Genomic DNA, 133,147 nt, shown 5'->3' with positions numbered 1-133,147 from the left:
CCCAACTGTGTCTGAGTTGGCTTGTCTTCCATGTGCTCAAAAAAGAATCCACCTCCACTTCCAAGAAATGCCATTCAAATCAGTGACCCAAAAAGGAAAGGCACGTTTGATGCCAAGGACCTTGGCCCCCAAACCCATGCAGGAGTCAGCGTAGATGAGGCTGGTGTACCCGTGATCACTCAAATCCTACTTCCTTACCTAAGGCTTTCATGTTTCCTGATAGGATCTGTCAGGAGCTATATATGCCTGCTGACCACCTCACATTTCCTTTATTGGGCATCATAAGTGTGTTTCCATCTCTTTGAGCACCAGATTAAAAAATTTTTTTTTTACCATTTTGGGTGGAAATCCTCCCCAAAGGTCATTTATCTTTCTGTTATCTTTTCAAATATGAGTTACTACTCTTAGTTCAATTTTTCCTTGGTGATACGGGATCGTTATCTGCTTCTGTGCTGTAGCTATGAATAGTTAATAAGGAAAGTACGTTGGCCTCATATGTTCTAAGTGCTTTTGAATAGTCTACCCTGTTAGCATAATAACTATGGAAAATTTGAATACTTTACTGTAAAATAATTTTAATTCTCCTAAATGGTCACTCAGACTCAGAACACAGCCAGAAGAAGGAGGCTGGGCCAGGTTAGGCTGTAAAGGGTAGGAAGTTTAGACTTTATCCTGTGGATGGGGGAGAACCACCAGTTTTGAAGCAGAGGACTTACATGATTACATTTGTGATTTAGAAATAGTTTGGGCAGGCATGAGAACTCAGGAAGGGGGATTATAGAGTCACAAAGAGCAGAGAAAATGAATAGCAGAGTGGGATTAATAGCAGAGGAGGCCCTCAGGGCTCCGAGATCAAGAGATCACAGCAGGTGATGCAAGAGAGGACCTGAGGGTGACATGCCATTTCCAGTTTGGCAGAGAGGAGGAGGAACTGGGTCGGGGGCAATTCTGGGGATGGAAATGGTGGATTCGCCCTGGTTCCTTTGGAATCTAAGGGACCTGCAAAACAGCCAGGACATGAGCCAGGCTCCCAGACTAAAGAATCAAGTCCAAACTCCCCTTTCTGGCACCACCCCCTTTCCTCACACCTGACCCCTAGGTTCCTGCCCCTCCCCATCTAATCCTCCTTATCCCTTAAGTCCTGCCTCTCAGGGAGTCGCCTCCACCCAGCCTGGCGGGGCTCCCTCCCTTATCTGAATTCCAGTATCACTAAAGCCAACACCACAGACCTGGCAGGTATTATTGGGGAACCAGCCTTCTCCCTCCACGGAGGATGCACTCAGCTAAATCCATAGTTGGCCAAGCATGCGCTCAGCACCAGGTGTTTTGTCGAAAGCCTGCTTTTGGTTTTAAGGTTCGTTGGATTCACTGGCAAAATAACCGCTCATTACACAAAAATAAACAGCTTTAATCAATTCTTTAATGAAAGGTGATTAAACTTAATTTGAATATACAATCATTAGAAGGAAAGGAATAAAAATATTAGAGACACACAACAGAGTATACATCACTGAATTGGGCCGACACCTACTTCCAGATCCAAACAGCAGCTGGGAAGTCCCGAGGGACAGCAATCTGGAGCCCCAGTTGGGAAGGGTCCTGGGCGGTGCGTCCACCCCACGGACGAGACTTTAGATTGGAGTTCTGGGGGCTTCCGTTTATAATCCCAGGCCGCAAATGGATATCATCAGTTTGCGTGCAAAAATGCAGCTCTGGATACACTTTAGCAATGCTGTTGGGTTCATCATGTGAGTCACAAGATTTTCCAGACCCCGCAGGACTGGCCAGGTCCCCAGGGCTCAAGAAATTCCAAGACCCACTCCTTTTCTGATCGTAAGGGTCACCTGACTTGCTAGCAGCAACTGTTAGGTGTGCAAGCAAGCACGGTCCAGGTAGGGTCACAGGTCGGGCAGAGGCCTGCTTCTGTCTCTGAAACCTGAACAAGACTACTTGATTAATTTTCCCAACACCAGGAAACATGTAAGCTCCTAGAAGACAAGGTCCTTATGTCTCATCTGCCCATAGATTTAACAAGGCGATGAACAAATATCAGATGTTAAACAAACGCTCTCTGAGTTGGACTACAGACTGGATTTTCATGGTGTTCATGGAGGATATTCATCCTCATCACGATGCAAGGACAAACTCCATTAGTGTCTCACACCCCTTCTAGAACTACCAGGCTTCAAGTGTCTCCCTGCACTAAAATATCTTGCCTCCCACCTGTACAAAGTTTTTCAGCAACTTTCCAAAGTAAAATGCATCTTGTTTCTCTCCTACCCACCTCCCCAGGCTCTGTGAGTCTTTTCGGTATAAAAAGAAAAATCGCTTTGGTGTCCCCTAAGCAATGCTATTATAACCCGAGAAGCCTTGGCCCAGAGGCAGATGGGCGGCTCCTGTTTCCATGAACCTCGGGGACAAAGGACCCCGCTTGGAGGAGGTGCATCTGGCTCAAATATTTCAGCATTCACCAGGATTACCTGGCTCCACCCAGGGGGAGGCTTCTCAGAATGAACCCTGGGTCAGTCCTCCCAAGGCCGGCAGAGGAGCCGGGATCCCGTGATGGGACAGGAGGACAGAACCTGACACTAAGCTGTGTGCTGGGAAGCAGTGGCCCGGAAGGTTCCCATACACCGCAGAGGCCGAATAGGAGCACTGAAGATAAGTTAGCGCCTGAGAGCCAGACATTTACGTGCTTCGTGCAAAGGAAGACACAAGAGACACTTTCTGCCCTCGGGAGTTTATTAGCAAGTTCGGAGAGAAGACCAGTAGCGGAGAGTGTTGATGTAGAAAGAAACCACTCCGACATGAGGTGCTGGGGGTGAAGGAGGACTTGCCAAAGGAAGGACTGGTGGACTGTGGGGTCTGCTCCGTGCGCCCCCGGGAACTGGCCATTCTGAGACTGAAACAGCTAGCGCAGCGTGACTTTTATACTAGCTTGTGAGCAAGGCAGGAAACAAAAACAACTACAAGACGCCACCTAGGCAAGCTCACCGGAGGCAGTGCTCTTCAACAAAACTGCACGTGGCTGAACAGCCCGGAGGGAAAAAAATGATAATAGTTCCACATTAGGAAGAGACTGCATGGGGCCAAAAAGAGAAACACGGAGATTCTATCAGAGTCAAAGCCAACCCTGGGACTCTGCAGTGAATCCCATGTGCCTTCAACTTCCTTGGCCGCCCTCCTTATCTGGGGCCAACGCTGCTCACCTCTAAGTTCCCACACTCTCCAGGTCTGTCTCCTCGGAGCTCGACAAGGATAAAATACAACACGCCCAGGCTGGCTGGCCACGCTCTGGTTCCTGACCACCAACCTGGAGAAGCCTCGGTGCCACCGGCAGTCCGGCTCCATCTCCCTGGTCCTCACCCTCCAGGCCGGGGCCCCACACCCTCCCTCCTCCGCAGACCTCCACGCCCCCCCATCCTCTGTCTCCAATCATGAGCGTGCTCCCTGCTTCCTGAAACAAAGGATCAGAAGAAGCACCCTGCAGACATCTCAGCCATCCGCCCACCTGATTAGAGCCTGGGGAGCTGTAAGGACCCCAAGGTCAGCCGCCAGGTACCCACAGCTCCTGGTTTTCCTCCTACCCTCTGGCATCTCCTCCTCAGAGTCCTTCACGAGAGACGAGTCCCCAGACCTCTGAGGGCTGGAGTGGCTCCCAGCTCAGCCCTTGGCTTTCTTCCCTGTCTGTACTCCTTGTGATCTCATTCAGTCCGGTAGAAATATCACCTTATAGGGACTTCCCTGGTGGTCCAGTGGTTAAGAATCCACCTTCCAAGCAGGGGACGTGGGTTCAATCCCTGGTCCGGGAACTAAGATTCCACATGTTGCAGGGCAACTAAGCCCATGTGCTCTAGAGCCCACGGGCCACAACTACTGAGGTCGCGCACCACAACAAAGATCCCACGTGCCGCAACGAAGACCCGACGCGGCCAAATAAATAATAAATAAATATTAAAGAAAGAAAGAAAGAAAGAAATACCACCTATAGCCAGTAACTCCCAAACTCCACACTTATGGACCCAAAAGCTTAATTAACACCTCCTGTTAGATATTTAATATGCATCTCAAATGTTAACTTGTCTAAGACTGAGCTCCCGATATGATGTCCCGAAAGAAAAAAATGTCGCCTGCCATTCAAGTTCTACAAGGATCAAGCCATAAGCAGCTGCAGTCACCCACCGAAAATGCATGCTGCTGGGAATTCAGGCTGGAGAAAAACAGGAAACATTCTGCGTTTGGGATATGCTGGCCCAGAGACAGTTAAAATGCATATCTAAGGAAAAATTTCAATGAGCCCAGATTCTTGCATCTTCCCATGCAAAGAAAAGCACTAAAATCATTAACTTGAGAAGTCTGTGCTTTGTGATTAGCTGTGATCTTTTTATATTTGACTACCTGTTTTTTCCAGCAAAAAATTCATATGTATATCCTGGCTCTTCCCTTGCCTCTTTGGAACAGTTCCTCAGAGTAAACCGAGAGGCTATCTCCTGGTCTAGAGAATTCAGTGTGGTCCCCGAATAACACTGAAATTCACTGCTCTCACACTGTGCATTTTTTTTTAGTCCACATGCCCTCTCACTGCTTCTTCCAGTCTTCCCCATCTTAGTAAATGGCAACTCCTTCCTTCCACTCGCTCAGGAAAGAAAACCTTGCATTCATCCTGGATGAGAATCATCTCCTCCTTTCAAATTCACATATAAGTGTTCAGCAGATCCTGTCGGTTCTATCTCCGAAATACATTCAGCATCCAACCACTTCTCAGCAGCCCCACTACAACGCGGTGCAGGCCACCACCAGCACGTCTCACCCGCATTACTAAAATAATCTCCACAGTGACCTCCTGGCTTCTGCTTTTACCTCCTAAAGTCAGTTCTCAAAACAAAACCCAGAGGAATCCTCTTAAAGTGGAAATGAGGAGGTCCCCCTAAAAACCCTCCAGGGGGTTTTCACGTACTTAGAGAAAAACCTGAAGTCCTTACGATGGCCTAGAAGAACAGGTGGAGTTGGCCCCTCTGCCTCTCCCTTTCAGCCCATCCTCACACGCCTCACTCCTCTGCTAAGACCATTCCGATGCTGCTGGTCCTGGGGCAAAGCGAGGCACGCTCCTGCCTCAGGGCCTTTGTCCCGACTGCACCCCCCCCACCCCCCCCACCCACCGCTTACAAATATCCCCGCCCCATACCCCTGTATCCAGATGACTCACCTCCTCTCCTTCTAATGTCCCTGCTCAAATGTCACCTTCTCAGGGGCTTCCTCAACTATCTTGGGTACAATTTCAAACATTCCCACTTCCTATGGTCCTTTCCTACTTATTTTTCTCCAGGGCTCAACTACTGCCTGATATAATAACATATATTTTACTGATTTGTTTACTGTCTCCCCAATTAGGATGTAAGTTTCACAAGTGTAGGAACTGTCTATTTTCTTCACTCACTGCTATATTCCCAGCACGAAAACAGTGCTCGTGTTTTAAAGTTTCTCAGTGACTATTTGTTGAATGAATGCATGACAGAGCGTACCAAAAACAGCTTACTTTATTTGCTTGCTATCAAACATGGACTGCTAAACTTTCAGACAGATATCCAACATTCAGAAGGCGCCCCAGGCAGAGCTGGCTCTCTCCTCCTTCACTTACCCATTCCTTTTTCCCTCCAAGCCAGCAGTCTAGGCTCAAATACTACAGTTAAAAAGAAATAGCAAGCCCCCTAATAAGAACCTGCTGTATAAAAAAATAAATTAAATAAAATTCAAAAATAAAAAAGAAATAACAAGCCTCAAATGCAGTCATTTGCCCCCCACTGCAGCAAATCAAGACTTAAATTGCAGTTTCAACCCCTCTCAGAAAGGTGACCTTTAAAACAGTCAATCTGAAATTTCCTAATCAACACTAGTGAGATAATCTGCACGATAAAGATCCCTGCCATTCCCTTCCCCCTGACAAAGATGTCCTGGCCCAAAATAATCCCCCCCCCCCATTTTGGCTGATACCTTCATGCCCCATCCTTCCACCTATAAGAGCCTTCCATTTTGCACCACTGCTCCTTGGAGCGGCCTTCTAGCGCTAGGCAGGATGCCAGCCACTTCAAATTTACTCAGTTGTTTAACACTACCAAGAGGAGGCACTGACCTACGTGAGCAGGACAGGCTGGGTAGGGCTTGTGGCCACACGGAGAGCTCAAGCTCCACCTAAAAGAGGCAGCTCCTCCCAGCTCCTCCCAGCTCCCGGCAAATGGCCTGGGGTCACCAGAGTTTCCAAGAGAAGGGAAGTAGGCAGAGTTTTACACATTAAAAATCTTCTAATTTTGAAATGCTGAAAACGGACGCAAAGTTCTGGCAAATGAAATGTAAGAAAAAGTTGTTTGTCAGGGCTCCTGAGGAGAATCAGGAGTTCAAAGAGAGGGCGGGTTTGTCCTCACCCCTTCCCCGTTTCTGCCGTGCACAGCACGAATTAGAGGGCTGGGGTCCTAGCAGCCATCGTAAGGCAACCACGAGAAAGCTGGTGTGGCTCTGCTAATGACAAAACAAAACTCGTATTTTATGGCAAGACAAGAAAAGTTTAAAACATAAAATTGTTCTCTGCCTGTGTGGGCCCCCTCCCTCCCCTTTGGTGTGTGTTGTGTGTCTGCGTTAACCCGACCTCCATTCCTTCTTAATCCTGTGAGGGGTCACGACTCCTTAGGAGATAACCTTCCTTCTTAATCTTCCGAGGGGTCATGATGACCCACTACTTGCTTTGTAAGTGCAGATCTGGATTGTGTAAACTGTCAATATTCTGTCATTTGACATAACCTTTGCCTCAAAAACTTATACAACTGTGCTTTGACCTCTAGTGGGCAGAGCAGGCCTCAGAGCTTTCTCAGAGACTGTCTTCCGGGTTAGAATCCTCAGGTTAGCTCAAATAAAATTCTCCATTTCTTTCTTAGGTCAACTATTGATTAATCTTTTTGTCGACACTAATATCAAACAAGATAGACTTTAAAACAAATACTGTTATCAGAAACAAAGGTACATTTTATAATGATAAAAGTCAATCCATCAGGAAGATATAAAAGTCATAAATATATGCATCTAAAAACAGAATACAAACATAGATGAACCAAAAACTGACAGAAATGGAAAGAAAGACAATTCAACAGTAATAGCTGGATACTTCAAATCCACCTTGAATAACTGACAAAAACTAGGCAGAAGATCAACCAGGAAATATGTGATAGTATTTATAATAAGAAATACATATTTGGTCTTTGTTCCCTTTCTGGCACAGAGTTTCCAAAACGCTTGGAATTTCCAAAGTGATGAAAAAGGTGTCTTTTGTTATGGCTAATGAGGTGACTTCTGGAAAGACCCTAGATCACCAAAGGATAGGAGCTGGTTGCCAGGGGAACCAAGGAGCTGATTACAGGGTTAGACTGTTCAGTCCCACCCAGACCTCTGGGGAGGGTAGAGTGGCTGGAGATTGAGTTCAGTCACCAACAGCCAATGATTTAATCATTCGTGCCTCCATAAAAACCCGGAAGGACTAGTCTTCTAGAGTTTCCAGGTTGGTGACCACGTGGAGATTTGGGGAGAGTGGCATGACCAGAGAGAGCATGGAAGCTCTGTGCCCCTTGCCACATTAATTTGCCGAATGCATCTCTTCCATCTCGCTATTCCTGAGTTGTAACCTTTTATAATACACTGGCAATCTAATAAGTAAATGTTTCTGAGTTCTGTGAGCTCCCTCAGCAAATTAAACCCAAAGAGGGGGTTACTGGAACCTCTGATCTATAGCCGGCTGGTCACAAGCACAGGTGACAACCTGGACTTGTGACTGGTGTCTGAAGTGGGTGGGCGAAGGGGCCAGTCTTGCAGGACTGAGCCCTTAACCTGTGGGATCTGATGCTATCTCCAGAGAGACAGTTTCAGAATTGAGTTAAATTATAGGACACCCAGCTGGTGCCTGAGAATTGCTTGGTGTAGGGGAAAAAAACTACACATTGGAACTGGTATCAGAATCACAAGACAGAAAACATGAACACTATAAACCAACTAGACCTAACTGACATCTACAGAACCCTCCACCCAACAACAGTATAATATACGTTCTTTCCAGGTAGGTGCACATGGAACACTCTCTAGGCTAAACCACATGTTAGATCATAAAACAAACCTCAATTCATTTAAAAGAATAGAAATAATGCAAACTATGTTCTCCGACAACAATGGAATCAGTAACAGAAAGAAATATGGGACACTCACAAATATGCGGAAATTCAACACACACTCCTAAATAACCAGTGGGTCAAAGAAGAAATCAAAAGGAGATTAGGAAATACTTTGAGATGAATGAAAATGAAGACACAACATACCCAAACTTATGGGATGCAGGTAAGACAGTGCTTAGAAAGAAACTTATAGCTGTCAATGTCTCCGTTAAGGAAGAAGGATCTCAAGTCAATAACCTAAACTTCTGCCTGAGACACTGGAGAAAGAAGACTAAACTAAACCTAAAGCAAGCAGAAAGAAGGTGTATCAGTGTCCTAGGACTGTAACAAAATACCATAAACTGAGTATTAGAAATTTATTCTCTCACAGTTTTAGAGGCTAGAAATCAAGATTTTCCTTTCTGGGACTCTGAAGAAGAATCTGTTCCATGTCTCTCTCCTACCTCCTGGTGGTTGCTGGCAATCCTTCGCATTTCTTTTTTTTTTTTTTTTTTTTTTAAATAAATTTATTTATTTATTTGTTTATTTATGGCTGCGTTGGGTCTTCGTTGCTGCGCGCGGGCTTTCTCTAGTTGCGGCGAGCGGGGGCTACTCTTCGTTGCGGTGTGCGGGCTTCTCATTGCGGTGGCTTCTCTTGTTGTGGGGCACGGGCTCTAGGCGTGCGAGCTTCGGTAGTTGTGGCACGCGGGCTCGGTAGTTGTGGCTCGCGGGCTCTAGAGCGCAGGCTCAGTAGTTGTGGCGCACGGGCCTAGTCGCTCCGCGGCATGGGGGATCTTCCCGGACCAGGGCTCGAACCCGTGTCCCCTGCATGGGCGGGCGGAGCCCTAACCACTGCGCCCCCAGGGAAGCCCCCCTCCGCATTTCTTGGTTTATGGAGGCATCACTCCAATCAGCCTCTGTAATCACATGGCTTTCTCTTCTCTGTGTCTTCACGTGGTGTCCTTATAACAGATGCAGTGATTGGGTTCAGGGCCCACTATAATGCTGTAGGACCTCACCTAATTAATTTCACTAATTAGATCTGCAGAAGACCCTATTTCCATATAATATCACATTCACAGGTACCAGGACTCAGGACTTCAACGTTTCTTTTAGAGAACACAATTCAACGCACCCAAAAGAAAATAATAAAGGTTAGAGTGGAATAGCGAGAAACAGAGAATAGAAATATAGAGGAAATGGTCAAAACCAAAAGCTGATTCTTTGAAAAGACCAACGAAATTGACAAACCTTTAGCTAGAATGATCAAGAAAAAAGAGAGAAGACTAAAATTATTAGAATTAGAACTGAAAGATGATTATTACTTATCTTACAGAAATAAGAAGGATTATAAGGGAATACCATGAACGATTGTATACCAACAGATACCTTAATTGAAATGGACAAATTCCTAGGAAGACTCAAACTACCAAAATTGACTCAAGAAGAAATAGATACTCTGAATCAACCTGTAACAAGTAAAGATATTCAATTAGCAATAATAAAAAAAAAACTTCCCCAAAAGAAAAGCTCAAGCTCAGACAGCTTCAACATTGAATTCTATCAAACATTTGTAAGAAGGAAGGACTTCTCAACTCATTCTGAGACAAGTATTACACTGATACCAAAACCAGAAAAGACATCACAAGAAAACTACAAACCAGTATCTCTTATGAATATGGACACAAAATTCCTCTACAAAATAGTAGGTAACCAAATCCAACAACATATAAAAAAAAAAAGACTACATGACCAACTAGGATTTGTCCCAGGCATCCAAGTTTGGCTTGACATCCAAAAATCAATTAAAGTAATTCACCATATCAACAGAATAAAAAACAAAAGACATATGGTCATGTCAATAGACACAGAGAAAGCATTTGACCAAATCCAAAATCCTTTCATATAAAAACACTCAACGAACTAGGAGTTGGAGGGAACTTCCTCAACCTGATAAAGAGCATGAAAAACCCACAGCTAACATCCTACTTAATGGTAAAGGCTGAAAGCTTTCCCCCTGAGATCAGGAAGAAGAGAAAGATTCATCTACATGAAATGTTCACAATAGGCAAATCTATAGAGACAGAAAGTAGCATAGTGGTTGCTTAGGCATGGGGGTTATGGGGAAATGGGGGGTGATAGCTAAAGGGTACAGGATTTCTTTCTCAGGTGACAAAAATGTCCTCAAATTGATTGTGATGATGATTGCACATACCTGTGAATTGTATGGTATGTGAATTTTATCTCAATCTAGTTTTTTTTTTTTTTTTTAATGTAGTAGAGAGGCCATTAAAATAAGAATTAGAGAGGATATGCCTTTGGCATTCATGGAAGCCTAAACAAAAAAGGTTTCAGAAGAGTGGTGAGGCAATAGAAGTGGACAGACTGCAAAAACCTACTAAGCACCACATATCCTTCCAGGAGAATGGATAAACTGTGCTGCATTCCCACAATGGCACACTGCACAGCAACGGATCTTAGAAATGTAATGTTCTAGTGAGAAAAGCTAGTCCCAGAAGACTAAACACACTATAATATCATTTTCACAAAACTCAGAAACAAGCAAAACTAAATAATGTATTGTTCAGACATTCATGTATGTGTGATAAAACTTCGTATACACACAAAAAAGCTAGGTTACAACAAACACAAAATTGAGGACAGTGGTTACCTCTACAATGGGTATTTCTACAGGTCACACAAGAAGACGAGGAGGGAATAGCTGGGTAGAAGCCATGGCATTGATAATACTCTTGTTCTTCGGTCATGTGGTAGGTTCACAGGTGTTCTCTATCTCATTAATGCTTTATAACTATGCCTGTGTGTTTATATATTGATTTCTTTTATATTCAATAACTAATAAAATAATGAAGGGAAAATATTAAAGTGAGTAGAGGCATGGAAACAAGCAAGTGCAGATGACATTTTCTGAAAGACTGAGGAAGAAAGGGAGGGAGAAGTAGTACAACAGCCAGTGGGAGACACGAGGCAATGAAAGACTTCAGAATGAAGGCAGGTGGACGACTTTATAAGCTGAAGGGGAGAAGTCTGCAGAGAGACGGAAAGACTAGAGGCAAAGAAAAAACAAAACAAGACCTGATCACACCAGTAAAGGCTCCAGAACAGGCAGAGAGGAAGGGGCAGGGGTCAAGGACACGGGGAGAGAAGAGAACCTTGAAAGGAAGGTGGGCCTCCTGAGACTAGAGATGAGCAACTGAAAACGGACTGTAGATCTAAACAAAATTTGGGGAGAAGATGCGTAGAGGTAGGCAGAAAGTTGAAGAAAGTTACACACAGTGGTGTCAATTTTCTCGAGGTAAGAAGTGAGGTCAGAGACTTCCCTGGTGGCGCAGTGGTTAAGAATCCGCCTGCCAATGCAGGGGACACGGGTTCGAACCCTGGTCTGGGAAGATCCTACATGCCACAGAGCAGCTAAGTCCATGCGCCACAACTACTGAGCCTGCGCTCTAGAGCCTGTGAGCCACAACTACTGAGCCCATGTGCCACAACTACTGAGCCTGCACTCTAGAGCTCACGAGCCACAACTACTGAAGCCCGCGCACCTAGAGCCCGTGCTCCGCAACAAGAGAAGCCACGGCAAGGAGAAGCCCGCGCACCATGATGAAGAGTAGCCCCCACTCACCACAAGTAGAGAAAGCCCGCGCGCAGCAACAAAGACCCAACACAGCCAAAAATAAATAAATTTATTTTAAAAAAAAGAAGTGAGGTCATTTGCGGAGGATAAGGGAAGGCAGAGACTGAGCAGAGGTCTAGCTGTAGGTGGTAAAGGCTTGAAAGAATGACTCGGAGGTTGACTAATAACAAGACAAAGGCATTTGCAGGCACAATCGAGATTAGAAACAAATGGCCAGCTGCACCAACCACGTGGTTCCACTGGCAATTTGTTTCTAATCTCGATAGTCAGTGGCACCAACCACATGGTTGCCTGAATTTCCATGGCAATTCTGTTGCTCTGGTGTAGGAGCAGAGAGCACAGTTTGTACACTGATGCTGGGGCAATGGGATGGAGGGACAAGAAAGTCCAGGGTTCCAGTGAAAGAATACTTCAGACTGTAAACCAAGAGTCTGTCAGGACAGAGAGAGGCCACAGACTCAATAATAATAATAATAATAATAATAACAGACCCATTGATGGACAGCTTTTAAAACTGTTTTTAAAAAGTAAATCTATAATGTTAGCACCACTGGGTTTAGAAAAAGAGGAAAAAAATGAAGATAGACTGGAATGAAATATGCCAAAGATTTTAATACTGGTTATCTTTGAGTTGCAAGAATACATGTTTTATTTCTAAAAACTAATAACTAGTGCAGCAAAAGCAAACAATAAAGGAAGTTTACAAACATGCTAACAACAGTCATCCTGTTAAAAAAGAAACAACAGGTCCCAAATGGAGTCACCTGTGCTCAGCCCCACATCAGTAAACCGAGACTTAATACATAACCTAACTGCAACTTCATCCTCTCCTAGGAATGTCATGACCTTCAACCAGTCAGTCTGCAATTACCTGGTAAGCACTAGTGGGGTAATCTGCCTGATAAACCCCTGCTTTCCCCAACAGGAAGTTGACCTTACCTGAAACAATCCACTCTTTGCTACAATAACTTTCTTGCCCCGCCTCACTCTGCCTATAAGTCTTCCATTTTGTACAGCTCCTTGGAGCCCCCTTCTTTCTGTTAAGATAGAAGGCTGCCTGATTCATGAATAATTAAATAAAGCCAATTAGATCTTTACTCGGTTGAATTTTGTTTTTTAACAATCTTAAGACTGGCAGGAATAGAAGTAAATTTCACCTTTTGGTCTTTACTTTCCAAATTTTTGTTATGGAGTTAAATTACTTTTATAATAATAATTTCCTAAAGAATTTTAAATGTTTCTAATGCCCAATGCAGAGTTACTTTTGGTTTAGGGAGAAATTGGGGCTTCAACAAAACTGCTACATTCTAACACCACAGATTTCACAATTACTGGTGTTTTAAAAGTCTTATTTGCAGTATTAGTTACATCACAATAAAAAGTCACTCTCTGCTTTGCCCTCTACTTTATCTCATCAACCTTTGATCTGCTCAGATTTTCTCCTTTAACCTGGTTAAAAAAAAAAAGTCACAGACATTCCAGAATTTCACCTGGCAATGATTCCAATCCTATAGATAAAAATAACATTGTGCACACCTGAATTTGGATACGTCCTTGCGATCTGTGCTATGGTATTAGTGAACTGTACTCGTGTCATTGGCCCATCCCCGTGCTTGCAATGCAGAAGAGACTGTATGATAAAATAAATAAATGTAAGATAAAAACACACTTAAAAAGCCAGTGCTCGCACCCCCATAGTTTATTACCCGGTTACTTTAGTACCAACTCTGCTCTGCGCTGTTGCTGCCAGGACCACCACTGGCCTCTGACAGGAGTGTAGACTCCACGGGGAATGGGGCAAAACAGCCAACTCCCAGTTCCTTTTTAGGCTTTTCAGCCACCTGTGGTCTGCATGGGGTTGGTCATTGTCCAAGGCCTCTAGCAAGTCTCCAGCAGCTCCACTCCCTTGAGGAGTGTCTCAAGACTGCTGTCCCATGCTCAAACTCTCCACTCTCGGGCATAAAGTCCAAACTCCTGACCTGAAAAACAGGGCCTTCCATAATCACTTTTCAAGCCACTCACAGCCCCCCAAATGCATCTTTCCATTCCCATCCTTGGACCTTTGCACATGCTGGTCTCTGCCGGCAACATCCTTCTTTCCATTCTACTGTGTGTCCAGCCAACGCCCACTCCTCCTCCAAGACCTCACTCCTGCACCACCTCCTCCGAAGTTCTTTCTGCACCCTTCCCTCCCTCTCTGCCTCCCTCGCTCCCAGGAGAAGCCGATCACTTGATCACTCTCGTCTGTGAGTGTTGCACTGTGAAGACACCTCTGTCCCAGCACCTATGTCTGTTGGCTCCAAGGGCACAGGGCTGACCTCTGTTCATCTTTGCATCCCTCTGCTTGGCCCAGCACGAGGCGAACAGAAGGTGCTCCATAATGTCCGTGTACTGAAGGCTAATGGCCAGGTCATGGGCCACCTCCCTTTCAGGGAGGGTCACTGATGCCCCACAGAGAGGCCTCTGAAGAGAAAACCAGGTGAAGGGATCACGTTCTAATTCATTTCTTCGAGAGCAATTGCGGTCACCTATTATCTGCTGTGGAGAGTATTTTTTAAATGATACTAACCTGGTACTCACTTTCAAGAAGCACAGAGTTGCAAAGAAAAGCTCTATTCAAAGCTATATTGCAGGGCTTCCCTGGTGGCGCAGTGGTTGAGAACCTGCCTACTAATGCAGGAGACACGGGTTCGAGCCCTGGTCTGGGAAGATCCCACATGCCGCGGAGCAACTAGGCCCGTGAGCCACAGTTACTGAGCCTGCGCGTCTGGAGCCCGTGCTCCGCAACAAGAGAGGCCGCAACAGTGAGAGGCCCGCGCACCGCGATGAAGAGTGGCCCCCGCTCGCCGCAACTAGAGAAAGCCCTCGCACAGAAACGAAGACCCAACACAGCCAAAAATAAATAAATAAATAAATAAATAAATAAATATTTTAAAAAAAAAGCTATATTGCAAAGAAAAGTTTAATCAAAGCAGGTGGTATGACCAATTGTCAAGTAAGTCTGGAAGAAAACACACATCTGAGAAAGTAAGAAAGGCCAAGCTGGGACTCAATCCCAGATCTCTTACCAGCTGTAGGACTTCAGGCAAGTTACCTAACGTCTCTCTGCCTCAGTTTCCCCAACGTAAAGATGACGAACACTGACCTCGTGTTGTACCTCTTCCCCCTCCTTCCCTCTGCTCCTGCCACTCTGGCTTATTACTTTTCCTCAAACATTCAGGGTCACTCCTGACTTAGAGCATGACACCCTCTGGTCCTCAACCTAGAACACTTCCCCCCAAATCTGAGTCATTCGGATCTCCACGCAAATGCCACCTCCTCCAAGAAGAATTCCCTGACCACCTGCTTCAAAGAGTATCTCCACTCCCACGTCATCCTAATGCCCCTACCCTGATTCATGCACTTCATAGCACGTCTCAGCACCAGAAATAACACTATTTGTTTACTCTTTTTTTTTTTTCTTCTGTATCTCCTTCTAGGATATAAATTCCTTGAAGGCAGGGTCTTAGTCTCAGCTGGATCCCCAGTGCCTAGAATGCCTGGCACATAGTAGATACAGGCACACCTTGGTTTATTGCTCTTCACAGATACTGGTTTTTTTAATAGATCAAGGTTTTGTGGCAACCCTGCATTAAGCAAGTCTATCAGCACCATTATTCCAACAGCATCCGCTGACTTTGTGTCTCTGTGCCTCATTTTGGTAATTCTTGCAATATTTCAAACTTCTCATTATTATATTTGTTATGGTGATCTTGTGATCTTCGATGTACTATTATAATTATTTTGGGGCACCACAAAACTGCCCCCACATAAGAGGATGAACTTGGTTGATGAAACGTGTGTGTTGACTGCTCCTCCAACCAGCAGTTCAGAGCAAGGGCCTAACTTCCTACAATTCTAGGAAGCCCAAGAGAGGTGAGGAAGCTGCGGAACGAAAGTTTGAAGCTGGCAGAGGTTGGTTCACGAAGTTTAAGGACAGAAGCCATCTCCACAACAAAGAAGTGCAAAGTAAAGCAGCAAGTGCTGATGTAGAACCTGCAGCAAGCTGTCCACAAGGTCTAGCCAAGATAATGAACAAAGGTGGCTACACTAAACCACACAGTTTCAGTGTAGACAAAACAGCCTTCTACTGGAAAATGCCATCTAGGACTTTTATAAATAGAAAGAAGTCAATGCCTGGCCTCAAAACCTCAAAGGACAGGCTGACTCTCTTGTTAGAGGCTAATGCAGCTGGTGATTTTAAGTTGAAGCCAGTGCTCTTCTGAAAATCCCGGGGCCTTTACGAATTATGCTAAATCTACTTGTGCTCTACAAATGAACAAGGCCTACATGACAGCACGTCTGTCTCATGTTTTTACCGAATATTTTAAGCCCACATTTGAGACATACTGCTCGGAAAAAAAGATTCCTTTCAAAATATTACTGCTCATTGACAATGCACCTGGTCACCCAAGAGCTCTGATGAACGTGTATTGGGTTGGCCAAAAAGTTCGTTCGTGTTTTCTGTAAGATGTTATGGAAAAACCCGAACGAACTTTTTGGCCAACCCAATACAAGGCGATTCATATTGTTTTCATGCCCGCTAACAAAAAAATCCATTCTGCAGCCCATGGATCAAGGAGTCATTTCGACTTTCAAATCTTATTATTTAAGAAATATGTTTCGTAAAGCTATAGCTTCCATAGATAGTGACTCCTCTGATGGATCTGGGCAAAGTCAATTGAAAACCTGGAAAGGAGTCACCATTCTAGATGCCATTAAGAACATTCATGATTCATGGGAGGAGATCAATGTATCAACATTAACAGGAGTTTGGAAGAAATTGATTCCAACCCTCATGACCTTGAGGGGTTCAAGACTTCAGTGGAGGAAATAACTGCAGATGTGGTGGAAAAGCAAGAGAACTAGAATTAGAAGTGTAGCCTGAAGAAGTAACTGAACTGCTGCAATCTCATGATAAACGTTCATCGATGAGGAGTTGCTTCTTACGGATGAGCAAAAAAGCGGTTTGCTCACAGATGGAATGTACTCTTGGTGAAGATGCTGTGAAGATTGTCGAAATGACAAAAAAAGATTCAGAATATTACATAAACTTTACCAAATTAGTTGATAAAACAGTGGCAGGGTTTGAGAGGATTGACTCCCATTATGAAAGAAGTTCTACTGCGGGTAAAATGCTATCAAACAGCATTGCGGGCTTCCCTGGTGGCGCAGTGGTTAAGAATCTGCTCGCCAATGCAGGGGACACGGGTTCGAGTCCTGGTCTGGGAAGATCCCACATGCCACCGAGCAACCAAGCCCATGTGCTGCAACTACTGAGCCTGCGTTCCACAACTACTGAAGCCCGTGTGCCTAGAGCCCGTGCTCCGAAACAAGAGAAGCCACCGAAACGAGAAGCCCACGCACTGCAACGAAGAGTAGTCCCCCGCTCACCACAACTAGAGAAAGCCCGCAAGCAGCAACGAAGACCTGACGCAGCCAAAAATAAATAAATAAAATAAATAAATTTATAAAGAAAAAAAAACCAGCACTGTATGCTACAGAGAAATCATTCACGAAAGGAAGAGTCAATCGATGTGGCAAACTTTTTTTTTTTTAAGATTTTTTTTGATGTGGACCATTTTAAAGTCTTTATTGAATTTGTTACAACATTATTTTTTTTTTTAATTTTTTTAAAATTTATTTATTTATTATTTATTTATTTTTGGCTGTGTTGGGTCTTCATTGCTGAGCACGGGCTTTCTCTAGTTGCAGCGAGCGGGGGCTACTCTTCATTGCAGTGCGCGGGCTTCTCATTGTGGTGGCTTCTCTTGTTGCGGAGCATGGGCTCTAGGCCCGTGGGTTTCAGTAGTTGTGGCACGTGGGCTCAGCAGTTGTGGCTTGTGGGCTCTAGAGCGTGGGCTCTAGAGCGCAGGCTCAGTAGTTGTGGCACACGGGCTTAGTTGCTCCGCAGCATGTGGGATCTTCCCGGACTAGGGCTCGAACCCGTGTCCCTTAGCATTGGCAGGCGGATTCTTAATCACTGCACCACCAGGGAAGTCCACAACATTACTTCTGTTTCATGTTTTTTGGTCACGAGGCACATAGGATCTTAGCTCCCCGACCAGGGATTGAACCCGCACCCCCTGCATTGGAAGGCAAAGTCGTAACCACTGGACCGCAGGGAAGTCCCAATGTGGCAAACTTCATTGCTGTCTTATTTTAAGAAATCGCAGTAGTCACCCCTACCTTCAGCAACCACCACGTGATCAGTCAGCAGCCATCCACACTGAGGTACTGACCGAAGGTGAGGGGGTGGGGTGAGGTGGGGGGATGGGGGGGAGTCAGTATATATACGATTTTAGTGAAGGGGAGTTGCATGCAATCAAGCATACCTTTTGGCAGAAGGTTGCTGCTAGTCACGAGGAGCAGAGGTCTCCATTAATGATTTTAGTGCTTTTCTAGATAGGAGAAGATACAAGAAATTGGGCTCATAAAATCTCCTGAAACTATCTAACTATCTGAAGGCCTGTTCTGCCAGTTTTTCCCAAAGCACAGAGTGTCTCATTCCTGATCTCCGCCCTGAACTCCTTTCAGGGTGTGCTGGAGGTCAGCAACTGCAGTGGCCAGTGACTTCATTCTTGTAGAACCACGTGGCGAGTGACAATTCTTAGTTGGCAGTGGCAAGACCCTCCACTGGCAAAAAGATTACAACTCACTGAAGGCTCAGATGATGGTTAGCATTTTTTAGCAATAAAGTTATGTTTAAATTAAGATATGTACTTTTTTTTTTTAGACATAATGCTATTGGACACTTTACAGACTGCAGTATAGTGTAAACATAACTTTTATATGCACTGGGAAACCAAAAAATGCCTGTTTGCTTTACTGTGGTGGTCTGGAATTGAACCCACAGTATCTCCAAGGTATGCCTGTACTAAAAACATTATTGAATAAATGGTGATGACAAGAAAATACCTACATCAAAAGGTTTTGTGAGGATTAACTGAGTGTACCTGGAGGAATATACAGTGCTTCAATACAGTGTCCAGCACATAGTAAGCTCAATAATGTTGGCTAATACCATTATCAAAGGAATCCAGAAGACGGTGAGGCATGGCATGAGCAGAGGCAGTTACAGAGTGTCAAGAAGAGGCAGGTCTTGAGCTTGATCTGGAAAGATAAGGATTTTTCTGCTGGGCAGAGAGATGGGGGCACGGCAGGGGGTTGGAAGAGTCTCCTCTTCCATACAAGCTGCCCCTCCCCTCACAGGTGCTCTCCCAGCTTCTCCATTAAATGCAGAGTCATCCCACTAAGAATCATCTATTGACCAGCCTCTCTCTGCCCATCCATTAATCCATTTATCGTTCATTTCTACTCCACCAGGGCCTAGATGAATTTCACCCCAAAAGGGAGCACAATAATGTTGTCAAATTGATTTCTGAAATCTGTAGAAAAGGCACAGGCTACTCTTCAGACCAGCAATCCTGGCCTGGGGACCTATCCTAGAGAAATACTCAAAGGTCAGCATGAAAAATCACATACAAGGATGTCCACTACAGCATGGCTTGTGAGGGGGGAAAAACAGAAGTAACCAGAATGTCCACCTGTGAGAAAAGAATAAATACACTATGGTGCATCCATACTGTGCAGAGGTGAAACTAAGTAACACAGATGCTTATGTACCAGCATGAAACACCTCCAAAATATATTGTTAAATTGGGGGGAAAAAAAGGTTGGAGGGGGACTTCCCTGGTGGTCCAGTGGGTAAGACTCCACGCTCCCAAGGCAGGAGGCCCAGGTTCCATCTCTGGTCAGGGAACTAGATCCCACATGCATGCCACAACTAAGAAGTCTGCATGCCACAACTAAATAAAAAAAAGATCCCGCATGGCGCAACTAAGGCCCGGCGCAGCCAAAATAAATTAAATAAATAAAAATAACAACAACAACAAAAAAGGCTGGAGGTTGGAGAATACACACTGCATGATCTCATTTATGTAAAACAAGCAAATATTCTAAATCCACACACACAAGAACCTAAAGATTTCTCTGGAGATATAGATAAGCATTAACACAATAGATACGTGTTAACACCACTGTGCGTTTCAAAACTGTGCCTGAAAAATATTAGTTTTCAAATGAGCATTTGCTGAATGAATGAAGACGTATGTACATGAGCAGAAAAAGAGTGGAAAATGGATCTGCTTTTCATGCTAAATATTTCTGTACTGTTTGCATTTTAAGAGGCCGCACTAATGTATTACTTGCATAATTTAAATGAACTCAAAATAGTTCTTCAAAAACATACAAACAAACAAAAAACCGTTGCAGGACCTGGATAGATCATAAAGGGGTCTATGCACCAACTCTTGAATAACTTTTCAAGGTAGCTAATTTAATCATACTGAGCAATCAGGGATCTTACACAGCAACTCAACTCTCACTTTACCCCTCCAGCATCAAACTTCTCAACAGCAGACGAACAGAAAAGTGGTGCGTTTTAAACTGTTCTGAAAAACAGTTAATAGCATGCCCTTCCTAAAGGGTGTTCTAACAAACCACGCGCCGGGCCTCCCCCGCGCACACCCAGGAACACAGTAAGGACCGCGGGTGGGCGCGAAAGGTCCTCCAGGCATGTGTGCGCACACAGAGCCCCGGGAAGGAAACTCACACTCCGACTTGCCTTTTCACGATCTGTAATCTGTCTCTCCTGCTCAGGCTTCATCTCCCGGAGGAACTAATTTCTTCTGTGATGCAACCCAGAGCCCAAGGTCACCTGGTCAGGGGAGGAGAAGCGCGGTGTTAAAACCCAGGGCGAAGAGGAGCGCGCAGTGGATGGCATCCTCGTGGTTCGGTTCTAACCCGAACCGACACCTACATTTCAGACAAGGAATCGTCAGCCCTCATCCCACCGGCTAATTCAAACTTGCGCGCCATTGAGCCCCTAGTCCTGGGGGGCGCAGGGATGAGCACCAGAGGGGAAGGTGGGCCGGGAACCCTCACCCACACCCGGAGACGGGCCTGCCGGTGCCCGAGCGTCCTCGGCCGAGCTGAAACCCAGGCGAGGCGGGCCCGTCCCCCCTCCCGGGTCTCCGCTACCTCTCGGGCCGGTGCGCAGAGCTCTTCTGCCTCGGGCGTGCGCCGTAGAGAAAAGGAGGGAGGGCGAGCCGCGTAGACCAGGGCGGGAGATGCAGATCCCAAGGCTCGACCACCGCCGGCTGCGAAGGTGCGGCGTGGCGAGGGCCGGCTTCGGGTCCGCTCTGCGCAGCTCCCTCTGGAGCGCCGCGCCTGACTCCAGGGCGCCGCGGGTCCGAAATGCCGCAGCCGCTGCGGGAGTGAACTCCGCACCTGGAAAATCGATCTGAGACGCGCAAGAGCCTCCCATTGGTCTCCAACGGGCGGCAGGCTCTAGACTGGGGGCGGGGGCGCCAAAGCGGGGTCTTCAGTGGGGGAGGGGGCCGAGGGCTGGAGCGCCGGCTGTCCATCACAGGCCACGCCCTCCCCATGCCGAACGCCCCCTATGGCTCCGCCCATGGGGGGGCCGGGCCCGAGTACGCCACGCCGAAATCTTGTCCACCCCCGCGGGAGAGTCTATTGGCTGGAAGGCCGTGGGAAGCTACTACCAGCAACCAATTGAAATGCACAATCGGCCCTGTGTGGGCGGGGTGACCGCACGCTTCCTCAGGAGCCAATAGAGAAGAGGAACAACGAAGCGCTTCCCGAGTTCGGGGGTCGGCAGAAGATGGCGGCCACCGAAAGGGGTTGGTGCTTGCGCGAGTTATTGAGGTGAGGAGCGGGTGGTGTGGGCTCGCAGGCGTTTTCCGTACCGCAGTGGTACTTGTCCTCCCAGTACGACTAATGTTGGAGAGGAAGGGCTTTCCTTGTCACGAATCTAAGCTATTTTCTCAAGGCCAGTGACCGTTTCCTCTCCCTTTGGGGTCTTCTAGATAGACAAAGAGGCTGCGTTTAAGACTCAGTTTACCGCGTTTTCTTTCCCTGCCCCACTGCTGGCTGAGGGCTCGAGTTTCCCTCCCGGCTTTAGCTTCTTCTGTCGCTTATTCGCACTCCTATTAGTCTGTCATAAATTATTCGCATTCATTCCTCATTTTCCTTTATGGTTGAGGCACGAATCGTTTTCCAATCTATCACGCTCTTTTTGGTGAAGAAGAAACCGGGTCTTCCTTTTTCTTATCTTAGTTTGTCTTCTTTCACTCACCAGAACTGTCATTGTTAGCATATGTCATTTAAATGTCAAGTTTATGTTGAATCTTCTTCTTGATTTTACATTGATTTCTTTTCTGATTGATGTAAGAATAGTTATATAAAATATTTATACCTTTGTCTTCATTGCATAGGTAATACGTTGTTTCTTGTAGAAAAGTTAGGAAATAAATGAGCAAAACAGAAGTCTCCAGGAATGCTACCATTCAGAGATAACTATTGTTAACATTTTGGTGAAAAAACTCCCAGACCTTTTTTCCACATTTGTTGTTGTAATACTAATGTATTTTACGTGTTGACTTGCGCTAGTAAAACAGGAGACCTAGTATATTCTACCTACACAGCTCTTTTAACACCTACATATTTTTGTTCAGGTTGAAATTTTATCATTAATACGATAGCATCCTGAATGGCAGTGTATATGTATTCTCTCCAAAATTCAGGTATTATTTCTTCTTCATTATTGCCCCCTCTACTTCAAATTCTGTAATGATTATTTAAATCATTGGAACAGGAAAGTCTATTTTCAGTGCGTTCATATTCTTCCCTGCCATTTGAAATATCCCGAACTCCCTGCTTTGCACATAATAATGACTAAATAAAAGTTTGCTGAATGGAATGATTCACTGTTGATTACAGTTATCTTTTTAAAGTCTTGTGTTTAAATATGATTAAATATTTAATGGCACACATTTTAGTTATATGTAAACAAATTCTAAAATGGGTAATTTTGATGTGCAAGTACTGTAGGATGTTTAATAAATTTCTTTATAGAACCTGTATGTGTATCTTTGAAACTAACAGACTCAAAACAAAGGACTGGTTCAACTTTAGTCATTAATATGATTGTTTTTCTGATTTTCAGTTGAATAGTTCAGTTTGAAAATCCTATCATATTTATTTTCCCACTTAAGTCATTTGAAGGAAATGTCATAAAAGTCTTTGGATTCTGTGAGTCAGCTACATTTTAAATTAAACAGACTTTTTGTCTTATCCTGGGAAAGCTAACTATCCAAGATAATACGGCTTTTATGAACTGATATATTCCAAACATTAAGTGGCCAATCTTACCACTTCTGTCAAACTCTCTTCATCCTTTACATCAGTGGTTCTTAAAGTGTGGTCCATAGACCACCTGCAAATCCCCAAGACCCTTTCAGTGGGTCCTCAAGGTCAAAATTATTTTTATAATAATGTTGGGATAACGTTTGCCTCTTAAATTCTGTTGACATTTGCACTGATAGTGCAAAAGTAATGGTGGATAAAACTGCTACTTAGCACAAATCAAGGCAGTGACATCAAACTGTACTAGTAGTCATTGTGTTTCACCTCCATGCACTTGCTAAAGCCAGTTTTTCTGAAGAATGTCCTTGATGAAGCAGTAAAAATTATTAACTTTCTTAAATCTCAACCCTTGAGTACATATCTTTTTAATATTCTAAATGACAAAATGGGGGGAACACATAAAGCACTTCAACATACCGAAGTAAAATGGTTATCTCAAGGAAAACCTCTTGTATGATTGTCTACATTGCAAGTTGAATTAGACACCTACTTTTTACAGGACACAGTTTTTATTTGAAAGACCGACTGACAGACAAACTGACTTGGGTATTTAGTAGATATTTTCTTGAAGATGAATGATTGACCCTGTCACTTCAAAGAAAACAAGTGACTGGGAATTCCCTGGCAGTCCAGTGGTTAGAACTCTGTGCATCCACTGCAGGGGCACAGGTTCGATCCCTGGTCGGGGATCCCTGAAGCTGTGTGTGCAGCCAAAAAACAAAACAGAAACAAAGAAAACAAGTGACAGAATTTGTTGCTAATGATAAAGTTTGAGTTTTCAAGTAAAAGTTAGAATTTTGGGAAACTTGTATCTGCCATTCTGACCTTGACCATTTTCCAATACTTAAAAGATTTTTTCTGATGAGATTGGTAATAATCTTAACAAATGTGATTTTGGGGTATTGTATAAAGAAATGTGTCAACATTTGGAAACTCTCCATAACTCATGAACCAATATTGCCCAAATAAGTTACAATGTTACAAAATCACATATACAGAAAAGTTCCATTCAAAGGGCAAGATAAACCAATAGATTTCAGTGTAACAGCATGGGAAGGGCATTGATAGGGTTTCAGATTCGATGTTGCAATTGACTGTTAAGAAATTGCCACTTGTCTAATTTGGTATAGTATTACAGAAAAATATTCGTAGCCAGAATAGACCATTTAAAGGCCATTTAAAAATACTCCTCTCTTTTCCTGCTACATATGTGAGTGAGCCTGGGTTTTCTTCATATACTTGAACCAGAACAACATATCATTACAGATTGAATGCAGAAGCACATACGAGAAGCCACTATCTTCTGTTAAGCCAGACATCAAAAACAGTGACACCCTCCTTACTATTTTTTTTGGTTTAGAAAACATAAGTTTTTTAAAATAAAAATATGTTTATGTTATATAATGGATTTATTTCTTTAATGGATTCATAATTTTTAAAAAGCTTCTCAGTTTTAATGTCTAATATGTTAAATATTGGTAGATATAATCAGTGTAACAGTGGTTCTCAATCAGAGGTGATTTTGCCCCTGCAGGACATTTGGCAGTGTCTCAAGATACTTTTGATTGTCCTGGCTGGGAGGATACTCCTGGCATCCAGTGCATCAAGACCAGGGATGCAGTTAAACATTCTGTAATGCACACAACAAAGAATTATCTGGTCCAAAATGTCAGTAGTGCTGTGGTTGAGAGACCTGATGTAAACAAAAACTGTATGGAGTCCTCAGCAGTTTTGTTAAGAGTATAAAGGTGTCCTGAGACCAAATCATCAAGTAATGGACTTGTTCACAATAGGAAATCCCACATGAGAAATTTATTTCAAAACTGAATATCAATAAAATATTTATTCCTCTAAAGAATTTGTATGTTTTCTACTTAGGGACAATGAAAACGATGTAACTACACAGAATATCCCCCTATTTGGTTTGGTTGCTAAGCAGCCCAGAACCCAATCTGCTGTTCACTACTGTGGACAAATTGAGAACCTGCATCTCTGTGCCCTCCACCCCCGTCTCCGCTCCCCTCCCCACGCCCCAACATACTTTAACCGTATACGTTCCCTGGTCTTGACTTTTCATTATTTAAGTTTTAGTATTTTATTGTTTTTATGTCTTATAGGCCCCTCAAATCCTTCATAAAGGGTAGGCAGGGTATTAAAAAAAATTGTTAGGTACCAGCTACATTAGCCAACCCTATGAGAAAACCATACCTTGAGAAAACAATTTAACATAATTTAAGATACATCTGAGGAGAAACTAACACACCGTTGTAAAGCAATTATACTCCAATAAAGATGTTTAAAAAAAAAATTCTCACACACATGAAGTACTGTTTCATAAGGTTGTGAGAAAGCCAAGGTAACGGTTTCTATTATTAAAAGTTTTGCACTTCGGTATGACACATTTGTCATATTGAAACACCCCCCCCCAAAAAAAAAAGAGACATCTGAGGATGTAATAAAATTTTGCATTCAGTCAACAAATGTTTTTTGACTGCCTTCTCAGCCAGGTATGACGCTAGGCATTGGGATATGGTGGTGAACAGGGCTGGGTCCTTTGCAGAGCCTCAGTCGACCTGGCAGTAACAGGGAACCTTGCAGCAGTGACTGTGGGAGTGAATCTGCCTACATGCAGGAAGTAGAACAGTCGTGGATGTTTGGCATCTCATTCAGAGGCACACGGGAAGACAGTGGTTTCAGGGTCATGTAAACAGATCAGATGCAAAACTCAGAACTGAACTGGAAAAATCTAAGCTCCATTCCCCTTCCCTCAAAAATTGTTCTACTTGGGAGTTCCCTGGCCGTCCAGTGGTTAAGACTCCGAGCTTCCACTGCAGGGGTACGGGTTCGATCCCTGGTTGGGGAACTAAGATCCCGCAAGCTGCATGGCAAGGCCAAAAAAAAAAAAAAGAAAGAAAAAAATTCTGCTTGAGGCAAAGTGAGATAATAAAGATGATTTAGTGTCTCACCAAACTTTTAACTATGGAATATTGACTATGGAATATTTCTTTGGGTTACATATTGTCATTTTGAGGGTCAGATGCCTTTCCCAGTCATATCTTGTTTAGGTTAATAATTAAATTTATTTTAATCCCTTAACACATATACTGAGTTAGGAGAAAGGTAGCTCAACATTGATTTTTACTGCTGATTAAAAAGAAAAAGTACATTGAATTGCCAGCATGCTGTGGAATTAAAGGGGACCTGCACTTTTGACATTAGATATTTTGTAGCATTAGAATTTTAATAACTGAGTATTTTGTTAGACTCACAAGCTATAAAAATTTTCTTTGCTGGTAATATATAAAGCAGTTATGTGAAAGTAGACTTTAATTTGTAGCCTTTCTTTTTTTTAATGGGCATTATATCCATTTTCACCCCCCTTCCCCTCTCATTTCAGGTGTTTTTATTCATTATTCTTACCTGGGCTAATTGTATGTGGAGTTTTATGTGTGTGTTTACTCATTGTCCTTTGGGGAATCAGACTGCTGCTACAGAGAAAGAAAAAGTCGGGCTCAGCTAGCAAAACTGGGAAAAATCAAACGGTGATTGCATTTTTCCATCCCTACTGCAACGCTGGCGGAGGAGGAGAAAGAGTGTTATGGTGTGCCTTAAGGGCTCTACAGAAAAAGTAGGTATGCATCTTTCTTAACAATTTGGTACATTGTTACTATTTTTGTAAAAAATCATCACCCAGAATGTATCTTTCTCTAGTTATAGCCAGGGATTCCTTTTTTAAACTATTCTTCAGTAAGGAAACACTGCTCATATGCCAACCTGTCTTATAAGATCCTACTGCATTTTACTTGATATGATAAACAGAAAGGGAAAGTATCTGCCCTTTTATGGCATAATTTAGTGGGGATAACTTGAGAGAGTATGTGGAGAAGAGATTAAATAATAAACAGAAATATACCAAGTACGGTGAAGCACTTTAAACCTGAATACTTTTAGTCAATGGTGGCACACAGGAAATAATCTCTCTGAAAGCATCTATTTGATTCTGATTTTGATATCATTATCAGTTGGATAGTCTTAAGTAAGTTACCATGTTAGAAAGAATTTGGTGTTACACATCTTTTAATGTTCTAGGCTTCCTTCTCCCCACCCCTATCCCACAAGAAAAGAAAAGGCATAGCAAAATACAGGTTCCATTATTGTTTGATTGTATGAGGAAAACTATTATCCTTCCATGGCGACCCTACTTCCTGGCACACGCCCTTCATTCAGTTTCAGAGTCTTCCCATGTAATGCCCTTAGCTCTACATTTCTACATTCTTGGCCCTTCTGGGCTTCTAGCCACCGTCCCTGTATATCCTCTGCCATCTCCCATAACTGCCTAAATCCAGAGAATTTTCTTAAATCCCAGCTTAATTCCCACCTCCTTGAAGCCTTCCTACTGTAGTCCATACTGATCTTTCCTTCTCATAACGCTGTGCATTAGCCTTGTCTCTAGATTACCCTTGAGGGCAGTGGTCAGGTTTCATGATATGTGTACTCATACTCCCCAGCAACCCCTATTACTCCTCTACCTGACTGATGAGAAAAAAAATCCAAGTAATTAGTATGACGTGGAAGATACTTTTTCGTCTAGCTCCTGCCACATTTGCTTCTCCTCCCTGCCCACCCCTCACACGCACTTAGCTCCAGCATCCTGACCTAGGAGCATCACGCCCTCTCAGGATTCCTCGCCTTTCCATCTAGTGTTCCCTCTTCTCTGAACTAACCTTTTTCTCCTTAGGTAATTCCTGCAAGTCTTTCCTGACTCAGCATAAGCTACAGTACACTTTTCATTCCATCTCCCTATATTTGGGGAGTGGGGGAAGCGGGGAGGACCTGCTATGTATTGGGTTGGCCAAAAAGTTCATTCAGGTTTCTCTGTAACATCTTACGAAAACCCCAAACCAACTTTTTGGCCAACCAATATCAAGCACTGTTCTAAGGGATTGAGTTTAAATGGTGAACAAGATAGATCAAGTCCCTCTTATGGACCTTAGATTTCAGTTGAGAGAGAGACAAGATAATAAACAGGGAAAATATCAGTGGTGAGAAGTGTTATATAAGAAATTCAAACAGGGTAATATGAGAGTGACTCCACCCTTCAGAGTGAGTAAATTAGGTACAGTCTCTGAGGAAACAGCACAACTAAATTCTGACCGACAAACATAGCTGACATTTACTGAGCTTTTACTGTCTGCCGGGCGTGGTTTGAAGTGTTTCACGTGTGTTAGGTGACTCAGTCCTCGTTAACAGCCTAGCAAGGTGGTTACTGTTATCTCGTTTGACAGACAAGGGAACTGAGTTCCTAGAGCCCATGTTCTAAACGTATGCTCTCCTGCTCACTTTATGAAAAGACAGTGAGGGTGGGAAAAGAGAATTCAAAGCAGAGGGAGCAACTGCTGCACGTCCCCTCAGACTGGAAGGAGCCTGGCTTGTTCCGAGAAGGGAATCCAGTTCGGCTGAAGCCTGCTGAGCAAGTGAGAGAGTTGAGGGGCGGGGGGTTCCAGAGGGAGGCGGCGCCCAGTACGCAGGGCTTGAGCGAGCAAGGGGAGGAGTTTAGACTTTATTCCAAGTGCTGTGGAAAACCATATGAGTGTTTTAAACAGAGAGACGATATTCTGCTTATCTATTACTGCTTAATAAACCACCCCAAACTGAATGGCTTAAAACAAGAATTTATTATTATTTCTCAGAGTTCGGAAGTTGACAGGCCCTGTTTGGAATCCTTCACGCTCAGACTGTTGCAGTTAGGTGGCAGCTGGGGCTGGGGTTGTCGGAAGGCTTCTTCACTCACGGGTCTGGTTCCTGGGCTGGGGTGACTGGGTCAGGCATCTCTGTCACCAAGCAGCCTCTCCGTGTGACTAGCTTGGGCTTGCACACAACATGGCGGTCTCAGGATAGCAGGACTTCTTACATGACAGCTGTCTCCCCTTAGAGTGAAGTAGAAGGTGCCAGTCTCTTAGAGCCTGGGTCCAGAAACTGGCACAATGTCACTTTTGCCATATTCTATTGGTAAAAGCAGTCAAGAGCCCACTGTTACTCCAGGGGAGGGGACATAGATCCACCTCTCAACCGGAAAAGTGTCAGAGATTTTGTGGCCATCTTTAAGCTGCCAGAGATGAGCATCCTTTTTACATTTTAAAAGGCTCAATCTAGTTGCTGGGAGGGGGGCTAGGGAGGAGCGATTAGATGCTCAGCCTTTAGACATCACAGCATCCTGGGCTCTTCATCAGTACACAGCACATTATTTGTTTATATATCTGTTCTCTCCACTGGACTGAGCTCCTTGAGGATGAAGACTCTCCATCATCCCTTATTCTCTAGAACCTAGTAGCTCACACTAGATAGTTAAAAAATGTTTTATATGACTCAGAGAATAATTATAAACACAGCCAGAGTGAGGCCAAAGTGTTAAAATCATAAGAATGTACTTTTCCATATTTCCATTATGATTATATCTAATTGTGATGCAGGCACAAGGTCTAGCTTTTAAAACCTTTGTGCATTTCTCAGATTAAAAACACAAATGCTTTAGGATTTATGATCCTATCTAAAGATACCTTTAGTGAATTTTAACTCTTGTTTATGAATATTTTATTAATATTTCATTACCATTATAATGCTGAGAAAGTTGTCAAAATTTTTGAATACTTCTTAAAAATGAAAATGTCTCATTTATAAATCAGTAATTTTGTTGATGTCTGCTGTATGCAAAACTCTTAGTGGAGGGAAAAGCAAAGAACTAGAAGTCTCCTTTGGAGGACTGACATTTTAGTTGTAGGGCAGTGGAAGACCCAGGAGAGAGTGGAGTCAGTAAAAAACAGTGGAAAACATTTTTTTAGTCTAAAAATAAGCTTCTTTATGATTGTGAGAAAATAATTATCTACAACGTTTTGCTTGATTTTAACCTAAACTAATGAAATTCTTAACTGTTACATTCGGTTTTAGGTATCCTGAAGCAGTTTATGTTGTTTATACTGGTGATGCTGATGTCAGTGGTCAACAGATACTGGAAGGTGCTTTCAGAAGATTTAACATCAGATTAACTTGCCCAGTGAAGTTTGTTTTATTAAGGAAGCGCTACCTTGTGGAAGATTCACTCTATCCTCATTTCACCCTGCTGGGCCAAAGTCTGGGATCCATTTTTCTTGGCTGGGAAGCTCTGATGCAGTGTGTTCCCGATGTTTACATCGATTCGATGGGCTACGCTTTCACTCTTCCTCTGTTTAAGTATTTAGGCGGTTGCCGAGTTGGAAGCTATGTTCATTATCCCACCATCAGCACTGACATGCTCTCTGTAGTGAAGAATCAAAATGTCGGATTTAACAATGCAGCCTTCATCACCAGGAATCCTTTTCTCAGCAAAGTAAAGCTTATCTACTACTATTTATTTGCTTTTATATATGGGCTTGCTGGTTCTTGCAGTGATGTCGTCATGGTCAATTCTTCTTGGACGCTAAACCATATCCTCTCACTGTGGAAGGTTGGGAATTGCACTAATGTTGTTTATCCACCTTGTGATGTGCAGACGTTTCTGGACATTCCCTTACACAAGGAGAAGACAACCTCAGGACATTTACTGGTTTCGATTGGCCAGTTCAGGCCTGAAAAGAATCATCCTTTGCAGATCAGAGCCTTTGCTAAATTGCTGAATAAAAAGGAGGCTGAGTCACTTCCTCCACTTAAACTTGTCCTCATTGGAGGTTGTCGTAACCAAGACGATGAACTTAGGGTAAACCAACTGAGAAGGCTTTCTGAGGACCTAGGAGTTCAAGAAGACGTGGAATTTAAAATAAACATTCCATTTGATGAATTAAAGAATTACTTGTCTGAAGCAACAGTTGGTCTGCATACCATGTGGAACGAGCATTTTGGGATTGGTGAGTTTGTCCTGTAAACAACTTGTTTGGTGCCATGAGATATACATTTTAGGTGATTTTGATAAAATGATAATATTCCGGAAGTTTTCAGCAAGTCCTCAGTCTCTTCCCCGAGTCCACCAAGTGTGCTTTCCTCATTTGAGACCCTGTAAAACATACAATCAATAATAATAGCTAATGTTTATTGACCACTCACTGTGTGGCGGTCACTCTCAAGGTCTTTACAAGTATTATCTGATTTAACTCTCTCTGGAACTTCACTTAATAGGTATTATGATTATTTCCGTTTTATAAACTCAGACACAGAGAGGGTTTAGAACTTGCCTAAGTTCAGTCACACAGTAAGAGATAGAGCCCAGATTCCAATCCAGACAGCCTCTGCTCTTAACTACTGTATTTTCTCTCCCCACCTAACCCCGTCTATGTGCTGGTTCAGATTCCTGGGCCTCATGCTAATCCCACTGAGGAGCCAGATGAGAATTTCTGGGTGGGCCCAGGTGGAGGTGTTTTGGTAAAGCCCCTCAGGTGATTCTGTTGTGCATCAAAGGCCGAGAACCCCTGTCTCCAGGTAGGCTCCTCAGAAGAACCTTTTGGTTCTTTTATTGATTGTGTGCTCATTACTGCAATGGCCTCAGGTGTTCAGTTTGGACAGCCGTGTGAATGGTGGTGGCTTTCGCCCACAGAGGCCTCCAAGAGCAGAGGCAGGTGAGGGGCTGAGTTTCGAGCATGTGGGGTGGAATTGGCTGGGGGACGTGTGTGTGTGGCCTCATATGTGTGAGTCTGCAGTAAGGAGAGGGAGCTGGAGTACAGACTGCGGAGTTGTCCAGGTGGGTACCGGAGTTGTCCAGGTGGGTACCACAGCCCGGTGGGCGTGGACGTGGGTGTGGACGGGATGGCCTAAGGGGAGTCTGTAGAGCAACAGGAGGCCCGCAGTGCAGAAGGCTGAGAACAGTGAGAGGCCACAGGTTGGCAGAAGGGTAGCCAGTGAAGGAGAAGGAAGAAAGCCAGGCAGAGAGTCATGGAAGCCAAGGGAAGTGAGGGTTTAGGGAAGAAGGGAAAGGGCGACAGATTCCAGTGCTGCCCAGATGCTGGGCAAGACGAGGGCATGGTGGGCGACCTCGGCGAGAGCAGTGTCGCCAGAGGAGTGGGCGTGAGGGTCACTGGTGGGGGGTGAGTGGAGCGCTGGCCCTGAGTTATCTGTGAAAGGAAGATGGAGAGACGCTATGGAGAGACGCTGGCCAGGGGAGGACTTGCGACCTGGAGAGGGTGTGTGTGTGTGTGTGTGTGTGTGTGTGTATGTGCACCCTCACGGAGACTTTGTGTTTACGAGTTTGAGCTAGCTTAAATGCTGACAGGAAGGGGCCAGTAGAGAGGGAGAAGTGGAAGATTCTAGAGGGAGAGGGTAAAATTGATTAGGTCAGAGTCTCTAAGAAAGTACAGAGGAACGGTATCCAGCCTGGAACGGAATATTATGGTGTAATCCATATTTTTCAAATAAGAGTTCAAATTAAAGCATTAGCAGAAAATTCTGTAGAGATTTCGCCCGTGTTGAAGAAACAGTTGTTAATGATTTAACTTCTCTGCATCTAGGATGATATCAGCTCTGTACCATCCTTTGGAGAAGTAAGAAAACAGTAAACCAAATCATTTTCTGAAGGGCTTAGTTCTCTCTAGAAACATGGGTAAGAAAGGCTGGCTGGAATAATTTATATCCTCACCTACATCATTTGGCAGAAACTATCAAAACTTTCATTTAGTTCAGCACTGCTACTGGGCGGCACACAGTTGTCTCAGATTTGCCAGAAATCCACCAGGCAGTAACAAAAGCACCAGCCTTACTTAGTGTGCCTCACGAAGATGGCTTACTTTTTTCCTGTTTTCTCCTAATGCTGTAATTTGAACATTTTGTTTTTGATATCTTTTTTTTCTTATTCAGGAACATTTTATATTTTCAAAGTATTTAGGAATTCTTTAATTAGAAAAATAAAGGCAATGGGATTATCTTTCAGGTTCTAAAAGTACCCATGAATTAAATCACTCACATCCCCCTCTTAAAAAACACAACAAAACCCTAAATCACATTGCTGTTAAGTTTTCTTATAGTAAGAAAGAAGACCAACCTGCACTAGAGTACAAAAACCTGAAATTCTAAAAAAAAACCCAAAAAACCCTGAAATGCTGAGCATGAAAATAATTTATTGATTAGACATCTGGTTTATTCAAGCATAAGGCCTACCAAAGATAGAATTAACACAGCTCATGGAATAGGAAAAAAACCCCATCCAGCACCTGCTTTGTCTCGGATTTCCTGGGGACAAAATGTATGCATTCTGTACTACAGCCTCACCCTAAAGCATCCACATGTGCTTGATATTAACTTGAACAGGATGTGAGAAACTTTCTGTACACTCCACTTGGCAAGCATCATTAGTGATGCAATTTTCAGAAACATTCTTAGGCACAAGAAATAGCACTGCCTGCAGTGAGAGTCTTTGACAAAGAAAAGAATATCATTAAATATAATCTTACAAATAGGAAGAAAAATATACACACTTTTGCCAATGGATTGCTTCACACATCAGGAAAAATGTCACAATCAGAGATTTTCTTTCGATGAGATTAAAACACCGATACTCAACTTTTAATGTTTTTGATATCTTTTTTACCCCTTTTTATCTTTTAATATCCACTAGTTATCTACCATCTTGCTAATAACATTCTCTAGTCTTCTTTGTTTTATTATCTGCAGTATATTTACTTTTTATAGATTATTCTTCTGTCTGTTTTAGTAAAGACAAGTAGCATTATTATGAAGCTTTGATAACTAAAAAACTTTAAATTATTTTATTTTCACCAGGGAAGTTAAATGAGTGAATTTGTAGACATACATTTACTTAAATTGCCCATGAATCTTTTAAAATTTGTAAAGGGTTCTGCTCATCCTTGTCCTTATGAACACATTCAGAAACTTAAAAGACATGATTTCTGTTTCTCAGGAATTGTTGAGTGTATGGCAGCCGGCACGATTGTCCTTGCACACAATTCAGGGGGCCCGAAGCTCGACATTGTCGTTCCTCACCAAGGCGAGAGAACTGGGTTTCTGGCTGAAAGTGAAGAAGACTATGCTGAGACTATGGCCCATATTCTTTCCATGTCTGCAGAAAAGAGACTCCAAATCAGGAACAATGCTCGTGCATCCGTAAGCAGATTCTCCGATCAGGAGTTTGAAGTGACATTCCTAATGTCTGTGGAAAAATTATTTCAATAATTCCATACCTGTACAAACTAAAGATATTTTATATAAAATGGTTAGATACCTTCATATGTTAATATTTTTCTAAACTCATTCCCTATTGTAATAAAGTTAGTCTAAGCAAGGCCCTTAGCAGTATGTATATAACCAAGGTATTTATTTCAGTGGAACCAGGCAAAATTACCTAAATGGAAAAGGTAACCTTATATAGTTTAAATATAAAAATTTTAGAGTAGTGTTTGGTCTCAAATTCTGAAAAATATGGGTCTGAAAGAAAAAAATGAACAATCTTAATTTTGGTATAATCCGTATTTTTAAAATCCTATTTATCAAATCACTTTACTTTAGAAATCAGGAAAGAGAATTTCCTTTTAGAAAAAAGGAAATATTGGGGGAAAAAATGGGTGATTGATAATTGATTAGTACTTCAGAATTATTTTGACATTTTTGGAACACGGAAAAATTCTGGTACGTTTAAATTCAAGCAGTATTATGGATAAAATTTTTGAATCTATCTAATGATCCTCTTAAAAGAACAAAAACTTTAAGCAGACTTAATCATGTTCTAAAAGCATGTAGTCAAAAGACAGGCTCACTGTGATTGCTCTATGTGTGTGCGTGGGCATGTAGAGACCAGGGTACTGCCAGTAATCCTATCCATTAACTAGGTATTTGTGAAAATAGTTTTATGTTTAGTGCTATCAGTACATTTTTATGGACCTCTCATTATCCCTTAACATTTTCACGTCCCAGAGGCTGTAAGTCAGCTTTTTGAAGTCATTCAAGAGGTCTGAGTCAGAACATCGCGGTAAGTTGTTTTTCTGATATTGAAGATATAATATTTGGATCCATCCGCATGGTCTCTGTAATCAGCATCATGCATTGTAAGATAGTGAGGTGGCATTTTGAAAAGAGCACTGGACTAGCAGGTGGAAAAGCTGGACCTGACCTCAGCTTCATCATTTACAAACATCTGACCTTTTGACACTAGAGCTGTTCCCTAATCTTTCTGAGTGTCAGCTTCTTTCTCTGTAACCTGGAGATGGTAATGGCTGTCCTCACTGCCTTTCATAGTTGTAATGAAAACAGGGAACACAGAAAGTATGTGAAAGTACTTTGAAAATTATAAAAGTTACTTTAAAGGTAACAATATATAGTAAATGTCTTCTAGAATCCTATCTTTATCAGTGCATTACAATCCTATGTAGAATCTTGTTACTAACCCAGTAACTAGGAATCAGTATAATTTAACAGGACTCCTATCCTGAATAACTAGCATGGAAAAGTGAATATATATATATGCAGATATGGCTGTTGAGACTATAACTTTTGGCATTTTCTGCATACATAATCAGTTCCTTCTAGTTCAGTAAATTGACCTCCTCCACAGTCTGATACACCTTTGTGTTGGGGCATGTGAAAGAGGTACATTTTTCCTTTCCAGTCTCCTCTCGTCCATTCATCAATCCAACCAGCTTCGTTATCTGCTTCCAATTACATTATTGATTCGTCTGCAGGCGAATTCGTCTTCTGTCATCAGATCAAAAAGCACCAAAACAAAGTCCCAGGATGTTCTGACACACCAGAGTAGCTTTGTGTTGGAGAGTATTCAATTTAGAAAAGAAAAACTGGTGGAAATTGGAGCTGGAAGGAGCCCTACAAATTCTCTAGTCCAATTTTCTCTTATTTTCAACTTTACAGACAGGAACAATTTAAAGAACCTTGATTCTGTAAGTATCACAAAGTTGTTTAATGACAAAATCAGGATTACCACCCAGGGGTCCTGACCCCCAGCCTGGTGCTTTTCCTTATCTTATAGCTAGTCTTTGAGGTAAGATTCACTACCATTGCCCACTCAGCCTACCCACCTACCCAAAGAAAATCATGGGACTGAAGATAAAGAAATTGAAGTGGACAGAGCAAAAGTAGAGGATATAGGAAAGGAAGAAAGAATTCTGAAATTCCACAAAACATTTTTTAAGCTAATTTCTTCAAAATGATTTTCATTTATCACAAACCTATCATTAGAAAATTTGCATATATGTTTCCTTTCAGTGTTCCTACTGCGGTGTTAAATGTTTGTTTGTTTCTGAATACTTGATACCATGAAGAATGTCAAAGCAATATGTCAGCTACTGTCTGCCTGGAGAAATTGAGTGACTATTAATTCCTGTAAGACACTGCTTTTGAGTGGTCCAAACATGCTGTTTTGAACCTACAGCAGTGGTGATTCACATTCTTATTTCCAGTTGTGCATAACAAACTACATGTTACATGTTCTTTGTATAGTAATTATTTGTATCTAAATATGATTTAGATTTAATAGGTACAAAGTCTATATCTAAATAAGATCTAAAGAAGTGGTTTTATTATCTTAGATACTTTTCCCAGTTCAGTGCCTTTATACCCCTCATGTAGTCTCCCAATTCTGAATTATTTATTATCTACTGCTAATATTCCCAAGCTCCACATGCCAAGAATTTTTTTTAAAGAAAGAAAAAAAGTGTTTAAAGGCAAAACAAAACTGTTTTGCCTCTTGTACCCAAGAACAGGTTGTCAGGTTTAATAGATTTTTTTAAATGAATTCAGACATATAAAATACTACAGAGCTTCATACACTTTAATAATTTTCAGGGTATTTTACAAAGTCATATTCCAGACAAAATTATGAGATAGGGGCCAGTGTGATTATCAGTGCTTTCAGAATATTTGTGTATTTAATTATGTAAATGTACCCTAGAGTCCAGAACTATGATATGAATAAATAAATGAAGGTGTGTCTGCTAAATGTGTCAATGGGTACAATGAAAAAGTTACTTCTCACACTACTATATATAAAATAGATAACTAATAAGAACCTACTGTATAGCACAAGGAACTCGAGTATACTCAATACTCTGTAGTGACCTGTATGGGAAAAGAATCTAAAAAAGAGTGGATATATGTATATGTATAACTGATTCACTTTGCTGTACAGCAGAAACTAACACAACATTGTAAATCAACTATACTCCAATAAAAATTTAAAAAGTTACTTCCATTAAACCACAACAAGAAGCTATGCAAATTACTAGAATCAAATTATGCCCATGTGATTTGCCCTACCTCACCCACTATTCCTCTTTCCCCACCCTAATTAAGGCCACCCTTGGCTTTGGAGAAGCATCAGTTCCAATACTCTAGTGCTATGTGCTCGTTTGGATCATGCATAACTGTTACAAGACACTTAGAAGGGAGGTTAAGTGTTGATAACACTTCTTGGTACTATTTAAAGAATGATCAAGTTGATTGATAGATATCATACATAGTTACCAAAATGCATGATTTTTCTAAAAAAATTTATTCTAAAGACATATGCAGGTCTGATCAGTAGTTTCAATTTAACAGATGTAGCCAAGCCTAAAACCAGAGTAAAGCAATCAGAACTGGGCCTCAAGAACATGATTAAGGTAACGGTGTGTGTAAGATAGGTAAGGTGAATTGGGCTGGAGCAGGTTGAAAAACCTTGCAGATATGCATACTTATCACATTGAATACTTCCTAATTTACAGCAAAGAACTCAAAATCTTAGAATGAATGATAAGGGTGGGTGGCTGTTACCTAAAGGAGATTTTAGCCAAGCATCTTGTTATTGGAGCAAACCTGATATGTTTATTCTTAAACACTGACCTTAAACATTCCTTTTCTTTTTTTTTTTTCCTGTATATAATTGATCTTTGGGATTTTTCAGGAACCATGTTTCATTTTCCATGCTTCCAGGTACTGTTTAGAATGAGAATGATACCAGCAGATTCAGTGTCTGAACCAGATAATGTCCTGAAAGTAAATTAAACATGTATATACTGACCACTAAAAGAGCTGTAGAATTAAAGATGCTTCAATCCCTCAGGGTCATGTGTTACCTAGTTTGAAACTAACATAATGATGAGAAATTGTTAAATATTCTTAGCCTCATGATGTGACCATATTGAGCCCTAAAAGAGTAGAATGTACTCTATACACCAAGTTGGAAGAACAGCCCCTCAGACATCACCAGGAAAATAAATAAAGATATAAAAGACTGGACACATCCCAGTTAGGGAAATTGATACTTACATTCTCCACATTTAATATTATACCAAATGTAAATGCTAAGCAGACCTTAGGAATAATTTGACCAACCACTCCTCATCTTTGTTTACTTGGTTCAGCAATGCATCAATGTGCCAATTAAGTTTTATTTTCATTATAGACCAGATATTTCAGGCCAAATTCTACCACTTAGATATAACCACTCTTGTCCTTCATAACAGCAGGTACAACAAATCAACAAATATCTACTAAGCTCCAGGCACATGTTCAACACTGGGATTGTTATAATTAATACAAAAAGTTTAAGTCTAGTTTCCTGCCTCAAAGAGCTTACAGTCTTAATGAGGAAATTTTATTAGTATTTACTTACTCAATTAAGAAACATTTCTAGCATGGTGCTAAGCACTATATATAAAAAGATCATCATAAGAAACAAAGACCAGTATAGTCCCTGCCTTCCAGAAGTTTATAATCTATACATTTGAAACTATTAGAAAATAATTCAATGAAACAATACATTATTTGGTACATAATTGACATGCCTTGTTCCTCTCCTTGCTCAATTACCTTACTCCTGTAAGTGTCAACATCAGCTTCAGAAAAGCATGTTTAGTATACCTTAAGAAATTTCAAAGTCATGGTTTTATAAAACGACAGATTCATTATTTTAAATGAATGAGTTTGTATATTAGTTTTCTATCACTAGTTACAAATGACCACAAACTTAGTTAAAACAACAAAAATTTATTATCTTACAGTTCCATAGGTCAGAAATCTAAAGTGGATTTCACTAGGCTAAAACCAAGGCGTTGGCAGAGCTGCATTCCTTCAGCAGGCCTTAGGGGTGAATCCATTTCCCTGCCTTTCCCAGCTTCTAGAGGCTGCCTGCATTCCTTGGCTTGTGGCCCCTTCCTCCATCTTCAAAGGCAGCAGCATCAAGCTGAATCCCTCTCAGCTGCCACCTCTCTGGTTCTCTCCTTTCCCTCCCTCCTCCACTTTCAAAGACTCTTGTGCTTACATTGAGCCCACCTGAATAATCCAAGATAACCTCCCTATTTTAAGGTCAGCTGATTAGCAACCTTAATTCCATCTGCAACCTTAATTCCCCTCTGCCAGGTAAAAATATATTCACATCTTTGGGTGCATGTGGGGTGAGGGGAGCCACATTACTCTGCCAACCACATATATTATCTGAAAGATTTCTTAGCGTAAAAATATTAATTTCTACATTCAGAAGTTAGTCCTATTGTCTAAATTGAGAAGAAAACTAATAAAGCCTTGGGATTACTGGAAAACCCTTACAATAAATGTATATTTATGACTGTTCCCGAATAGATGCTGTAATAGATACTAACTTGTTACTTAAGAAAAAGTTCAATAATCACACTTGTATATTTTGACTGGTGGTTGATGTTCCTGGGTCTTCATCAACAATACAAATTTTGTCATCAGATGGAGTAAAAATACTCTCCAAACCTTCATTTAATTCTGCATATTTCTGTATGCCTATCCCCTCTCTTTCTTTTCAGCATCCTTAGAGGAACTGGAAACCTCTTCCCTTTTTTCTGCCTCTTTGGAAGTAGAGAGTTTTTCCAGGGATTCTACTACTTCATTTCTCAACTCATCTTCAGATTCTTCAAAATTTCTGAAATAATAAGCAGTAAAAATCAACTTTGGGATATCAAAAACACGAATGAATACGTGTGAAAATTAGTGTCCCTTCTCATGCCCCACCCCTACTTGACCAGTTTGAAAGTTGCTTTTTCACCCAGGTAATAAATTGTTTATCAGATCAGTCTGGTTTCTCTAAGGATGATAAACAACCAATGTTGGGAGAATCAGTATTCTGTTTAGCTGGATTTGTGTTCAATAACCTTTATTATATTTATTAATATCCATCTACTCTTAGTTTAAAAGAAGAGGAGGGAAGAGAAAAAAAGAAAAAAATAATAAAACGGCTGCCATATATTGAGCCCTTCCTATGTGCCAGTCACTGCCCTGGAGCACTTTACACATACTGTATTTCATCTACTAATAACACTTGAGGTGGACATTATCATCATCGATTTATAAAGAAGCTGGGCTCAGAGAGGTTTTTAAAAAGTGCCCAAGATCTCACAGCTCTTAATTAGTAGGACCAGGAATTAAAATTGTGTCTAAGGCTGCAACACTGATGCTTTTAGAAAAGAAGAAGGGAAGAGACCAAGAAAACTATCTCATAGATCACGGATATTTAAGGGGCAAAGGAAAGAAACCTAGGAGGAGCTGGTAGGAACCAAGAGTGTTTGTCCTGGAAGCCAAGGGAGCAGAGAATTTCCAGAGGGAGCAGTCACATAAGATGAGGACTGAGAAATGATCATCGGACTTGGCAGTTTCAAGGTAATAGATGACCTCTGCAGGAATATTTCAGAGTTGTCTGCAGCCGGAGCCATCATGTAGTGGATCAAGAAAGCGATGGGAAGTTTAAAAAAGTGATGGCAAGGAGCTAAAACTCCTCTGAGGGGAGCCCTGCTCTGAAAGGACAGTATTATCTCAAGAACATAAGGGCAATGGTTCTTTTTGGTGTTTTTCAAGATGGGAGAGATTTGGGCATGTTTATAAGCTGAGAGGAAGTAAGTAATGGACGTTGAAAATACAGGAGAAAGGTAGATTAATTGATAGCAACATGGTCACTGAGGAAAGGCTGGGACTTAGAGCACCTGTGTAAGGAGGAGCTTTCAACGGGAAGGGAGACTGCTTTCCTCTGAGAAGGAAGATAGGGAGGGAGAAGGAGTCAAGGACGCATGTGTAAAAAATTCATGGATCTACACAACAGAGGTAATTCCAGCTACAAAACACCCCCTCTGTGAAGTAGAAGGCAGGGCACGTGATGAGAGCAAGGTGGATGGGGGTGAGTGTGCATGACTGAGGGTTTGGAGGGAAGCTGACCAGGCATAGGATTGCTAGGTATCACAGAGGACTCCCCTAAAACTGGACATCATCAATTCGGGGTGGACCAGTAATTATAGCTCCCATGTGTTAAGCTGCCATTACTCAGGTATGTGCTTACACAAAATATTGCCTTTGTCTCCATTCCTCTACAACTTAATAATATGTCCGTGTGAATTTCTTTTCATTGATCCTGCTTGATTATTCTTTTTTTTTTTTTAATGTCTGAAACATTTATATTAACATATTTCCATACATATTTCCATACAAATACAAATATAAGATTTTTTTTTTTTTTAATTTTTATTTTTTTATTTATTTTTTTATTTTTAATTTATGGCTATGTTGGGTCTTCGTTTCTGTGCGAGGGCTTTCTCTAGTTGTGGCAAGTGGGAGCCACTCTTCATCGCTGTGCGCGGGCCTCTCACTATCGCGGCCTCTCTTGTTGCGGAGCACAGGCTCCAGACACGCAGGCTCAGTAATTGTGGCTCACGGGCCCAGCTGTTCTGCAGCATGTGGGATCTTCCCAGACCAGGGCTCGAACTCGTGTCCCCTGCATTAGCAGGCAGATTCTCAACCACTGCGCCACCAGGGAAGCCCAAATATAAGATTTTTAGAAATTTCATGTAATGTCTGAAACATTTATATTAACATATTTCCATACAGCTTGATTATTCTTTTATTTCCCAGATACCATGATTCGTGGCTTTCAATAATTACAAAAAGTTCACAGCTATAATTGCTTTGAATATTGCTTTTCATTTATTCTCTTCTTCTGGAATTCCTTTTAGATATACATTGCACCTTCATGCCTCTTAACACTTCTTTCACATTTTCGATCATATTTTTCCCCTCAGATCTATCTTCTAGTTACTAATTCCTTCATTAACTCTATCCTGTTTTTAAACTGCTGAATTTTAATTTCTATTGGAAGATTTTTTTCACGTTCAGAAGTTCTATTGTTGATTATCAAATCTTCCTGTTCTTTTTTGATAGACCTGCTTTTTTCTCATGTTTTCTTATTTTAATGAAATAATTTTAAATATACAATAGTAATTATTGTACAAATATTAAATACTCATAATATTATCTGAAGTTGTTTATGACCTAATTTAGCTATTTGTTGTGTTTGCTGTCTCTCATAGTGGATTTAATCTTTAGTTGTGAGCTCATCTTCAGCAGTGCTTTAGTGAGAAATTCACTGTAACCTGGATTGAGGCTGTATCTCTCCAGAGTGTTTTATATGTATTTCTTCTAGAGATCCCAGAGTATTACAATCTCTTACTGCGAATTTTAATGTTAAGTTTTCAATGTACATGTTTCTAGACCATCCAAGTATTGTAAATTCAAACTCCAAATCTGAGTGAAGGCAAATCCATGGTTATAAATTTCTCAGGAAGTATTTTTCTCCCAGAGATTGAGCCAAGACAGACAAGCCACATTGCTGAGCTTTTTTCGTAGACCACCCTTGCACTGAAGAGCAGCTCTTCAAGGGTTCCATTTAGGAAGAATGGAGGGGAACCCAATGAAGAAAGCAAAAACCTGTCAGATATGTAGGAGATGCCAAGAGATAGGAAAGGAGGGAAGAAAATTTTAAAAACAAAACCAAAGAAACCCACAAAATACAAAAGAACCTCCAAAACAAAATGAGCCTGCAAACTAAAATTCCAAAACACAAGAATAAATCTAATGGTAAGAAAGGTGGGCAACAAAAAAATTTTTTTTAAGTTGGACCATGAACTAACTTGAGATGAAATTATTTTTATGGAGGCATTGGAAGAAATTTTCACATATTGGGGTACAGGGAAGTCATTCTGGCTTATACATGATTTGGCCTATACTTTATGGGACCTGGAACAGCCTGTCTTATGGCCAGTCAAACACACTCGTACATCTGCTTTAATCATTAAAGAGTGTCCACTCTGGGAGCTTCCCTGGTGGCAAAGAGGTTAAGAATCTGCCTGTCAGTGCAGGGGACACAGGTTCGAACCCTGGTCCGGGAAGATCCCACATGCCGTGAAGCAATTAAGCCCGTGCACCACAACTACTGAGCCTGTGCTCTAGAACCCGGGAGCCACAACTACTGAAGCCCGCGCGCCTACAGCCCGTGCTCCGCAACAAGAGAAGCCACCGCAATGAGAAGCCCGCGCACCACAACAAAGAGTAGCCCCCCTCGCTGCAACTAGAGAAAACCCGCGCGCAGCAACAAAGACCCAACGCAGCCAAAAATAAATTTTAAAAAAAAGTGTCCACTCTGAAGATAGGGATAAATGATCCCTGTTCCTATGACACGAATGCTAATACTCCTTCAAAGATGAGGGTCCCTTCCCAGACACCAAGGTCATGCTGACTCACTGTGTATGTGCTAATCTGTCTCTTTTGAAACGTTGAAGGAATGTACCCCTGTCATGTTTGATGTTTGTTCTTTGTTCTGACAAGATATAAAACTGTACTGAAAACCATGCTTCTCCAGAGGGCTTTCTTCTTCCGTGGTGGAGTCTACACTCCTGGTCTATAGTTCTCAGTTTTTCTTGAATAAAACTCTCTTCTATTCTTTATTATAGATTGTTTATAATTGGCATCGACAGAGGATTTTGATAAAGCCCTTAAAGTAAGTATGCTCAACAAGAGAAATTAAAGCACAACATCCATTTTAAAATGTTTTTAAATTATGGGAAACAATTATGCAAGAATGAAACAAGAACATATAAATATAAGAACAAATAATTATAAATATTAGGAAATGTGTAATCATTTAAGTTAAAAACCTAATAGATGATACCCAGAGAGAATTGGAAAACAGTATTCAAGAATTCACCTAGATTGAAACAAAGAATAAAAAATATGAAAGGGGACTTCCCTGGTGGTTCAGTGGGCAAGACTCCACGCTCCCAAGGCAGGGGGGCCACAGGTCGGGGAACTAGATCCTGCATACATGCCGCAACTAAGAGTCTGCATGCCACAGTTAAGAACCGGTGCAGCCTAAATAAATAAATATTTTTTTTTAAATATGAAAGTACAACTAGGTGTTATTGGGGACAGATTGAGAAGCTCTAGAATCTATCTAATTGGAGAGCCAAAATGGAGGGAATAAGAAAAGCAACATTTGGAGAAATAATAGGTAAAAAATTTCCAGAACTAAAGAAAGTCATGAGTTCTCAGAAGAAAGTGAACCAAGGAGGATAAAAGATAAATCCAGACTTAGAGATATCATAGCAAAACATAAAAATGAAAGAAGAAAAAGTAAGTTATGAAAGTACTAGGGAGAGAGTTAGCACATCTATAAAGGAAAAACAATTAGATGATAGCAGATTTCGCATCAGCAATAATAGAGACCAGGAGAAAAAGGAAGAAGGCTGAGAAAATTCTCCCCTCCCTTCCTTCCTCCCTCCCTCCCTCCCTTCCTTCCTTCCTTCCTTCCTTCTTCCATCCCTCCCTCCTTCCTCCCTCCCTCCCTCCTTTATTTGCTAGACAGGTTGATTCTAATGTTCCCATGGAAAAACAAACAAGACTAGACAGGAAAATTATGAAAAAGGAAAGCCCCCCCAAACGATAAAACATATTATAAACATGTTTATAATACAGTAATTAGACTAGAAAGAATAGGAATTGGATACAAATACACATAAAAATGTTGTATATCGTAAAAGTGGCACTTCAGATTGGTATCAAAAATAAAGATTTTCAATAAATGGTGTTGGAATAAGTAAGGAGTTATTTGGGGAAAAAATTAAGTTGGAGCCACACTTTGCAGTACAAGTAAAATTCAAGATGAACAATATATTTAACTAAATAGAAAATTAAATCATAAAAGTACTAAAAAAGTTCTGGTATCATTTTTTTATTAAATAATTGATAAATCTAAGTAGACAAAAGTAAGAAATTTCCTCATGGCACAAGTCACTATAAATACAATCAAAAAGCAAACAAAAAACTGGGGAAAATATTCTTGAAACATATTACAGCTAAAAGACTAATTTCCCTAAAATACAAAAAGTTCCCCAAATCAACACAATGTTAATAGCCTAAATTTTTTAAATGACTAAGGCTATAAATAAAACTGATTCCCAAAGGATGAAATAAAGATCGATCTTAAGCATATGGAAAGGCAACCTTACTCATAAAAGAAATGCTAATTAAAACAAACCTGAAATGTCATTTTAAAATCTATCAACTGTGCAATGATCTAAGTTTGGTAACACACTGAGCAAGGAAATGTACAAAGAAACAGGCACTTCCATACCCTGTCAGTGGAAGTGTTCATAGGTGTAGCCTCTGTGAAGGGCAATTTGACACTATCCAATTACAAACGTACATACTCTTTGACACAACACTTTGCTGCTCTGGGAATTTAAACTCGCTATATACTACTGTTTGTATATTATGATAGGTACTCAAGATACACTGTTAAGTGATAAAAGGAAGTTGTGAGATAGTACCTACATTATGAAACTGTTTCCATAAAAAAGAAAAGGAATATACACATACCAAGATATACAGATTTGCTTACATTTTAATGGAATTCCTCAGGAGAAGTATGCACAAGAAGCAGATTGGATTGGTTGACTCTGGGGAGGGGAATTGTGTGGCAGAGGTAATGAGATAGCAGAAAGACTATGAAAAGAATGTACCTTTTGAATTTGGAACCATGTGAATATATTACCTATTTTAAAAGTAAATTATAGGGCTTCCCTGGTGGCGCAGCGGTTGAGAGTCTGCCTGCTAATGCAGGGGACACGGGTTCGAGCCCTGGTCTGGGAAGATCCCACATGCTACGGAGCAACTGGGCCCGTGAGCCACAGTTACTGAGCCTGTGCGTCTGGAGTCTGTGCTCTGCAATAAGAGAGGCCACGACGGTGAGAGGCCCGCGCACCGCGATGAGGGGTGGCCCCCGCTTGCCGCAGCTAGAGAAAGCCCTCACACAGAAACAAAGACCCAACACAGCCAAAAATAAATAAATCAATTAATTAATTTAAAAAAAAAAAAAAGCAAGGCTTTTTAAAAAAAAAAAAAAAAAAGTAAATTATAATAAAAATTTTAAACTTCAAAGGACTCCAAATTTTAGAACTAATAAGAGAGTTCAGTGAGGTTACAGGATACAACATCAACAGTGTTCCATACACTAGCGGTAGCCAAAATGTAGTAGGAGAAAAATGACCCCATTAATAATGGCAACAGCAACAAAAAAGTTAAGTGGTATCTATATCATGAAGAAAACTACAAAAATACTGAAGAATATTTTAAAAGGCATAAATAGATGGAGAGCTATTCTATATTCATGGATGTTAAGACTTACAGTCACAAAGATGTGAATTCCCATAAATTAATCGACAAATGTAATCTCATTCTCATCAAAATCCCAACAAAGTTTTTCATGACACTTTACAAGAGAATGCAAGGATGTATACGTTGAGTAAAAAGCAACAGCAAAGATAATTTTGAAGAAAGTGATACGGAGACTAGAGGAAGTTGTGAGGACTAACCATACCAGGTATCAAAAGGTACAATAAAGCCATAGTAACTGACAATATCACTGATGCAGAAAGGGAAAGCAAAGCCACTGGAAAAGAATGGAGAACCCAGAGACAAACCCATGTATATAGGAAAACTTGGTCTCCTTAGCTGGGTCTTTGAGGCTATATTCTATGCCTCAACAACAGCACTTTAACTTTTTACCATTTTTACTACATCCCGTGCTTCATTTAGGCATCTAGGTATGACCTACTTACGTATCATCATCATCAGATCTTGGTTCTGGTTGTTCTTCATCTACTTCGATGTCAGAGGCCACTTCTACCTTCCCCTCATCTTCTTTAGGAAGCCATTGTTTTAATGGTCCCACTGTTAAATGACGGAAAGAGAGATTAAAGCATCCCAGCCTATACATCTCGAGAGGGACATATACCAAAAATCCTATATTGAACATCAACCACAATGGTAAAACCTTTGAATAATTTCCATTAAAACAGAGAATAGACAGGTGACAACTGACACCAACTATTCCGCATTGTACTGAAGGTAGTAGGCAACACAAGAGAAAGAAGTAAGAGGAATAAGGATCAGAGATGAGGAGACAAAATAATCCCACTTTGGGAGTAGATGCTTTGATTGTATAGAAAATTTAAGAAAATCTTGTAAAAACTTAAGACTTTCCAACATTATTGCACTACCCTCATTCTTCGCTGTTTTTATACACAGTATTCAGTTTATGGTTACGGTTAATCACTGATGTCTGCAAAGAAAACCCAAAGCACACACCCACAACTTTATCTTTTTTGGTGAGGGGAGGAAGGAGGTGAGGGGGTGAATTAATTGTTGTTATTTAAAATGTACTTTTTGGGAATTCCCTGGCCGTCCAGTGGTTAGGACTCCGTGCCTTCACTGCCAAGGGTGTGGGTTCAATCTCTGGTTGGGGAACTAAGACCCTGCAAGCCCCACGGCACAGCCAAAAAAAAAAAATCTTGACTCTTGTGATTTCAAATAAAGCCCACATACTATTAAATACTTTGCAAACATTAAAAAAAGAATGAGGTAAGCCAGACTTTTAAAAATTAAAATTTTTTTAAAAAATGTACTTTTTTTCTCTTGGGAAAAAAAATCAGAATGAAGATAGTACAATACTTAATTTCTTTATAGAAAGCAGCATCCCCTCAACAACTCTAAGATTCCAATGATTATGAGATGCACATATTTTATACACCAATAGCAAAGAAAATGTTCCCAATAAAATGGCACAATGTTTTCTTAGCCCTTAGAATTTATATTTTATAAATATAAATTACTATAAGAACTCTTTTAGTCCTCCCTAAGCATACATTTTTAATCTTATATCACTCTTGTATATTCATAAAAGTGAAAATATAAGTGAAAAAAATTGGATAAGGTATAACTAAAATTCCTCACATTCACAGTATTACTCCTCTGAATTGTTATTTTTTTAACATATCAATCAAATTTTTTTGGATCCCAATTCAAAGAGGCCATAATAAAACAATTCATGAGACAATCAAGGAATTCTGAATTACTTTTTGAGTCAATGATGTCTGAGGTTTTTTGTTTGTTTGTGGTAAAAGAAAAAATAACATAAATTCACCCTCTTAACAATTTCCAAGTGTACAGTACAGTATTGTTAACTATATGCACATTGTTGTACAGCAGCTCTCTAGAACTTTTTCATCTTGCATGACTGAAACTCTACTCCCATTGAAAAACAACTCCCTATATCCCCCTCCCCCCAGCCCCTGGAAATCACCATTATACTTTCTAAGAATTTGACTCCTGTAAATACCTCACCTAAGTGGAATCTTGCAGTATTTCTCTTTCAAGACTGGCTTATTTCACTTAGCATAATGTCCTCAAGGTTCATCCATGTTATAGCTTGTGACAGGATTTCTTTCTTTTTTTAACACTGAATAATAATCTATTGTATGTATATACCACATTTTCTTTATCCATTCATCCACTGATGAACATTTAGGTTGCTTCCACATCTTAGCTATTGTGAATAATGGTACATTGAACATGGGTGCGCAAAAACATCTCTTTGAGATCTTGTTTTCAATTTTTTTGTATATATACCCAGAAGAAGGATTGCTGGATCAGGTAGTTCTATTTTAAATTTTTTAAGGAACTGCCATACCATTTTCCATAATGGCTGCACTATTTTACAATTCTACCAGTGGTGCATAAGGGTTCCAATTATTCCACATACTTGTTATTTTCTGGGGTTTTTGTTTTTTGGGGTTTTTTATGGTGGCCATCGAATGAGTGTGAGATGACAGCTCTTTGTGGTTTTGATTTAAATTTACTGAGGATTAATGATGTTGAGCATCTTTTCATATGCTTGTCAATGATGTCTGGTTTTTTCCCTACAAAATTTCAACCTTGGTGCAATCAAGAACATTGTTGAGACAGATTTTCTTAAAAGAATCCACAAAAGAACTAAAAGAATTCACGGAGAATTAAAAATGCTGGTTTCTTAAGTTGGCTTTAAAATTATGTAGAGCTAGCCTACTTTCAACTACCACTTTAGGAATTTTGCTAAGTAGCTCTACAATAGTTAGCTTTCCAGAATAATAAACCACCACATAACTTAGTGGCTTAAAACAGTAACCATTTATATAGGTCACAATTCTGTAGTTGGGCGATTTGGGCTGGGCTCAGCTGGTCGGCTCTTCCAGTCTCAGCTGGGCCCCTCATGGCATCTGCAGTCACTTGCCTGGCCACCTGGAGGTTGGCTGGTCTAGCATGGCTCCACTTGGGATGGCTTGTCTCTCTGTTCCACACGGTCCCTCATTTTCCAGCAGGGCAACTGGAGCTAGTTGAGAGATGGACAGGATTCCAAAAGAAAGAGCAGAAGCTCCTTAAATACTCAGATTTGCCACACCATCACTTCCGCTGCATTCTACTGGCCTAAGCAAATCACAAGGCCAGTCAAGACTCAAGGGAAGAGGGGAAGAAAAACATTTAATGATGGAGGAGCTGCAAGTTATACTGCAAAGGGCATGGATACAGGGAAGAGTGAAAGACAGTGCTCATGTTTGTAATCTACCATAACATAACTTTCCCACACAAACTGTACAACCATCTGGTTCCTAGGTGTCTAAAGAGTATTTCACTTTAGTCTCCAGGAAAAAAAAAATCCCTACCTTCTGTTAGCAAGCGGGATTAAAAATAGGAACTATCCTCCAAAGGTGGAATTAAGAGCAAAGTGTGGCTTTTTTAATTTTTCTATTTTTTTGGGTAAACTGTTACATGACTACTCATGTACACACAAGTAGAAATCTCACCACACTTACATTTACCTATTTAAATCAACATATTTCATCCCAAATCATAGCCCATGTTACTTCCTAGAGTGCATTAAATAAATGAAATAGATTGATATATCTCATCTATGAGGTAGTCTGGCTAATTAAAAGCAAGCCAGAGTATTCCTCCTGGTGTGGGAATCTGATAGTTTTTATTTTCCTGTCTTAGGAAGACGATTTTGAGAGGCTCTTTTTTTTGTTTAACAGGATAGAAGAAAGAATGAAAGGCTAACTACAGAAATGTAAATCAGCTGTTATCAGGATGTGCAACTATGATGTTACCAAGGCAACTATGTGGCCTGAAAACTTACACTAGAAAAATAGAGGTTACCTTCCCACCAAGGATTCCCTTGGAGTGGTTAAACTATAAACAAAATTACTGACCTGAATTAATTATGCACATGTAAAAAAAATACTTCTCTTTGAAAGAGTGTCACTCTTACTAGTTAGATTCATTTAAAAGGATTTTGTAAAATCTTGCTATTTCAAACTTTTTAAAATTAGCACAAATTAAACATGTACTTGATAAACCCTCATTTTTATTTATTTATTTTTTTTGCATTGGGTCTTCGTTGCTGCACGCGGGCTTTCTCTAGTGGCGGAGAGCTGGGGCTACTCTTCGTTGCAGTGCACGGGCTTCTCATTACAGTGGCTTCTCTTGTTGTGGAGCACGGGCTCTAGGTGGGCAGGCTTCAGTAGTTGTGGCATGCGGGCTCAGTAGTTGTGGCGCAAGGGCTCACTAGTTGTGGCTCGCGAGTTCTAGAGTGCAGGCTCAGTAGTTGTGGTGCACGGGCTTAGTTGCTCCACGGCATGTGGGATCTTCCCGGACCAGGGCTCAAACCCGTGTCCCCTGCATTGGCAGGTGGATTCTTAACCACTGCGCCTCCAGGAAAGCCCAAACCCTCATTTTCAAATGGAATTTAGAGCTAGAAACATCAAAGGAATTTATTTTCAAGGAGTTGGATATTTAAGCTAAAGACTGACGAACGATGTATGAATTGTGCTTAAATGTACGACAACGAATCCTTAAATGCCTTTATAAATTGTGTCTATTACACCTGTAATCAAAGTTATTAAAATTTACACATGCAGAAAGTCTTTACAAAGACTCCATAGAGCTGTAAGAATAATTAGCATTGTAATTTCCTTATCCAATTTGATAGCAATACAAATATTGGCAATCCCATGCCTTTACATAAAGTGATAGTAAAAATGTGCTATGGCTGTATTTTCATTCACAAAGACATGGTGACTTACTAAGTTCTGGGCATTATACCAGGCGCTAGGGACGGAGAGGCCGAGTGGGGTGGTAATCAAGACAAAGCTCTCAGAAGCTTATAGTCTAGTGAGGAAGAAAGATATTAAACAGGAAACTAAAGTGAACTTCACTTTTATGATCAGAGAATTACAGTGTCTTGTGGGATATTAAGCAGGGAAACCAAACTTAGAGGAATGCAAAGGAGACGTGCCCTGATGTTTTCTCAGGCATTTAAAACAGTGGTTCCTGGGGGACTTCCTGATGGTCCAGTGTTAAGACTCGGGCTTCCATGGCAGGGAGGTGTTTCAATCCCCAAAAAAACAAAAACAAAAATAAAAAACAGTGGTTCCAGGCTTCCCTGGTGTCGCAGTGGTTAAAAATCCGCCTGCCAATGCAGGGGACATGGGTTCGAGCCCTGGTCCCGGAGGGTCCCACATACCGTGGAGCAGCTGGGCCCGTGCGCCCCAACTACTGAGCCTGAGCTCTAGAGCCCACGAGCCACAACTACTGAGCCCGCGAGCTACAACTACTGATGAAGCCTGCCCACCTAGAGCCCATACTCCACAACAAGAGAAGCCACTGCAATGAGAAGCCCGCGTACCACAACAAAGCGTAGCCCCCGCTCGCCGCCAACTAGAGAAAGCCCACGTGCAGCAACGAAGACCCAATGCAGCCAAAAATAAATAAATAAATTTATAAAAACAAACAAACAAAAAAATCAGTGGTTCCTTGTCAGTGGTACACAGGCAGTAGTTTGAGATCCAGGTTTTTCATAGCAATCACTAAAATTTCAAATAAAATTGCTACTGCATCTTTTTATGGCCTGAATTTAAATGATAAGCATAATAAGGAAATGTCTTTCATGCACTTAACCAATATTTGAGTGTGAACGAATTTGAGTATGAGACTGAATTAATGTGAAATTGTCAGAGGCAACTAACAGAGAAAAGACAGAGAGACCGTAGACAAACCTGAGGATTTACAGAAAGCTTATTAGAATTTTTTGGATTAAAGGGAAGCATGTCAATCAAGTTACAGGCTCTTCCACTCATTCATTCCAATTATTAACTGATTAAGAATCTCCTATATTCCAGACACCTTTGTAAAGCCCTGTCCGGCAATAGAGCGAAAAGCAGGGAGGGAAGGGTATCTGCTGATAAAACATCAGAAATGGCCGGGAGGTTGCATCAGAGTGAAATCTTACAGGAGGAATTACTTTGGCAAAGGGAGGAGTCTTCAGAAAGACTCACCTTTCTAAACTGAGGGAGAAATATTTGCTGATGGAGAAGTGCTAGCAGCTCTGGTGCTGGGAAAGGCCACCCGATCTTTAAGGCACTTAGAGTCTGCAGAGTCTGGGTTTTATCCTGACGGTAAGGGAGAATCTTGTGCAGGATTTAAAAGGATTTTTAGGATTATCTGGCAGGGGTGCAGAGGGAGAGGTAAAGAAAGAAGAGATGACCAGAGACAGGAAGTCAAGCTTGCTACAGGGATAGGAAAGATGGGGTGAGGCCAACAACAGAGTTAGAGGCTGAAAGAGCAGAGAAAGCACAGCTGGGGTGGGAGGGGATGCCTGCACCCTTAGCAGGTTGCAAAAGAAAATACCTACATTTTGCTTTGAATGCTACCCTTGGAGGCAAGTTCCTATGTTTAATCCCACTTGTTAAATTACTCATATATGCCTAATGTAAAGCCATCCATTCGAAAATGCAGTAAGTTCATGAATTAATTAATTTGGTATGCAAGATCAAATGAAGTTTTCTATGACTCTCTCCAAGAAGCACAGGAACAAACCCAAGAAGACACATCATAGCCACCAGTATGTCACCTTCGCAATGTCCTGAAAGATGGGCGCCCCCCCCCCCCCGCTACCCAGTCTGTGGCCCCAGCCCTTGGCCTCCAGGCCAAGCCAGACCAGCCCAAAACTTCTTCCCCACCGGCCCCCAGCCCCATCCTTACAGATGATGTTTCTATCCCAGGATAGAAGGGGAGAGAGCAGACATGCAATCACACTGCCGTCTGTGGTTTGAAGGTACTTGAAAGAGAGCCCTGAAGGCAGGGATGCATTTTCTCTCTCTCTCCCCACTGCACTGCTACCCCCGCCTTGAGTTTTAAGTGTGGCAGCTGAGATAAGTAATAACACCGAAGGACTTCATCTACTCAGGGACTCTGGTCCCTTCTCTGACGCCTAGATTTTAATCATACCGTCTTTCTCCGTCTCTCAGGCCTGTGGATCTGCAAGTTCTCCCCACCTGAAATATTCTTTCCTCAATAAAATGCTGTCCATTCTTGAAGACTCACCTTTCACAGAGATTCCCCTTTTCTTGAGCTTCACAAACTGGCAGACTCACTCTTCAGAAACAGTCGGGTACTCTTGCATTATTCTCAGTGTTGTTCTTTAACTTTGTAAGCACGCATCCGCCTCCATCACTATCAGGTTTCTAACCAGGCCTCCGCCCCGCCTCAGCCTTGCCTCTCCACAACCCCAGCCCTGAAACCTCGCCCCTGCGCAGGTGTTCTTTGTTTGATACCTGCCTGCCCCAAATGGCTTTGCTCGTAGCAGTTTACACCTGCACACACAGCGGAGGACCAAATCCCCACTGTGATAGGAATTCCCTCGAACTTTAGAAAGTAACGGTTGGTTCCCCTTAAAGTCAACAGCAGCATAATCTTGCTAAACATTGGAGGCAAGTAAAACCCAAAGCCAAAAAAACTGTATTAAGATGTATTTTACGGCCCACAGGATGGTAATTTGACTCTGCTGAAGAGCTGTCAGAATAAACGGACTCTGTGAGGCAGCACCAAGCACTATCTCATCACATACAAAGCCACTGGTCCTTCCTACCTAACATTTCATCACTTGTCAACCCATCACATTACAGAAAATATCCTACTTTTCTCTGAAGTTCAAGTCTTTTGTTAATGGCATTTGGAACAGGCTTGGACAAAGCAAATCAGCTTCTGAAAAGGCTTAGACACCCTCCCAATTCTCTCTCCACGCTATTTTTATCCCCATTCTGCATTTACACGTCTGACAAAATTCCACAGGGGACTGATTATGTTCTTAAAAGTAAACTACATACCAAATTCTCCATCGTTGGCAGAAAATGAGCTACTTGTTAGATGTGCTGCTGTCAAAACACTCATTAAAGTTCCCGGTGTTTCAAGCCGCCACTGTTTCCTGTTTTCTGGAATGCCTTCAATCACAATCACTCGGCCGTCTGAAAAGGAGCCTGGATTATTGAAACTAAAAATGCTTCATTTGAGTTTTTATAAAATGACAGAATGTGAGATCCTTGGAGGTAACCTAATCCCACCCCTCATTTTATTAGCAAGGAAGCTGAGATACAGAAAAGTTTAGCGACAATATTATCATGTACTGTTGGGCAGGAGAGTCATTTTTTGCCCCGTAAACTGGCTGTTTTGGTATGTTGACATTCCTATTCTATTTATTTTAAATTAGGTTTCCCCTCTTACTGTCTCATTGGCTTAGGATGGATTAAATTGTATTATGTTTGCAAGCCCTTTCTTGTAAATTTGATGATATGCAATATATTTTCTAATAGTATAAATATGGGTCAATTCACACACTTTTAATTACTAATATCAGTGATATACTTACAGACTTCAACTTATAAGATGGGTATAAATTTTAGCTCTCCCCCAGCCCCATGTTATCAAGAAGAACATAGGAAATAGGCAATAAAAATCTCCACCACCTGTAAGATCACACCCAGATATTGCTGGGACTCTCTGCTAAGGAAAGACTATGCCAGAAGCCCAAATGAAAATGAAGGAATTTAGGTTGAAAATATCATCATATCCTAAACACTGCTAACATGGAAATAGCACGTTGGTTTACAAAGCAATTTGATATATATCTTTGCACTGACTCTCTAAATCTTGTGGGACAGCTAATATTTCAGTTCTGATGTTACTGAGGAAAAAACGACCCTCTAAGAAACTGCAAGGGAGTTATTAGGCTAGCACGGGAAGGCAAATGAAGCCACCTGTCTCTCCTTGGGAGGAAGGTGGGAACCTGGATCTTTCTTCCTTTACATTCTCATAGCTACAGTGGCCAATTGTCTAGAATAATTAGTAGGCAAGTCTCCGCAGAGGTAGGGGAGAGACCAAAACAATATCTTTGAAAGGTATTTAATACAAATCTATCGGGATTGTACTGAAAACTGAGAACTGTCAAGTCAGGGTGAGCGCTAGCATTTGGGGTGAACACAGCTGCCTTTGGGGCCTCGCTCTCCTCTTGCTGACAATTTGTGCCACTGATGTCAGCCTCACCCTCAGGCACAGTGGAGCCGGTGGAGGTGACGTCGGCCGCGGCCATCATCTGTAGCAGAGTCTGAGGAGGCCCAGCATCCCACTGTCTCCTGTCCTCTGCAGCGGCAGCATCTGGAATGAACAACCCTGGGTGTAAGGAAATAACTCGTTGACCTCAAAGCAGTCCAAGTGTGACTAACTGCAAGAAATAGTTCTTAGGAAACCTGGAGTCCATCAGCTGGTACCTTCAAAAGCAGAGAAATCACCACCCTCAATCTAATACAGATTGCTATGGACCGAATGTTTACATGCCCCCCCGAATTCATATGTTGAAACTTAATGCCCAGTGTGACGGTATTAGGAGGAGGGGCTGTGGGGAGGTGATTAGGTCATGAGGGTGGAGCCTCATGAATAGGATTAATGCTCCTATGAAACAGACCTCAGAGAGCTCCCTCATCTTTTCCGCTAAGTGAGGACACAGCAAAAAGATGGACTCGGGCCCTCACCAGACCCTGAATCTACCAGCATCATGATCTTGGACTTTCCAGCCTCCAGAACTGTGCAAAACAAATATTGTTTATAAGTCTCCCAGTTTACGGTATTTTGTTACAGTGGCCTGAATGGACTAAGACATAGATAGATCATAACTTATAAGACTGCAATTATAAACAGGTTTAAAATTGTTTCACTTTTATTATTAACATTTGACTGACTAGCCAATATATTTAACGTTAAAGAAATATTAACGGCATGAATGGACAAATTCTTGAGGCATTTACGTGAACTTTAGTCAGGTTCCACGGAAATGCAACTGTTCCATTACCTTAATTTAAAAAATAACTTGTGTTATCATTTTCTTTATTTATTAGTATGTTTCATTATAGGAAATCTGGAGATCAGATAAGAAGAAGGAAACAAACATTACCACAATCCCACTCTCCAGAGACTTAAAATTTCAAAATTTCCTTCTTGCATATAGTTTCTGCTTCGTTTTGAAACAAAAAATGGGCCAAATATTACACACTCCTTTATAACTTGTTCTTTTCAATTAGCAACATACCATATCTGTATTATTAAATATTGTTCTACACCACCATTTTAAAGCAAACATGGTATTCTGTTTCATGGATATATTATAATTTAACTAATTCTTTTTTGCTGGATTTTTAGATTGCTAGAATTTTTTACTATTATAGACAACACTTTAATGAACTCATTTGTAGTTAATTTTTTTGACATTTATGATTATTTTCCCTAGGTAAACTACTGAAAATGACAATTCTAGGGGCTAGTATTATAATATTTTCTTTACCAAAGGCTTTCATTGTGAAAGCTGAATCTATTACTAATTTATTCTGTGATTTTTTTCCTATGTATTTTGAATAGCTAATTCTTCCCTAGCCAAAAAAAATACCTATATTTTCTTTCATTTATTTTCTGATATATAACTTCATTTTTTTACATATAAACTCTTTGATTTTATTTTGGAATTTGTTTTGTTGTATCATTATATAGGGTCTGATTTCACAATTCCCCCCAAATTGTTAACCAGTTGGTCCTAGAGCATTTATTTGAGTAATTCTTTCTTTTCCCATTGACTTATGATGTGACTTTTAGCATATGCTAAATTATGATACATACTAGAGTTTGTTTCTAAACTTTCTCTTTTTTCATTACTTTTTTTATTCTGGTGCTAGTATCACATTGCTTTAATGACTATAATTTATATAATACAGTTTGATATTTCGAAGGGCAAGTGCCCCTCAATGCTCTTCTTTTCTAAATTTTTTGGCTAGTTAAGAATCTCCAAGATCTCCTCACACCAGAAAAAAATCCTATTGTGCTTTTGATTGAAATTGCCAAAAATCCATATATTTATTTGGAATGAATATTTCCAATATATAACAGTGTTATTTCTCTACATTTATTCAAATAATCTTTAAATACCTCAGTAAGGTTTTATAGTTTCCTTCATATGCTCTGCACGATTCTTGTAAAGTTAATTCTCAAGTTATATGTACACACACACACACACACACTCACACATATTTGCTGTTGTTACTACAAATGAGATCTAAAGACCAACTGGGAAAACTATTTGCAATACGTACTTCAGGCAAAGGTTCAGTTTAAATGAGTCTTATAAAGAAAAAAAAAAATGCCATTTTCAGTAGAAAAATGGATAAAGGATGTGAGCACATAATTCACAAGAGAAATACAGATGTCAATAAACATATGGGAAATTGTTCAGCCTGAATAGTAATTACGGGAGCCCAGTTTAAATTAAGAGACCGTTTTCAGCATCAAACTAATGAAGTGTTTTTTTAAAAAAAAGCAGCCATGTCTTTTGAGACTTATAATCCACTCTCTTCTCTTCCCAGAGAACTCATGCAAAGAATAACTTTTGATTTCATCCTTTTCGCTGGAATTGCTCACACTGAGGCCACTCAGGGCCCTTGATAACCAAACCCTGTGGGCTGTTACTCAACCTGCCTCACTTGGTCTTTCTCTTCCAGTTGATACTGCCAAGGCCTGAGGCTCCATCCAGAACCTTCTCTCCTTCTTTGGCTTCACTCTCTTCTGATTCTCCCAAAACTTGTTTAAACAATACAAGCACCTGTCCTAAGCTCCATTTCCTTCTCGCTCCAGTCCCCGTGCCTAGGTGTTTTCCACCACCATCAAGGTTGACATACTGTGCATATGCTAAGGAAGCCCTGATTTGCCCCAGAGCTTTGGTCTTACTCAGCTAGCACCTTCTAAACACCTCCAGCTGGTGCTCAGAAAGACCTAAACTCAATATGTTACAAATTTAAACCATTACATTATCTCTACTGACCTCCCTCTGCGTGATGTATGCACCTGTTTGGCTGGTGATAGCCTCGTCCATCTGAATTAGAAGACTGGGACCCTCTTCTCCTCCTCAGTCCCCACACTCAGCAGTTCACACCTGGTGTCTATTGTCACTGCACTGGCCTGCCCTGTGCACCTGTCATTTCCCACCTGGACCAGTCTCCTGCCCTCAGTCCTGCCCCTCCACGCATCCTTCACATGGCAGCCAGCATGATCTTTCTCCATCACAAATAACATTTAATTCCCTTTGATTGAAAGTCGCCACATAGGATAAAGCCCAGGCTCCCTGGCATGCCAAGCTCTGTAGGAGAGGTACCCCCCTGACTCTCCAGCCAGCTGGCACTCGAACAATGATTAGTATTGGGGCTCAGAAAGCATGTTTTGGGTTTCCTTTCTTTGGCTCATGACAATTCTGTGATTCTGAGGGCAGACCCAGGTTTCATTCATCTCTGAGGTCCCTCCCACCTAGCACAGTCTGGCAGAAGGGAGATTCTCCACAAGATGCCTGCTGAATTGAATAAAGATTTTTCCGGGTAGAAATGAGGCAAAGTGTATGATTCTAGGAAGAGGAAACTGAGGTGAGCCAGGGTGTGTGAATGCTCACATAGCTGCAAGGGAAGATGGGGCTCCAGCAGGCTGTGTGGATCCCATCATCTGTGGAAAGAGAGAGGGGGTGATGGGGCAGGAAAGGGGGGGGTCACCACAGGATCACGCCACGCAGTGTTAAATGTGATACTATGTGCAAAAGACTGTATCCTACAGGCATTATCAAAACAAAATTTGAGTAGAATAATAATATGACAAGATGACTGTAGCAATTACTTACAGAATGAAGGGGAAATACTAGAGAAAGGGAGGACGCATAGGAGACTAAAGTAATTCAGTGAGGGGAAGGGAAAGGGAAAATTAAGGGAAGAGCATATATTAAATTAAGCACCTAATATATCAATTTTCACTTTAGTCCTCACAATAAGCCTAGGTGGCAAGTACTATTCTCCTCGCTCTTAAGAGGAAACTGAGATTCAGAGATCTGAAGTAACTTGTGAAAGGGCACACACTCAGAAAGTGGCAGCACCAGCTGGGATTCGAACTCCCTACGGTCTGCAAAGCCCATGTGTTTCCTACCACACGCACCGCTGAGACAGGACAGGGCAGAGGGAATGAAAGAGGAGAAGACTCAGGGACATCTCAGAGTAGAAACCACCCCAGGCATGACAGCAGGACTGTCGGCCTGGTGAGGGCATCACCGGAAATAAAGGCCCCCTGGGAAGAAAGGGCGCAGAAGCTGGATTGTACACACGCCGAGGCTGAGATGCTAGTGGGACTTGTCCATGGAGCCATCCAGGAGATCCTGAGAAAGATGGACGAGTGTGGGCCGGGAGGACCGGAAGCTGAGAGAGCAGGTGAAACTGCCCCCAGGAGACGGTGTGGAGCCGAGAGGAGGGTGGGTCCCAGGGGCTGTGACCCCTGGGGTGGGCAGAGTCAGAGGGGCCAGGTCTCCGTCCAGTTCAGGGTGAGGTGGGGGGCAGGGGACAGTCAAATCACGGGAGACGAGTGAGGAGGAGAGCATTCGAGATGACTGCCAATAAAAGGGTTCCTTCTCATCTGCAGCTTTGAAGGGACACATACCTGCTTCCAGGCAACAGAGTTCTTCAAATGCTTTGTCTGTATAATCTTCGTGCTCCTTTATACATTTATATTCCTTAAACTTAATGCCGTCCTCAAAGGTCAAAGTTTCACTCAGTATATCCATTGCCTAAAGCAATTTCATGGTGTTTCGTGAGAAATAAGCCATATTTTGGGGGAAAAAAGTTTGAAAATTATTTCATGCTCCCAGTAATAACATTTACCGAGGTATGCAGTAAGTATTCAATGTATGTTTATTACATGAGTCAGTAGGGTTTTAAAACTAGAACTGTGTTGGAACATGATAGAAGCAAGAATGTGTTCGTTTCTTCTCCCTGTCAACAGTGACAAGCACTGATCACGTGGCAGCTAATCTGAGGCAGACTTCCTGCCTTCAGTCTTATTCTCCTGCAGTTCCATTCTAAGGAACTTTCAAGGTTAGCTCATCTATGCCCTGCTTTAAGCTTTAACATTCCCAATCAGGTCCCTGAAACTGCTCCTAATATTCCATAATTAAAATTAAAATGATCACTCTATTTCAAGCATATCAAAGCAGAGAATAACAAAGGATGAACAAACTGGTAGATAAAACTGTTTGGAGTCCATTCTTTTTTCTAGCGGGCCAACTTCAGTGCCTCACTTCACAGAAGCACCGTGGATGCACCAGCCCTCGGGTCCCAGGTCCCAAGAGCTGCTCCCTCGTCCGGGACACTTAGAGGCCTAGTGGTTACAAGTGAGCGCTAACTACCACCACTCTACTGAAGTCTCTGTAGCAAAAGGCTAATAAAAATCTCAAAGATAGGTGGAGCACAGAGGATTTTTAGGGCTGTGAAAATACTCTGTATGATTCTATAATGATGGATACATGTCGTTACACATTTGTCAAAACCCAGAGAATGAGTGAACCCTAAGGTAACCTATGTACTTTGGGTGATTATGATGTGTCAGTGGAGGTTCATCAGTTGTAACGAATGTTCCACTCTGGTGAGCGATGTTGATGGTAGGGAAGGCTGCATGTGCCGGGGGATGGGGGCAGGAGCTCCATGGGAAATCTCTGTACCTTCTGCTAAATTTTGCCATGAACCTAAAATTACTCTAAAACATGAAGTCTATTAAAAAAAAAAAAAAAAGAATCCTTCACCACATGCATACACACAAATCTGAAGGAAATAACATTTAAAAAAGTTTTAAGCCAATAAAAAAACATGAAAGGAAGAAATTGAGTATATAATTTATATATATATATATGTATACACATATCCATACTTAACTTTTGGTCATTTAAAAGGCAAACTTGGAGAAGGTGAAACAGAAACACAAATCAGTTAATTCTGATATTTGTTAGCAGCTCTGGTAAAAAATGGGATTTAAAAAGATGTTGAAATCAAGTAATAAAATGAGGTTTGAGTTTACTATATTCATGCATATATTGCTGTTTCAATTCAAGCCCATGTGCATAATTGAGATTTACCCAAAGACCAGTACAAAGTTATCAATAACCAATCAAGATCTAAAATAAATGTGCATGGTTTCCGGATAACTGCTCATTTACATGTTTTTTAGGTGAGTGTATTAGTTGTTGACTATATATTATATCTTCTATTTTAATCTGGCTATAATTTAAAAGTTACTATTATGAGGAAAATAGCTCCTTTATAATAGAACAATAAATTAAAATGGAATAATCCATCTATAGGAATAATCTCAAGTTTAAAAAGAATGGAAGGATAAAAAATACCTTGGAAGACTTGTCTGAACACCAGACATCCTTCTAGGAAGATTTTAGAAAATTCTCCCTACCCTCTATGGGAAAAGTTCATGAAACATGCTATTAAGACACTCATTTTCTCATCCCTACTAATAGAATTTTACTTAATGGCATACCTCTTCCTCTTGGAGGGTGTCTCCATCAGAAATACATTTGTCTAAATTAATTTCAAACTTTACCCCTCTCTAGAAGAAAGCAAGAAAAAAATCTGTTTCGCATTCCAATAAAAACCTTAAAATTACAACTCCCAATTTGACATTACAGATACTTAAAACCATTAGTCTAACATCACAAAATAAGGCAATTCCATAAAATAGTAGGGGGTGAAATCCTAGAGGCAACCCAGATTGCAAGGTGCAGATCCCCAGCCAGATTTTTAAAATGAAACTTTAAGACAAAATGTTTATTACCTTAGCTTTATGTTTTTGTTCTGGAATTTTACTTTCCTTTGTGTTCTGAAGTCCAGTTTGTTTCAAGTCTCTTTCAATATCCTGAAAATTTAGAGAAAAATTAAAATCTAGCATTTAATATTGATCAAACAATTATATTTTCACAACCCCCCTGAATTCACAGCAGGGTCTGTTTACGTTATTTGATTTCTCAAATGAATCTGATGATTGATTTGAGAATGAAAACATACCTTTTGCAAAGGACACTTAACAACAGTCCACTAACAACTTGGGCACAGTGTCCATTAGCGTGAAATATTAATACATTTAACACTGGCATTGCAGTGGGCAGGTGGAATGCTACAATGTGACAATGTTTATCACAGTCCAATACAAACTAATCTAATTCAAGAACGTAATTTTGACTATAAGATCCTTCTGTTAAGAGGCTTATGATCTTAATCAGGAAAACAAAAAAGTGCACAGCTCATGACAGTATAAAGGAAGGAGGGGGCTCGAAAAATTGATGGGCAATTTGAAGGAGGAGGAGAAGGCTGTAAAAATACTGGCAAGCATTTCAAAGGAATGGTCAAGAGGTGAACTTTAAATCCTGAGCTTTCTCGGCGTTCAGTCCTGGGCCCTCTGCCCCTGTCTTCCTTTTTTTTTTTTTTTTTTCCTCTGGATGATATAAACTTATTTTAATGCCAAAATTGCGTTTAAACATTTGCCGAAAAATCTTTCTAAAATATGTAAGTCTGTTATCTGCCTACTCAACTGAGGGTCTCTGAGTACAATCAGTGTTTTCCTAACACATCCAGCAGCAGGTGTTATTCAGGGCCGTCACACAGCACATATGATTGCCCCTCTCTTCCTTAATACACAGGGGTCTCAGTAACTCCCATGAATTTAAATGCCATCTTTATGCAATGACTCTTAAACGTGTCTCTTCCGGTTTGATCTTTCCTCCTCTCTGAGCTTCAGACTCACATATTCGGCTGCCTGTTTGGTACCATCTTCACTTTAATATTCATTCCACAACTTCATACTGAGCACCCACTACGGGCCAGATACTGTCCTACACAATGGGTTGGTGCAGAATGTGACCAGAAGGTCCCTGCTGCCACGGAACTCACATTTTACTGGAGTAAGATAGGTAATCAATGAGTTAAACTAATGACATAATTTCAGAAGGTGTTAAATGTTATCAAGAAAATAAAATGGGTAATAGCATAGGAAATGAATAGGGGATGAGAGTAATACAGGAAAAGCCTATATGGCATTTGATTTAAGCCCTGGAATGGTGTTGGACCTTGGCTTATGAAGGTCTGGGGAAAGCGTGTTCCAGGTGGAAGCGAAGCGGGGATGTGATCTCTCAGATCTTCCTGACTCAACACGTCCAAAGTGGTTCTCTTGAGTGCCCTGCTCCCACAAGCTTGCTCCCCACTCTTCCCCATCTTGGTAAAATGTACTATTCCTTCCGAACCAGAAACTTATGAGTCTCCGTGTGTGTGTGTGTGTGTGTGTGTGTGTGTGTGTGTGTGTGTGTATAAATGCTCTTTTCTCTCCACCATTCTACATTAGGTCCCTATCATCTCCCCCTTAGAATTAATTACTGCCTCGTCTACATACTTCACACACCGCATCTGTCAGTTTGAATTTTTATCAGTTGTTTGCCCTGCAACCCTGGGAAGGGTGTTTTCCTGCCTTGCAATATTACACACTCTGAAACAAGACGTGACTTCTGTGTCTTACTTATATTTGTGAGGTTGGTTGTCTGATTTGATTGTGTAGTCTGGTTGTCTCAATTGCATGAGAAGTGTCATATTGCTTTATTTCCCTTAAAATACAACTACATTAGACCCCTAAGCCCCATCCACCCCACTGGGTGGAAAATTCAACCTCAGTCCACTTTAGAGCGCTCGGCACCGCCTCTTGTGAAGGTCTCCAGGTTTTCACAAAGCAAAACACTCAGGGAGGCTGTTCAGCCTTCGCTCAGCATGGGCTCCTCTGACCTACCCTCAGTCAAGCCCTCGGGGCACCTTGAAGATGAAGGGGAAAGACCTCCCAGAAGGAAAAGAAGAGTCTTTTGAGAGCCATTTGATAATTCAGCTCTGCCCGGTTCCCTATTAATGCCAAAAAGGTAAGTTTGAAACAGAAGAGAAATTAACCATCAGATTCACAGACCCACGCGTCTGAGACTCGGACTCAAACACCATCAGAGAACGTTCCCGCAAGCGGTTCTCAAACTTGGCTGCACTAACTCACCAGCCAGCTCTTGAAAACGGGATACCTGGGCCCCACCCCAGGCCATCTGGAGCCCAGGTGTTTGAGTTTGGTTTTTCATTATTGTTTTGTTTTGTTTAGGGCCGCGCTGCGCAGCATGCGGGATCTTAGTTCCCCTATCAGGGATCAAACCCATGCCCCCTGCAGTGGAAACACAGGAGTCTTAACCACTGGACTGCCAGGGAATTCCCTGTTTCCGTTTTTTAAAACTTTCCCACATGATTCTACCGCACAGGGAGGGGCAGGAACAGCGGGCTGGAGCGAACTCCCTGGGAAACGCAGCATCGTCTAAGAACCACCATCACCTGCACAGGTGCTTCCTCCTCAGGTGCCTCTTGGTGGATGAGCAGGTCACTCTTCTTCACCAAATACGTTTTATGACTTATTGTTGAGTCTTCCTTCAACATAAATTATACACAGTCAACAAGGTTGGCTCTGCGTCAGTTCTGAAGGCCACTTTCTGAACGTCGCCCGCTAGACCTGAATGGGATCTAATGAGGACACTGGCCTCGGGAGGATCAGTGGGCATGGCTGGAGAGAGCTCTCTTATGGCTTCTTTCCTCTATGGCTCCCTCTGGTATCCCCCAAGTGCTTCTTTCCTGGTCTCTCTAGAAAAGTCTGCTGTCCATCTTTCCTGGACGCAGGCTTCCCATCGCAGACCTGTCTTAAAATAGGGGCTGATGATGGCACGAGGCTCCCCACCCCTAACCAGACCACTGTTCTGGGGAGAAGCACATCCAGCCTGCCCCCTCCCATGGCATTGGCCATGAAGCTTTGCGTGGCTCCTTCAGATGCCCTCTTCCTTAGCTCTGCCTCTCCAAATCCTACTCTTCTTCTCAGACCCAGTTCTGGCCCCATCTCTCTTCTTCCAGAAGAATCCTCCCCCTGTTCACACCACTCATCTTCACTCCCGTGCCCTCACAGGGCTTAACCAGATTCAGCCTTACTGGATCATTGCTTCATATCTTTCCAACTATTTATTTGCCTATTTAGAAAGAGTAGACATTTTAGAATCAGATATTTATTTAGTCTGCCTTGTAATATCTAAGTGACTTTGGATGAGTTATTTAACTTCTGTTATAAGTAAAGGAGATATGTATGTGAAAGCTCTAGCTCAGAGCCCAGTACATACAATTGAATTGTACCATATGCTCATTTCACCTATATTAGTTCGTCTGTATGCCCTCAGGGGTGGGGCAGGGTGAGAGGGAAAGATCAATTTCAGTAGTGTGGGCAGGTTCTACACAATGAGTGTGTAGTTCAAGTGCATGTGAGACGAGAGGCCAGCTGTGTCCTCGGCTGGTCTTGGTGCCCACTGGCCCGTCATAGGAGGAACATTCCCGGGCGCTGAGGGTGTTTCTAATTAAACATGGGGGTGTTTTTCATGCATTGTGGTCTCCAGACACGGGCCAGCTATCTCATCTGGAGCTCTACTGAAAAAGCAATGATCTGAGAATTGGAAGAATGACTTTCCAAGGTGGCGTCTTTAAAGGAATTTTTCAAAAATCATCTCCACTGCACTCAAATGTTGCCTTATATGGACTTTCAAATCTTACCCCTGCATATGAGACTATTCCAGTATAGCTGAATTCAATAAATGCTCGTCTCTTTTCCTACCCAACGGGCATGAACTTACTTCCTGCATCTAATCCAGTTCTGGAGTAAAGTACTGCTCAGTCAATACTTATTGACTGATTCATGGGGAAGGTGATCAACCGTACTTTTAATAACAGCCACTCTTAACTGAGACTCTCAGCCCCATCACTTTGTGTGGCCTCAAGTAAACCATAATACAGTGAGGCTTCCATTAAATCTGACAGTTTTCCTACTTAAAAAAAAAGTTTGCATGATAAAGTTTATCTTTTCAATGAGAAGAGCATTACTTTTAATACCTGCTTAGTTTAGTTAGCTCTGAATCAGTAGAGCAACGCTTCCTTTAGAAGAATGAATTTATTTACCTCCAGTTCACACTCCATCTTCTTTCTAATTTCTTTCACATCATTGTGGTACTGTTGGCGTATTTCTTCTAGCTGTTTCCAGTATTCCTGGAAAGCAATCCCAATCCCGAAATGTTAAATGTTTGTGAACAACTTGACAGAATAATCTCTCGACAACCTATGATTTTATTTTTATTTTATTTTTTGTTTTTGGCCATGCCTCGCAGCATGCGGGATCATAGTTCCCCGATCAGGGATCGAACCCTTGCCCCCTGCAGTGGAAGCGCAGAGTCTTAACCACTGGGCCGCCAGGGAAGTCCCCAAGACAGCCTATGGATTTCGAAATGTGTGATATATAGTAAGGGAAAAGCTGTTGCTCCCAAAAATGATAATCTGCCTTACACTTTGGCTGTGGTACTTCCCCCCAGTGAGGATACGGCCTCTTGGGACAATCTCATTTTTATATATAACCCCAAATGCATTACTGACATACAATTACTTTATATATAATCCTGTTGTAGGTTGAATTTTGTGCCCCCCCCAAAAGATACGTTGGAGTCCTAAGCCCCAGGACCTCAGAATGTGATCTTATTTGGAGACAGTGTCATTGCAGATGTGAGTAGTTAAGCTAAGATGTGGTCACACTGGGGCAGAGTGGGTCCCTAATGCATATGGCAGGTGTCCTGTTAAGAAGACGGCCACACCAGGAGGATGCCATGTCCGGTGGCAGAGACTGGAGTTGTGGCTCTGCAAACCAGGGCATCTGAACATCATGGACCAGCCACCGGAAGCTAGCAAAAGGCAAAGAAGGATTCCCCTCCAGGTTTCAGAGGGAGCGTGGCCCTGCTGACACCTTGACTTTGGACTTCAAGCCTCCAGAACTGTGCGACAATAAATTTCTGTTGTTTTAAACCGCCCAGTTTGTTGTAAGGCAGCCCTAGGGAACTAATCCAAATTTCAGAAATGTTCAGGATGGACAGTTACTTTATCAATCTGAGGTAAAAAGCCTTGTGAACTCATCAACACTGCATTCTCTGAGAAGGTGAAATACATATCTCTCTCTCCCCTGAACCCCAGCATGGCGTGTCACACCACTGTGTCCAACAAGTGTTTGTGTAACGGGCTCTCTCAGGTGCACTGTAGATGCTAAAAGCAACACCCCATTACGGTACAAAAGACAATGAGAGAAGTACAACGGTAGCCCTGGAAGCAGACAGTTTTTAACCTGTTCCTTCCTTTCATTTCTCCTGAACTGCAGCTCCTGGAATCCAGGCTCTTCCCCATTACTTCTTAGCTTTTGTCTCTGGTTGTGATTTGGCTCAGCGGAAGATGGACGAATACCCTATTATTAGAATGAAATAACTTATAAAGCGTACTTGCATTTTGGAAACATCTTATGATTTGACCTTGACCCTCATCCTTTAAACAATAACTATATCATCAATCTCAGTATTTGGGAGTTTGTTTGTTTTTTTTTATACTGAGCAGTAGAATTTTCTTAGTTTAAGTGTGAAACATTTAAAAAGTAAAGAAAATAAAACCATTTGTGTTGTCTAGCCTAAGCAATCAATATTTTACGCTACCATGTGAGACACCTAGATTCATTTTCTGAACTGCTAAATTATAATCGTGAAATCAAAGTTCTGTAAAAGTTTAGCAACCCCTGGAGCATGAGATTAGGTAGGGGAAGAGAACTAGAACTTCTGAGCAGTTCAAAATAAGAGCAATACAAATAGGAGGTGTAACCAAGCTCGCTCAGCCCCAGAATTTTGACACTATACTTAAAAGTAAAGGTTAACTTTCATTTCAAATAAAATACAGTAGTCCCTCTTTGAAAATGTATAGAATTCTAATAAAATAGAATCAAAGAATTGCAGCACTGAAAGGGACCTTGAAGCCCATCTACAGCTTTTATAGATAAGGAAATTGAGGTTCAGAGAGGTGGCATGTCCTGCCTAAGGTCACATAGCAAGTGATGGAGCCAGGGAAGGGACTAGGCTTCCCAGACCCTAACTGAAGCCTATTCCCATTATTCTTTAGCTATTAAAAACCGGGGAAAGTGGGGAATAGTCTTAATCATCTATGTGGAATGAACTTTGACTTGAGGATCCATGAATATTTGTGAACAGAGAAAGCATGAGAAAATTCCTGATGGCCTCTTATATTTGGTATCTTACTTACCAATTGCTTTTCCACTTTCAGCTTATGTTGTTGAGCTTCACATTTCCTCTGAAGGTATTCAGCAAGCCTTAGGAAATACAAACGTTCAGCCTGAGTAGAAATTTTAACTCATCATAGGCACCAATTCGACAAGTGAATTTTCAGCTTTGTAATGAGACTCACAATTCACCTGTGACGTTCTGAGTTCAAGAAGTAATTCAAAGTTACAGAATGTGTACATTGGAAAAGAAGATATCTTTGAAATCAAGAAGAAAGGGAGGTAAAGAGAACAGTAAAACTGGGGATACAGGAGAGGACAGAACCGAAAAATATTCTGTTACAATGATTTTTCCTCAGGGCAGGAATCAGTCCACCCATAGTCTATAATATGTCGAAGGGAAAAAGAAAAAACCCGTAGCAGGATCTTCTCATGTTGTGTGCAGGTATCTAATCTATAGCCTTGTCACCCTGACTGCACTGATAGCTGCTCGTCTGTTGCCTGCATGATACTCTGAGCTCCTTAGAGCAGGATGGGGGCCCCTCCCTTCACCTCTGCTCCTCACGCTGGCTCACAAATGCTTAATGAATAAAGAAATGAGGCCTTCTCCATCTCTCACAATGTTTAAGTATTTTTCCAGCACAATTCTGGTCAATTCTAGTCAAACCATTTTCAGGTTTGTACCTATGTTCTAGATATTTATCTTTTTTTCAGAATTTCCTATAAGAATTTCTGTAATTACAGATTGCTAAACAAAAACTACCACATTTCAGATCATAGTATGAGCTAATGATAAAGTTCTTTGGAATTCTAGCAACTTCCCGGGCTCCAAAGACAGAACTGCCATTTCAGAAACTCCTTTAGGCACATCAGGATGAGTGGTCCCCAGTTTCTGAAGAGTCAAGTTAATAAATCAGCCGTTTAGAAATATGATGAAATCATAAGCTAGTTACAGTCTTTGGGCCTTAGTTCCCCATCTGTAAAATGGGCACAATACCAATTTCACAGGGGGTGATGTGAGGATTAGAAGAGAGAAGTTCTGTGAAGGTTCCTGACCAGCGTCTGACACACTGACTGTGCTTGACTCAGATGAGGGCTAACATGTAGAACTCCTCTCAGAAACTTATCTCCATGAGAAAAACTATTCAGCCATCCAGGGGCTGTCCAAGAGACATTCTTTCTCTCTCTGTCTATCTCTCTCTGTCTTTCTTTCTCTCCCCAACTCTCTATACGTTCTTATTCCTCCAGACAAGTACATCAAGACTTGATTCCCATGGAATTGGAGCTCTGATAGAGAGAAAGCTGGGCAGGGGGCCTGGAAGAACAATGAGGAGGGGTTGCCAGTCATCAGAGGGGCAGCCTGGAACACAGTAAGATGATGGGCAGCGGCATACAGGGAAGAGAAGGACCTTTCTACCATTTTATGTGAGAGTTTGGGAGATACAATCATACATAATCAAAATAATTGATAGTTTGACAGCTCTCATATCTAGACAAAGGGTGGAAGACGCAGTTTCCCAGTGGCTGAGAAAAGGGAAAGGGAGTTTTGTGCCTGTACCTAGTTCTTATGTAAAATATGTCACTCATTAGTTGAGTCCTATATGAATATTATAATTTGAACTAATGGAACACATAACTTTTGATGATCATGGAGGTCATTAAAAATATGTTATGAAGATGGAAAAAAACCATAACCGCACCCAATATCTTTAAAAATAAAATGTCTACTTTTCCCACCACGCATTTCTGGAGAAATCATTCTTTTATTATTCTTGCTTATCTAATTTTCATTAGCTATCTGATGAGATCACCATCATATAGACTCATATGTTTCATTGTTTGTCCAAAATTTCAACAATAAATAACCACAGACAGCAAAAGTTAGCAAATTCCCAACACTGAAAGAAAAAATGTGATGGCAAAAGCATTTAAAAAAAATGACTCTCAGACTTCGGTCTTCAGGGCTGTGGATGGGTGTCAATCATTCTGATCATAGAACACTGACATCAGTGTGAAAGAAACCATTAAAAGTATTGTAGATCTGTAGAAATTTGTTATGGAGTAAACTTTTTGAAAGTACACCATAATTATATTATTTTCTTTCTAATACATCCATATTCTGAAAAATCCCAAGAATATAAATACTAAATGAAATATATTTCACTTTTCAGTAGGTGTCAAATTATAATTTGATTACAATTCAATTATTATTGATTAATATTAATAATATTAATATTAATATTTGGAAAATGATACATATACAACTATTTTCATCACTCCCAGATAGTGGAATTTACTCGGAAAAAGAAAAAGACATTAAAAATTCAAGAGCATTAATCTGTTCCCACAGTCAAATGGCTACATGAATAAGATTAGCTACATCAAAGTTAAGATGAAAAAGGGTCAAGGGAACTGTGAATTAAGTATTTTAAATGAAGAGTCTGGAAGTTCTTCCCAGATGTTTTAGGAGAATTTGGAAGGACTTCAGAATAAATGTTGATATAGCAAACTATTTTCAGAGGACCAAAGTTTAAGTAGACTATGACATTACCATTGACCTGGAGATGGACTGTGGCTTTCTTCCTGATTATAATTCTCCTCAACTCTGGTATCTTTTTGAGGAACATAGTGGTAATTTTGTCCATTGGCTCTCTTCCTCAACAAGTCAAGTTGAGCATAATAATGATCATAATGTCCACACACTGCAGCAAGTTTGGGTCCTTCTACCATATTTATCTGAGGGATTAAAAAGAAGAGAGATATTTTAAAAATACATGATTAAAATCTATAACAATTGACAGTTTGGTAGTGACCATAGCTATGACAAGGCATTGAAGCTATCTTGTTTTTGCTCTAGACTTGTTTTTGAGTAATCTTAGAATCCCCAAATCCTCGAACTGAAAAATGTTTTAGAAGTCTAAGCACTGTAGTGCAGTAGTTTATAATTTTGCTAAGGTGTGAATATGAATCATGTATACTTCATGGCTAGTGTATCAAAAGTACTTAGCGAGTGAGTATCTGTCCAACCCAAGATCTGAAACTAAACTCAGCATTATTATTTCTTATTTTTCATAAATTTATTTACACCTTACTAGACTTTATGGAAGAATACTGTACTTTATTGTGCAACTCACAGATTTGGGGATTTGCAAAACGTTTAGGTTCTGATAAATTTGCTAAATACAAAATGGCAACATGACTGGAAGGAAAGAAGATGCTGCATCACTCAGAGTCAATTCTTCCTGTGTAAACACAAGAAAAGTCATGTAACAGTTGTGACCAGCTTATGACCATCTCAAGCTAGCCTCACCACCCTTCCCAACCAGAACAGAATAAGAGGAGGAGAACCAGAAACAAATGTTTATCTTAGCATTCCTTAGTAGAGGCCACTGAGCTGGAAGACAAGAATCAGACCAGATTAACATATGAAAACCAGTCAAGACCCTGTTGCTAAATAGCAAAATAGGGTCAATTTATGGTGACCATGCTGTCCATTTAACAGTTGCTAACAAAAGAAAAAAAGAAGATCAAACCTTTGGAAAGGCCTGGAACTTATAATTGGAAATATGAGTAACCAAACAAGTGGTTAAAACTGAAATTTCCTCACTGTAAAGAAGTAACACATTACATTCTTTGTTCTTTTTAATGCTATATGGCTCATATATAAATACATATGAACCATATGGAATTGTAGATATTTAACCATCTTTAACTTACAAAAATGGCACATTTATATAGTCCTATTCAAATATTAAAGTAAATGTATAAAATTTGGCTTAACAGTCTAAACATAGATTGTATATTTATTTTAAAAATCTTTTAAAGTGCGAAGTCTTTTTCTTAGTTTTACAATGTTTGCCTATGTACAACCCAAAGAAGTTACTACAAATTACTTGAAAAATGGCTAGAAATAGAGAAAAGTATTGGAAGGAAAAAACAGCTTCTTTAGGATTTTCTCTGAAGTCCCAAATGGTAATGAGAACATCAGAGATGGCTCCTGTGCAGACCTGTTCATTTCATTGCATTAGGAGAAACTTTCAAAGGATTAAGAAAATGTCAATGTGTTCTCCTAACTTCATCCATCCTTGAGTCTTTTAGATGTTTGTTTTTGGTTTTTTTTGTCTCTGAAAGGGTTTGCTACAGAGTATCCTAAATCACAACATACTTTATACCATGAGCCTTCTTTTTTTTTTTTTTTTTTTACCATGAGCCTTCTTTTAAAATACAATTTTTCAATTAAAATACAATAGCCATTTTTATGTACCAGAAGCATTTCACTAGCGTAAATTAAAAGATTCAACATTCTGCTGAAGTGGATTCAAATAACTGGCATAAAGAAACTCTGGGGGAAAAAAATCAATGATTATATAATAAAAATTTCTCAATTATATATAACATCAGAATTAAGAGTATGAAATGCATGTTTTCTGCCACTATGCTACTCACTTGTCCTATATAGAAAAACCTTTTTTACTTAAAGAAATTAAAAGAATTTGAATTATAAAAAGAAAACAAAAACTAATGTATAGAATACTTATAAGGAAATACAGCATTGTTAAAAATAACAACTTGAAGCTGTCCCATGAAGTACCACTTTAATGTTCATTACAGAATTTTATTGCAAGTACAAAACTAGTGAACCCCCAAGTAATGGCCTTGTACCTCATGAACATGTGCAAGTAGTTCTGTAGAATATGCCATCCACTAAAAAAAACAGAGGAAGGGTTTAGCATGACTTACAGATATGGGCTTCTGGGCTCCAGCTGGTGGTCTCCATTCATTTCTATATAATATGTCTTTCCTTTTAAATGGCACTGATATCCTTGATCTTGGCAGGCACTTTCCCTGGAATCTCACTTTCTGTATTTTAAAATCTTATTTAACCAAAATAAAACAACTTAATTTTTAAAAAATTTCCACATCATTAATATTATGCTTGTGAGAGTATAAGTATAAGGGGCATTTCATAACACAGTAAGTTCTCTTTAACCAGAGACATTTATACCCATGGAGAGAAGTGCTGATGGAAAATTACTACACATTTTCTTTGAATGGAGGAAACCATTTTTTCCAGTGTTCCTTTACATATTTCTAGTAATATATAACACTACTTTTTAAAAATTGGGGAATTAACATTTATGGAAACAATATGCATGACATAATGGCATATTTAGTAATTAAGTTATTAACTAAATTAATTTAATTACAAGTAATTAAATGTAGTCATCAGAGCTTGGGTTATCTGGCCACAGCATTCATGTTGCATTGTTGTTTGAAATGGATGAGTAGGTCTTCAAATATATTTGTGTTTGTCACCTTCAAAATGTGTTCTTGGGACTTCCCTGGTGGCGCAGTGGTTAAGAATCCGCCTGCCAGTGCAGGGGAAGCAGGTTTGATCCCTGGCCCGGGAAGATACCACATTCCGCGGAGCAACTAACCCTGTGCGCCATAACTACTGAGCCTCCGCTCTAGAGCCCGCGCGCCACAACTACTGAAGCCCTCGCGCCTAGAGCCCGTGCTCTGCAGCAAGAGAAGCCACCGCAGTGAGAAGCCCTCGTACCACAACGAGGAGTAGTCCCCGCTCGCGGCAACTAGAGAAAGCCCGCGCGCAGCAACGAAGACCCAACGCAGCCAAAAATAAATAGAAAAAAAAAAATGTGTTCTTGTTTTCCTATCTGTCCTATATTAGGAGTGTAGACAATACACTTTCTCTCGTCCTCTACTTATCTACTTTCTAAACATGCTCAATCTCGACTAATATATAACGATGGCAAACGAAATTAAACACGGCAGAATCATTAATTCACTTTCCCTTTATAACTTTCCTCACTTTATTTTCTCCATCACAGTGGATAATATTCCCCTATCACTGTTCCTTGGAGAGATTTTCTACTCCTCATCCTTAAAGTTGAGACATTTGGTTATGGCTAAAAATCTTGCTGCTCTTATTTCACAATATCAATTGAATTAGTAATTTTTCTCTTTAATGTCTGTCTGTCTGTCTCTCTTTCACACACACACACAGTACTTCATCAGCTGATTCCTAACACCACCACTACAACTGCTTCTCCATTTATCATTACCATAAAGTATCAGCTGCTTTCTTTGGGGGTCACATAGTAACGTTCTCCCACTGTTAACAATTAGGTCCGAGATCCTAACTTCAGCTCCAACAGGCCTCTGCAGGAGAACTCTTAATCGCCAGTCCATTCTCTCTATTTCAGAAAAATAAGCTTCATTTCATGATTTCATTCTGTCTGTGAACCTTCTTTGACTCTCTATCCCTTCCCTACACAAAAGTTAAGTTTAGATTCTACCTCTTTGAGCATCTCATTATCAGCACATCCACTGTTTTATCAAGTTTTCCCGACTGATGAGAAGACAGGAGATGAATCCTCCAGGTCATGCATAAACTAGATATACAGGCACGCCCCCAGGTCACCACTTGACAATTTTTCTTCTGCTTATACTGCTTATATTTTTTAAATGTCCATGTTCAACATATTTGGAGGAATTTCTCTGCTAAAGTTATCAGCCATATATTATAAATCATTGCGTGAGACATAATAAATGTTTTTTGATTGCACGGTTAAATCATCCTTACCTGGGACCACCTTCCCAGCAGGTCGAGAAGCAGACGATCTTGCTTTATGTCTGAGGGTGTGATTGAATTCTTCCTGAATGACCTAAAATCAAACGGTGTGTCAGGACCTGCTAGTAAAAATCTCTGTCAAAATCCAAACAGAATCGCCTCAAAACTCACCTCGGGAGTCAAGTATTTGGCAATAAGGTTCTCTAAAAAGGGCCTTTTCAAAATGGAACTAATGGATGGTCGATCTCGGGGAGATACTTCAAAGAGCTGGTATATTAAGGACTGTAGGTCATGGGAAAACCTTGGAGATATTGGAGGAACATGAGCTTGACAAATCTTCAGAACCAGCTGGTGTAAGTTGTTACCCTCAAACTGAAAAGACAAGGAATGGTGATACTAAATCAGAGAAAAATTCAATGCTAGTATTTAAAGTAATATCAAGAAACAAAACAATGTTATATAGCTTTAATGAGAAGCACTATGGTCTACCCTGAATTGTTTCCATCAACTAACCTTTCATGAGTAGATACTGTAGGTGGTTATTCAATGAAATGTCGTCCTACTTAAAACAAGGTTTTTTTTAGTTTTTTTCTTATTATCAAAATATTTACTCATTCTAAAAAACTGGAAAGTATAGGAAATTATAAACAGGAAAAATACATACAATTTCACCACCCAGAGGTATATTTCCTTCTAGTCTTTTTAAAAATAATGTTTATTTTACAAAGTTGAGATCATAACAATATGAAATTTTACATCTTGCTTTTTAAATTAACATAACATAAACCATTTCCTCAAAAATTCTTCATAAACCAGAAAACATTCCATTGTATGAAATCATCATTATTTACACATCAGGTTTGGGTTAGACACTTACTATCTGACACTTACTATTTGAAAATAATGATAATAACAATAACAACAAAACGACAGCTGTGTACAAAAGAGTTAACATAGATGGTCTAAGACTGCTATCCTTAGAAAGGCCTGCTTACATTGGCCCTTGGCTGGCATCTGGGAACTTGGATTTCAGGAGAGTTCTCACCATTCCCAAAACGTTCCGAGTGGCTCTCTTTTTCCCCACACTGTGCAAACAACATGGTTTATGCTGAATACCTGCTTTCTTCCTGGGAATCTAGAAGCTTGGCACATGCTAGGCAGAGGTGCCTACGTGACCAGTCCCAACAAAAACCCTGGACACTGGGTCTCGAATGAGCTTCCCTGGTAGATAACATTTCACATGTATTGTCACAACTTGTTGCTGGAGAAATCAGTGCATCCTGTGTGACTCTACTGGGAAAGGCTCTTGGAAGCTTGTGCCTGGCTTCCGACAATCTTCGCCCCATGCACCTTTTCCCTTTGCTGATTATGTATTGATATGTTCACACACAATTTATTTTTATGGAACTATGCTACATGTACTATTCTCCAACTTGGATTTTGTACTTCATAATATAGCTTGGATATCTTCCCATGTCAGTATATATGGAGCTGTCATTCTTGTTAATAGCTTGTCCATATAATTTTTAACAATCTAATAAAACCAAACATTAACCTTTTCCTCTCAAGAGGTTAATTGCATTTATATAGTTTTCAATAGTTCAAGATTAATCTGATGATTAATATACTTACAGGATGTCTGAGTGTGCAGAGCTCATATAAGACGCAGCCAAGAGACCAAATATCCCTGGGTAAGATAAGAGTTAACATGCTAAGAAATATCAATAATTCTCAATGAAAACCTTTATCTTTACAGTGCATGATATTTGTGCATCTTTACAATTTTATATAGGTTGACAAGTTTTCACAAATGTTTTCAGTACATTATCAATTCTTACTCTTACTAAGACTACAGGGAAAATTTGTAGCTTGTCAAAATCCTAGCAAAGAAAAGGTATACAAGCTTTGCTAGAATCTGATGGCTCAATATTTACTTCACGTGATGAGCTCGAAGAAAATGTGTACATGTGTGGAATTTTGAGCAATTTGGAGGCGGAAGGCAGAACTCAAACATGGATTTGTTTGATTCAAAGGGTGACATCTGGTTGATTTAGAAAGGAATATTCTACTCAAGGCTACTGACAAAACCCAAGTTAGATTAAGTGATGACCAGAGTATCTGGTACTCAATGAACTTGAAAAAAATGTGCTAAAACTAGGCCTGTGCAGATGTCCAATGAATGATCTTTTGACCTCAGAGGGCCAAAAACACCACCCTCTGACCATGCTAAACACCTCCATTTTTGAACATGCATCCTGTGAAGAAGGATGTAACTCAGATATGTCTGTACAGAACACCAGTTACCTCACCTCTTCCCTACCTCCAATCCTCTTTCCCCACGCCTAAGACCACGCCAAAGACCACACATAAATATCTCAAGCCCCTCACCTTCAGGGAGGCAGATCTAAGACTTGTACTCCAGTCTCCTCATTTGGCTGCCTTGTGAATAAACCCTTTCTCTGCTGCAAACCTCGGGGCCTCAGCATTTGGCTTGTCTGTTCATCAGGCAAATGAATCTGGTTTCGTAACAATTACCGCTAGGATTTTCCAATTATTGAAAGCATCAGACCAGCAAATTTAAATGTTGACTCAAATCCTTAAAAAGCAGTACAAGGAAACAAAGCAATGCTACGGAGCTAGGGGTCTCTCTTTGTTGCACTGTGCTCTGCTCTGGACAGCCTGCCCTTCTACCCCGGCTACACAAGCTGCATTCCTGCTCAGCTTGAGGCCAAACCCCTTCTCTAAGTCAGAGGCTGTCTCCAAAAAACTGCCTGCTCTTTCACTCTGCGGAGAAATGTTTACCATTCTTTTTTAGGGCTTTGCTCTCTCTTTCAAAGTCAAACAGCCAAACATCCCTTGCGTATTTTCCTAAACAAACAGACAATTAACTCCACAAAGAAACTCAGTCTTCCTGCAAAGCCAACTGGTTCAACTGGCAGACAGCTTTGAAAGTGAAAAATTTCCCTTCTCCTTCCATGGAAGTAAAAACTACCTCATCTTCATCTTTTATCACTGTGTATATTAATATTACTCCTGACGGTACGCTCTGGTACCACATACATAAAAGCTAGCTGAATTTTAAAGCTGGAAGATGCCTTAACAATTACCTATCTACCTACGCCTTAACAATTACCAGCTCTCTTTGTTGCAGGTAGGGGAACCGAGGCCCGCAGAGATGGACTGACTTGGTCAAATTGCCGACTGAGTCAATATTAGGATTCCTGGCTGCTAAACCCGTGCTCAGTCACCAGCCTCACCGTCTTCTGACCCATCTACAGCACTTTCCTGCAGTAGGCTAAACAGGGCTTAGAAAGCATGAGAATCAAATACACAGATGGACATCACAGTGACTGCGATTTTCAATGTTATTCTTTCTATCACTTGCATCTTCAAAAGAAACGTCTTCTTTCTAAATAAGTTCAAAACCTTCAGAGAACACTGAAGTGGTCAGAGACAGTCACTGGGATCCTCATTTCACAGGTGAAGAAAATGAAATTACAAAAGCACCATAGGAAAGAATGCATCAGATTTTACTGCGACTTTCGAACCAAAAGTCAGCAACTCACGTTTTATTGTTGTAGGGTTTATTCTGACAGATCTCTGGGGACAAGTAGTAAGGCGTTCCAACACAAGTTCTAGCAAGTTCCATGGTACTAGCAAAATTATATTAAATAATAAAATAACACTGTATTACTGAAGAAAGGGCTTAAGACATACACATACATGCAAGAAAAAAGTATAAAAATGGACACACAAAATTTGATGTATTCACATACTAAAATAAACCAAAACACTGTATATTAATAATATAGTAATAAAATTCATTGATTTTTAAGCTTATAATTCACCTCCCCAAAATCGACACATTAGAAAACATTTTATGGCTTAAAGATTGCACGAAGAGGTACCATTGTTACATTGCAAAACTCTCACATGTAAAGACTTCCCTCTTTCCAACGACTAAAGTAATGCAATCTCATGATTTAAAATTTGGAAAACATAAAAGTAAACAAAGAAGAAAAAATTTACTCAGAATCTTAAAACCGCCAAACAACTAGTGTTAAAATTCTGACGTATTTCCTTCTTGTCTTTTTTCCATGCATATTTTCCACATAGCTGTGATCATAGCATATTTAAAATTCAGAATTCCCTTTTTTTTTTTTTTACTTAATATAACAAAGTTTGTTCTCACATTATCAAGAAGTCTTCCAAATCATAAATGTTAGTGGCTTTATAATATTCAGGTACATGCTGTGCTAAGTTTTATGAAATGTGACCATTTCCCAATTATTAGGCATCTAAGTTATTCCAGATTTCAAATTATCCCCTTTGAATAAATTCTCAGAAATGGAACATTTAAAAATCTCTTGATATTTATTACCACCAAACTGTCTTCCAAAACAGCTGCATCAATACATTCCCCCCAGCACGTGTGAATTTGCCTGTTTCACAAAACGCTCACTAGTTTTATACGCATTTCAGTCACATCTCATTTGATCAGCTTATATCACACTACACATCGCCACCATCCTTCTCCTATCTACCTGCAAATTTTAATCTCAGACAAAGTAGCATCTGAATGATTTAATACACTTATATAAACAGTTATCAAAAATTATTGGGAAACCAAGCTCTTAATATCTTAATTCATGATAACTAAAAATACGTATTTTGGCTGTTATGATCAGAAAGAAAATGTTTTTAAAAAGTACTTACTTGTTCAGGACTCTTGCAATACCAAAGTCCCCAAGCTTTGCAACCATTCCATTCTTGCTAAGAAAAATGTTCTGTAAGAGGAGGAAATGCTATGTTGCTGGAGATATTTCAAGAAAACAAAAGATCTGTTCTGTCTTGATTTTGTCTCTGAGATGTTACCTGTGTTTTTATGTCCCTGTGTAAGATCTTCCTGTCATGAATATGTTTCAGTCCTAGAGAAATCTGTACAAACCAACTCAGAATCTGTAGAGGGAACATGAAACAAAACTGGTGAGGAGTCTGGTGATCACTGAAATGTCTTCATGATAACATACAAGAAGAGAGGAATAATATACTTGTGTGTGTGGTTATATGAATGAAGCTAATAGGTATACCATCTTATCGTACTATTTTCTTTTTACAGCTAGAAACATGGAGGTGTGAAAAGGCAATCCAAGTGTGTTGGTATGAAAAGGAACACCGCACACAGAGAAAGATAAACAGAACCAAGGAAGAGAGGGAGGCAAGTCATGATCTTCTTTTTTATTAACATTGGGTTGCTAACTGCATCAGGAGAGTAGACAAGCAGCTCTGTTTCCTGATAACCCTAGTGCCACTGCTTTTTCCTTTTCAGTGGAAGGAGGGTGTCAAGGGCAAAGAGAGAAAGAGGAAGAAGTGGAGAATCTGTGAGGTTATTAAAATTTTTAATGAAATAACATACAAGTATATAATATAAAACTAAGAAATATTTTGCTTTTATACTTTTTAAAGTTTAATTTTATTTCTTAGATATGATTTTCTTAGCTGGCCATGAGCCTCTTTATTAAACTGTGTCTATACCTATAGAGATTTATTTAAATGATTCTAAAATTTCAATGATTCTTTGTCCACCAAATTATACAGAGAGAGGAAAACAATAGGAAAAAAAGCTCCATTCCAGATACTAAGATTCAGTTGTAATTTTAGTTTTTTAGTTTTGTAGTTCAAAATTGTGTAGAGAAAAGTATTTTTATTAAATGTGACAAAATAATACCTAGATAGGAAGAAAGGAGGGTTTCTACAAATATAGAATTTAATATATAATATAAATGAGCATAGGGAGAATGCTTGATTAAATTTACAGAGGTTAGAGATACTGATTCTTTAATCATTCATACATTCACAACATTCAATTTTTTTTTTTTTGGCTGCGTTGGGTCTTTGTTGCTGTGTGCGGGCTTTCTCTAGTTGCGGTGAGCGGGGGCTACTCTTCGTTGCGGTGCACTCATTGCGGTGGCTTCTCTTGTTATGGAGCATGGGCTCTAGGTGTGCGGGCTTCAGTAGTTGTGGCACGTGGGCTCAGTAGTCGTGGCTCGCGGGCTCAGTAGTCGTGGCTCGCGAGCTCTAGAGTGCAGGCTCAGTACTTGCAGCGCACGGGCTTAGTTGCTCCGCGGCATGTGGGATCTTCCCGGACCAGGGCTCGAACCTGTGTCCCCTGCACTGGCAGGCGGATTCTTAAGCACTGCGCCACCAGGGAAACCCACAACATTCAATTTAACTCTAGGAGGAAATTATTTGGGCCTGATGCTCTTAAATGCTAAAAGAGAACGAAGAAACAAATGCCCTAAAGAAAGATGGCAGGCCATTCCTGTGCCCTGCCTGAGGCCGTGGCCTTTCCCATCAATTGCACAGGCCCTGAGTCCAATTCTTCAGCCCCCACCCCACACACCTGTCTCCTTCACGAGTACAACTCCCAAGAGGGTATCAAAGGGAGCTCAGACTATAGAAGAAAAATGTGTTTGTGCAAAGAGAAAATGGGACCTGAGGCCATTATTCTTCACCTTCTCTCTCCTCTCTCTTAATAGCCAATGAAGGTAAATAGCCACTGCTAAGAAGAGCTTCTATCCTCCCTAGCAAAGTGGGATAGCTATTTTAAAACAGAGTACCCAACGATAAAAGGAAGAAAAGTGAAGCTATAAATACATCACATTTTAAATGGCTAAGGAACATCCACATTCACTTTTTTTTTCCGCCATGAAGATTTATCTCAGAGGCATCCTACATGAGATTGTCCAAAAATAAGACACAGTTCTTTCTCAAGCAAAGTTCACTCTCAAAAAGAGATTAAAAAAAAAAAAAAAAAAGATTCAATTTAAGTTCAATTGCGAACATGTTCTAGGCTAGACCTATCAAGAATACTGATCCATTATTTTATAGTTTGAATTTCTCTTCCACAAAGCATGCTTCATATAAACACAATCTATTACTTATGACATTATAAATTTAATCCCCCAATATAAATTAAAAGGTAAATTAGAAGAGTTTTTACCTGATCTTCACTAAGTAACACTCCCCGTTGTCTTTTGATCCTTTTCATGAGATCCCCTCCATCACAGTACTCCATCACAATAAACAGCCTGTTGTTCTCTATAAGAAAAGGCATCATTTGGTGCTGGATGGGTTTCAAATATTTACTAATTATTTGCCTTTAAGTTCTAGAAGGTGGAGAATATAACAGAAAAATGCAGTACATAATAGTTTAAAACTCTGGCTGTAGAATCAAGATGGATTGGGCTCTAATCCCACTTCACCACTTAAATTTCTTAGCTCTGTGACTCTGGGCAAATTATTTTAATTTCTCTGTGCCTCGTTATTTCATCTGTAAGATGGAGATAATAATATAGAAACTTCTCTTGGGATTGTTTTATCTTTCCTCATTTAATCTTTTCAATGGTTTAATCCATGTCACATACTTAGAACAATACCTGCACATAATGAGAGTTCAATAAATGTCAGCAATTATTTTTAATACATTCCTGCAGGAGGTTGGAAATCTGCTATAAAAAAGCATCTGTGAATCTTTTTCAACACCTCAGGAAGAATTAATACACCCTTGAATTTGGACATAAACTTTTATTTGTATGGGGCTTATTCAACCATGTTGTTGAGTACAGTAGACATACTTCTAACTGACCTCTGCCTGACCTACTCACTAGATTGATGGGCACTCTTCATCACCGCTGCCCGCTCAAGGTTACCCTGGTGGCTTCTGGACTCACCTATGCCCAGGTACCTCTGCTCCCACTGATTCTTACCAAGATCATTGTGTTCATTCCCAAATTTGTTTATGCCAATTATACTTGCTATTGTAATTACTACATCAACTGATGAAAGATGAATGGGAAAAGGAAGATGTGATTATTTCTACAAAAACTACATCGAATCCCATGGAGGACTCAGTAAAAGTGAGTAGCTAAAAAAAAAAAAAAAAGTCACTGACCTAAATGTTGGGTGGAACGAGTGGAAAATAACGGGGAAGCTTTCAAAAGACTGTGCACAGAGAGTATCTGTAAATTCTTACTCCACTCTAAAGAAAAGAAATTGGAAATTATAAATTGGGGGTGGGGGGAGCCCTATGTAAGAAAGAATATTCCGAACTCCAATCGGTGGACTCAGAATCAAAGACAAGGCCTTGGTCTTACATCAGAAGTTTGGCAAATGATTGTGTATTTATAGATTAAAATAAGTTTGTATGATTTCCTGCTTAATCAGCTTTTTTCTTTAACCAAACAACTACCAGATGGGTTCTTGTTAGAATAAGGGCTTCTACTAACTTGTTTGTTTCTCCCACTAGTTTGCGGGTTCCCTGAAGACAGACTCCATACTTAGTACTTTTGTATTCCCTGTACCTGGCACATGGAAGGGGCTTAATAAAGGTTTGTGGAGTGGTTTCATAAAAACATCTAAGGAACACAAAATGATCGCACAAAATCAGGCTTATCAGCAAGTGTTAAACTTTCTAGTATTTTGCCCTGTAATTATTAAGTATTCATTCAATGTCGGAATCTCTTGCCAAATATCTATCATTTGCTACCTCTTTCTTCCAAGTAGCTTAAGCCAACTTTATTATTTTTTTTTACATCTTTATTGGAGTATAATTGCTTTACAATGGTGTGTTAGTTTCTGCTGTATAACAAACTGAATCAGCTATACGTATACATATATCCCCATATCCCCTCCCTCTGGTGTCTCCCTCCCTCCCACCCTCCCTATCCCACCCCTCTAGGTGGTCACAAAGCACAGAGCTGATCTCCCTGTGCTATGCGGCTGCTTCCCACTAGCTATCTATTTTACATTTGGTAGTGTATATATGTCCATGCCACTCTCTCACTTCATCCCAGCTTACCCTTCCCTCTCCCCGTGTCCTCAAGTCCATTCTCTCTGTCTGCATCTTTATTCCTGTCCTGCCCCTAGGTTCATCAGAACCATTTTATTTTTTAGATTCCATATATATGTGTTAGCATACAGTATTTGTTTTTCTCTTTCTGACTTACTTCACTCTGTATGACAGACTCTAGGTCCATCCACCTCACTACAAATAACTCAATTTCATTTCTTTTTATGGCTGAGTAATGTTCCATTGTATATATATGCCACATCTTCTATATCCATTCATCTGTTGACGGACACTTAGGTTGGCTTAAGCCAACTTTAAAGGCACTATCGGTAACCTGACAGCATCTGCCCTTGGTTGCTTCTCATTCACAAACTGAGTGCTTCTTTCACAGAACACTTCCATTGGTCCACCTTCCCTCTTAAAGGGACAGATCCATTCACTCATCAACAAACTTTTATTGAAGACATGCTAAGGAACACTGTGCTAGGAATAAGAAGCAAATAAGCTATCCTTCCTGAATAAGGAGGTGACAGTCTAGACGGGGCATCAGTCAATATACGTGAGTAGAGCTACAACAGAAGTCTGCACACACACAGGCAGAGAGAACAAGAAGCCATGAAGGAAAGACCAGAGAGTCCAAGAAGCGTTTTGTTTTTTTGTTTGTTTTGTTGGGTTTTAAAATTTTTTTTACTGGAGTATAGTTGATTTACAATGTTATGTTAGTTTCAGGTATACAGCAAAGTGAATCAGTTATACATATACATATATCCACTCTTTTTTAGATTCTTTTCCTATATAGGCCATTACAGGGTACTGAGTAGAGTTCCCTGTGCTATACAGTAGGTCCTTATTGGTTATCTATTTTATATATAGTACTGTGTGTCAATCCCAATCTCCCAATTTATCTCTCCCCCCTCTTTCCCTCTCGGTAACCATAAGTTTGTTTTCTACATCTGTGACTCTATTTCTGTTTTGTAAATAAGTTCATTTATACCATTATTTTAGATTCCACATATGAGAGATATCATATGATATTTGTCTTTCTCTGTCTGACTTATTTCACTTAGTATGATAATCTCTAGGTCCATCCATGTTGCTACAAATGGCATTATTTCATTCTTTTTTATGGCTGAGTAATATTCCAGTGTATATATGTACCACATCTTCTTTAACCATTCCTTTGTCAATGGACATTTAGGTTGCTTCCATGTCCTGGCTATTGTAAACAGTGCTGCAATGAACATTGGGGTGCATGTATCTTTTCGAATTATGGTTTTCTCTGGATATATGCCCAGGAGTGGGATTGCTAGATCATATGGTAGCTGTGCCAGTAAGGAACTTCCATACTGTTCTCCACAGTGGCTGCACCGATTTACACATTCCCACCAACAGTGTAGGAGGGTTCCCTTTTATCCACACCCTCTCCAGCATTTAGCTTGTAAATTTTTTATGATGGCCATTCTGACCTGTGTGAGGTGATACCTCATTGTAGTTTTGATTTGCATTTCTCTAATAATTAGTGACGTTGAGCATCTTTTCATGTGCTTTTTGGCCATTTGTATGTCTTCTTTGGAGGAATGTCTATTCAGATCTTCTGCCCATTTTTTGATTGGGTTGTTTTTTTGATATTGAGCTACATGAGCTGTTTGTATATTTTGGAGATTAATCCCTTGTCGGTCGCTTCATTTGCAAATACTATCTCCCATTCTGAGGATTGTCTTTTCATTTTGTTTAGGGTTTCCTTTGCTGTGCAAAAGCTTTTACATTTAATTAGGTCCCATTTGTTTATTTTTGGTTTTATTTTCATTACTCTAGGAAGTGGATCAATAAAGATCTTGCTGCGATTTATGTCAGCATGTTCTGCCTATGTTTTCCTCTAAGAGTTTTATAGTGTCTGGCCTTACATTAGGTCTTTAATCCATTTTGAGTTTATTTTTGTGTATGGTGTTAGGGAGTGTTCTAATTTCATTCTTTTACATGTAGCTGTCCAGTTTTCCCAAGTACCACTTATTGAAGAGAGTGTCTTTTCTCCATTGTATATTCTTTTTTTTTTTTTTTTTAAATTTATTTATTTATTTATTTATTATTTATTTTTGGGTGTGCTGGGTCTTCGTTTCTGTGTGAGGGCTTTCTCTAGTTGCGACAAGTGGGGGCCACTCTTCATCGCGGTGCGCGGGCCTCTCACTATCATGGCCTCTCTTGTTGCAGACCACAGGCTCCAGACGCGCAGGCTCAGTAATTGTGGCTCACGGGCCCAGTTGCTCCGCGGCATGTGGGATCCTCCCAGACCAGGGCTCGAACCCGTGTCCCCTGCATTGGCAGGCAGATTCTCAACCACTGCGCCACCAGGGAAGCCCCCATTGTATATTCTTGCAGGAAGGGTTTTGAGATGTTTCCTGACATACCCTGATTACCTAGAGATCAGTTACTTTCAGGAATGTATTCCTTTTGGGAGAATTAATACTTGTCTTAGCTCAGTCATTGAAAGGGCTGCTGCAGCAATGAAGGGATGGCAATTTCAAAACCATGGGGAAATCAGAGGAAAGAAACTAAGGGAAAAGGGCTCATTTTACTTCCCTTCCACCAACATCTAACTCACTCAGCCTCACACGGGCTTTCAGTGGAAGAAATTCATTGACTGATTCAGGATTAATCATGGCCGAACCATCTTGAAGGAACTATTCAGGTCGATGAGCATCATTTGGCTCTAAATATGTTTTTTCCCCCACTAGCCACTGTTAATTTCATATTTAATGGGGTTAGAACTGCTTGGAAAGGTCATTTGTGCTCTCAAATTTACCATCTCTTTAAAAAAATTAAGCACTTTAGGAAGGGGAAAAGGCATAAGAAACAATCCTTGTCCTCACAGAACTTCCAATCTCACCGAGGGAAATAAAGAATATACACTAACGTTATAACACAGCTTATTACAAATGCCACACAAGTGAAACGGCCAGTAAGAGTTCGGAAGTGCTCAGAGCAGAGGCGAGAGAGATCACTTTATTTTTTTTATATTTAGTTTTAATTACATTTGTCAGGTTGGGGTGGCCACGCCACGCGGCATGCAGGATCTCAGTTCCCCGACCAGGGATCAAACCCGCGCCCCCTGCAGTGGAAGCACAGAGCCTTAACCACTGGACCCCCCGGGAAGTCCCAGAGAGAGATCACTTTAGGTTTGGGGGTGGGATTTGTGTTTAGTCTTAAGCATGCATAATATTTTAAAGTGCAGAAAGGAGAAAAAAAAGAATACTCCATTGCCTCTGAACAATATTGAAAGTTTGCTTTTAAGTTGGTTTGTAACATTAAAGCCAACCCCCATCCTAAATTTGTTCACTCCCCTACTCCACTTGTTTCTTTCAAGCTATTGCCAATTTTATCCCTGTTTAACCTTTGTGCTAGATAAGCAGATGCTATTAAATCTTGGACTACTGAGTAGGCCTCTTGAAAACAGCAGTCAGTCTTTGACAAAAGAATGTTGAGAGATATTCTAAGCAGTTTTTTTTTAAGCAAAAAACATTAATTAAAATGAATAAATTGAGGACATTTGTAAAATAAAAAAAAAAAAAAAAAAAAAAAAAAAAAAAAAAAAAAGAATACTCCAAAAAGGAAGTGCATGGCACCCTCTAGGGCAGGAGTTTCTGGAACTTTATATAAAGCTCATGGGTCACTGGCCTTTCAAAACTATTAGAGGGCACTAACTTCAGGGTTGCAACCTTTGTCTTGCCAAATTCCAACATTTAAAGAACAATTATTATAATTAATTTATTCTAAAACGTCCTTTTAAAAAATCAGGATTATGTCTTACAGACACTGGCATCTTCCAATTGGTGACTGTCCAGCAGTCTTGATGTCATCACGGCCTCATTAATTTTTGTTTTTTGTTTTGTTTTTTTTGGGGGGGGTGAAGTAGAAAAGAATAGCTTTATTGCTTTGCCAGGCAAAGGGAGACACACCAGGCTTCTGCCTCAAGAAACCATGTGTTCCTCAGCCTCATTAAATTTTAGACTATCTAACCAATTTAATCTGCTCATATTTCCCTTTTTATGAATGTACAAGAGTAATAGAAAGCAAAACTCTGTTTAAACAAGTCTAAAAGAGCTCTTTTAATACATATAAAATAAAAATTGTGATATGAAAGCATACTGTCATAGTCTAATGGGCAGTATCTTTCCTTTTCATCAGCACATAATAATGTATCTTACAACCAATGACCTCTAGATTTGATGGAACGAGATATCGTCCAGTATCACCATCATTCCACAAAAATAAAAGCATTTTAGTGCTGAACCCAGGAGGAACACAGACTCAGCATAAAGATTAAAATATCTTCTGCTATCCCCCCTTGCTCACTGCACTGCACCCACAGTGGCTTCTGCCACAGGTGTGAGATTCTGCCCTACTTACCAGCCTGTGACTATGTCATGGATGCTGGCAGAAGACATGAGATTCCTGGGCCAGAGACAAAGGACTTTATTACTCTTGGCAAAAGCAGCTGTCAGAGCTTCTTGTTAGCACTCGTTCTATGTCTCCCAAATCCACAGAGCCTAGATGAACAACTGCACACGCAGTGGCTACATTACAGGAGAGGAACACTACACTTGAGGAATCGACTGCTTTTACAGCGAGCAGTAAACAAGCCAGCTCTCGGTCAGGGCTTGGCATTCTTGGCATATCCAGCAAAAACCTGCAGAGGTGCTCAGGGCCAATAGCAGATGGCCTTCCCCCAAAGCCTCCTGGCTAGTCCTTTAACACGTCAGGCCTTTGCAGTGGCTGTTCTCCTTGCCTGGAAAGCTCTTCTCCAGATGTTAGCAGGACTCCTCAATCTGTGCTCAAATGTCACCTTCACAGCAAGGCCTGTCCTGACCACCCTATTTACAATTCTTCCCTCCACTCCTGCCTCCCCCTATTTTATTATCCCACAGCACTTATCAACTTCTAACCTGCATATACTGTACTTATTAATTATGTTTACATTTATTGTCTGTCTCTCCCCACATTTTACCCCTGGAATGTAAACTCCACAGCTGTAGGGCAGGCAGAATTCTCAGATGGCCCTAACGCACACACCCTGTGAACTCTCTCCCCTTGAGCGAGAGTGCAACTTGTAAACATGGGATATCACTCTCATGATTATGTTACATAGCAAATGGGATGTGCTGATATAATTAAAGTTACTAAACAGCTGACTCTGAGTTAATAGAAAAAGAGATTATACACCTGGGCTTGACCTAATCACAAGAGCCACTTAAATCTGGGTCTGGAAATCAGAAACAGAAGTGAGAGATTCCACGCTGGAGAGGGCCTATTGAAGGGGCCACATGCCAGGGAAGGGAGGTTGGTCTCTAGAAACAGAGAATCACCCCCAGTTAACAGCCAGCAAGAAAGCAGACACCTCAGTCCTACAGTTGGAGTAAATGAGACCTGCCAACAACCGGAATAAGCCTGGAAGAGAACTCGGCCTCAGATGAGGCTGCAGACACAGCTGACATCTTGATTTCAATCACGTGAGGCCCTGTGCAGAGAATCCATCTAAGCCCAGCCCAGGCTTCCGATCTAGAGGAACTGGGAGAGGATAAGAGGGTGCCGGTTTCAGCCATGAAATTCGTGTTCACTGGTTATACAGCAACAGAAAACAGCAGTGCAGGGGTCTGGGCCTATTTTACCTAGACCATGCCTAGCAAATTATAGGTACTTGATAAATATTCACTGAAGGAATTTAAGTGGGATTAATTTAGCCTTAGGAAAATCTTACTACATTCTCTTATTTTTCTCATGTTGCTTCAAACTTATGAAAACTTCTACTTTCTATAGACAAACAATTAATGAACTAGAGCCAGGGTTCTTCTGTTCAGAGGTGAGCTGTCAGGGTAAACAAAGGCTTTCCCCCAACTCTCTACAGTCAGGTGTTGCAAGGACCTCTGAGCCTTTCGGATAAGCTCCGTGTTTCAAGTCCCAGCAAACTGCCAGGCAAACTCAAAGGCATCACAGTAGCCCTAGTTTTCCTAAACACAGAGGTGCTCTAGTTAAGAAAAGGAAAAGGCTGTCATCAGAAAGTTTAAGCTTACAACATAAACGAAGTCAGTGAAGGTTATTTATACTGTAAAAAATGACCTCTAATTTTATAATGGTATCCAGCGTAAACCATCCTCAAATATCCATTTTGCATGGCATAAAGACATACTCAGGGACTTCCCTGGCGGTCCAGTGGTTAAAACTCTGTGCTTCCACTGCAGGGGGCACGGGTTCCATCCCTGGTTGGGGAACTAAGATCCTGCGTGCCAGGGGCCCCAACCCCGGGGCCATGGACCACTAGCGGTCCGTAGCCTGTTAGGAGCCGGGCCACACGGCAGAAGGTGAGCGGAGGATGAGTGAGCAAAGCTTCATCTGTATTTACAGCCACTCCCCATCGCTCGCATGACCGCCTGAACTCCGCCTCCTGTCAGCATTATGGTGAGTTGTTTAACTATTTCATTACATATTACAATGTAATAATAATAGAGATAAAGTGCACAATAAATGTAATGCACTTGAATCATCCCAAAACCATCCCCCCACCCCGCCCCCGGTCCGTGGAAAAATTGTCTTCCACGCAACCGGTCCCTGGTGCCAAAAAGGTTGGGGACCGCTGCTGCATGCAGCGGGGTGTGGCCAAAAAAATTAATTAATCAATTAAAAAAAAAAAGACATACTCCACTCTCCTAAATGGCCCAGTCTAGGCACTCATTCAGCAAACGTGTATGAGCACCTACTATGTGCCAGATGCTGAGGACCAAGTGGTGAGCAAAAGAATTTGTTATGTTTACCGTCTTAAAGGGAGACAAATATTAGACAGTTCCTAATGGCGTATATGAACATACACACGCAGTACAAAAGTGCTGGCGAGATCAGTAAAGGGGGCTGTACCTTGAATTGGGGTCTCAGAGAAGGCCTGACGATGAGCAGGACTTACCAGTCACAGGGAGTCACAATAATAACCCACAGGATGAGGAAAAGGAAGACTGTCTAATGGCGTCGCTGTTAGGAGTCAATGAACAGGAATGCAAGGCACCTTTTTCAGTGGCTGCCCCTTAAAAGTTGCTCGATACAACTCAATTCCCGGCTCACATGTACTCTCAGCTCCCAGAAAGACCTTGGAGGTGTCCCGAGAACTCTTTTAAAACACTGTACCCAGTTTTAATTTGCAAACACAGAGAGCTATTTTGAATGCAGTGGTTTTAATTTGCAAGAAACACAGTGCCCTGCACAGTGTAAAAGCTCAAAAAATAGCTTTTAAAATTTATTTACTGATTTTTACACCCCTGATGGTGCTTGAAGATATCTAGGTAACATTCCTGCTCCATGAACTACTTCTGACCTGTGAATTCAAGCACCCCCAGTGCTGGGTGCTGGGATGGGGATGCCCCATGGTGAACCGGGGACACAGCCCTGTCACAGCCTTTTAAACACCTGACATGCTGTATATGTGTCTATTGTCTGTCTCTTCCCACTACAATGTAAGAGCCACGAGGACAGGAATTTGTGCCTGTTGTGTTTGTTCACTGCTGTATTCCTGGCACCTAGAAAAATGCATCAACGTAAGCACTCGATCAGTATTTAACTGAGGGCTTCCCTGGTGGCGCAGTGGTTGAGAATCTGCCTGCCAATGCAGGGGACACGGGTTCGAGCCCTGGTCTGGGAAGATCCCACATGCCGCGGAGCAACTAGGCCCGTGAGCCACAACTACTGAGCCTGCGCGTCTGGAGCCTGTGCTCCGTAACGAAAGAGGCCACGATAGTGAGAGGCCCGCGCACCACGATGAAGAGCGGCCCCCGCCTGCCGCAACTAGAGAAAGCCCTCGCACAGAAACAAAGACCCAACAGAGCCAAAAAATAAATTAAAAAAATAAATAAATAAAATTTAACTGAATGAATGACCAACGCTCCTTTTATGGTGTTTTTAGTGTTTTGCTTTGTTTTTTTAATCTTTGGAGTCAAGTGATAGAGGCAGAAGAGATGTTGTATTCAGGCGCACAGAGAAGGGAATTGCTTCCTTGAGGTTCCTCCCCTCTATCGTGGCCGTTTGCTTGGCTGCCTGTCTGCAGGAGAATTGTGCAGCCCCCTCCCCGTTGCCCCGGGACATACAAGGACTTACAGAGGCAGAGTGTACCCTCCCCCACCATCACCCCGTTCCCACGGTTGGTTGCATGGCTGCTTTGCACCCAGAACGTGAGCACGTAAGGAAAGTAAGAAACACGCCACATCCCAGCAGGGATCTGAGAGTGAGGGTGTGGCGGGCTCTGTGTCCTGCTCTTTCCTCCTGCTCAGGAAAACAGCCGGCTCCATATGTGCACTGCTCCTTCAGGCTGGACCCCCGACTTACAGACTCCTCCTGGGTGTTCCCTGGCAGTGCAGTGGTTAGGACTCGGCACTTTCACTGCCGGGATCCCACAAGCCATGAGGCACGGCCAAAAATAATAATAATAATGAATTAAAAAAATAAAGACCCCGCCCAACCATAGCCAACATGTAATGTGAGTGAGACACAGATGGTATTCTTGCAGGCCACTGAAATTTCTTACTGCAGCAAAGCTAATACACCCATCGTTAACTATCAGAGGGAGTAAGAATTAAAGGCAGGTGGGCAAACTTGAGAAAATTTAGGAAAGCTGCCTACAAAAACCCACCAGAGAAGAAATAAAGATGATGTCTCAAATTACAATTTAAGTAAATGGGAAAATGAATCCAGTTACAAAAATTAATATATACACAGTTCTCAGGAACTATCTTATACAGAAGTCTACATGCCCACACTCTATTAAAATACTTTAAGAATATGAGAAAGTCAAACCTTGAAATGAACTGAAGAAGGTTACAATGTTGGGATGTTTCATCTTCGCCAGAAGAATGACTTCTTTCTTTGAAGCTTCTTTTTCTTGGATGGGCATCTAAATTATATTAAGAGACAGAGTAGTCTGTAAAGATAATTCGCTTTCAAGGAATGCTTTTTACTCACTGTCATCGAAAATTCTCCAGGATTTCACTGGCTTTTAATGGCACTTCTGCAACAGATCTCTCAACGGCAGGAAATGACATTTCTAGAATTAGAGTGCCCTATATCTAGTCAATGGTTTGTCAATGACAATCAGAAACAAGAAAATAAGTATTTCTGGTGAAGTTCTGCTGTATTAAAATTTCTGCTGGATAGGTGTACTGTGTCAATTATTTAGTCATCTGGAGGAAAGTTATTTAAATATTTATCTTTCAGCAACAAAGGAATTTGTAAAAAAAAAAAAAAAAAACAAAATGCAATGTTCCAGCAGCAATCACTGCCGAGAAGAAACAAATGAAATCTAAAAAAAGTAAAATGTCATATATCACATAAATCAGACCAGTAAAGTTCTATGTTAAGATTACTATGTTTTTTGTTTTCAAATAAAATGTCTCTCGTGACTTCATTTTAGATTTGATGTATTTTCTTTTCTTTTTAAAAAACTAATTTGCTTTTATTATTGCTCTTCCTTCCAGTTTTATTGAGATATAATTGATATACAGCAGTGTATACGTTTAACGTGTACAGCATATAATTTGACTCACACCATGAAATGATCATCACGATAAGTTTAGTGAATATCCGTCATCTCATATAGATACAAAATTAAAGAAATAGAAAAAACATTTTTTCCTTGTGATGAGAACTCTTAGGATTTACTCAACAACTTTCATGTACAACATCAGCAGTGTTAATTCTATTTATCATGTTGTACGTTACATCCCTAGTATTTATTTATCTTGTAACGGGAAGTTTGTACTTTTTGACCACCTTCAACCAATTCTCCCTTCCCATACCACCCGCCTGTGGTAACCACAATTCTGATCTTTTTTTCTGAGTTTGTTTTTGAAGTAAAATTCAAAAACTACAACACTATGTCATTTTCCATCATACAACACAGTGATTTAAAATTTCTGTGCATTTCAAAGTGATCACCAAGATAAGTCTAGTTACCATCTGTCACCATACAAAGATATTAAGTATTGACTATGTTCCCCACACTGTACATTTCATACCCATAACTCATTTATTTTGCAACTGGAGGCTTGTACCCCTTAACCTGCCTTACCTATTTCTCTCCTCCCCTCACTCCCTGATGTATTTTCTTATTATTCTGTTTACCATCTATGGACAATATTTTTCAAATGTTTTGGTGCCATTGGCAGTGGCCACACCTCATTTCTACCTTTTCTTCCTCATTCTTGACACTTTGTCATTTCTACACTGACTTCTGGCCCGGCTGCCCCACCCTTCTGGCCTCCATGGGTCACTGGTCCTCTCCACAGTTCCCTCTGTAATGACCTTCAACATTTGGCCCACAGGTAATGTGTGAGTTCCCAAATTTCTCATCCTCATTTAAATTTGAAAATTTTTTTAAAAATTAATATTCTCCACCCCAGCTTTACTGCCTCCTAGCTATGTATCCTTCAGTAAATTATTTAAATCTTCTAAGCTTCAGTATCTTTCCCCCCACTTTAAATTGCATAATTGGTACGTATGAGTTTCAAAATAAAAATAACTGAAATATGCTACCAGGATAGACTTAGCTACTTAACTACTTTAATTTATAACTACTGTTTTTTTCAAAAGACTATTATAAACGAAATTGAAAGGCAAACATAGGGAGATAAGTGTATTTTTATAGTTAGGTAAAAATACTGGCAATATGTATGACAAAGATTTTTTGTATTTATAACATACAAGGATTCTGGCAAGTAAGAAAAAAAGGCAAATATGCCAATAGAAATATGGGAAAATACAGGCCTAGGCAACTCTCAAAAAAATAAAAGAAATTAAAAATGGCTCAGAAACAGTAAAAAATATTCAACCTCACTCAGTAATCAAAAGAAGACTAAAACAAAATTGAATATGTTTCATCTGTGAAACTGGTGAAGACAAAAAGAATGTTAATACCCACAGTTAACCAGAAAGCAGCAAAATGGCACTCATATACTTCTGGTGTAAGTATATAAATTGGTAGAATCTTTCTAGGAAAACAATTTTACAGTGTCTAATAAGAGACTTTAAAATGCTCCCATTTTTAACTTATTAATTCTTCTAGAAATTTATCCAAAGAAAATAATCAGAAATGTGCCCAAGGGTTCTCATACAAAAGCCTTCATTACAGTGTTTTACTATTAGTTTTTAATTAAGAATATACACTAGTGACTTGAAAAAATATTTTAAGCCAGATAGAAGTAAATAAGATGAAAGTAAAACTTCCCCTTTTCCTCCCCACCCATCCCATGAACTCCTATTCCTTAGGAGTAATTGCTGCTAATTGTTAGACCTTTTTATTTAATGCACATATAGGTAAACATACATACACAGTTTGTTTAAGAAAAAATGACTCTTCTACGTATTAAATGTTATTTAATCATAGCAAAAAAATCAAACAACGTAACTCTCTGAAAATAGAAAAAGAGTTAGATAAATGATGGTATTTTTAACCTAATGTCACACTAGGCGGTCATCAAAACTCCAGGGAAGCGCTGGCAGGAAGAGCAGAGGAAAAGGTAGAAGGATTTGCTGGTCACTGCGCCTTGTTGAGCACGTTACTTAACCTCACTGAGCCTCAGCCCTTTCACCTAAACCGTGAGGGTAATGAGATCTACCTCTAGAGTTGTTGTGAAGATTAACTTAACTAACATATGTAAAACACCTGGGATAACATGAGGTCTGCTAGGCACCCACTATTACTATAAACAATGAATGATATTATATGAGAACATTTTATTATATGAAAACATTGAATGACATGAGAAAATATTCACAATATACTAAGGGTAAAAAGCTGCTATAAAAGAGTATATCCACCATGACATCAATCATCTAATATATTCTAATAACTTACAAGGTACATTTATGCATTAAAAATAGCCTGGGGAGAAGTTCACCATAATGTTAATAGTGATGAAGAGAGAGGTTAAAAGTGATTTTCATTTTCCTCTAAATAGCCTTATTTTTCCCTACAGTTTTTTTCAAAATTTCTTCAACGAACATTTTAATTTTTATAATCAAGAAAAGAAACAATGCATTTTTGAAGGCAAGAAATAAAAGAATATGCTTGATAATTGTAGGATGATGAGAGAAAATATAGAGCTTTTTGGTACCTGTAAGAAAATAAGCGATTTAAGTTCTGGGGTCTAGAGTTTGCTTCGTGGAGAGGTGCTGGAGAGCTGAGAAGAAATGTAAATTTCTGGAGAGCTGAGAAGAAATGTAAATCAGATGAGAAGTAATGAAAAAGTACATTAGAGTAGAAAGAAAAAAATAAGTAATAAATGTTAATACTGTGACACAAATGTTGTTAGGCAAATCTGATAACACAAAGAGATATGGGAAAGCAACAAGAACGAGGCCCAATAGAAATTCTACTTATTTATGGCATGGAGACCAGGGTGGTTCATGAAGTAAAAGAATGAAAAAATTCACTGCTCTATTAGAAATATACAGTTTTTTATTATCTATACTGAAGAACAGGAGAGACTATATGAAATGCATTAATATATATTTTTATAGAGGATTCACCTCTCACATATTTTTTTCTTTACTTAGAATTTAAATGGTTTTATAATTCCTAAATATGTACCAGCTTAACAACAGAGCTAGAAGGTCGGGAAGTATCTATGCATTGAATTATTTATCCAGTAAGAATTTATTGACCCGCTACTGGTGCAAAGAATTCTTAGCTGCTGTGTGGGATACCAAGATGCAAAAGACATGGATTCTGCCTGCACAGAATATACAGTTTAATAAGGAGGAGAAGGCACAAAATAAACAGCTAAAGCACAGCAAAGTAGACAGCAATCAGTACCATACAGCAGTATGGATAAAAAGCTATGGAGTTTACAGAGAAAGAGAGGTTACTTAGATTTGGAAGGTTCTACAAGGTGTACTGAGTCTCAGCCCTGAACAAGTGGGATCTTGATGCTTGGATGGGCAGGCAAAGACCTTTTGGGAAGAAAGAGGCCCTCGGGTGAGCACAGAGGCTGCGGTGCAAAGGATCTGCACGTGGCAAAAAGGAAGAGTATGTGAGGGGAGGTTGAAAATGGAATTTGGGAACAAATCAGAGAGGGGTGTCAAAACTAATCTGAAGAGTGAAATGATATAAAAGTACAAGGCAAAAATTACTCATAATCCCATATTCCACCTCGATAATAATGTAGTAAGTAGGTCTTTCCTATATGTATGGGCAGATATGTGTGGGAATATACATACCTATAGAGAGAGATAATGCATATATTTTTACAAAGATTGCATCATTCTACACATACTATCTTCTTTTTTTTTTTATTTTTATTATTTATTTATTTATTTATTTATTTATTTTTGGCTGTGTTGGGTCTTCGTTTCTGTGCAAGGGCTTTCTCTAGTTGCGGCAAGCGGGGGCCACTCTTCATCGCGGTGCGCGGGCCTCTCACTATCGCGGCCTCTCTTGTTGCGGAGCACAGGCTCCAGGTGCGCAGGCTCAGTAGTTGTGGCTCACGGGCCCAGTTGCTCCTTGGCATGTGGGATCTTCCCAGACCAGGGCTCGAACCCGTGTCCCCTGCATTAGCAGGCAGATTCTCAACCACTGCGCCACCAGGGAAGCCCCACATACTATCTTCTTAATTAGCAAAAGTTATGATACTTCTCATGTCAATACTTTGACTACAACATGATTTTGACGAACAGCTTAGTCTTTCACAAATTACTTAACCAATCCCCAACTGTTGGACATTTAGGTTGTTTGCTGACTGTCTGCACATTTCTGGGTATTTCCTTGGAATACAATCCCAGAAGGTGAACTACTAGATCTTAGGATGCATACTTTTTTTTTCTTTTCTTTATCAAGATGAAGATAGCCTTTTCTGCTTATACAAATAATACAATTCTTAACTTTAAAAACATAATATATGCTGCATATTAAAAATTCTGACCATGCAGAAAGAAATGATAGAGGTGAAATCCCACCAATCAGCAATAACCACTGTTAATGTTGTGTGTGTGTGTGTGACATTAACAGTACATACATATATACACATAACTTTTTGTGACCTGATTTTTTTTCATCTTTACAACGTATTTCGGACCTTACTCCTCGTCAATAATACAAACAGGGCATGGATCCTTCTAAGGCTTTGATACGTATTGATAAATTTCCCTCAGGATGATTTACCTTCCTATCAGCAGAGTAAGAGAGTGCCCACTTCCTCCACTTTTATATTCTTTTCAATCCTTTCCAATTGTATCAGCAAAAAGTGATATAAATCAATAGATTTATTTTACTTTTCTTAGTTTTCTAATGAGTTTGAAATTTGTATATGATGACTTCTTCAGTTATAATTTTTTTTCTTTTTAAGATTTATAAAAGGTTAGCACAGGGAATTCCCTGGCAGTCCAGTGGTTAGGACTCCATGCTCTCACTGCCAAGGGCTTGGGTTTGATCCCCGTTGGAGGAACTGAGATCCCACATGCTGCACCACATGGCCAAAAAAAAAAGTTAGCAGACTTTAGTCAACACTTGCAAGTATTTTGGGCATTCTGTCAGTTTTCTTTCCATTTATTCATGATGGTTTTCCATCATTCAGAAGTTTTATATTTTAGTGTAGTCAAAGATGACGATGCATCTAGCCATCTTTTCCTTTATGACTTCTGTCCCAGTGAAGGTTTGGGAGCCTGGGGGGAGAATTCCCAAGATTTTGTTACATGAGAGCTGGAGCCATGAGAAAGGTACTGAAGTGATCCAAGTAACCCAGGCCACTGACAAAAGGAATGAAACAAATTCAAGGGAGAGAAAGAGTCAACCGCATTTAGCAAGTAATTGGATGGGGAGAGAGAAAAAACTCACCGATGACCCCAAGGTTTTGAGCCTGGATATCATAAAAATACTGGTGTCATTAACACAGAGCAGCACAGAGTGGGTGACCTGGATCTGCTTAGAAAAGTGAGAAATTTCTACTTTGGGGTAGACATTTTTTTGGCCATGCTGCATGGCTTGCAGGATCTTAGTTCCTCCACTAGGGATCGAACCCAGGCCCCTTCAGTGAAAGCACCCATTCCTAACCAACTGAACTGCCAGGGAAGTCCCTATTTTTTCCCAATTTTTAAAAATTATGGTAAAATATATACAACATAAAATTTATACCATTTTAACCATTTTTAAGTGTACAGTTCAGTGGCACTAAGTACATTCACCTAAGTGCAACTTGATTCATCCATTTTGTATGGAAGTTTTTCTGCTCCTCTCACTGATAAATCCTCCAGAAGGCAACCAACGAGACTTGCCTTAACATGTATTCTAGCCCATAATGGACACTATTATCCCCATATATCTGAAACGAACACAGCCACTAGAGAGGGTAACATAAACACAAACCAAGGGGAATTTAGCAAAACTGATTCCTCTTAAATTAGATATATTTAATTATTCTCCAAAACCATTAGACTAACAATAACATATGGTTTTCCTTCATTCCTTCAATGCATTCAATACATATTTTCGAGCACCTATTATGTGCCAGGCACTGTTCTGCATGGGGAAGGAGATAGACAAGAAATAAGTGAGCAGAGTAATTCAAGATCATTATAAATGCTACTAAGAAAATAAACCAGGGTGGTGTGATAAGGTGGTGTGATTGAAGTCAGGGAGCTACCTTGGCTAGGATGCTTGGGGAAGGTCTCCTTGTGGAGGTGACCTGAATTTGGAGAGGCAGTCAGAGGAAGCGCATGGCAAAACAGAGGAACTAGAGCAACGGAGGAGGGGGCATCTCATAGACGTGCCATAGGATATAAAAAAAAAGATGTTATCACTATAAGGAGTACCATAGGAGCCAGGGCGAGAACATCTTTTTCTCCTTTTTTTCTTTCTTTTCTTTTTTAAAAATAAGATCACTGGGGACTACCCTGGCAGTCCAGTGGTTGAGACTCCCTGCTTCCCCAGCGGGGGCATGGGTTCCATTCCTGGTCGGGGAACTAAGATCCTGCATGCCGCATGGCTCGGCCAAAAACAAAATAAAAATAAAATTTAAAAATAAAAATGAAAATAAGATCATTGGTTGCTGTTTGGACAATGGACTTAGAAGACTGAACAAACAAAAGTCAACTCACTCATACTTGTAAAAAAAAAAAAAAAAAGATGTGTTTCCTTGACAAACTGGATTAAAAGCCAGATGAATATACTGCTGAAAATGAACAGGAGTTTTAACTTCTTAACTTTACCTTTTCAAAATTGATCTCTTTTATAACACAGTGCTTGCTATCTGATTTCCCTTTGGCCAGGTATGCTTTCCCAAAGGCACCTTCCCCAATGGCCTTAATCACGTCATATTTATCCATGGTCTCCAATGCATGGAGTTACCTGAAATGAGAGCAATGAAATTTTATTGCACACTTTTCATAAATATGAACAAAGTCAGAAAACTGACCACTACAATGTAAGAGAACTCATTTTGCTAAAACTTGCATTCTAATTTCGCCGAGACTGAATCAAACAACTTTCCTTGTGGCCACAGGTAACAACCAAAGTGAGACAGAGCTTAGTCAGCTCTCAGGTCAGACTTGGGCTGCAGCTCAACTTTGATACACCCTAGTGTTGTCATCTCGGGCAAGTAACTTAATTCGTAAAACCTCTCTTTCCTAATTTCTGAAATGGAAATAACAATACCTATTTTTCAAGATTGTTCTGAGAAAGAAAAATATAATATGCCCGTCTGGGCACCTCTAGGCAGCAGGAATTGTCCTTCCGCTTGTGTGGTTTTACAGTCCAGCCTTTCTCAGTGGGGCGTTACTGCCCCCTAGGGGACATTTTGGAAACTTACGGAGTTTTTTTTCTGTTCGCAGAGATGGAGAGGCAGGCACGACGGCTTTTAGAAGCCATTGGGGCCTGAGATACTAAGATTCTGCGACGCTAGGGACAGTCCCGCACAGTAAAGGATTTTCCAGCGCCCCTACAACCTTAAAAAGTCTCCGCACACATTCATGTGCTTGGAAAAATCCGTTTATAATTATCTGCGGCTACAACCAAACTATTTTACATCTAAATACAAAGTATATTTTGCACAGTTTTAATTAATACTGAATTTTCGAGGAATGCAACTACATGTAAATCAAGGCTTGACTGCACCTTGTTCGGAACTTTACCAGGAACTGTTCACCGTTTTGGAAAATCACTCCCCCACTGGCCACGCTGCTCCTGGTAGCTGAGACCTCAAAGTTTGCAGCTGTCCTTATCAGGTGACTCCCTGCTACTTCACTACTTCTTCCAGTGTAGTAGTACCAAGAATTTACAGATTGAAATATAGACTTTATAATAAAGAGAGTCACTGTGGCATTTAGATTCGTCTGATCAGATTCGGTATGGCAGGAGGGTGTGTAAGGCCAGAGTATACAAGGGCCCCATCCAAGACCTACCCAGTCAGAACCTCCAGTTAAAAGGTCTAACATTCCCTTTGGTGCCTAAGCTCCTTTGATTTGGGTTTGTCACCCTCAGCCCAGGGTCCTGGCTTCTCGAGAGGGGAAGGTGAATTCTCCGGGGGTAGTAAACGGTGTGGTCCCTTCCTCTCTACCATTTCTTTGGGAACACGGTGCTTGTAACACAGGTACACCCTCAATAGCCCGTGGGCAAAAAACGGGCCAGTAATTCCCAGTGGGGTTGTTTCTGAACTGTCTTGGGCAGGTCCTGGCGGCCCAGCACTTGTCTCCGACGACCACTTGCCACCTCTCTGGAAGCTACGCGGCCAGGCGGCCCTCGGCCAGCCGCCAGCCTCCGGGGCTTTGGGTAAACTGCTCCACTGCATTTCCAAGTTATATTCAATACTACAGTTAGGGCATCATGCTGATTTTTTAAACCTGAGTGAGCAGGCAGGTTATGTTTTTGAGTTATCTGTGTCAGTGCAGGAACGGGGGATGATTAGGTGGGATGGGGCTGGAAGCCAGCTCCGCAGCCAGGGAAGGCTTGGGGACACGGGAGGGCCGGGTTTTGAGGGAGGCGCTGGCGGAATCGGAACTCGAGGGCACCTGCGCAGGAACTGAGGGACCACGACGCTCCCGCCCAAGAGGCACCAGCGGGTGGAAGCCCCTAAGTTTCGGGGAAAAAAATCCTTCTCCCTCAGAAACACTCTCCGGGAGGCGGCCGGCGGGAAGGCGGCAGAACTCCCGCGGGGGCCAGGAGCTGGGTGCGCCGCGCGTTGCCATGGAGACCGACGCGGTCCGGGACCGGAGACCGCCGCTCTGCAGCTCGCGTCTTCCCGGGCGGGGGTTCCACCCTTGCCCCGGGGCTCCCGGAGGCCCTGGGGGCAGCTCCGGGTTCGGACTGAGGGCGCCACCCACAGCATACCTGCTCCGCCGGCTCCGCGGGGCCACAGTACTGTCCCGGGTGGGTCCGGGTTCCAGAAGCCTCTGCGCCCGCTGGCGGCCGGGGCGGAGCCGCACTAGGGAAGTTGGGCGGGGCGCGGGGCCAGAGCGGCGAGAGGACGGGTCCACACAGTCCACCCGGAAGAGGGGTGGGGGCCGGCCGCGGAGTTTGGAGACCCGGCCGCGTCACCTCCGTCGCCTTAGGTCGGGACTCCTCTGCTTACACTCGACAAGCATTCCGCTCCCGCTCCCCGTTCTTGCTTACGGTGTACCAGAGGCTTTGCATATATTCTCTTTATTCCGTGCGACTACCGACTCAGGTAGTAGTTGCCCAGTTTTACAGCTGAGCTGGACTGAGAGTTTCTCGTGCATGGTCTCAAATACTGTCAAGAGATGGAGACTGGAACGGAGCCCGTCTCTTTTGGCCACAACTGGCGGCCTCCCATGGGGTCCTCTTATAAAACGGGCTACTGCCCAGTGGTCTGCAAACATGCTCTCTCACCCTATCCCCATCGCCCCCTACCCATTCCTCATTCCCACTGCACATCAAGCTGCCATCAGAAACGTTTCATTACATGTTTAAGCAGTTGAAAGGATGTAATTTCCAGCAATTATAAATATTGACACAAGTAAAACATAACCAATGGAATCTAAATACCACGGCAATTTGAAACCCACCATACCTATTTTAAAAAAAGAAAGCTCTCCTTTAAGAATTAGAAAGTTTACATCATTCCTTTCCTTGAACTCATATCTCCATACGTACTGTTTTTCATGATTCAAAATCTTACCCATCACCCTATCATATCAATGGAAATTAATTTCTATTTCCTAATAGGCTTTTAAAAATTCATTAAAATTACTAGTAGTACACAACTGATCCAAATAAATCACAAACTGATATTTATTAAATATAAAAAGTAATAGTATTGGAAATTTCTCTCTTAAAGACCTGAATGGGCTTTCCTCTTCTTCTCCCCAATTAGCTCAATTAGTATCCACAGATAACGCTTTTTGCTGGAATAGACAAAGTTCAACATTGAGTCTGTCCATGAAAAATTAATCAATAGTCAATCGAAGAAAGAAATGGAGAATTTTATTTGAGCCAACCTGAGGATTATAACCCAGGGGACAGTCTTTCAGAAAGCTCTGAGGATTGTTCCGCCCAAAGCACAATTACATAAGTTTTCAAGACAAAAGGTTATACTGTACACCAAAGTAACATACTGACAGTTTACACAGTCCAGCAAGGTGAGTAGTGGGTCATCGTGACCCCTTACAGGATTAAGAAAGAAACGTTATCCCCTGAGGAGTTACCTTGCTGACACCAAGAGAAAATTGCTGTTGGGGGGGGGAGGGGTTGTTTTTTTGTGGTTTTTGGTGAGCAGGCATTTCTGTGTCTTCTAAGGGGATCTAGCTAATGTATAATGCACATGCACAATGCACACTAAAAAGGGGTAGCGGGGGCTTCCCTGGTGGTGCAGTGGTTAAGAATCTGCCTGCCAATGCAGGGCACACGGGTTCGAGCCCTGGTCTGGGAAGATCCCACATGCCGCGGAGCAACTGGGCCCGTGAGCCACAATTACTGACCCTGCGCGTCTGGAGCCTGTGCTCCGCGACAAGAGAGGCCGCGATAGTGAGAGGCCCGCACACCGCGATGAAGAGTGGCCCCGCTCGCCGCAACTAGAGAAAGCTCTCGCACAGAAACGAAGACCCAACACAGCCAAAAATAAATAAATAAATAATTAATAAATAAATTTATAAAAAAAAAAAAAAGGGGTAGCGGTAGAAACCGACAGAAAATTTTGTTTAAAAAATTTTCTTGTCCTGTCTTAAAAATAATTTTATTTCATCAAACCTCTTTTTTTTAATCTCTTTTTTTAAAGCTGTAAGTGCTGAAAAACTTTATTCGTGTAAGTAAGTAAATGGAATTGGAAGTTTTGTTAAAAGTGACCCTCAGTTCTTGCCTAGTTGTATGTCAAGAATTATATAGTAATCTGTCACTAAAATTGGTTTCTAATCATCCATTAGAGTCTCTTCAAATTCTGTTATAAGCAAAACCCTGCAAACCATCTGACTTTCAAAAGGATTTGTCATCCCATCAAGATTCATTCAATCTCTCCATAACTATACATAGTTTCAAGTTCCCTGTGTTGGTTGGTTTGGAAATGTTTCCACCCTGGGGCAGTGCTAAGATTTGAGATGTCTAAGAGGTATCAAATACAGTATTTATGGAAGCCGAGTACCTGGCAATATCCTCTCCACTTGAGAATGGGCTGGATTTAGTGACTCAGAGTGACTAGAACATGGAAATATAAAATTAGGAACTTACAGCAGAGACCCCAGCAGACACTGCCTGAGCCAAGAGATCAAGGTTAACAACAGCAGTAATGTCGTGAGGAGATGGCACACCCCTGACAGGATGTATTGGGAAGGGCACTTCACGTCTGTGGTGTTCAAACACTCATGCTCAGTCCCATCATGAGGAAAACATCAGACAATCCCAAATTGAGGGACATTTTACCAAACATCTAACCAGTACGCCTCAAAAATGTCAGGGTTCTGAAAAATAAGGGAAGATGGAGAGACTCAGAGACCAGAGAAGACTAAGGATGACCAAATGTTTTGAGTATAAATAATGGGGGATGGGAGCGGGGGTGCTGAAGGCTATAACACAGTTTTTGTATGTTAAGATTTTTTAAAAAATGTTTAACTCTTTAAAAGACGTACATAGTCCACATTTCAGCAGATCTTTATTAATGATCCTACTGTAGTCTCACAACTATTTCCCCCTTTTGTTTATTTGAGCATCGTTCCCTATACCAGGCCAGGCTTATGCTGTTCCCACACTTGCCCCTGTGGGATACCCTGCGAAGAGCCAGTTTCTTTAGTAAAATAGTCTCCCTTCACTAAAGCATCACAGCATGAAATGACAGGCCTCGGCACATGTGGGTCATGGTGACCCAGACGTGTTGGGGTCCTGCCTACCATTAGTTCCACAACACTGGTTTCTGCTACTTCCTGTACGGACTTCTCACCTTTGGCCCCATTCCTTTCTCATATACAGGACCACCAACTTCTGACCAGTTCTGTAGCTCACCCCACTCCTCCCATGGCTGATCCTCCGACCTGGGCTCTTTTGTGCATCCTGTGAGGGGCTGTATTTAAGGACAGCTGGTAGTTGGTGATCACTGAAGATGATTGATCACTACCCAGAAATAGGCCTTACTGAAAAATCACACACATTATTATGTTATAATTAAATATATTTAGATCCTCAAACCTTTAGGAGATATAAAAAGAGATACATAGTAATAAGCATAAATCATAACAATGCAAATAATAACATTAAGGGCTGCCGTGATGGTCTAAGGTCAGCCTCCCTATGAGGTAGGCATTGTTATCCTCATTTTGTAGTTGAGGAAATTCGGGCTCAAGGAGGTTAAGTCATTTCTCACAGTCACACAAGCAGTAGGTGGTAGCATTCAATTTCTGTTCTGACCGCAAAGCCCAAACCTCATACCCATTCTGCTATGCCTTCTCCTCTGAATTCAAAAACTCGTAACAGTTCTAGATTTTTTATACCTTATCATACTAACCAGGAATAATTTTAAATATTCAGTTTCCCTCTCTTCACTCTGTTTCTAAAGGAAAATACACATCCCGTGAGTTAAGTATTATCCAAATATCAATTCCTCATGTTAAACATCTCCTCAGTGTGACTACGGAACGTCTCCTTGGGTGTTATCCATCAGACACTCCTCGCCAGCTGGCTCGCTGTTTCAGCTCTGATACCCAGTCAGGACTGTCATCTTCCTCAAAGTCCCTGTGAAAAAACAATCTGGATATTAAGCCTCCATTTAAGGAGCACAGTTAATATTTGCCGATGGGTTCAAAGCAGTACACCACCGTAACAATACCGACATTTTTGAAAACTGAGCTCCATAAGGCAACTGAACAGAGGGGAAAAAAATGGTTAGCCTTCCAAAGGATCACTTCTTTCACTGTTTCTACAACTTTTTCAATATAAAAATCTGGTATATTAAAAAATAAGTCCAAGCTAAATGATTATAAACACACGGCTCAGTCAGGAATTCTGTGATAATACCATAACACATTACCCATGCCAGACAAAAGATCAAGATATATGTATTCATTAATGACTCAAAGTAATATAAGCAGCTCCCACTAAACCAGAAATGATTAAAGTACACTTTAAAGGACACGCACGCACACGCTATCTGCGTATATCACTTACGTATCCTCCTCATCCAGTCCAGGTTCGAGTCTCTCTGGATCCAAAATGACAGAATCATGACTTCCATCAACATCGTCCGATGCTTCTGTTTCCTCATACAGGGGGCCTTTCAAGAACCCTTCTGCACCTTCAGAGGAATATTAACAGAAATTATGCCAAGTTAAGCAGTTTTTACTTATTTCGTTCATGTTGCACTAAATTCCTCCAAAGGCTTGTGGGCTATTGAGGGCAATGCCATGCTCTGTATTTTTCTGTAGTGTCTCCCTGCATTACCCAGCACGATTCTGGCATAAAACAGGCCCAGTAAGCACCAGTATGGGTATTAAATTTTTAAACAGCACTTTCTTCGAAACAAAAACTCAGAAAATTATAATTAAAACCCTCAAATATATGAACCCATATTAAAGCATTAAAAGTTGTCTTTGGACAGCTGGATAACAGTTAATTTTTTCTCCTTTGAGCTCTCCCCTCCCCCTAAGTTTTCCCAATGGAGGGGAATAAAATTAGGGAATTAAGACCAAATGCATGTTTTTAAATTTTTTTCCAGATAGTAATTACTTTCAGATTTTTGCTTACAAAACAATAACCTAACATAAAAACGTGGGTTCAATCTTTATAAAAATCCTTTCACAATAGAGCTATGATATATTTTTTTAAACAGTGACTTTCCTGAAATGACAACATCTTCATCAATGGACCAGAAACAAAATCCAGGATCTATAATTGCTAAAACAAAAGTCATAATCATTAACCTTCCTTAGCACCTGCCTCCCAATGCACCCACCTCTCCTAGGGACCCATAACTGTCTGCACACAGCTCTATCAGACACGTGGTACACAGCTCTACAATGCTCTGCTTGTGTGTTGGTCTCCCAAATAACCAACTCTTTCAAGGAAGGAATTATGTTTTATTCTTTTTTTAAAAAATCTTAACCTAGTATATGTTAGGCACTCAATAAATACTGATCAAATCAACAAATACACTAAATCTGCTACAATACATACAGTCAAGGCTTGCCACACCATGACATGCTCTCCTTGGCATAATTTATCTTAGATCTTAAACCAAGCAAGACGGCTTTAGTAATTGAATTATTAAAATTAAACACACGTGCGCTCACACATACACACCCTTAATTCAATCCTTTGGCCCAGATTCCTAAGGATAGTATCTTAAAAGATTATGTTGTATACTTTTAGTGAAAATGTCTGTAGAAACGATAAAAAAAAGTCAGATCCTAATTGTTCATCTTTTGTTGTGTGTTCTATTCAATATAACAGAATCCAAGTACAGAGCCAAAGAAATCTTGAAGTTCCTCAGCGTTTACTAGGATAAAGTCTGAGCTACAGAGTCCCTAAAGCAGGGGTGTATTTGCACGGTAAAAACGGGCCACACTTCAAAGTGATCACATGATTATTAAAATAAGCAAACAAATGGGCAAACAGAAGGAATGAAGCTCTATGGGAAATTTTAATTATGGCTTCAGACTGGCTAGAAAAGATTCAAGAAAACCTAAAACTACAATGCTATTAAATATTTCATAGCTTTAAGATCAAAGGGTTTCTGGGAGGAGGGAACAGGGAGTTATTATCTAATGGATACAGAGTTTCCATTTTGGAAGAAGGAATGTGGTGATGACTGCACAATGTGAATGTACTTAATGCTCCTGAACTGTACACTTAAAAATGGTTAAAATGGTATATTTTATGTTATGTATATTTTACCACAATTTTTTCAAAAAACTCAAAGGGTTTCCACAGTTATGTAACAGACATGAATCACCTGGTCTATATATTGTATATGTTTGAAATGCCAAGCTGAGGTCAGCATTCTTAAGAATGTTCAACAAGGTCTCAGGAGTCTCTTTGAGCCACTGCTTACGGGTATTATTTTCACTGTACTTTATTACAGAACCACCTAGTTGGGAAAAGATAAAAAATTAGTCCCAAATAAAAAAGATTTTCAGCATATATCTTCAGATCATATTTCAAGCAAAGCTAATTATATTTAACTCTCTACCCAGATCTATTTCACTTGCCTGTATGAGCAGCGCTCTGATGTGTGATAACCAAATATCCTTCACAGAGTGACATTAAAAAAAAAAAGAAAAATCTCTGGCTCATTGAACAACTATTAGAGAATGTTCCATAATAAAATAATAGAATTCAATCTACTAACCTCTATCGTCCTCTGCCGTTAAAGTGGAGGTGAGTAAGGATGCATTTTCCAAAGCTGTAAGAGCTGTACTGGATACATTTCTCTCCCACTGTCGCCTGAGAGGACCTGGTGAACTGGCTTTTAAAGGGTAAAGAAGAACTGCTGAGCTTATTCTTTTATTTATTCATCTATATGCACACAAGTATTTCTCTAAAAGAAAAGTATTTCTTTTCTCTTTCAAACTCAGATCTAACAACACTCTTTCAAGTCTAAGTAGTAAAGGGAATGAAAAAGAAATCCAAATGAAAAGGTAAAGCTAATCATTAAAGTGAAATTTTTAAAATACTATGTATAGGGGCTTCCCTGGTGGCTCCGTGGTTAGGAATCCGCCTGCCAATGCAGGGGACACGGGTTCGAGCCCTGGTCTGGGAGGATCCCACATGCCGCGGAGAGGCTAGGCCCGTATGCCACAACTACTGGGGCCCACGTGCCACAGCTACTGGGGCCTGCGTGCCTAGAGCCCGTGCTCCGCAACAGGAGAGGCCACAACAATGAGAAGCCCACGCACCACAATGAAGAGTAGCCCCCACTCGCCACAACTAGAGGAAGCCCGCGCGCAGCAACCAAGACCCAACATAGCCAAAAATAAATAAATAAATTTATTTAAAAAAAAATGCTATGTATATACTCACATATTACACAATGTACAAGAATTAAAGGCCCAAGAGGACTTAGGTTGACACTCTGTGCCAGGATTTTTAAGGCGGAGAGCACAACAAATACTATTTTTTCTGAAGCCTCTTATTAATAAACACGATTTTCTCTTTTTTTATAGGTAAATAAAATATTCCTGTAACACTACTGGATAAGCAAACACAAATCTGCTTATCTACTTGTTTATGAAACCTATGACCTAGTAAGGTGGAAACTGGTATTCCTTGTATATTCCCCAGTTCTCCACTTATACAATGATTAGAAATTGAATAACTTACCTTTCTCTTCTCTGTTTACTCTTCTCAGTGCACTTTCAACCGAATTTTTATTAATGCTTTCTAAGTCAGTGTGGCTGCACTTTCCACCTGGTTCTTCGCTTTGCTTTAAAAGTAATTAAAAATAAAGATTAAGTAATGCTTGAATTGCTGCAAAAAAAGGTAAACAAGTAGGCAAAGACAGCTATTTTAACTTTAAATATAGATGGATTAAACATTAATAACCATAGAACCCCATACATCCATGTAAATTAATAGCCATATAATCATATATGTGTATATTAAAAACCATATATATGCACATACATAAGTATAAATATATGTATATTAATAGTCATATACCTTAATAGCCATTAATATCAGTCATTGCAAATGTGAAGAGGATATATAAAAATGACAGAGATATTTGAGAGGTCTTTATAGAGGAAATGAGCAACGAAAAATTACTGGGCTTTTCATGCTGGAAATATCAAAATGAAATATTTTATAAAGTTACCATACAGACGGTCCTCGAATTACGATGGTTCGACTTATGATTTTTCGACTTTATGATGGTGTGAAAGTGATACACATTCAGCAGAAACTGTATTTCAAAATTTGAATGTTGCTCTTTTTCCCAGGCTAGTGATATGCCATATGATACCCTCTCGTGATGCTGTGTAGTGGCAGAGAGCCGAAGCTCCCACTTAGCCACGTGATCACAAGAGTAAACAGCTGATACACTTACAACTATTCTGTATGCAGGGAACCACTGATTTTCACTTTGAGTTCAGTATTGAATACACTATATGAGATATTCAACACTTTATTATAAAATAAGCTCTGTGTTAGATGATTTTGCCAAACTGGAGGCTAATGGGAATGTTCTGAGCACATGTAAGGCGGGCTGGGCTAAGCTAGGATGTTTGGTAGGTTAGGTGCATTAAATGCATTTTCAACTGGGGGGGATGGGATTTCTATGTCTTGACTGTGGTGCTGGTTATATGACTGTATAAAATTACCAAAATTCATCAAACTGCACGCTAAAAATGAGTAAATTTTATGGCATATAAATTAGGCCTCAGTAAAGCTGGAAATAAACAGATATTACTATGCAAAGAAAAAAGTACAGGGGCAGAATATATTCCATTTGTAGCAACATAATGGGGAATGGTGTTATTTATTTACAATCTAAGGTTCATTCAAAAAATTTGCAAGTTTAATTACTAGTACATTCCATAAACAGAATCATTTGTTGTTACTACATCTTTTCCTTTGGGAGTTAAAAAGTTGATTGAAATGATGAAGAGAGAAAAAAATTATCAATAGGACACCAGTTACTGGGTTGGGTGTGGCAAAACTGGGAAGTGGATTTGCTGTTACTATTTATGACTTAACTGCAGCTATCATGTAAAAGGGCACAGCTGCCTGGAGCCAAATGAGACAAACAGGACCTTGAATGCCAGGCTGAAAAATGTCCACTCAATTCGTGGGCTTAATGGGGAGGCACTAAAAGTTTTTGAACAGAAAAATGTCAAGATCAAAATAGTGATCTACATATTATTTAGCCATAAAAAGGAAGGAAATTCTGATACAGGCTATACCATGGATGAACCTTGAAAATATTAAGCTAAGCAGGAGAAGCCAGACACAAAGGGACAAATATTGTGTGATTCCACTTACTTGAAATATCTAGAATAGGCAAATTCATAGAGACAGAAAGCAGACTAGAGGTTACCAGGGGCTGAGGTGGAAGGAAGAGTGGGGAGGAATGAGTAGTTATTGTTTAATGGGTTTCTGTTTGGGGTGATGAAAAAGTATTGTGAATGTAATTAATGCCATTAAATTCTTACAATTCGGCTTAAAAATTGCTGAAGTGATAAATTGTATGTTATATATATATATATATTGTACCACACACACAAAACCAACCAAGAGCCAGGCTAAAACAAGACTTTCATGCCTATAAGCAGGGCTAAGTTCGCTCACATCTATATTGAAACCACTTGTCATCAATAATTAGAAATGAAAAAACAAATACATGCTGACCTAAAGTGGCTCGGCTGGCAGTACACAGAACAGCGCCAGTTACTTCACAGGCCCAAAGATGAAAAACTCCTGAACCCAGGGACCAGGCAACAGTCTTCCAAATATCTCCCAGCACCTTATGATGCAGGTACCCAGTAGACAGTTTTAGAAATTTAACTTTAAAGCACTTACCACTATGCTTGCTTCATTTTCCAAAGCTATCCTGATTCTGCTGGGGTCTGCTCAAAAAGAAAAGAGAAGGTAGAGAGAAAACACATAAAGGCTTCTAATATGATTTGCACAGAGCTTGAGTGACAAAGACAAATGAAGTTTTTAAAGTCAAAGAACCAAAGCACTAGCCCATATAGTGATATCAAGCTTTAATTGCCTAATAATACACCTCAGCTGTTAAAAGAGATTATTTCTGCTGTTTTATTCTAATGTTAACATCTGCAAGTTAAGACATCTCTATTCACTTATGCCAACCCATTTAGGCACCAGGAGGTGTAAGACGCTCTGTATACTCGGAAGGTCATTATCACCTTTTGCATAATCTGGCTGCCCAGTCTGCTTTTCCTGACAGCTATTACAGCAGGTGGAATAGGTATCCCTCTCAAGAAATGAGCTACTTATTCCCTGATGAGGGGCCAGCAGCAGTCACGGAGGCAGGACGGCTCCTGCCTGATTTTCCGCTGCCAGAGCCTGGGGTCCGTGTTCCTCATTCATTCAGCATTTTAAACAATTGCTACTGAGCATCTGTGATGACGGCACTGAGGATACAACAGGGAGCAAATGAGACACGGCCCCTGCCCTCACACAGCTTTCACTGTTCTGGTCTCACTGGCTACACACTAGATGGAGACACCACCGGACACGTGCTCCCGATATGATGGCTCCTCCCCACTGGCTTACTCCTCTTTTTTTTAGAAATTGTAAAACTACACTTTCCTATCTTGAAACTACACTGTCTTGAAACTGTTCTTAGACTGCTTTTGTTGTGGTTGCTCAGCATTCTAAAACTAATTTCCCACTACCCTGGGAGGTGAACAGAAGCTACGAAACAGTAGATAAAATAAAATCAACACTAAAACTGCTGAAGCAAAGGTAACTGACTACCTCTTAAGTAACGGGAAAAAATGCTGAATTGTAAGACTGAAGGGTTTATATCACTAAAAGGGTTTACATTTTTACAAAAGTAACATTTAAAATTTAACTTCAAGAAAACAGTATAGTTTAGAAATGTTTCTTTTGAAACTAACATGACATTGTAAATCAACTATACTTCAACAAAAAAGAAATTTAAAAAAATAGAAATGTTTCTTTTGTAATATATAACACTAAGATAACAGGCACTAAATAATGGAGGTTTCTACTGAGCCTGCGCGTCTGGAGCCTGTGCTCCGCAACAAGAGAGGCCGCGATAGTGAGAGGCCCGCGCACCGCGATGAAGAGTGGCCCCCGCTTGCCACAAATAGAGAAAGCCCTCGCACAGAAACGAAGACCCAACACAGCCATAAATAAATAAAGAAATAAATAAAATAAAATAAAAATCAAGCAGAATAAATAAAAAATTGGTTACTTAAACTATAAATAAACAAAAAGCACAATTTAAAAATAAAAAATAAAAAATAATGGAGGTTTTACAACATCCCCCTACAGTGGATGACCTTCTACACATCTTAATTCTTCTCTCTTATCCTGGTCATTGTTGGATTTCTTCAGAAGAAAGATGTGTCATTGATGACAAATGAAAAGCAACAAAAAGAGCTTTGAAAAAATTGAGATGACAACTTCCAAAGAGACAATAAATTACATTTGAAATTTGCTCAGGACTGACTACAGATGTTTGGAAATTTTGTGCACCTATTATGTGGACAGTTCCAACTTTTAAAAAGACTCCATTTAAAAAATTTTGTTTATAAGATGGTTTTTAAGGACACAATTTCCTATATTATATTTTCATGGTTAGATTCCTAGGTGAGACCACAGAAGCCTTCTACCTGATCCATAACAACTAGAGTAAATATGGTTCTAAAAATGAAACAGAGAACAATCTTTACATCTCTAAAATCTCCAAACTAGGTTTTTTTTGATCCCTGGAAAACTAAATGTATAAGATTCGGTATAGAATTATGCCTGAAGGAATAAGAAGCAAATTTTGATTTGAGGAGTATCTCTGGAAATCATCTCTAATAACTTGAAAATTGTATTTTTCCCTTTTGTTATACTGTATTTTAAAAGAACACAAAAAATAAGCTTTTCAAAAATTCTTACCCTTTTTTCTTGGTGTACTATGCATAGATTTTTTGGTTTCTTCTAATACCTGTTCCCCATATTCTGTGATGATCTGAAAGTTTAAAGCAGAGAATTTAAAGATGTGAAAGATGCTTTTCTTTAGATACTGCCATAACATCATTTAATTATCAGTGTTCTTCCCCACAGTAATAAAGTTGAAAAGTAGAAATGCCATTTAAAAGAGCCATGTAGGGACTTCCCTGGTGGTCCAGTGGTTAAGACTCCGTGCTTCCACTGCAGGGGGCAAGGGTTTGATCCCTGGTCAGGGAACTAAGATCCCACATGCCGCAAGGCACGGCCAGAAAAATAAATAAATAAATAATAAATAAATAAAAGATCCACGTAATTTAAACAAACGGACATTTATACACATCCAAAAAGATCTGGAAGGATAATGCAAACAATATCCATGATTATATTTGGGGAATAGCACCGTGGAAAGAAGAAGAGGAGGGAAAGGACGTTACCACTTTTTACTTTTTTTATACATGTCTGCATTATTTGAATTTTTACAGGCATGTATAACATGTAATTGTGTTTAGAAGATAACAAACACTGGGAAAACTGTTCACAGTCAATCTCACATGTACCATACCTCTGGGGGTAAGCACTTCTGGATGAACCGAGCTAAAGAGCCTCTGGAGAGAAGAGTTGTAGCTGAAGGGCGATATGAGGGATTCTTTTTAAACATCTGCTTGATCAGATGCTGAAGCTCATAGGAATAATGGGATGGCAGTGGGCTCACGGACCCCTGACAAATTTTGAGGATAAGACTCTTCCAACTATTTGCCTGAAACTAAAAAGCAAAACTGAACTGTAAAAGCAGACACAAGGAAAGAGAATAGAAATAAGTAAATACCAGCTGAACTGAATTTATATGAATTATTTTAATTTTAGAAATTCTTCTCCCTAAAGATGTTAAGATGCTGTTCTGTAATCTTTTTTTTTTTTAACTAATCATACTTTTTTTTCTTTGTATTTTCAAAAAAATTATTTTATTGAAGTACAGTTGATTTACACTGTGTTAATTTCTGCTGTATAGCAAAGTGATTCAGTTATACATCTATATATATTCTTTTTCATATTCTTTTCCATTATGGTTTAATCACAGGATGTTGAATATAGTTCCCTGTGCTATATAGTAGGACCTTGTTGTTTATCCAAATAGTTTTCACCTGCTACTCCCAAACTCCCACCCCACCTCCCAACCCGGTACTATTCTAAAATCTTATGGTTGTTCAGGAGAAAGGTAAACATAAATAGTAAAAGATGTTCCCATCTGGAGGAAGTCTTACCATCAGTGCCTGTTTTGGGTACTTTATTACTCAAATCAACGTTTTCACAGATACACATTTTTAATATATTTTAAAAATCAAAGTAATACATACATATGGCTTTTTAAAAAGTCAGATGATATTAAGGCTTATAATAAGTGCAATGTTGGGCTTCCCTGGTGGCGCAGTGGTTGGGAGTCTGCCTGCTAATGCGGGGGATGCGGGTTCGAGCCCTGGTCTGGGAGGATCCCACGTGCCGCGGAGTGGCTGGGCCCGTGAGCCACAACTACTGAGCCTGCGCGTCTGGAGCCTGTGCCCCGCAGCGGGAGGGGCCGCGATAGTGAAAGGCCCGCGCACCGCGATGAAGAGCGGTCCCCGCACCGCGATGAAGAGTGGCCCCCACTTGCCGCAGCTGGAGAAAGCCCTCGCACAGAAACGAAGACCCAACACAGCCAAAAATAAATAAATAAATAAAAATAAAAGTAGCTATAAAATTTAAAAAAAAAAAAAAAAAAAAAAAAAAAAAAAAATAAGTGCAATGTTTCTTTGCTTCTCTCCTCCTCAAAAATCCCCAGGCCTGCTCCCTGACAAAATGCACTTTAGACTTTTCCTATTTTAAACTTCTGCTACAAAATCCTTTTTACCTTTCATATCATGAAAGTAGTTATCACCGTTTGACAAGTAATAGAGTGGGATATAAAATGTCATACCAGAATAACATTTAAAGTTTTCATTGTATAATAAACATACTGCGGGGGCTTCCCTGGTGGCGCAGTGGTTAAGAATCCACCTGCCAATGCAGGGGACACGGGTTCGAGCCCTGGTCCCGGAAGATCCCACATGCCGCGGAGCAACTAAGCCCGTGCGCCACGACTACTGAGCCTGTGCTCTAGAGCCCACGAGCCACAACTACGGAAGCCCGCGTGCCTAGAGCCCGTGCTCTGCAACAGGAGAAGCCACCGCAATCAGAAGCCCGCGCACCGCAATAAAGAGTAACCCCTGCTCACCGCAACTAGAGAAAGCCTGCGCGCAGCAATGAGGACCCAATGCAGCCAAAAATAAATAAATAAATAAATTTATAAAACATAAAAAAATAAACATACTGCAATTAACATTAGGTGTCAGCCTCAGTAATACTTAATATAAGAACATGATGGCATTCTGCCTTGGAGGTGCATTACCCTATTAATACATACAAGTGAAGATATGAAAAAGGAAAAATCAACATGTAATAAAGGAAAAAGCATATAACAAAGGAAAAATTCAGGTAATGAAAAATAAGACTGAATCTGCTTTGCCTCAGGCTTTCTAACCATTATATTGGGTTTCTGCGTTTCCTAAAGGTTTGAGAACTACTTTCGCCTTTTTAAAGCAGACAACAGAGCAGACAGTGCCAAATATTCAGGGCACTGTACTCCTTACTACTTATTCTTGCTAGAAAAAATAAGAACATGTATATGAATGTATATGTATAACTGATTCACTATGTTATAAAGCAGAAACTAACACACCATTGTAAAGCAATTATACTCCAATAAAGATGTTTAAAAAAAAAAAGTGCACACCTTCCATTTGAGTTACTTTCATTTAGTGGTGAGGAAGGAAAGAAGGATGTTCTTAATTATTCACTCTCATGAGCTCTACATGTTCTCAAGCATCTCTGTGAAAATGCTTGCTAGAGCCAAGTTCAAATCTGTGCCCAAAGAACAGAATTTATTTCTATGCAAAGCTAACACTTAATAGGGATCAGCTCTAATTATTAATTCTGTGTAATAAACAACTGCTAAACAAGCAGGGCAAGTGATTTAACCTCTTTTTATGTTAAATTATTTTTAAAATATCTTTAAAAAATATATAATATAGAGCAAAGTCTATTTTCTCATGATATTTCAGTTAGAGAAGAAATTGGAAGAAGTGAAATCTAACTGATAACAAGGTAAGTATAAACATGGTGCAGCCACTCTGGAAAACAGTTTGGCAGTTCCGCAAAAAGCCAAACATGCAGTTACCATGTGACCCAGCAATTCCATTCCTATGTGTGTACCCCAAAAATTGGAAACAGGGATTCTAATAGATACTTGTACACCCATGTTCACAGCAGCGTTACTCACAATAACCAAAAGGTGGAAACAACCCAAATGTCCATCAGCAGACGGATGGATAAACAAAATGTGGTATAAACATAGAATGGAATATTATTAAGTCATAAAAAGGAATGAAATTCAGACACAAGCTAAAACATGGATGAACCTTGAAAACATTATGCTATGTGAAATAAGCCAGACACAAAAGGAAAAATATGGTATAATTTCACTTATACAAAATAACTAGAATATGCAAATTCACAAAGATAGAAAGGGAGGGAGGGAGGGAAGGAGGGAGGGAGGGAGGGAAGGGGGGATGGAGGGGGGAGGGAAGGAGGGAGGGAGGGAAGGAAGGAGGGAGGCAAGCTAAATATAGAACTATAAATACTAAATCATGGAAATTTCCTATTAGTATATACTACAAAAGTAGCTCAAAGCAAAGATGATAGCAACTAGAAACATGAAAATCTTATAATGAATTCATCCTAAGGAAGCAAACCACCAATTGAAATCTGGCACATTACTTAGGACTTAGCCCGATACAACCAGAGGCTGCCTTTCCCATTTTGCACGCCATACTTACTGGATGCTTAAGGGTACAGAGTTCATAGAGAATGCATCCCAAGGACCAGATGTCACTGGAAGCATAAGGAAGCAATGTAATGATCAGTGGGTTATGAGTTATCATATGAAAATATGTATATGTTGTAATACAAAAAATAAAAAATTACTCTACCTTTAATAAGAACAGACATTGCAGGTACTTCTTAGCTATTGAAATAAAATATACAGCAATTTTGGTCTAACACTTAGATACTTACTAACAGTAATGTTCACAATAAAACTGACTGCTCCCCAACCCCTGCCCCTCCAAATCCGGGTTGTTCGGGTATCAGTTCAGTAGTATCAATACTTGGTGCAAGAGGAATATCCACAGACTCAGATTATCATAGTTGGAAGAAGGGCTTTAGAAGTCATCCAGTGCAGCTTCCACCCAGACTGCCTGCACAACACCTGGCCTTTGGTCACACATCCTGATGCACAGCTCTCTGTGCCCCCAGTGGCTGGCTCTAAGGGACAGTGTTCTTATTCTTCCACAAAAGAGCTCTTCAAAGCTCAGCAAAGAGTTCTACAGTTTGCCCTATACGCCCACCCTTCTTCAAACTAAGCATCTCCACTTTCCTCCAGAATTCTCACCACCTAGTTGTCATCCCCCAGACTTTTTCTAGATGATATTCTTTTCATTTTAACTAAGGTTTTGTTGTGTTTTTTTTAATCAACTATTTCCCCCAACTTTTAATTTTCTAAAGTTTGAAACCTACAGGAAAGTAGTAAATGCCCACACGCTCCTTCCTAGGTTTCTCAGCCATTAGCATTTGCCACGTTTGCCTGCTTTTCCTCTCTTCCTTCTAGATCTGAACCTCTTGAAAGAAAGGCTGCAGACATCAAACACTTCACCCCTAAACACATCAACATGTATCTCCTAAGAGCAACGACACGCTCTCTCATGAACACAACACCATTATCACATCCAAGAAATTTAAACTTAATTCAATACTATTGTCTAATATTTTGTCCAAACTCAGATTTCCCCAGTTGTCCCAGGAAGTCCCTTCATAGCTGTTTTGTCTCCAATTCAGTCAATTTTACTCTTAAAGGAGTCTATTTATTACGGATTATCATATCCTTTTCAGAAAACAACTTGGCAGAAGGTAACAAGAACCTGTGGGTGTTTCTATTTCTAGGAATTCATGCCAAGAATGTGATAGACAACAACGACGTATTTATGCACAAAAGGCATATTAATCACAGCACTGTTTAGGATACTGAAAATTGGAAATATATCATAAGGCCAGTAACAGAGGAATGTGAAATAAATTTTGGAAGACCCATGTATTAAAATATTATGCAACCATTAACAATAATTATGCAGAGTTTTAATATGGGATAAAGTGAATATGATATAAAGTGAAAAAAGCAGGATACTAAATTGTATATAGAGTATACAAACGAAGTTTAGGGGAAAAAGAGAATGGATGGGGGAAAAAACCCAAAGTGTTATCAGTAGTTGTGTAAAAGTGGGTGATCACCATTTCCTTTCTTGTATATCTCTACATTTCCAATCCTTCCCCTGCCCACCCACTCCATCAATGGGCACATATTACTTATATTCAGAAAAAAAATTATGCTTTAAATCATAAGGACTTCATACCATCTTCTGATAATCAATGAACCTATCAGTCAAGTGCTTATTATCTAGTCCTGTAAATGTCAACTCAATGACATAATCCAGTGGTTCCCAAATTTTGCCGCACGTGGGACTCACTTAGGGATCCTGGAAAATTACGGATGCCTGCTGCCCACCCCCAGACATCTGGATTTAACTGACATGGCTACAAGCTGCGCTTTGGGATTTTTAAAGTCGGGAGCAGCAAAGTTTGAGAAGCAGTAATATAATGCATACTGTCCCCAGGAATGACTGGCCTTTCTTTCAGCATTTACATGTAGCTCCTCTCAGCTCCGATTAAAACAGTGGGAAAATTATGACTTTCATCTAGAGGCCTGGGAATTTAAATTCTACACTGCTTTCAGATATACATTTTTAAAAACCAAACTTCACCTGCAGGTTACAATGCCTGTACCGAACTGTCAGCCCTGCCCCAACTACATACATCACTTACCTTTTATTGTTATAAGGCATGTTTTCCCAAATTTCTGGGGGCACATAGTAAGGTGTTCCCACATACGTACAAGCAAACGCCATGGCACTAAAACCAGAGAGAGGTACGAATGATTACAGAGCGTTCCTGAATGATGATGTTTTGACACTGTCACTACCACAGAAGGGACATACGTACCTGGAGAGAAGACGGGCAGATCCAAAGTCACCCAGTTTTACTTTTCCCTTTTGGGTGAGGAAGATATTCTGCATTGAAAAAGAAGAGCTCAGATTACATCTGCCCTCATTCAAATATAAGGCAGAGATATATGTGGAACCTAGAAAAATGGTCCAGATGAACCGGTTTGCAGGGCAGAAACAGAGACACAGATGTAGAGAACAAACCTATGGACACCAAAGGGGGGAAGTGGCGGGGCGGGGGTGGTGGTGGTGGGATGAATTGGGAGATTGGGATTGACATGTATACACTAATATGTATAAAACAGGTAACGAATAAGAACCTGCTGTATAAAACATAAATAAATAAACAAATATAAGGCAGAGAGCGCCGGCAGAAGCTGTCTTTCAAAGCCTGCTGATGATGGAGATCAAGGGTAGAAATGCTGACAGCCGAGTCCTCGAATGGAACATAAAAAGACAAGATACCCTCTGGACAGCTGCACTTCCCTGCTTGGGAATTCAGGATGACTGATTAGAAATCTAACAGGCAAACTTCAGATTGTATCGGCAGACCTTGCTCAACTGACCGGAGAACCTGTGTCCCCGTAACTCCAGGTGGCAGGCCCCGGTCTCAACCATTTTCCATCTGAGAACATATGGTCTTAGGAAACAGTCACTAAGAGAGCTGGAACATATTAACATACACTACTAAAGAGATTTACTGACCTGTTCTCAAGTACTATCTTATTTGGCTAGCATAAATATCAATATTACATTGATAAATATTTCTAAACTAGATAAAAATGCCCCAAAAGGAAAGAGAATAACACAGAAAAAACATGGAATGAAATAGTTTTTGATTTTTTTTTTTTAGGACCAAAATGTTTCCACTTACCTTGGACTTGATATCTCTGTGTAACACACGTTTCTTGTGAATGTGATTTACTCCAAGGCACATTTGTGTAAACCAATTAAGTATCTGTAAGGAAAAAAGCATGCAAATCTGCAAGAATGCAATAACGGGTTCATGGCAACCCAAAATCCCAAAGAATCATCTTCAGGCCCTGGCTGACCTGAGTTTTACATAATATAAGTACAGAACTCCTGAAAATTACAGGATTCAGTGTTGCCTGGAGAAATTCAGAAAAGCTGTGAATCAATCCCATATGTGTCATCGTCTTATGTATGATCCAAATAGCAATTTATTTATTTACTTTTTTGGCCATGCCACGCGGCTTGTGGGATCTTAGTTCCCCCAGGGATTGAATCCGGGCCCTTGGCAGTGAAAGCGTGGAGTCCGAACCACTAGACTGCCAGGAAATTCCCAACAATTTATTTTAATAAAAATCCCACTATATTTTTCTTGTATTTAACCAAATAAAAATATTTCTTAAATACACGTATAAAAGTAGTTCGCCGTTTAGAAATGAATATGCTATAACTTTTTATAGTGTAATCATTACATCAGATTTTCATTCACTTTTTCAGAATATTCATATGTTAACATTAAAAGATTTCATTATATTACCAACAATCCTTTGAAGCCAGGCTGACATGCTACAATGGAACCCATATTCTTAACAAGACAACCTCTAGATGAAAAATATTTATACTAATATACTCTCAAAACATGTTATACCATGTATCAAACTAAGCCCCAGTAAAGCTGTTTATTGAAGTATTTTCCTTAGTCAACTCATTCCAATAATATTTAATACACAACTTTCCATTAAAAAGGCAGTAAGTATTTTAAGAGACTGCTAAACTGTAGAAGGAAAAAGACTAAGAATAGGTGATCCTGAAAAACAGAAATGCAGGCTTCATTCTTCAGATGATCTAGAGATACAAAAGAAATCCATCTGCCTTCTAAAATTTCAATACAAAAAATAAAAATTTTAAATGTCTAGTAGAAATTATGATAAATAATACAATTTTGAAATTCTTCTAAACATGGAAGTGTTATTCCTTGATATTTTATAAACTTCACCTGCAGGTGAATATCTATTATATTATTATATTATATCTATTTTACTCCCTAAAAACATCTCAGGCAGACACATCTCACCAAGCAGCATCATGGATACAGAAATGAGTCATTTCTAACTAGTGTGTCAGGTAATCACAGACAGCAATGCTTTTATTTTAACACATACAAATTTTATGAGAAAAGTTGCTTCCAAACCTTGAGGGAAACTTGTGTAAGTCGGTCTCTTACCATATCTTCAGGAAACAACTTCCCTTTCTGATGTTTAATCTTCTGCATCAGGTCCCCTCCATCACAATACTCCATCACAATATACAGATGTCCTTCAGCTAAAACAAATGTAAGACTCTTTAAGAAAGCCCCAGGGACTTCCCTGGTGGTCCAGTGGTTAAGAATCGTCCTTCCAACGCAAGGGACGGGGGTTTGATCCCTGGTCGGGGAACTAAGATCCCACATGCCGCAGGGCAACTAAGCCTGCGTGCCACAACTAGAGAGCCCGTGCACTGCAACTACTGAGCCCACGCACCACAACTAGAGAGAAGCCCACACACCGCAAGGAAGAGCCCACGTGCCGTAATGAAAGATCCTGCATGCCGCAACAAAGATCCCGCCGGCCACAACTAAGACCCGATGCAGCCAAATAAATTAAAAAAAAACAAAAACAAAAACAAAGCCCCAGTGGCCATGAATCAAATTCAGAAATGCATGTATTGGGGGAAATTCATATTTACCTTCAAATGATTCCTTAAAGGCAACAATATTGGGGTGTTTCATTTTGGCTAACAGAACAGCCTCCTTCCTAGAATTCTGTGTGTCAGAGAAAGACTAGAAGGAGATTTAAATAAGCGTAAATGTAATACTTGATACTAAAACTGATAGTAAAACGATATTATAGTAGTTTGTATGATATTTCAATGCTAGACACAATTTCATAGCACTGTACTTTGACCCAACTTGAGCTTATCAAACTCCACGAGAAAACATGTGCAGATTTTTCAACAATGGCTATATGCATGCTTAAGCTGACCTCATATCTTTACAAGTATAGAATGTAAACTACTCTTAACATCAGCCTAAGTATAACCTGACTTGGAGAGCCAGTATGCCATCAACAATAGTAGCTCCTTAAAGAAAAACTAGGGCTTTCATGTTTTTATTGTCTGCATCACTTTATCAGCCCACTGGTTCAGATGAAAAATATATATACTCGTGTATTACAGCAGCAAGGATGGACAAAGACCATATGCAAAATAAGTTTCCAAAACTGTTTATCCCCTAACTTACTCTATGAGGATAAAATCCTGAATGACTTGTCTTATAATTAAGAAACTGCAACTGATTATGTACCAGCCCAAGGGGGCTCAGACCAGCAGCGTCCCACCAGCAGGGAACTTGTTAAAAATGCAAATTCACAGGCTCACCAGGAACTACACAACCAGAAACTCAGGGGTAAGGCTCAGCAATCTGTTTTAACAAGCTCTCCAGGTGATTCTGATGCCCACTAAACGAGGTCAAGATTGCAGTGGGAAAAAAAAAAAATACTCTGAGAATTTTATTAAAATGTATTTTTTTTTTAGTTGATCAAAACATTATTAGGCAGCCTCCATGGTATGGCTTCTTTCACCTGACAACTATGTTACACAGTGATAAATACAGTTTGACCTTGAACGAGGTTAGAGGCACTGACTGCACGCGGTTGAAATTCCAAGTACAACTCATAGCTGGCCCTCCATGTATGGAGGAACCCCTCCATTTCCTCGGTTCTGCATCCACGGATTCAACCAACTTCAGATCGCACGGCACTGTAGTATTTACTATTGAAAAAATCTACGTGGACCCACAGCAGTCAAACCTGTGTTGTTCAAGGGTCAACTGTACAGATAAATCAGCACTTTCCTCATCTTACAGGGAAATAAAACCTATAAACTAATCCACAGGATAGGTTCCCTGATACCAAAGGTTAGCATTTTAGGTCTCAGCTCTTCACTGTATGTTGATGTTCCTTTTTTCATTAATATGGCACCCCAGTTGCATTTGGGCAGCTTCCCTACACCCTTAAGTATGCAAAATTGGAAATTATTACAAATTATTCACATTGAGATAAACAGCAATCACCACCCAAACCTTGATTATTTTTGTTAATTACAACATCCTAAGAACCACGTAAGATATATCAAGACCTTGTAAAGCTAATGAATAAACCCATTAAATCTTTTGCACAAAGGAGCAATTCCATGTTAAATTTCAAGAACTTGTTTTCCTATACAAATTACATGTACACTTTCAACATGAGCTAATTGCTTTAGCAGTGACCTTGGGAAGCCTTATTTCTTTCATGGCAAACATCTGATTACTGCTCTCCTGCTGAACCAAAAGGGCTCTGCCAAAGGAGCCCTCCCCGATCACTCTCAGGACCGTGTAACCATCCATGCTGGGCACCGCACAGGGGCTCCACCCCCGCAGTCACCACCGGCTCGCCCAACCTAGATTCAAAAACAGAAACAACTGAGAATTACTGCAATGCAGAAACAGAGACACAGACGTAGAGAACAAACATATGGACACCAAGGGGGGAAGGGGGAGGTGGGATGAATTGGGAGATTGGGATTGACATACATACACTACTATGTATAAAATAAATAACTAATGAGAACCTGCTGTATAGCACAGGGAACTCTACTCAGTACTCTGGTGACTTAACTGGGAAGAAAATCCAAAAGAGAGGGGATAGATGTATACGTATAGCTGATTCACTTTGCTGTACAGCAGAAACTAACACAACACTGCAAAGCAACTATACCCCAATTAAAAAAAAAAAAAAAAGATTCGCCCACAAAAAAAAACAACAACAACTGAGAATTAAATTTACTTTCAAAAGGCAGAATTAATTCAAAGTAGCTCTAATCACCATGATAGGACGACTTATTCCTTTATTCATTCAACAGGTGGACACAGAGCATCTGTGCCAGGTTTTATAATCCTGAACAAATCTCTCAACATTCAGCCCCAGCCATCATGCACACTCCAAAGCAGACGGGACCACAGCCCTCAACAAATGCAGGGTGGCGAGTCTTACAGGGAGAGTCATGCTGGCCCTCGGCAGAGGTATCCTGGGGAGTTAGGAAGATGATATTTAGGCTGAAGCCTGAAGGATAAATGGGAGATATCTAGGCAAAGAGGAGGGACATGATGGAGGCAGAGGGAATCGCATAGTTAAGAGCAAAAGAGATTGTTTCAGGTCAAGGACTTGAAAGAGGACAGTAAGGCTAGCAAGGCAAACTTGGCCTTGTCTCAAGGTCACTGTAAGCAAAGTTCAGGCTGCTGGATTTTATCCTGGGGTAATTAACAGGCTGTCTCTGAAGGGTTTTAACCAAGAGAGCAGATTAACAGCTTAGAAAAATTACTCATGCTGGCTGCAGAGCAATGGACCAGACAGGGGAAAGGGGAGGAGGGCAGGAGCAGGACTCCTACCACAGAAAAGGCAGGAAAATGATGACACAGTGGAATGGGGGGGTGGCAAGGGGGATGAAGACAAGGGGAAGGAACATGTAGAAAGAACTTGCAAGATTTTTGGTTACAGATTTACGGGGGACAAATAGGGAGAAGGGAACAAGGTAGACTCAGGTTTCTGTTGTAAATTGGGCAAATACTGATACCTTTCCCTGAGAAAAAGGAAAGGCATGATGGTTGTGTGCCTGGTGTTTTTGGTTTGATTTTTCTGGCGGTGAGAGTGGGGTGAGTGGGGAAAGGCGTGGGGAAGGGAGACATGCGCTCCTTTGGGGACATGCCGAGTTGGAGGTGCCTGGGACGAAGAAGACATGTTAAGCAGAGTCCTTGAACTTCAGTCTCCCTTTTATATTTCCTGGATGAAGCAGCTCGCTGGATCTCTTAATACATCAGAAAGAATGAATATAAAGTTCCTAACACTTTACCTGGTACATAGGGGGCCCTGAATAAATGACAGCTATTATTATTATTAAACCTTAGAAAAGTGATGCTTTTTTTTTTTCATTACAGAAAAAACACTGGAATGAGTTTACTTGATTTTCACAAAACTTACTTGTAGTGTTTTATTTTCATAAAAATCACACCACAAAGATTTATGCGGTCCGGAGAGCATGGCGGGTAAAGCAAAAATCACAAACCAAAACCTACAGTTCTAGCGACCATTTGTATTCCTGTTTACCTAGACTCACCAGGAGACTCTAGAATTTCTCCATGTAACCAAATCAGATGCATGGTCTTCAGAAACAATTCTTTTCAAGGACAGTAAGATCTTTCTGGATATGACGTGAAAGAAAAAAGTTCTTTGACGCTATTCTAACTGACCCTGGCATTACACGATTTGACAAGAAGACCTAGTTTTCCCATATTTTTATTCTTTTTTACTTAGGGTATTTATTCTGTGAGCAGACAGTAACTGATAAGCAAGAACAACCACTGACTTTTCTCAGCTGAAAACCACATTTGGTCCTTTCTGCCCACGTTTTCCCCTGTTACTCATTACACACCTAAGCTCATTAAAAGACCTGTATATGCTCTGAATGTGACAAAAGCGTCGCTTCGCAGGCCTATACCGATCAAAGGCTAATAAAGTGATTTGCAAATGCAAATGTAGGATGCAGCTTAGAAGGTGAGCGCGGGGACCGCACCTCGGGGGGGACCGCACCTCGGGGGAGACCCGATCCTCACTCCCGGAGAAGACGCTCCGCCTCGCATCCCTGCCCGCGCTGCCCCCGCGACCCCCAGGCCCGGGTCCGCGAGCGCCGGAGCGCGGGTCCCGCTCGCCCCCACCCCGCGTGGGCGCCGCCCGCCCAGTGCCCAGGGCGCCCACCCGCCCCCGCCCTTGTTCCCGCGGAGGGCACCTGCCCGGCCGAACGACTCACCTGCTTCCCAGAGGTCCTGAGCCGGGCGCGTTTCCGGGGGGCGGGGCGACGGGTCGTCTCTCGGGTTGCCGGCGAAGGAAGCTTTCCGGGTCGAGAGGGAGGCGCTGTTCTAGGGGTAGCCGGGCCTACGAAGGGCGCGTTTTCAAAGTGGTGTTCCACGTCGCTCCGGAACAATGCCAATAATACTGAGGGAAAGTATCCTTCACGAAACGTAAGTTCTGTCTCCAGTTTAAGCGAACAGCCCATGGGCACAGCGCTCAGCTTACCAATTGTGTGAACTTGGGCAAGTGTGGAGGGAAGATCAATGGTCCCGCAAAGATGGGCACACCTATCCATTATTATAGATAACACATACAAGTGACGAGGGGCTAAGCACTCTTTTAAGTGAGCTTAGCATGTAAAGTGCATAGGATAGGACTAAAGTGTTAGCTATTAACTCATTTAATCTTCAAAACAACCCTAAAGGTAGGTACAATTATTATCCCTGAGGCACAGAGAGGTAAAGTTCTTTGCCTCAGGTCCCACAGATAATAAGTGGTAGAACTAGAATTAGAACCCAGGCAGTTTGGCTCCAGAGTCTGACCCTTAACCACTACGCTGCAATAATGTCAGACACACTGCAGTGATAAACAGTCTGAAAAGCTGACCCAATTACAAGGTCTGAAGAGAGCCCATCGGATTTAGCAACAGAAGGTCATGGGTAACCTTGAAGAAAGTATATCAGTGATGTGATGTGGGAGAAACCAGATTGCAGTAGCTGAGGTGAGATGGTCAGAAGAATCAAGGAGTTCAGGATATTTTCAAGATACTTAGCCTTGAAGAGAAGGAGAAAGGGTGATAACCATGGGTGGAGGGAAGCACAAGATTATTTATGAGAGTATTTTATTAATGGGGAAATTGTAGCTATATGCTGAGGGATAATAAACCAATGGAAGGAAAGAGAGGCTGAAAGTGCTAGGGGGAGGGGGGCCAGGAAGGTCTAGTTGATCCAAATAATGTGTTTTTATTTTTTATTTTATTTTTTTTTGGCTGTGGCTTGCAGGATCTTAGTTTCCCAGACCAGGGATTGAACCTGGGCCCTCTGCAGTGAAAGCGCGGAGTCCTAACCACTGGACCGCCAGGGAATTCTGCAGGAAGGTCTAGCTAAGATGAAAGGACGGCTTTTAGAGCCCAGGAAGAGAATTAGCCTTGGACTAGATGAGGAGCAGACAGATTTGCTTCTAAGACCAGAAGAGGAAATAAAGATGTGGATGGATGTAGATAATATTAAAGAAGGAGAAGGAAACTTGAAAGCCTCAATTTTCTCTATGAAATAGAAAATTAAGTCATCTATAGCATATGGAAATCTTGAAGAAGGTTTTTTTTTAAATCGAGATTTTTATATTATTTATTAGTTCTATACAGTAAAATTCTGAGTAGTGAAGTTTTGATTGTTGTTTTCAGAATACCAGAAGAACCTTATGTGGGCAAAGGTGATCAAGCAGCTCAGAGGTGATTCTAATGAATAATTGTGTAGTCATCTCTAGGAGTAAGAAATTTGGATTAATCCAAAATTGGGATTATGTAGATAACAGAAGTACACTAGGACAAGGGAGTTAAGGGTGCTGATATAAGGATGATTGACGTGACACACCTCGGTGTCTAGACCGAATATCCCTGTGAAGGAAGTGAAGTCTAGACTGGCACCATCCATTATGTAGGTACTAGACATGTGTGGCTACTGAGCACATGAAAACTGGCTGCTGGTGCAAACAGAAATGTGCTGTAAATGTAAAATACACACAGAATTTCAAATAAAATCAGGTGGTGATGGCTGGCCGAAGACCCCTCCCCACTTGCTGGGAACAACGCAAGGATTCTTGCCAGCCCGTTTTACTCAGCATTCTACTGGAGATTTTAACAGCTCAATAAGACAAGAGAAAGAAATAAAAGGCATAAATATTAGAATGAAAGAAATAATATTGTCATTGTTCACAAATAAGATTATATCTGTGAAAAATAATCTACAAACTTTAGAGTTAATGAATGAATTTGGCAAGATAACTAGATGAAAGATTAATGCTCAAAATTTAATTGCATTCATTTATCGAATTTGAAAAAAAGTAAAATACCAAAAAAAAGTAAAATATCCCATTAATCATTTTGTATATTGATGACCGCTGACTTGATTTTTTTATTTTTTTGGCCGCGCTGCTCAGCTTGCAGGGTCTTAGTTCCCCAACCAGGGATCAAACCCACACCCTCGGCAGTGAAAGCGCGGAGTGATACTAGAATATTTTAAGTTACGTATGTAACTTGCAATATATTTCTATTTCTAGTGCTGTCCTAGACGGTCTCGATGATGAGCTAGAGGTCTGAATGAAGTCAAAGAACCACCATGGAGGGAGCAAGGGAGACAGCTGGTGGGAGAGGAGTTGTGAAGAAAACAGGACCGTAGGTCTCAAGATTTCAGAGGTGGCCGCAGTTCTTTGCAAGCCAACGTCCGTGTTGCCGCCTAGGAATCAGTTGCTGAAGTGGAGGCACAGTTCACTGGAATGAGAGGTGAGGTCATCAGATGACATTAACAGGGAGACAGGAGCCAGTAATCTAGTTCAGGGTTTCTCCCCTCAGCCCTGTTGACCGTTTGGGCTGGATAATTCTTTGTTATGGGGGTGAGGGTGTGGTGCTTGCCTTGTGCTTTGTAGGTTGTTTAGCAGTTATCTCTGACCTCTGCCCGCCAGATGCCAGCAGTACCCCCTGCCCTCGGTTGTAACAAACTGTCTCCAGATATTGAAAATGTCCCAGGATGGGAGGTGGGAGTGGAGTGGGGAGAACTGGCACAGAATAGCCCCTGATTGAGAACCACCAATCTAGTTGGATGCTCTGAACCTCAAAAGAAGGTGGAAAAGGAATGGTCTTTTTTTTTTTCCTTCCAGTTTTATTGAGATATAATTGACATACAGCACTGTGTAAGTTTAAGGTGTACAGCATCATGATTTGACTTACATACCTTGTGAAGTGATGACCACAATAAGTTTAGTGAACGTCCACCATCTCATACAGATGCAAAATAAAAGAAAAAAATGTTTTTTCCTCGTGATGAGCTTTCATATAAACATACAGCACTGTTTATACATTCTGTTTATCATGCTGTACGTTACATCCCTAGTACTTATTTATCTTATAACTGGAAGTTTGTACTTTTTGACCACCTCCATCCAATTCCCCCTCCCGCCCCGCTCCTCTGGTAACCTCAAATCTGATCTTTTTCTATAGGTTGGTTTGTTCGTTGAAGTACAATTGACCTACAACACTATGTTAATTCTTGGTGCACAACATACTAATTTGATATTTCTATACATTTCAAAATGATCACCACCGTAAGTCTAGGAAAAGTAATGGGCTTTAGGTGATAATAACATAGTAGGCATTTGCAGACAGCACCTCTAGCTTTGCAGAGTATGGTGTACAATGAGCAAGTAAGAGCTGATTAGAGTCTGGTTTCCGTCCTCATAAGCCATGTAGATACAACAGATATTTTCAAAATATTAAACTGATATGATGCCCAATGACCTTTGAATCTCAAAGTTAATTTTCCTGAGTTCCTAATGAGATAATAGTTTCAAACTCCAGGCCCTATTGATACAGAAAAAAAGATTGTCTTAATTTTATAAATAAGAGACAGTCTCTTCATCTTTTTTTTTTAAAATAAATTTATTTATTTTATTGTATTTATTTTATTTTTAGCTGCTTTGGGTCTTCGTTGCTGCGCGTGCGGCTTTCTCTAGTTGCGGCGAGCGGGGGCCACTCTTTGCTGCAGTGCGCGGGCTTCTCATTGCGGTGGCTTCTCTTGTTGCGGAGCATGGGCTCTAGGTGCATGGGCTTCAGTAGTTGTGGCGTGCAGGCTCAGTAGTTGTGGCGCACGGGCTTAGTTGCTCCGCAGCATGTGGAATCTTCCTGGGCCAGGGTTTGACCCCCTGTCCCCTGCTTTAGCAGGCAGATTCTTAACCACTGTGCCACCAGGGAAGCCCTTCTTAGTATGTTTTTGAGGTTCATCTATGTTGCTATGTTTATCAGTAGTTTGTTCCATTTTCTTAACGTCTGTTTTCTTTTGCTTAATTTCCATTGAGTGGATATAGCATACGATGTTTTCTCATTCACCAGTTGATGGGCTTTTGTGTTGTTTCCAGTTTGGGGCTCATATAAGACTATTACGAACATCTTTGTGTACAGTCTTTGTTGGGGCATGTTTTCATTTCTCCTTGATACTTAGGGATGGAATTGCTGGGTCTTACCCTTACATTTTATATTTTTAACAATTAAATGCCTACTAGATGGTGAGAGTAAACATGAATTTCTGTATCCTGCACCCAAACATGACGAGTTTGTTAGCAAGGTAATTAGCTTCAGTTCTATTTTTTTTTTCTCCTTGACACCTCTCCTGTTGAAATCATTGGAATATTTTCATTTTATATAATGTTTTATAATCTACAATTATGTGGATTTCACTGTTTTTTTTTTTTGATTTGGTGTGCTTAATGATTCTTTTAAAGCTTAGATTTACTTTTTATTTCACTGGAATAAAACCCCTAGGGATACTTTCAGACAAGATCATGAGCGGTAGACTGAATCTTTGCATGTTTGAAAATGCCCTCAAACTTGAATCATAGCTTGGGCATAGAATTCTAGCTTCAGAGTACATTTTCTCAGAATTTTGAAGCTCTCAGGGGTGGTAACTGGTCTGGCTCCTGTATGTCTTACACTTATTACCACGGAGGTGGAACGCGTCCTGCTGCTAAATTCTATGAGCTCTGCCAACCCTTCGGTGTTAAAAGATTCCTTTATAAAAGCGTCTTGCTTAAGAAAGCCCTCCCTGTCCTAAGGAGAAAATGTATTTCACATTTCCTTCTGATACACTTACTTAAATTTAACCATCTATTCTACCGGAATTAATTTTTGCAAGTGGTATAGAGATTGAAATTTCTTGCTCTCAGAATGGATAGGTAACTGACTCACAGCTTCTTTTCTCTATTTTGAAATGTAAATTTTTCCATTTACTAACCTCCCATGTAGTCTTAATTAATGTATTGATCCATGTCAATGAAGAGTTCCTACGACTTAAAAATGACTTGCAGAACCATACATAAAGTATGGTATTTATATCCAACAAAGCAAAACAAAATCCACACATACACGTGTTTATATGTATTTATACCTGTGTATGTGTGGTAAATATACAGAAGAGAATTTGGACGGTTACCATACTAGTATTACATTTATCGAGGGTAGTGGGATTGGAGTAGAGGAATTTTGCTTTATCTGTATTTGAATTTAACATCAAGAATATATTTGGATACACAGCTGACAGGCTATATCGAAAACCCCAGGCAGGCCTCCGAGGAGCCATAATCCTGGAGGCCCCGGCCTCCAGGAGACATAATCCCTGCGCCTCGGCCCCCAGGAGACATAATCCCTGCGCCCCGGCCGGGACCCTAGGAACCGCGTCCACAAGTCCAGGGGGCCGGCGTGGCAGGCGCCGGGCTCACTCCGGGAGGGGGCGGGCGCCGCGAGCCCCGTCCCGCAGGGGCGCCTGTGCCTCTGCCCGGCGGCCGGGGAGTCCGGGGGGCGCGGGGGACAGGAGCGGAGCGGACAGAGAGGCCCGGGCGCCGCCGGTCCTTGTTGTTGTTTACGCTGCGGGCGCGCAACGCTGCCTGCCCGCCCGCCCGCTCCAACAGGTACTCAGCGCGCCTGCCGCCGCGCCCCGGGTGCTAGACCGCGCGGCCGCCGTGGGGAATGGGATGAACAAGGTCCTGCCTGGCCTGTATATCGGCAACTTCAAAGTTTCCAGCACGCTCACAGATGGTGCCAGGCTGCTGCTTGCCAGACCTCAGTTTGAGCAGCAAAGGACTAAGTTCTCCTGAGATTTCGTGCTCAGGAGGAGCTTGTGCACGTGCCCGTGGGCGAGCTGACGACCCCACGGGGGACCTTCCAGCTGCATTCAT

The 133,147-nt window shown here is 40.7% G+C and overlaps 3 protein-coding genes across 12 annotated transcripts; 1 reads left to right on the top strand and 2 right to left on the bottom strand.

Annotated features, from left to right (window-relative positions):
* The first annotated feature begins 21,519 nt into the window (after positions 1–21,519).
* Positions 21,520–39,926, top strand: ALG11 (ALG11 alpha-1,2-mannosyltransferase). 3 transcript variants are annotated; one of them, XR_005017222.1, is made up of 5 exons: positions 21,520–21,609; positions 26,507–26,737; positions 30,055–30,986; positions 33,983–35,047; positions 39,840–39,926. XR_005017222.1 is itself a non-coding variant. In XM_036831621.1 (5 exons), the coding sequence occupies exons 1-5, from the start codon at positions 21,566–21,568 to the stop codon at positions 34,999–35,001; spliced, it is 1,419 nt and encodes a 472-aa protein (XP_036687516.1). In that variant the 5' UTR covers positions 21,520–21,565; the 3' UTR covers positions 35,002–37,118. The 3 variants fall into 3 exon arrangements, 2 of the variants coding, with proteins under 2 accessions (XP_036687516.1, XP_036687515.1); XM_036831621.1 differs by lacking the exon at positions 39,840–39,926 and having other exon boundaries at positions 33,983–34,185; positions 34,993–37,118; XM_036831620.1 differs by lacking the exon at positions 39,840–39,926 and having other exon boundaries at positions 33,983–37,118.
* Positions 37,205–102,490, bottom strand: NEK5 (NIMA related kinase 5). Its single transcript, XM_036831622.1, is given in 25 exon segments — positions 37,205–39,837; positions 39,840–39,955; positions 46,968–47,079; positions 49,457–49,555; positions 54,387–54,524; positions 55,600–55,710; positions 60,058–60,184; positions 61,939–62,007; positions 62,233–62,313; positions 64,800–64,892; positions 66,453–66,539; positions 67,657–67,773; positions 68,613–68,679; positions 71,141–71,325; positions 73,330–73,463; positions 75,194–75,275; positions 75,353–75,553; positions 76,814–76,868; positions 78,748–78,834; positions 79,898–79,968; positions 80,057–80,140; positions 82,185–82,282; positions 92,859–92,955; positions 100,260–100,398; positions 102,376–102,490. Coding segments are annotated over 24 exon segments (2,574 nt in total). The 5' UTR covers positions 100,377–100,398; positions 102,376–102,490; the 3' UTR covers positions 37,205–39,691.
* A 1,732-nt stretch (positions 102,491–104,222) lies between these two features.
* NEK3 (NIMA related kinase 3) lies at positions 104,223–127,256 on the bottom strand. 8 transcript variants are annotated; one of them, XM_036831922.1, is made up of 17 exons: positions 127,167–127,191; positions 126,477–126,560; positions 124,594–124,763; positions 123,012–123,105; positions 122,512–122,609; positions 121,192–121,275; positions 120,316–120,383; positions 120,139–120,225; positions 118,041–118,095; positions 114,695–114,895; positions 114,079–114,151; positions 111,997–112,043; positions 109,801–109,903; positions 108,830–108,949; positions 108,434–108,568; positions 106,651–106,777; positions 104,223–106,218 (listed from the first exon to the last, which is right to left on the bottom strand). In XM_036831922.1, the coding sequence occupies exons 3-17, from the start codon at positions 124,708–124,710 to the stop codon at positions 106,137–106,139; spliced, it is 1,491 nt and encodes a 496-aa protein (XP_036687817.1). In that variant the 5' UTR covers positions 124,711–124,763; positions 126,477–126,560; positions 127,167–127,191; the 3' UTR covers positions 104,223–106,136. The 8 variants fall into 8 exon arrangements, with proteins under 8 accessions (XP_036687817.1, XP_036687819.1, XP_036687821.1 ...); XM_036831924.1 differs by lacking the exon at positions 126,477–126,560 and having other exon boundaries at positions 127,167–127,256; XM_036831926.1 differs by lacking the exon at positions 108,434–108,568 and having other exon boundaries at positions 127,167–127,200.
* Positions 127,257–133,147: the final 5,891 nt, after the last annotated feature.

The sequence above is a fragment of the Balaenoptera musculus genome, chromosome 18 (genome assembly GCF_009873245.2).
Source record: "Balaenoptera musculus isolate JJ_BM4_2016_0621 chromosome 18, mBalMus1.pri.v3, whole genome shotgun sequence".
Taxonomy (NCBI): Eukaryota; Metazoa; Chordata; class Mammalia; order Artiodactyla; family Balaenopteridae; genus Balaenoptera; species Balaenoptera musculus.
Note: the sequence above shows the minus strand (reverse complement) of the source record. Positions and strands in the feature narration are given on the sequence as shown.

Excerpts from the sequence above, each read along its gene's own strand:
- NEK3 (XM_036831924.1), bottom strand. The coding sequence starts at position 124,710 with ATGGATGGTTACACGGTCCTGAGAGTGATCGGGGAGGGCTCCTTTGGC. Across the intron at positions 121,276-122,511 it reads AGTTGTTTCCTGAAGATATG|ATACTTAATTGGTTTACACA; the intron begins GTAAGAGACCGA and ends TTTTCCTTACAG. Across the intron at positions 120,384-121,191 it reads ACAGAGATATCAAGTCCAAG|AATATCTTCCTCACCCAAAA; the intron begins GTAAGTGGAAAC and ends TTTTCAATGCAG.
- ALG11 (XM_036831620.1), top strand. The coding sequence starts at position 21,566 with ATGGCGGCCACCGAAAGGGGTTGGTGCTTGCGCGAGTTATTGAG. Across the intron at positions 21,610-26,506 it reads TGCTTGCGCGAGTTATTGAG|GTGTTTTTATTCATTATTCT; the intron begins GTGAGGAGCGGG and ends CTCTCATTTCAG. Across the intron at positions 30,987-33,982 it reads GAACGAGCATTTTGGGATTG|GAATTGTTGAGTGTATGGCA; the intron begins GTGAGTTTGTCC and ends TCTGTTTCTCAG.